The sequence below is a fragment of the Saccoglossus kowalevskii genome, chromosome 12, assembly GCF_978046115.1.
Source record: "Saccoglossus kowalevskii chromosome 12, keSacKowa6.1, whole genome shotgun sequence".
Taxonomy (NCBI): Eukaryota; Metazoa; Hemichordata; class Enteropneusta; family Harrimaniidae; genus Saccoglossus; species Saccoglossus kowalevskii.
In genome coordinates this window covers 23,511,268-23,655,446 of record NC_140652.1, presented here as the reverse complement: position 1 = coordinate 23,655,446, position 144,179 = coordinate 23,511,268, and the positions used below count along the sequence as shown (strand labels likewise).

At 35.1% G+C, this 144,179-nt stretch overlaps 8 protein-coding genes and 1 long non-coding RNA gene across 10 annotated transcripts; 5 read left to right on the top strand and 4 right to left on the bottom strand.

Moving 5' to 3' along the window:
- The first annotated feature begins 5,705 nt into the window (after nucleotides 1–5,705).
- On the top strand, nucleotides 5,706–14,768 carry LOC100367613 (sulfotransferase 1C2A-like). Its single transcript, XM_002733733.4, has 6 exons — nucleotides 5,706–5,873; nucleotides 11,657–11,874; nucleotides 12,065–12,191; nucleotides 14,086–14,180; nucleotides 14,306–14,483; nucleotides 14,644–14,768. Exons 1-6 carry the CDS (start codon nucleotides 5,717–5,719, stop codon nucleotides 14,766–14,768), a joined length of 900 nt encoding a protein of 299 aa, XP_002733779.2. The 5' UTR covers nucleotides 5,706–5,716.
- Nucleotides 14,769–17,523: 2,755 nt separating this feature from the next.
- LOC102810350 (sulfotransferase 1B1-like) lies at nucleotides 17,524–25,922 on the bottom strand. 2 transcript variants are annotated; one of them, XM_006815204.2, is made up of 7 exons: nucleotides 25,841–25,922; nucleotides 24,176–24,368; nucleotides 20,918–21,135; nucleotides 20,393–20,519; nucleotides 19,887–19,981; nucleotides 19,366–19,543; nucleotides 17,524–19,158 (listed from the first exon to the last, which is right to left on the bottom strand). In XM_006815204.2, exons 2-7 carry the CDS (start codon nucleotides 24,330–24,332, stop codon nucleotides 19,028–19,030), a joined length of 906 nt encoding a protein of 301 aa, XP_006815267.1. In that variant the 5' UTR covers nucleotides 24,333–24,368; nucleotides 25,841–25,922; the 3' UTR covers nucleotides 17,524–19,027. The 2 variants fall into 2 exon arrangements, with proteins under 2 accessions (XP_006815267.1, XP_085362316.1); XM_085506190.1 differs by having other exon boundaries at nucleotides 19,430–19,543.
- Nucleotides 25,923–32,559: 6,637 nt separating this feature from the next.
- Nucleotides 32,560–60,025, top strand: LOC102810246 (sulfotransferase 1C3-like). The gene is made up of 6 exons (XM_085505984.1): nucleotides 32,560–32,716; nucleotides 41,914–42,131; nucleotides 44,345–44,471; nucleotides 46,355–46,572; nucleotides 46,821–46,998; nucleotides 59,901–60,025. The coding sequence occupies exons 1-6, from the start codon at nucleotides 32,560–32,562 to the stop codon at nucleotides 60,023–60,025; spliced, it is 1,023 nt and encodes a 340-aa protein (XP_085362110.1).
- On the top strand, nucleotides 52,154–59,729 carry LOC144350000 (sulfotransferase 1 family member D1-like). Its single transcript, XM_085506267.1, has 6 exons — nucleotides 52,154–52,188; nucleotides 53,428–53,601; nucleotides 53,939–54,156; nucleotides 58,687–58,813; nucleotides 59,250–59,344; nucleotides 59,568–59,729. The coding sequence occupies exons 2-6, from the start codon at nucleotides 53,445–53,447 to the stop codon at nucleotides 59,727–59,729; spliced, it is 759 nt and encodes a 252-aa protein (XP_085362393.1). The 5' UTR covers nucleotides 52,154–52,188; nucleotides 53,428–53,444.
- Nucleotides 60,026–65,590: 5,565 nt separating the features above from the next.
- On the top strand, nucleotides 65,591–67,069 carry LOC146735652 (beta-1,3-galactosyl-O-glycosyl-glycoprotein beta-1,6-N-acetylglucosaminyltransferase-like). The gene has a single exon (XM_085505983.1). It carries the CDS (start codon nucleotides 65,591–65,593, stop codon nucleotides 67,067–67,069), a length of 1,479 nt encoding a protein of 492 aa, XP_085362109.1.
- Nucleotides 67,070–74,374: 7,305 nt separating this feature from the next.
- LOC146735651 (uncharacterized) lies at nucleotides 74,375–75,086 on the top strand. The gene is made up of 2 exons (XR_014931162.1): nucleotides 74,375–74,467; nucleotides 74,664–75,086. It is a non-coding gene; the product is annotated as an uncharacterized LOC146735651 (long non-coding RNA).
- Nucleotides 75,087–77,473: 2,387 nt separating this feature from the next.
- LOC144350002 (uncharacterized) lies at nucleotides 77,474–86,730 on the bottom strand. The gene is made up of 5 exons (XM_085506189.1): nucleotides 86,665–86,730; nucleotides 85,819–85,883; nucleotides 79,614–79,741; nucleotides 78,225–78,324; nucleotides 77,474–77,711 (listed from the first exon to the last, which is right to left on the bottom strand). The coding sequence occupies exons 2-5, from the start codon at nucleotides 85,847–85,849 to the stop codon at nucleotides 77,596–77,598; spliced, it is 375 nt and encodes a 124-aa protein (XP_085362315.1). The 5' UTR covers nucleotides 85,850–85,883; nucleotides 86,665–86,730; the 3' UTR covers nucleotides 77,474–77,595.
- An 18,067-nt stretch (nucleotides 86,731–104,797) lies between these two features.
- Nucleotides 104,798–119,561, bottom strand: LOC102810011 (tenascin-N-like). Its single transcript, XM_085505982.1, has 13 exons — nucleotides 119,249–119,561; nucleotides 118,627–118,899; nucleotides 117,762–118,046; nucleotides 117,386–117,667; nucleotides 116,032–116,322; nucleotides 114,974–115,243; nucleotides 111,257–111,502; nucleotides 110,617–110,916; nucleotides 108,818–109,093; nucleotides 108,150–108,431; nucleotides 107,410–107,688; nucleotides 105,466–105,594; nucleotides 104,798–105,343 (listed from the first exon to the last, which is right to left on the bottom strand). The coding sequence occupies exons 1-13, from the start codon at nucleotides 119,559–119,561 to the stop codon at nucleotides 105,051–105,053; spliced, it is 3,519 nt and encodes a 1,172-aa protein (XP_085362108.1). The 3' UTR covers nucleotides 104,798–105,050.
- A 1,557-nt stretch (nucleotides 119,562–121,118) lies between these two features.
- LOC146735650 (fibronectin-like) lies at nucleotides 121,119–143,959 on the bottom strand. The gene is made up of 11 exons (XM_085505981.1): nucleotides 143,742–143,959; nucleotides 141,625–141,888; nucleotides 139,071–139,346; nucleotides 137,265–137,513; nucleotides 127,767–128,051; nucleotides 126,907–127,176; nucleotides 126,205–126,495; nucleotides 124,281–124,541; nucleotides 123,313–123,597; nucleotides 121,679–121,945; nucleotides 121,119–121,123 (listed from the first exon to the last, which is right to left on the bottom strand). The coding sequence occupies exons 3-11, from the start codon at nucleotides 139,198–139,200 to the stop codon at nucleotides 121,119–121,121; spliced, it is 2,043 nt and encodes a 680-aa protein (XP_085362107.1). The 5' UTR covers nucleotides 139,201–139,346; nucleotides 141,625–141,888; nucleotides 143,742–143,959.
- Between the last annotated feature and the right edge of the window lie 220 nt (nucleotides 143,960–144,179).

The following is a 144,179-nucleotide window of genomic DNA, read 5'->3' as shown; positions in this document are numbered from 1 at the left end:
TGATTCATGATGATTCACACGAGAAGCACAGGAATGAACAAAGTGTGACTAAAAAAGGAAACCACCAAAAACTACACTGTAGCGAGACTGGCCTAGATTGACATTCAACCTTCTGTCCTCCACTTAAATACCCCTTGTCACATGACCCCACATAGCATACCCGTCTGTTTGCCATCTCGCACAGACAAGAGTTACCCGCTGTACTGCGAAACGCGGTTAACAATATTTATGTTCTCTCTCGGCGAAGCTATATCACATACTCATATTCAACTTGTATCTTTATTCATCTGAGCTGTACACTGAATCAGAGCTGTACAATTAGCGAACATCTTCGGCATGACATATCCGACAGTTATGCCAATCATAAAATATTTGAGCTAATCATAAGAATAAATGTTTTTTTTACCATTGGTAGTTTTTCATTGACGAGTTCTGTCATTGTACAATGTTTAGTTGACATCATTGTACTATAGTGACCAGTGTTGTGGGCTTCTGACAAACGTAGGTTGCAGTTAGCCTGGTTCCTAGCTACAAGATACTAAGTAGAGCAGCAATAACATTTCTAAAATTATGCACTCACTGTGTCAGATTTTGTCAATCAATTTGAAAGTGATTTGAACAATGTATTGGACAGGAGGAGGTTGGCACGAGAGGGCGCCATCCGGTCTGAATGGAACGTTTTATATTAGTTTTTCGATTATTCTTTCAGCTCGTAACGATAGAATCAGTCAATTTAGAACTATCATGTATGCTATCGGAAAGTATTTTGGCACAATTTTACTGAAAAGACGGGTTTTTCACTGCTCATGTATATTAATTTATGCAACTTCCCCTTGGTATTGAAGAAGAATTATATAACTGCATTGGGTCGTATATGAAATAATGTGTTCGACCAATGTACAATCGCTGTCACATATTACTGTTTTCAACAACAACAACAAATCAGCTTGAAACTAAACAAATGGGTTATATAGCAATAATTATAGTATCAGATATGCCGTCTTCAACGCATATAACGTCTAGTATTTCACCGCTGTATACACTCATTTCCTCGGCGTCCGAGTAGTAGCCCTGCACCACGCGTAAACGGTCGGGTAGGTAATGGTAGTTGAATGACTTCTTTAATACTGGTATATATTCCATCATCGAGACTGGGATCTACAGGTGAAGAATATATTGTGATTGAACACTGTGAATCTTTATCTTATCGACAGAATGCAATATCGCCCGCCACAAAATATTGCGTAAGTGACGAATGATAATCAGTTACCAAGCTTGGACTGGAGTTTAATTTTATTTACATATGAATGATGATACTATATTCACATTTCCGACATTTTTTTTTATTTCATCGTCAAGCATTTTCGTTTCGTATTTGTTTGTTTTTTTGTCACGTCACCGATTATGTGTGCATGAAATCCTCCAGCACTTTTCCTCAATCCACCCAACACCCCCGATGACATCCCTGTGAAGTCATGTTTTAGAAAAACATCGGGGATGGCTGCTCCACCCGTGAAAATAAATCCAAGTTGTTCCAGAGTTATGTTGTGACTTGATTGTAAAAAGAACCGAACCCTCACAGTCTCTGGTATAGTTGTTCTCCTGTCAGTGGCAGAGAATAATGTTGCCGCCATTGTCCACAGCCTGGACTCTCTGTACTCCTTCCGTGAAATGTAACAACAGAACGTTATTGTTTTTCAGTCGTTGGCCACTGAGTGCTCCGCCATCAATACGCACAACACAAGGTAGTGATTCCGTGGAAACAAGTTCCCGTAGAGATAACATTTCCATGAACTTGTTTTGTCAGGTTGTATGGGATCGGAAAAACGTGAACGCTGACCCATCATGATATCGAGAGGTCCCGACCTTTGTTGCAAGTAAAATGGAAGATAAAACTGTGGACTATGTCCCCTGACAGCCGGCATTATACGTACCCAAATGTTATGCGTGCCTTAATTTCTTGTGTGAACACAAACCTAAATATTTACGCCGGCCTAATTAAGTCATGCATGGGAAGGGGTGCCGGGACCGGATCTAATTTTAATCCTCAAGTTAGGCCGGCCTAACTATAGTATGATCAGGCGCAATCGCTAATCTTGTTTACAGCTCGGTTATGAAATACTGATATAGAGAGAACGGCAGCACAAGTGAAAAGACAGATAAGACTTCTGTGGGTGGATTTTAATTGACAACAACAATCTCAGTGACCGAAATAGAAAGTCTTGTGATTTTCCCATGTCTTCAAAACTATTTGCGTCTACCAATTGTTGTCTCGTTCTAGTGTCAAGACCGCCACTGACGCTAAATTTCCGTTCAAAAGTTCAAAACAAATCATACCTCAAATTCAATTAAAAAGTTTGTTTGTACCAAATCTCCCCGCCATCCACGATTATTCACCATTACTTCTAAACACATTCGTTGATTCAAACGTCTGTCATTTACATGCATCATGATTACTCACCACCAATCCTTAACACATTCGTTTTGCCGAAAGTGTCCGGATTACTTTCCCCGTGTAGAATTATCAATTGAAACCTGTTAAATATTGTCATGGAATTATTTAGTTACTCTGACATTCGTATAGTTTCGTGTATATTCGAGAAACGTCACTGGTCCTGGAAACCTACTTTTCGCGGGAAAATTGCAATCCATATATGGAAATAGTACGCGTATAATTTCTCTTAGCCTATTACATGCTGACTTTGAAGTCATGTGATCGAATTATGAGGTCATCTTTATTGTTCGCTTAGTTTTTCTTTAGTAAGCATGTGTTGTAGTTTTGAAGCGGTACTATGAAGAATACAGTTCTTTGCTGTTTTATTCCTGAATGGTGTGTGTTTCTTCATTGATTTCGTCCCCATTACCATTCTTCGACGGATGCGAGTGCACTGGTTGCTTGTGGTAGTTAAAGCGAGGTTTTTGTTAGTGTTTAACCGGTGTCGTCCGTGAGAGTCGATATCGACCATTGATTTGGCGCGACCACGGTCAGTTTGTTACAGGGTGATATAACTTGTGAGAGACAGTCCCTGAACTACTCAAATATTTCTCTTACAATATACTAAAAAATATGCATGCATCTGAAGTAGACGACGAGCAGTTCGCTTTACGGGAGTATCCAACACGTTATCGGGAATACCTTCCCCAGTGACGTCACATTGTCCTCGTTCGACCTGTAGAAAATGGCTGCCATCATAGTGTGGCTCGAAGCACCAAATCCCGAGAAAAGGAACATGAAATGAATAGTTTTTGTCACAGTTTTGGCGAGAGTTTAATAAACATATTATCGATTTGCGTTAGCTTCGACGGTGTGATACGAGAAAATACTGTTTTGTCGACTTTTATTCGCGACGCCATTTGGCACAACACAAGTCTATGGGAGGAACCACAGCACTTCTGTGCTATTCTAATGTCTGAAAATAACAAATTTAATGTCGCAAAGAAATGACTGAAATACCATCACAAAGACTAAAGACCGATACAAGAAGAGCTATGGACCCATATAGCTAGGTTCTTTGTTCAGTTGGCGACGCCGAGTTCCTTCTGAAGTCGCAGAGAACGGCCGTATTTAAAGGAAATATTTTTTCTTAATTTCTACATGTATAAAAACTTGCTCGGATACTTATTTTGCACATCACGTGATCAAAATTCTTTTTTTTCAATTCCAATTGTGATCCAGCACAAACATATGTAGTCCAATCTACCATTCACAGATGTTGTCCTTTTTTTATATAGCTCTCAATCAAATTTAAAGTTAGGCCTTCTATCCCATTTACAGATAAATTAAAATTGAGATTAAATTAAAAAATCAAAGAATTAAATTGCCCGAGTTTAATCTAGTACCTTTTGTGCTAGGTTCATAACAGAGAGTTTTATGCTAAAATGTTCTCTAAAGTCTTACTGTTATATATTGAATAATATGAGGTTATTACGAGGATACCTCAAAGTATGTACGAAGAAAGTACAGCGGAAGTATCGACCGACGCGCAGCGAAGGTCGATGCGAAGGCGTACTTTCTGGACATGCCCCTGAACACCATAATAAACTCGCACTTTCGGTGGGAGGGATCATGAGAAGATTTGCCCCTCCATGCAAAAGGTGAAGCGCCTTTGCTATGAAAGAACTCTTCAAATCTCTTGAAACAACCGAGGCATTTCTTAGCAACATTCAATAAAATGTCATTGTTTTGCCAGTTTAGATAGCATTGTGTTGAACTCGTCTACACAAACTATGTTCGATTTATAAAAAAAATATCAGAGTTCCGTGTCAATTGTATAAAACATTTATACCGATACGGTAAATACAGTTGCATTTTATCGAGTATGTGAAAGAAACGTTTAGTTAAGTACTTTTACACTTTCATGGTCAGTAATGTTTTCCCGAGGAGAGGAAAAAAAATATACATTTTACGAGTGCACTGTACAATCTTCACAAAACTGGACACTATGTGTTACAGTGTATTCACTGTACATACAGTCACTGTCACATGTCACATGTCAATAATTAGGGAAGCCAGGATCGATAAGGGTCGGTCGGCTCACAACCTTCAGTTGATTAGTAACAATAATTGTTTGAATTCTTTTTAGCGCAGTGATATTATTAAATTTCAAACAATTTATACTGTTAAAAATTTTCAGAATTTTATGGTAAAACAAATGTGTACGCCTTATTAAATTGCGATCGATCGATAGTGTATATTGTAATGTTCATCCTACTGAGACAAATACAAGTTGACGCCACTCTTGTGTCCGCCAGGGTGATTCGGTCAGCGTTTCTTTCTTTTTTATTTTTTTTTTTTTGAAAGAGAGAGTGAGTTTTTAGAAGTTGTTTATGATGGTTAAACGTTGTGTTGTGGGCGGTTGCAGTAATACGTATATTCATTGTGTAAGTATTCACACGTTTCCAATCGACCCGAAGGTGCGACATCAGTGGACGAAAGTCGTGAAAATAACGAGAAAAAGTTGGGGTGGATCTTCTCCTTACAGCGTCGTATATAGTGTTCACTTCACCTCAGTTCTTTTTTCGAAAAACTGTCCTTGTCCATTAAAAAGCAACTGGATTTTAAAGAGAAACGCCGACAACTTAAACCTGGCGCAACACTTTTAAAAGAAATAGATTCCTAATCAGCCCATGATCACCGATGTGGATTTCAGAAGAGAGAGAGAGACGTCGGGTGTTTCACTGTAATACTGCAAAAATGGCCACTATCCACTAAAATACTAACATCATTTTCTAAAATATTCATTCAAATTTATGAGTTGGCTTCTACCTTAATGCGGCTTGCAGTAAAAACGTATTTTGGCGAAAAAAATGTTATACAAGGGATTTCTATTCAGTGATTACAAACATTTTTTTCACAAAAATTGTCGGTAGGCAGAACGAAGTTTAGCGCGGGCAATACATTTTAGGGACTGGTTTTGTTTTTAGGTAGGGATATAAATAAGCCATTTAAAAAAAATTAACAAATAAGAAAAGGTACTTTGTGTCTCTACTGAGAATAAAAACAATCGCCTATTTCCGCATCAGCCGGTTGTTTGATTCCGTCGGGTGTGATGATACGGACATTCAACACTAGCGTACATGTAAACCAATCAGAATTTGCGTAACAATGGACTTGGAGAGACGTCTTTCACCGTAACCTTTCAGCTGAAGGTGAATAGACGGCGCCCTCTAGAGAGGCTAGTCTTTAAGTACGTTCGCCAGAACAACGTTGGGTGTCATGAACACGTACAATGAAGACGGGACATGGAGGACGGATACATACACTTACAAAGGAGTCAGTTTCCCGTGGTATGCGCCACTATCGAGTCTAAAAGCCATGGACAGTTTTGAGGTGAGAAAGGACGATGTGTGGATCTGTACATATGCTAAATCTGGTAAGTTTTCTCTTAATTATACATCGAAGGTCGTAGCATTTGAATATAGGGATTTTAAACCTTGACCACTGTACTTGCGTGTCCGTCGTATTCACCTTTCACAGCCCGAATGACCTTTGATAAAATCAATCATAATCGGTGTTGAGGGACTGTGAATCAATTATATCTTGGCATGACCTTCGTCCGATTCGCGCGGTTTCGCAAGATCGATGTAAACCACAGTAAGCTGGCGCACACGTGATAATAAAATAAATACGATATTTACTATATGGGGGCCACCATCTTGAATGCAGCATTAAAACTAAATAAGAGACGCATGTTGTGAAACGCGTTTTTCAGATTCCTACAGATCTGAAAAAAATACCAATCTTTCACAAAAATGCGATCCGTTGGAGTTATATTTAGCCAACCGATAACAAAATTCGGCCGACTTCGGCTTTTTTGTGTGGAAAAATCCCTTGCATACGAACACCTAATTACACGAAGAACATAGAGCACTTTCTTGGGGTATTTGAAACCTAAATTGTCACCTGACTGTAAGGCTGTCGCTGATTGGCTGCTAAGCTGAGCCGTCAGTGGTGACATGTTTTGACTCGAACTCGTACATGTAATGGTTTTGCGTCTTGCCCAGACTCCGAGTTTTAGAAAACTACGAACTCTGCACAGTTCGATGCGCGTTACTTATCCATCACTGCACAATACAGCTTTAACCCTGTCGGTTAACAAAGTTATGCGTAAGTCACTTGGTTACTTTAATCACTTTAATAGGACGTTTTACGCTCCGACTCCGAATAAAATGTTAATGTTAATTGAATAAAAATATACATGACTTGCGTTAAAAAAGTGCAATCCTTTCCTACATGCCAAAGCATTAGTTTAGTTTCCACAATAAATGACTAACTTTATAAACTTAATAGAACCTGTTTGTTCCATGCCTGTTAGACGCGCAAAATCAAACCCGTTCAAGTCAGAAATAGTATTGAAATATTCACCAGAATACAATATGAACGGAAATGTTAGGAAACTCCTTTCAGTGAAATTGGTCTTTAATGTTTCTTTCCCAACCATATTTCACTACGATAACATTACCTTGCAAAACATAGTCCGCAATTAAATGGTTTGTATTTACGTTTTTACTGAAGTCTGACATTAATAAATAGTTCGGATGTCACATACGTTTTTTTCCCCACTTTTTGTGATACGTTTTCAGATGTAACAGCTACAGGAAAATGGCCGTGCGTAGTGAGGTGATTGACCACAAAATTGAAGGCTATCTGTGGCAGAGGCACTATTGCGTAAAGCGCAAAGGCCTCTGGGAAGGATATTGAGAAAACTAACGTCTAGCGCGTACAAGACATGGCCGCGCGTTTTTTAAGACGTTCGAATGTAGGACGCTTTCACCCTGCTTTTCATAATAATGGGCAGGGTATGACACATCGAAAGCTGACCAATACGTCATCGCCATATAGAACACGTGACCTGCAATTTTTCATCCAATGCTCATACCATTGTTTACAAGTACCATGCTCTTCTTCGCATTATTATGCATGTCTGCTTTTTATTGAAGAAGGTACACACCATGTTCAATCATTATAAATCATAATTCACTAATCTGGGCTTAATATCGAACGTTGTGAAATGCAGAAACTTTAATAATCGCTGTTGTGTGGTCACTCATGATGCATCCCTGTCAATAGATGCATAGCTGCAGTTCTGTGCATGTTTAAATCTAGTTCGATGACGGGCGAAATAATTTTACCGGCACTAAAACAACGATATACCCTCACAATACTGCAGCGTTGTTAATAACCAACTTCCCGGCTGACTCTGATTTTGAACAATATTTGTACAGCCGACGTCAGGACGATAACTCGAACAAATAGCTCGATCAAGCAAAATTTTTAATATGTTCATGAACAATTTGGTTTATTTCTGTATTAATAAAAAAAAACATTCAAAACCATCACATAAAAATTACGTACAATTTTAGGCTAAAATAATGATGATGTGGTTATTTAGCACTCGACCGTCAACTACGAACACCATAAAAATTGTTCTTGAACGAGAAGTCTGGTACGCAGTGTGTCCGACAATGGAACACACTGTGTTATACCCCGTCTATATTATAGTTTCGTTAAATATTTCTCCTTTACGGCGGAAACTAAGGAAACTAGAAATGTGCACGCGAGCGAGTGTTTGTTTTGGATATTTGCCAAAATGACAAAATGGCCGGTGGTGGCGCTGTTCAACACTTCTTATGCCGCTAATTTATAACTTACGGCTCGAAGGATACAATGCGTTTCAAATCGAATGAGAAATTAAATGATATAAGCGAATGGTATAGCCAGAAATGTGTACATATATAAGGTACATTTAGACATAGTTAGTCGAGGTATATGTATTTTATTATCATTATTCAAATAAATCGTCAACATTTAAAAACTGTCATTAATCCTGGCTTATCTCACACTTGGCTAGCCCGGCAAACGGTTACAACGAAAATTCGAATTTTCATGATGACGGCATTTGTAAACCTCTTCGTCAAACCAGAAATTACGCGAAATTACAAACGATGTTATCTCCGTCATAAATGAAATGAGAGGGTATATGGAGAAGACGATTGAGAACGTGATTCTCGGCCCGAAAGTTGGGCCCAACCATATCGAAATTCGACCCGAAGGGTTTATTGGAGCCGAACTTTGCTTCAGCCGAATGCGCATACACGGAAGTTTTCGCTGGCTCGAGACGTAGTCAGGCTCTGATGAAATGCTGTCATGAAAACGTAGCAAGACTCTTAACAGAGCGAAACTATGTGGCTGATTAGAGATGTCATTAAAATTATCAAAACATGTAAACATTGATTTGTACTCAAAAGTGACTTGGCTGAGAAGGGATTACGTACAACATAAACTTGCACACAACCACAGTCCCTCTATCCCAGTACTGTGATACAACCATTTGACACTCTTTTATAAACATGCATTGTTTGTTTCAATCACAGGTTAATCAACAGTCTGTGTATAAGCTCTGTCACCGCAGAGAAAACAAATCTCCCTTGGTGCTACAGTTGTAACACCTCTTTTGTTCTTGAAGACTAGTAATCTACATGATTAGATATATTGGATCAACAATAAAGTGTGACAAGTGCAAGTGTCCGTTACGAACGTTTTTAAAATATGACGAATCTCGTTCTATTGTAGCCCAACTAGATTATACACGTAAAATGTCACAACATGCATCTTGCAAAAACATACGAGAAGCGTCATGTATTAGAGCTAAGCACGTCTGGGGTACATACCTTGACTGTTTTTTTTTTCGTCGATGGCGGTATTTGGAAGCCTGAGTAACGGTAATCAAAAGGGCTATTTAAAAACGAACTGTACGAGGGCTCTGTATACGATTCTGGACTATTTTTTTTTTTTTTTTTGCCTATTCCTCAATTGCATTCAGAGACAGATCAAAGTACACGTTTAATCACACATAGTTTCTGGATAAGTCGAAATAAATGTAATTTACAATGAGCGTACTCTGCGTACATGACGTGGAAGAACATAAGAATACGCCGTATGATCGGTTACCCAGCTGTATATGCTGTTTCAGTTTCAACGTAAATAGGCGTACATTTCTGCATTTACGTTTCTTCCGTCCAACTTAATCAGCGGTTATTTATAAGTATACCTTATAAACGTAGAACGGAAATCTGCGTGTTTTTTTTTTCCAGAAATTTCCATTGATTTACGTTGAACTGAATGGACGACAAACGAAGCATTTCCGGCTGACGGTTACACGACAGATACATCATCCTATAATCCGACGGATACGCTACGGTTACTCACGGTTTCTGCATAATTGCCACGTAACCGTTGTGTAACCGGACCGGAAACACGCGATTTCATTCCGTTGGGGGTTGGGGTTGTTGGTGGTGTTTGTGTCATGTGACCCCATTAATTAATATGCATATCTGTAAAAATAAATGTAATTTACAATGAGCGTACTCTGCGTACATGACGTGGAAGAACATAAGAATACGCCGTATGATCGGTTACCCAGCTGTATATGCTGTTTCAGTTTCAACGTAAATAGGCGTACATTTCTGCATTTACGTTTCTTCCGTCCAACTTAATCAGCGGTTATTTATAAGTATACCTTATAAACGTAGAACGGAAATCTGCGTGTTTTTTTTTTCCAGAAATTTCCATTGATTTACGTTGAACTGAATGGACGACAAACGAAGCATTTCCGGCTGACGATTACACGACAGATACATCATCCTATAATCCGACGGATACGCTACGGTTACTCACGGTTTCTGCATAATTGCCACGTAACCGTTGTGTAACCGGACCGGAAACACGCAATTTCATTCCGTTGGGGGTTGGGGTTGTTGGTGGTGTTTGTGTCATGTGACCCCATTAATTAATATGCATATCTGTAAAAATAAATGTAATTTACAATGAGCGTACTCTGCGTACATGACGTGGAAGAACATAAGAATACGCCGTATGATCGGTTACCCAGCTGTATATGCTGTTTCAGTTTCAACGTAAATAGGCGTACATTTCTGCATTTACGTTTCTTCCGTCCAACTTAATCAGCGGTTATTTATAAGTATACCTTATAAACGTAGAACGGAAATCTGCGTGTTTTTTTTTTCCAGAAATTTCCATTGATTTACGTTGAACTGAATGGACGACAAACGAAGCATTTCCGGCTGACGATTACACGACAGATACATCATCCTATAATCCGACGGATACGCTACGGTTACTCACGGTTTCTGCATAATTGCCACGTAACCGTTGTGTAACCGGACCGGAAACACGCAATTTCATTCCGTTGGGGGTTGGGGTTGTTGGTAGTGTTTGTGTCATGTGACCCCATTAATTAATATGCATATCTGTAATATCTCAAGCACTATCGCAGTTAGGTACTTGCAACCAGTGTATAGTAAAGGGAAGGGACATGTCAAATGACTGAAATACCACATATGGTCATGTGACCTCATTAATATGCATATTTGTAATATCTAAAGCACTATTGCAGTTAGGTACTTGCAACCAGTGTATAGTAAGGGGAAGGGACATGTCATATGACTGAAATGCCACATATGGTCATGTGACCTCTTTAATATGCATATCTGTAATATATCAAGCACTATTGCAGTTAGGTACTTGCAACCAGTGTACAGTAAAGGGAAGGGACATGTCATATGACTGAAATACCACATATGGTCATGTGACCTCTTTAATATGCATATCTGTAATATATCAAGCACTATTGCAGTTAGGTACTTGCAACCAGTGTTATAGTAAAGGGAAGGGACATGTGATATCTGAAATATCAGATGACCATATATGAACATGTGACCTCATTAATATGCATGACTGGCATATCTCAATGACTGTTGTAGATATAAACTTGCAACCAGCACTATAATGAAGACGCTGGACAACAGATATGATAAATATATCTGATGACCATACCACATTATTTTGCATAACTGTCACATTTCAAGCACTGTTGCAGATATAAACGGTAAACTATTACTTTAATAAAAACATTGGACAGCAGATGTTACAAATGTATCAAATGACCATATATGGTCATGTCACTTCATTAATATGCATAACTGTAATATCTTATGCACCATTGTCGATAGGGACATGCAAACAGTGCTATCAGTGTATACAGCAAATGTGCCTAGTGTCTTTGGTCATGAGGGCCCGGAACCCTGCTGCTATACAGCTATATTTCTGAATGTAATTAGTTATTCATCTCAATAGGCACAGGGTGGATGGGTGAAGTTGTTTGGAGGATATTATCATACAGCGGCGCTATTAATACAGAAGAACCGTTGGACAAATGTGTATATCCAGATTTTCACTACCGCGGTCCACGACCTAATTACGAAGTCATAGCTGAGATGCCTTCACCGCGGATCGTTGCAACGCATCTACTTCCCTCGTTTCTGCCGCCACAGCTGTTCGATGTACATCCAAAGGTGAGATGTGCTATCAATAAGTATACTTATTTAGTTCATTTTGTTAATGAATCATTTTGGGTACACGCTTGTCGTTGCCATTCTTGCATGTTATATCGACCTTGATTGTGATACATACTGCTTTTTGGGTGAGGGGAAGGGGTAAATCTGATTTGCTTGACAGTGTAGAAATTTTTTTTTTTTTTTGCAGATTATATATCTTGCTAGAAATCCGAAAGATATTGCCGTATCGTACCACCATCATTTAACTGTTTCACCAGTATCTCCATCTTATAATACTTATCAAGATTTTTTAGATGAGTTTTTGAGTGGTCAAAGTAAGTCATCATAAAATGAATGTGTAAGTTGTAGAAAATTCAGTAAGTTTAATAGTTTACAGAGGGCCCATGCGTGCGTACATTTATTGCATTTTTGGGGATTCAGGCTCGCGTTAATATGTGTGTATGTGTTATGTCATGGCCAATCATATGATATACTCAATGATGACGGATTCGCCAAACAGTTACTTAAATGACTTTTAAAAATCAATCAAGTTGTTGACATAAATATACTCGTAATAACCTCATATTATTCTAGATATATATTTAATTTTTTGGATGTTACACCAATTAATTGTTGATTTATGTCGAGTTTTGTTGGGTTGGGGTGCGGTGAAAATAAATAAAATAAATTAAAAACATAACCTAATAACACATTCGTTGAGGCAAACAAGTGTCATTTACAGTCATTCACAGTGACTCCACCCATTTTTTTCGAGACTTCTTTAACAGTTATATTTTCGTACAACAGCTCAATGAGCAACTGGCCAAAACACATAAAAAAATCACCTTTTCAATGAAATAAACTATATGAAAAAAGAACATGAGCAATTTATATTTTTAAGATAACACAATTGTGTTAGAAAGTGCAACCATAAATATTATCTAATGTGTTATATTGGTGGTGTTTTACTGAGAATATAAAACGCCAATTTTATAGTGTTTGACGTTCAAAGCAAATTAACTAAAACTAACAAGGCTTTCTGTATTTGAAATTCATGGCAGCGACGATATCACTTATTTCTATTTTAATAAGGAAATCGGTTTATCCAATCTGTCGTTTGCAATCGGATAGCAGCACGCCAATACACGTATAGGTGGACAATTAAGCCGTGTTTCGATTGTATTATATATCAGTGACATATTTGATTTGAATGGAAAACGTTCTAAATGCCTACTCCATGCCATGTAGCCAAGTAGCGGAATATAGTGTAGATACGACAGAATTAGGTAAGCATGTTTGGTTACTCAAGGAGAAAAAGCAGTAAGCATAGAATAACATGGAAAATTCTAGCCCGTACAATAGCTCAAGCAAACAATGCATTTTATGTGTGAAATAAAAATGTATCTACATTTTTAGACTCCACCACTCCACACTGAGCAAAAGAAATGAACTCGTATCATCATGTCGACACAGATCAAAGACATGATGAGACAACCTGTGCGTTTTAATTTCATTTCATATGTTAGTTTGCGAAGTGTATAATGTCGGAGAACGTTATCGTTTTCATTTCTCTGAAATTCCATGTGACTAAGCGCACGTCCGTACCACATGGTGATTGTCACTATAATTTAAACGTGAAGTCAACCTTCCCTTTTATACTCGTAAGACGGATTCTCTACCGCTATCAGCAGATCAAATAACCTAAATATGTTACCATGGCAATTATAGAGCCATTCACAACGACGCATTGTTTTAGAATTAACCAATCATTGTATAGTAATTTGGCATTCAGATATACTTATTATATGAAGTTCCCGCGCCTTTTAAACTTCGTGTGTTTTCTTTCACGTTCAATTTTAAGACCTACACGAAAGAGTATTCCCGCTTAAAGTTATGTATTTCTTCAGTTTGTATCCTGGTAGTATGGAAGTGTTCGATGTTGAATAAACTGTAGTTAGTTTATTTTATTTAACTTAGTCAGACGTTTCTATACCCCCACATATAATACATGCGCGTGCAGTACAGTGAAATATTAAACATGAAGCTCCTGATGAGTTAGGTACTTGTACCTTACGAAACAGTGCTGTCGAGTTTCAATATTCATGTAGTTGTCTTAATTACCGTATCTATTTGCTCTACAAATACTTTGTATTGAGCACTTTTTTTGGAATAATCGACCCTCGTATCTACACTATATAAATATACACTACGTTTGTTATTTGTTGTTAGTCATACTAGGAGATTGGCCATCTCATGTTACCTACTGGTGGAAGAAAAAGGACGATGACAATGTTTTGTTTTTGAAATACGAAGACATGAACAAGGTAACAGACACAATGTTGTAGAAATAATGTCCCCGGTGTTCGGATTGCACTTTATAGTCAACAAATGTCATCTGTGTACTATCTAAATATTTTTCAGATAAAATCTATATTGCTTATCTTTGTAGGACTTGAGGAGAACAGTTGAAATGATATGCAATTTCCTTGGGAAATCGCTATCTACGGAAACGCTTGAAAGGATAGCTGCAGAGTGCACTTTTAAAGAGATGAAGAAACGCAAAGTGCGGGGTCATATCTGTGATTTTTTAAAAATTGACCCTTCAATGTCACCATTTGTGAGAAAAGGTATTATTCGACATTATCGTAACGGTTAATATATTTTTATTGTGACTACAAAACAGTCGGTTTAAAATTGTGTCACAGTACTAGTGCTCAAAAGAAACATTGAAGTGGACAAAAAAACTGGTCTAAGCTTTTCTCGTTGTCTTTTGAATATATTTTGCAGGTAGAGTTGGTGGCTGGAAAGAACATTTTACTGTTGCTCAGAATGAAGCAATTGATAAATGGTACGAACAAGCTGTTGAAGGAACAGGATTATCATTTGATTTTCTTCCAAAACAAATCAGTTGATTTATTACATCAATAATTTATTAATGATAGTTCTAACAGACCCACGTAGTGAGCTATTTAAATTGCGATGTGCAGATTATATTGCCTATATTTTTGCAAATATGTATGTGAAGGGAATTGTTCATTCTCCGTATTCGCAATGTGACACCATAACTGTTGTAAGCTGTTTATAATGATTAATTAACGTTTAGTTAGTATATTGTGCATAATGGTCTATTACCCAAGTGTTGCGCTCTGAACATTTTACATTCTTCAGTCAGACAAAATTGGTTATAGTAATGACAAATGTGTTCGTTATTTAATACATTCTTGACTGAGAATGTATGGTTCGACAGTATTCTGTATTAATAATATCTTTATCCATGTTGGTAAATATTGATAATTTCAGAGACAATGAATTTCCTTAAGGGAAATAAACATAAATTAGCATTATACGTTGTGTACCTGGCCTCAAAAATAAATCGAATGCATGAATGCACTATATATTCTGCATGTTCAAGTGGCGCAGCGTTTCTGTGGTGTAATGTTGTTATAATATAAATGTGTTTGGTCGTGTTGTTGTTAAATTTACTCATCGTGGTCGACATTTTTAACTTCGCTCAGATATGTCCACACACAAAACGTGCACAACACACTTTATAAATGAACTTGGAAGAGAATTAAGATGTGGGATTTCATTGAAAAAAACACTCGCTTCTGTGAATATTCGTGGAATAGCAGAAAATTGCTCGGGCGATGAGAAAGCAAAACATATTTTTGTGATTTTTAAAAGAATACATCATCAGGAAAGCTAACACATTTCCTAATAATTCAGTGTTGCCTACGAATTGAAATGGATTCCTTATTTTTGAAATGTATACAAAATGTTCATATTGACCATATTCCTTAAATTACTGAAACGTAACAATGTCGCAAAATTACAATCGTCACTAAAGAAATACTGGGGCACAGGTAGAAATGTGGTAAAACATTTAACAAGCATTTCCAATAGAAAAGAACGAGTTACAAAGTGTTTCCACCAGGAACATATATAAAAATGTGCTTATCACATTTTTAAAAGTAATTTTCATAGAAACACATTCGGGAAAGTGTTTCTAACAGGAATGTGCATTTACCAGAAATATGAAAAATGCTCACGCTAAACACAGTCTGAATATTGACAAGTCCTTGTAACAGGGACACAAGTGTGTTGCCACTGATAAAATTATAATTATTGTAAAGTGTTAACTTGGAAATATATCAAAGAGTAAGCATAAAATACGATTAATAGATCACGTGTAACATTAATAAAGTTAGTTTGAGTATACCATGAGAACAAGCTTGTATATAAAACAGGTATGATTGTTGTAAATAATAATATTGATCGCATGAAGAGTCCCAGACTTATGTGCAGATGAATACGTGTGTTTACTGAAATTTAAACATTTCGTGATCTTGTAGATACAATACCAAATAATTGTAAAGATCGGACAATTGTTTTTCATTGACATAAGTGTGACGCAAGTGCCCAACCCCTTCCCATGTGGTGGTGTCTCGATTGGCTTTCCGGGCACATACAATTCTTGTGAAAAACGAAAAAATAGTGGAACAAATAAAAAAAACATTAATTTCAAAGAAACATGCTCTCTAAAAATAAATACTCGATTGTAAACCCATCGTCACTCAATATTCGAATCTGCATAGATGCACTACATAGAGGACGAGGACAACACTGAACTAAAAATAACCCATATTAACAGGACACAATTAATTCCCAATATCTTGTCCGCTCCGATCTTTTTTTTTCATGAATCTAAAACGTATATTATCAAAAACAAGTAATGTTTAATTATTGTTTTAAGCAATGCAATACTTGAACCAGCAATATGTAATGTATAATATTATTGCTGTAAAGTAACGCAATTGCAATATGAAAAATTAAGTTCAAACAACACAAACTGAACTGCATTCCCGTTAAATTCTGCATAACACTTCTATAATTTTATTTGGTAACGTAGATCATGTCTCTGGGGGGGATGCTGGCAGGGAAGTTATGCAGTATGGAATTCTCTCTTCCAGTAAATGCATGAACGTGATCTTAAAAACGTGTTAACCCGCATCTAATAAAATAAATGGAGGCCGCTGCAAATAACTGCTGACACTGGCTTTAACAATTACATTTCCCACACGTTTCGTGACGACGTAACACTTTCATACATTCCCATTTTTTTTCTCAGAAAATCTACAAGACATCATTCGGTTCAAGTTGTTGCTCTTTAATGATGTCACAGGGTGGAGTCAAGTATGGCTAACAAACAGAACTACCCATGTGTTGTGGGTTTATTTTCCCACTGCTACTTGTTAGCATTAGATGTGACTTGTATATGTGTATACAGCCAACAAACAATAACTGGTAACCCTGCTGGTGTAGTCAGTGTGAACGGCTTTTGCGGTCCGAGGTTGCGAGGGCGCGTGCGCCGTACGATCGACGGCAGCAAAAGCCGTATCCAGGCCATAATGGTTTTATCATAAAACTGAATACGAAAAAAAGTTTTTAGTCATGTTATTTTTCGCTCGTCTGGTCTAAAAGAAAATCTATTCGATTTAATCCGGGTTTTGGTAAGAGGCCTTTTTACTGGCGCGGATTTATACGTGGGATCCTAAACGACGCAAACGCGTCAACAACTCTCACACAATACACAAACGAATGTCGCCAAATATATCCAAAAATTACGTTTTAAATGAAACAGCAAATGAACGTAAATTTATAACAATATTTTAACGGTAATACATACGAACTCATTATAAACTTTATTTCTTTATGAATGAACACTACAGACCAGCTAAGTTGTTTATTTACTGACATTCCGAATAATACATAACAAACATATGTTTTCTAGATGCTGATGTTGATTTTCACAGTTGATAACAGCATGGATGTTTAGTTTTAAACTTGTGACAGGTACATGGTACGTTCACGCAAAATACATAAATATATAAAGATGTTTATTAATGAAAATACTAAATTCAATACATTTATCTCTACATGCACTGTATGTCTGCCGACAATTGCTACGTGTGTGAGCATTTTCGCCTAATAAATATGTTGCATACAGTCGATAATAAGCATTGTGGCTACTATAGGTGCGTACCGTAGATTACATACAAACGTGTCCTGCATAAGAATGCTTATATAGTTGGGTGTTTTAGGTTGTGTGTTTGGTTTATAACGTTATTCAAATGAAAACAGTGTTTTTAGTTACTTCATGAACATAAATGTACCATAAACATCAACACTTTGTAAAATATTTATAGTCTGGTGTTTTGGGTTGAAACATCGTTGGTGATTTTGCTTTCTGAAATGTTTCAAAATTTAATAGCTTTCGAAAAAAAAGATCAGATGTGAGTGGAACAAGAACCACATTTACCACAAAGTACCTAATTAACCACGTATCTCGATTTCTATTTGTACACACATTTAATTATTCCGCATTATTGACACAAAACTTTTATGAAAATGTCATAATGTTTACTTACGAGCTGCCAAACTTTTCAATAATTTTTTTTAATACTGATTGCATGAAGTTGCATTAGTTCATGAATATCACATCAATAATCATTTTAGTGACATTTAAAAAAAACAAACAGTAAAACAGTGTGATTAGAATGTGTTTAATTTTCTTAAAAAAATGTTTTGATATTTCCCTAAAACACTTTTCTAAAAGTACTAAAACACAAATGTTTTTTCAAAAAGGCGAGTGATCCTATACGTTAAAATATTTATAAAAATAGATCAAAAGTGCACTTTATTGTACAAATTAAATCATAATACATTCATTATTAGGATCATACCTTAGTACAAGACAAGATGAGAAATAGATGAGTCAATTACTTACAGCCTACACAATCTTGCCCTCCTTTATCGAAAAACTAATAATATTCAGTGAACAAGACAATTGACCAACACCAAAAATGTGTCTCACATTCAGTGATTCCCAATCTATATAGAAATATAGAAATATAAAGTATAGGATCACAAGCCTTTTTGAAAAAATAACGGTTTAGTGTTACAACTATTAATCAATAATTATTTCAAAAGTATGTGTTTTCAAAAATATACCAACTCACCCAATTGTAAATTTCAAAGTCTTCTGTAATGGATCCCCCGAAAAAAACATTGTGTTTGCAAAACACGGTTTGTTACTCCTAAATAACACTCATATTTGTTGCGTTCTATTTATATTGTATATTTCTAGATAGAACCTACGTAGATAGATAAATTAAAACTTTTGACTAGTGTTTGGAAGAAAGTCGAATGATAATCCAGTGCTTTGAACCGCTTTTTCATACCAATTATTAAATTCTTCGTTTTGGGAAACAGTAAAATGTTGCTTCCAGCCACCAACTTTTCCTGCAATAAAAATGTAAAAGGTGCAATATACTAATCAATGTCCATAAAAGTACAATGTGCAATATCGTTTCTTAGTGGCCTAATTCTTATTGTGTTGCATTAAACTAAGAAAAGTGTTTGGGTGTGACATAAATTGTTTTATATTTCCGAAGTAAGAAATTAATTCAAATGTGTACGTAACACTGAATTGTCAGACAAATACCTTACCTTTTCTGACGAATGGTGATAGATGTGGGTCTATTTTATAAAATTCACAAATATAATCTCGCACCTTTCGCTTTTTCATCGCCTCAAACGTGCAGTTTTCGGCTATTCCTCGAAGGTTTTCCAATGTCAGTGTTTTCTCCATAAAAGTACATACCATTTTAACTGTTCCTTCTAAGTCCTATAAGACAAAAATTGTAACGTTTATTCATAAAGTTTGATATTTGTGTGTTTTGTACGACTTTTGTTACGATAATCAAAGTAACGTGTTTGTACGGATATATTTGGGCAAAATTAAATATGTCGACCACTATGAGTAAATTTAAAGCTCGAGTTCGGCACAAAAATGTCTACTGGTGAATTAGTGTAAACTAAGTTTAAACAATTGTTGTAATTTGTTTACATTCTCGATCGTGAACTTTGCTAACATTCCCACAGCCCGTTCAATTCTGTCTTTGATTCTCTTGCTAGCACTTACAGGATTATCACTGTAGAATGTCGTACTGTTTAATTGTTTCCATTACCTTTACAATGTCTTCATATTTAAAAAAAAGTACATTGTCATCGTCTTTCTTCTTCCACCAGTAGGCAACATGGGTTGGCCAATCTCCTAGTATGACTAACAACAAATAACGAACACGCATATATAATATTTATCCTGGGTACGTGATATACTATAATATGGTAAATAATAATCAAATACTTGAAAATGGAATTGAGAATTAACTTTGTGCACTACTTGTGGTTTAGCCCAAATTATGTTTGTTCCACATGTGTCTTGGAGAATATTTATATATTGTTTTAATACATCGGTGTACATTGTGTTATGAAATAAGTAAATTATAATGTTGTATGTTTAGTACGTATGCTCGCATTGATTGTATTAACGCTTATTTGATCGCATATTGTTTCGCTGAAAAAAAATAGTTTGTTTTGATTGACAATCGAACTACGTCCTTTGTTTGCCCTTTAGTGTATTCGATGTTCATTGTTAAGTTTTACGCATTGGTATGTTCTACAGCTGTCTTACCTGTCCCTCTCATAAAGTCATTGATGAAATGTTGGAATGTTGTATAACTTTGATTAATGGGCATAACAGATAAATGGTAATGGAAAGACACAGCAAGATCCTTTGGGTTTCTGCCGACGTAGATAATCTGGAAACATAATAGATTTGTCATCATTCAAGATATTAAACACAAACAAAAATTGTTCTCAAAAGACATGAGAATGGAACGTCTTTTACAACCAATAGCAAGTACGCTCACAAAGACATATTTCAAACATATGATGTTCATGAACTATCATATATATCCATTGGCCAAAGCAGACAGGAAAAAAAAAACATATGTGTAGGATCAAGTTATGGTGGTCATTGTTTGTTATTATATTAAATGCCATCATTATTACTTTTAATGTATGCCAAAAAGGTAAATCTAGGCAACTGAAAAACAATGACAGCAAGGTATCTAGACAGTTGTTCGCCGGCCATTGAAATTGATTATATATGTCAATATTCGATATTTGTATATACTTGTGTATTTTTTCAACAAACCTTTGGTCTCACAATAAACAGTTGTGGTGGTAGAAACGAAGGAGGTAGGTGGGTCACGATGATACGTGGTGAAGGCATGCTAGCTAGAACTTCATAATTTGGTTTGGACAACCGAACATGTATTTCGAGATATAAACATTTATCCAGTGGTTCTTCCGTATTAATAACACCGCTGCATGATATTATATCCCAAACAATCTCACTCATCAATGCTGTACCTGTTGAATTAAATGTTGAAATACATTATAAATATACTATAATTATTAAAGTTACATTAATAAAGTTAAAATATATAATTAGATTATAAACTTTAAGCATCTAATTATATTTTGATGTATTTCTAAATGCACATCAGATTACCTCTCAATGTTGCATTGTTGACAAGTGAGTAATTTATTATTGTTTTCAAATGACATAAATTTTCGGATACATTATAGGTATATTAGATTAGACGGAACTTAACATATTTTTTAGAAAATGCTGTTCTCTATTCGAGGTGTAAATCAGAATATAAATATAAATTGTAAATGGTGTATCAAACGTCTTCAAATACAGAAACAGATACAGAAACGAAGCCTCACATCACATTACATTGCATAACCCATGTATATAATGTTATTACACGTTTCTCGTAACCCTTGACTTTTAAAATGTTCATTGATTCCATTCCAATATAATTATTCACTTGTATCTTATTTTAACAAATTTTCAAAAACATACATTTTTATCCTACTTTGTTGATCTTCGTCATTTCAAATGCCATTCGAAAATTGTACATTTCCTGACAAATTGTTACATTCTTTGTTTTCAGTTACTATATTGATTGAATAAGACTAGGAAACTCTTGTTGAGAACAACCAAATAACTGACGAGCAACATTACGATATTTATGTCCCAATCTGTAAGTTAGATGGTACGAATATCACGACGTTGTTACGATGATGCTTACCAATTGTTGTAATTTTCGCAGAATAGATGATATTCGCAGAGATTGTTTTTGGTCAAATAAAATTCACATTAGCGTTTTATTCGTACATATATGTGTAACGTTTCGTTACCGAATCTTAGATCATATACTAGTAACCATTACCGATAATAAAAACTACCGGCACTACCGTCTTATCCCGACCAGTGAACTTCAAACCCGGCGCGACAAAAACAAAACTCTTCACAATAAACATCAATGTCCTGCTATTGCTGTAAACTCAATATCCATTTTCATTGGACGACTTCGTATATACGTCACATTTGAAGGCTCTATCACAACTGCTCATCAACTTAGCTATAGTTTAACTCACAGAAGAGACCATTCCATCTTCAGAAACGTTTGGATGCAGAATTTATCATGTGCCGAGAACAAACTCAATTGATGGAGCAAGGTATATAAAATGCACAACATTGTGTGCATGTCGGACTCATGATCCATGAATAAATATGGAGTAGTCCAACAAACAGTTTGTTTTGCCAATCTGCCGATGATGCATGTAAGTGTTTGGATCCATAATATTCTTTTTATATAAATCAATTTAGAACCGAAAATAGATTTATAGTGTATATGTCAATTATGGCAGGTAATTTGCAAAATATAGTATTCTTGTATAAAGTATTATCAAATTCTCTGACCATAAACATGCATTAGACACTTCATTTGTCATGTTTGCTTGCCTAGTTACATAAAAGAGGAAAATTTGTCAACTCCGTAAATCTAAAAAAAATATACTGGTTACCATTCATTACCACTGTAGTGGAATATACATTTTGTTTTATCTGACTGAACATTTTACATAAGTCTATTTATTGAGTGATGAATGGTTGATGACAATTATTGAAATAAATGCAAAAAGAAAGTTCAGTAACCTTTAATTGCTTTTATTTTTAGTTTCAAATGTTTTAAATTGATATCAATTTTAAGTTTTAAATTAATTGATTTGTCTGACTTATTATATATTATAAATTGTTTGTGTGTTTCGAGTGCGAATACTCTGGTTATGAGTAGTTATGTTATTTATTCGAATGTATAATAATAAAACTGTATTGCCAATTCACGTCGGGTAAATAGCAAAAACTTAATATTCTTTTATTCTTTCACTACATGCCATGAATATTTTTTGTCAATTTTATTTTTTTTTTATTCTGTTAACATTACAAATATATGAATTTATTAAACATAGAAGGCAGATAATAAAATATGCAATGAAATATTCTGAAAATCAGATACTATTTTTGTTCTAACACATAAAATACAACTATATTTATTGAGAAAATTGAAAAAAATGTATGCTCTATTTGTTTCATTTATGCCATGAAAATCAATTGTATTGTCTCATAAAACTGTAACCTAATTTATTGTTTTTATAAATCACCGAATGTTGTTTAACCCACTGGCTTTACTACCTATATGAACCATGGATTATGGCATATATACATATATCACATTGTGTATTACGTATTACATTTAGTTTAGTATACACATTTTTTTTCTCTTTACACAATTTTATTTCATTTAATTACATACATTACAGTAAACATTAATTACATAATACAAAACGACAAAGACAAGCAAACAAGAGTAACAGAAATAAAACAAAACAAGATAATTGCTAATTCACTGAAATAATATAATAATAATTCACTGATAATAGACCACTTCCCTATTTTAGAAAATATATTCATTGTATTTGTCTGTGCTTTGTTTCTTGTAATTGTTTTCAGAGGTAATAGAGCCATATGCTTTTCAATCTCGCATGCTTCAGTTACCACCTTACGAAAATATACATCACTCGGTATACTCTTACTCATTATACAATTATAAATATATTGCTTCCCTAAAAGTACCAAATAATTTGCCAACACCAAAAAATCAGTACAGCCTAAAATTATCTGCCTGAGGGAAAGAGCATCTGGACCAAAGATGTTTTTAAATACATCACTAAAGGCAAACCAAAATGTTTTTACATATTTACAATAATAAAAAAGATGGTAAGTAGTTTCCGTTTCCTGATGACAGAACGAACAATTCGGACTACTAACCTTTGATGATTTCATTCATAGTATACACATTAAGTAATCAACATGTCAGACAAATACACGATCATACATCGACGGTTAATATAATACACACAACATAACCAGTATTCACTGAAAGTTATGTACAATGTAGTAGGCACGACGTCGAAATCTGAAACAAATAATTATGCTCTTGCAGAATAACTGTAAAAACACATACTCTTACTATATACTCTAAAGTGCGATCCTCACCAGATTTATGAAAGGTACAAATCCATACATCATCTTTTCTCACTTCAAACTTGTCCATGGCATTCAGACTTGAGAGTGGTACATACCATGGGAAGTTGACTCCTTTATAACTGTATGTATCCGTCCGCCACGTCCCATCTTCGTTGAACAGATTCATGGCAGTGTATCAATAAGCTGTTATTACAAAGTCCGCCTAAGAAACAGACAACTATCCGATTTTGATCGAGCGACCATACACTTACTAAATATGTTGTGATTGTGAATTAGTTGTTACATAATTATTTTATACCTAAAACTTCACAATCAACTGTATACATTTGTTGAGAAGAGTTTAGTTTATAAAACATAATTTCACCGGCAAAGTGTGTGAGTAAATCTTTTAATTGAATTATTTGCAGGCTTTGTAAACAACAGAATGGAAGAGAACATTAACTAAAAGACGTTAGTTATATTGAGCTGGGAAAATACTTTTGCTCGTGATAATACATGGGAACATGGTGATTCGATTTTTTTACGACCGAAAAATAGACGAACAACGACAGGAAGGACCTGGATATAGTGTACATGCCGTCAAAATTGTGCTCTAGTTTATCACTCTTACGTGCGCATTTGTCCATGTAATAATACCATAAGCATTAAATGTCGTGGGAGAAATTTGAAAGTAAAAATAAATTATATAATAAGAAAAAGTTGTTAACCAATTATAAATTACAAATCATTTTAGAATAGAGCAAAATGTTTTGCTTTGCTTCACTATGTTTGTAACTATAGTTTTTTTCACAATAATATTATTACTTTCACTACTTTTCAATACCTATAAGTATATTATAATTCCCATCGCAAATCTAATTCGATCATATCGTGGGATTCACTTAAACTATTAAACTAAACACTGACATACTAATTGCCGAAATGCTGAGGTTTCGAAGAAATAATTTAAACATGTTAAGAAAAAAAACTACATACTCTTATATCCACTGCGCATTTAACGGACGTTAAATGTAGTGTTTTGAGTGTAAACTTGTAGCTATACATAGCTACATGCTGCGACCATCAGTATGCCATCGGTAATGACACACACACTTTCAGATATTTGTACGTGTAATATACCTTACTTCTGAGTGTGGTTAGTATTCAGTTTACACTATGATAATGATTAATTACACCTCTCGTGTACAATACGTGATTAGTTCATTATAATTGTTATCCAGACACTTCGTGACAATGCATGAAGACATATAGAACCCTAAAGACCTTAATATTTATTCGAGTGGCAGCATGTGGTACCGAAACATGTTTTGTGACGTCGTTGAATAATCCCTGTATTTTTAGTGTACGTACCAGTACAAATGCTGGTATTCAAATTGATGAATTCAATTGCTATATCATAATGACCAATGTCACGAAATTTCATACAGCATTTATTATACATATATGCATCATCATATAATAAATGCTGTATATATGGAATGAACGTGACACAGAGAGAAAGATGTAGAGAGTGAGAATGAAAGTGTCGGAGAGTGAGTGAACATAATAATCAGTATATTTGGTCGTCTATGATATTAATTCATGAAACAAAATGATGTTGGGTTATTTTCATATTTGAATGTGTTACTGTTAACGGGTATGTGAATGTGATAAATTAACAGAAAAACGACATACCTTTGTTTACAGATCCACTACAACGTAAACACGTACTCGCCCACGTTTTAAAATGAAAATAGAATACTTGTAATGAATAATTCAGTCATTTATGACGCAGTGCAACAATTGCACTATGATGAATGAGCATGTTAACCTGTATTACATACATATATCTCCAGCTAATGTATTATAATAAAGGAAAGCTGAAACGCACGCATTTTGCGGACTTATATTGCATCATGCATTGACCCTTGCCTAGGAAAAATAATTATTCAATATGGCGGACATCGTTATTATATTGGAGGCAACATCTACATATACCACTTAAGGATTCTCAAAATGATAGAACGTCTCATTATATTATATATATTATATCAAACCCTAAACATCATCCATTTTCCAGTTTTCATCTAAACATTAGATCAATTAGTAAACATTTTGATGACCTTGTTAGTTTTCTTAGCGTAATAGAAAACAAACTATCTATGATTGCAGAAACAGAAACTTGGTTACGTAATGAGACTGATTGCTCGCTATTCAATATTTCATCCTACAATTTTATCACCTCCAACCGTATACATTCCCAAGGTGGAGGTGTTGCACTGTATATTCATGACTCATTGTCCTTTTCTCGTGTTAATGATATTGAAATCAGTCATTGCGAGTCACGATCATATAAAACAAAAAGTTTGTATTTGGAGTTATATAAAGGAAGCCAAATACTCTCCTTCACGAATTCCTAGATACTTTCGAAAAGTGTCTAGATTATATGTCCTCCAAAGACAAAAAAATGTATTATATTTGGTGACTACAATATTGATTTCACGAATCCCAACTCCTGCTAGTTATGTTGCCTTACTGAATAGTTATCACTTTGATCAAACAAATGATACCCCAACTAGAGTAACGCAGAATACAAACACCATTATTGTTCACGTAATTACAAATATTACAGATTATTTCATCGAGTGAGGTAGTATTGAAACCGATATCAGTGACCATTATACAACCTTTGCTATAATTAAAAACCTTGACCATGTTCTTAACCATAACACATTATTCCATAAATATGACTTTTCACGCTACAATAAAAGCGATTTCATTTCCGATTTGAGTAATATTTCCTGACAACCCGTATATAACTGTAATGATATTAATTATGCATATGCGACCTTTTGCGACTTGTTCTTAGGTACTATTAAAAAACACGCCCCATTAATTCAAGTCAGTACAAAGAAGATCCCGATACGCAAACCTTGGTTATCAAAGGGGCTAATTATTTCAACTAAATCAAAATTTAAATTATATTGTAAAATGAAAAGATTGCCAAATAATGATGAAATGCGAAATAAATATAAACAATACCGTAATATCTTGACAAAATTGCTTAAGTCAGCCAAAAAAATACTACCATACACGATTTTTGTCTGCCAGTGGGAACATGAACAAAACATGGATGACAATTAATGAATTATTAAATAAAACGTCTAGCATGACATCACCTAAAAATATTATGGCCAACGACGATAAAAACATACTATTATCAAAAAGCTTTGATATTGCAACTGAATTTAATTTTTTTTTACCAATATAGGACCCAATCTTGCAGCGAAAATAAACACGCCCACTAAATGTAATGAATATCTGTCAGGAAATTACCCCAACTCATTATTTTTCCACCCAGTCACTGAATATGATAGTATAAAGGAAATTGATTGTTTGGACCCCCCAAAAAAACATGGGATATGACTACATACATCCAAGATTTGTGATTGACGCTATTAATATCATTTCCGGTCCACTCACACATATTGTCTCTGACCCAAGGCAAATTCCCGGATGCATTACAATATGCTAAAATTACACATATTTATAAAAAAAGGATCTGCCTTAGATATAAATAATTATAGACCAATCTTAGTATTGCCTGTGCTTAGTAAAATAATTGAACCTGTGGTTAAAAATCAACTTATGGCATTTCTCGACAAATTTAACATTTTTTTAAATACTCAGTACGGTTTTCGTAAAAAGTACAGCACAAAGCTCGCCCTTGCTGATTTAATCTCGGAAGTCACTGATAGCATGGATGAAGGGATTATTACTTTTGGTATTTTCATCGACCTAAACAAAGTCTTTGACACAATCGACCACAACATTCTTGTCAAAAACTGACATACTATGGTATTAGGGGTCTTCCTTTTCTTTGGTTTCGTAGTTATCTTGAAAACCGTCAACAGGCTGTAAATATTAATGGCACCTCGTCATTCTCCAATACGGTCAAGAGCGGAATTCCCCAAGGGTCTATCTTGGGTCCAATATTTTTTCTTATTTATATTAACGACATCAATAAAGCGACTGCCGCCTTTAACTTTCGACTTTTCGCTGACGATACAAACCTGTTTAAATTCCTGAAAAGCCAGACGCCATATTAATGTGGAAGGAAAAATAGATATAGATGGTGCATGGGTAGAGGGTGTTTCGGATACAACATATTTGGGTGTAACCATCGACCCATCCCTGACATCTTGAAAATAAGTAAAATAATCAGTTCAAAAGTTGGTATCATATCACGTATTCGGCATTACGTGCCAAAATCTATCCTCCTCTTGTTATACAATAGTTTAATTCTCCCGCACCTAACATATTGTATTGAAATTTGGGGACATACTTACCCCACTTTACTTGAACCAATTCTACGTTTACAAAAAAAGCTAGTACGACTTATTACCTTCTCTGATTTATATACGCACTCTGCACCTCTCTTTCAACAGCTTGACATCCTTGGCATTAACAAACTCTGCAAACTTCACACTTGTTTGTTCATATTTTACCTTAAGAATAATCGCTTTGCCCATGATATCAGTTATTATATTAATCAGCATTCCCATCGTTACCCAACAACAGCCATTTCCAATGGAAACTTGTCAGTCCCGAAAATGAATTTATCAGTTTCCCAACATAACTTAACATATTCAGCGGTCAAATATTGGAATTTCCCTTACTGTCCAAATAAAAGGTTTACGCAATAGAAACCAATTTAAAACAACACTGAAAAAATGCTTATATCACAGTGAGCATCCTGAGTCGTCCAAATGATGCATACCATTTACTGTTATTTTGTTTTAACTTAGATATTTAATTTACTCAAGTATTTTTCTGATTAGGTACTTACTCATTTATGTTACCATACTACTTTCTTTTATACTAGTTATTTATTTTAAGTGATAGGGCCAAGAACTAGACTAGTTCTGCTGAACTATTTTCATGGTCCACACCAGAATTATTCAAATTGTGTACAAACACCTTATATAATTTTCGTCTTTATATATCTCAATCATTGTATACATAATTATTCTGGTGAAATAAATAAATCAAATCATATCAAATCAATTTGTGGTAGTTTTTGACCATGCTGAAATTCATCCAGGTTGAACGGCATGTGAACAAATTATGTCAAATTCAGATTCCTTACAATTTTCACTATCTAGTAAATACTTTATCAACGAGCCTATTTAAAGAGGTCCATACATAATCAGTAAATTGTTACAAATAATACAATAACTTGGAATAAATTTGAATGAAACTTGTAAAAAAAAATATATCGCCATCACACGACGGCCTGCTCTTTTGTTCTGTTCGTTTGTTTATAATCACTTCTCTGTGCAAAAGGCATGCGTCGAAACTGAAATAAATCATCAGATTAGAGAAAAGCTGTCTGTTCTTTAGCCCCCTCACTCATGGGGATCTGCCAGTACCCCTCGGTCAAATCAATTTTAGAGTACCAACCATCTTTTAATCGTGAAAATATGTCTTCAGGTGATGGTATTGGTTCTGCATCGAATACTGTAATTCGATTGAGAAATTCAATGCAAAACCTAACGCCCCTCCTTTCTTATTTACCAAAACAATGGGCAGGCATAAGGTGCATTTGATTGGTCAATTACACCCATCTCTGACATGCTCTTAACCTCTGACCGCACTATATCTGCCATAGTGAATGATAAAGTATATGGTTTTGACCTAACTGGTTCAGATCTAACTGGTATCGTGCACACACAGTTCATCACACCTGGAACCACATCCATGTCATTCAGTTTGTCCTTTTCATAAAAAACTCTAAACTCTCCCGAGGATCTTCTCTATAGGCAAACAGTTCTGGGTCAAGATACCTATCCCAATCCTTGAGCCGTTCTTGACACATGCGCTTCAACATACTTTTCATGAGCATTAAACCGCTCAACCAAACCATTGCATGCTGGGTGATATGGCATAGTTACTAAATGTTTAATAGACAAAACTATACTAACTTCCTTTATAATGTCAGGTGTTAAAACATTTGAGGGTACACCAACCCTACTATATACTGACTAATGCATCAGCAACAACTTCTGAGGTATTTTTTTTAATGCTACAGCTTCGGGGTATTGAGAAGCATAGTCTACAAAAGTTAAAATGTACCTATAACTCCCTTAGTCGCTGGACTGATCGGACGAATCTAACACGTCTCCTAGAAGTCTTCTGACATATATCATATGACCTGCAATATCTAACATCATACTGCATACCAGGCCAATAAAACTGAGTTGCTATTCTATCTGTAGCACCCAGATGACCTGCCATAACTGACTCATGTGCTAGTACTTGATCACGGTAACACATTGGTATAACTAATTTCCTAGCATGCTCTAATGTGGAATCATACTGCTGTGCCTCTCGCACTGCGTCCACATTAATATATTTCTTACCATCATTAGTATCAATCTTACTATGCAACTCTTTAAACTACTATAGGCCTATGTAATATTGTTTTTTTTTCTGTACCCTAGTCTGTACCACCTGTGCAACATCTACATTATCATCCTGACTAGAATCAATGAAGGATTCACAACCACTCCCATTAACTGAATGCTAACTTAACACAACACCTGGAGAACAGCCTTCATCCATATAAACACTAGCCTGTTTATTAGTAGATGTACAACCTTCATTACCTAAGGTAAGTTTAATCAATATAATGCAAACGAGGTACAACTTTTAACTGACTGACTAGCTGTTTTTACAAAACTCATCTAAATTAAAATTAAAACTAATAACTTACTACTACAACAACAAAATACGAGTAAATAACGATGTTGATATACGAGTTATTAAAGAGTAAATAAATGAATATTTAATAAACCGTCTAACCTAAAATTCTCGCGTATATAGTAATGCTTAGATTAATTTGTGGCTTCAATTGAATCTCTTTCTTTTCTGCTACCACGTGTAGAATCACTTAAAGTTATTTTCAACCGACGTCGTTTTTTGCTCCAAGATAAATTAAGATGTCGTAATTTTCGTGTGCCATTAGTCATGGCATGGAGAACGACTGAAATAAATAATAAAGTCATTGGGTATATTTCCAATATCAGCTAGTCCAGACATAAGTAATATAACCATTGTGAAGCAACAGTGGTCACTGGAACTAAATGCACTGTTCCTGCAATGCACAATGAATACATCGGATTGAAGCACTTATTGAAGTCCTATCATGTCTGCACAGAGGTAACTCCATGGAATCTGTGGTGTGGTATCCCTGAATTGCGTGTAGTTCATCGAAACATTGCGTCAAATTCTCTTATATCTCTACCATTTTCAATTCTAATGGCAACTCACTTTTCGTATTTCTGTTTACACCCATTAATTCGGTTTGCAGTATCTTGAAGCAGTTCACCTGCACCAATAGAATAACTTAAATAACTAACAGTATGTTTTACATCCGCATACTGCGGAATATCATGTGATATATTTCAGCATATCTGCATCTTAATAATCAATCAATTCCATTACATACATTTAGTTACGGTATTTGGGGTAATATAACCTCGCGACCATCCACTGTAATGCGAATACTATTGCAATATCACAACTTGCTACTTAACATTTTGCAAGCCCAGGGTTTAATTGTCGGTATTTGAAAGCTGTTCCAGGTACGTGATTCGACTGTCAAACAAAACAAACTTATTTGTTTCAGCGAACTTGATACTCGATCAAATAAGCGTTAATACAATCAATACAAGCGTGAACCTTCTGATCACGCAGTAAACAGATTTGCATACATTATAATTTACTTATTTCATAACACAATGTTCACCGATTTATTAAGACAATATATAAATAGTCTCCAAGGTACACGTACACAAACCATAAGTCGTTTCTTTATTTCAATTTTCAAGAAGCTATTTATTTCACGTACCCAGGATAAATTAATATATGCGTGTTCACATTTGTTGTTAGTCATACTAGGAGATTGGCCAACCCATGTTACCTACTGGTGGAAGGAAAAAGACGATGACAATGTCCTTTTTTTTAAATATGAAGACATTGTAAAGGTAATGGAAACAAATTCAACAATACGATAATCTACAGTGATAGTCCTGTCTTAAGTGCTAACAAGAGACAACATTGAACGGGCTGTGGGAATGTTAGCAAAGTTCACTATCGAGAAAGTAAACAAATTACAACAATTGTTTAAATTTAGTTTACACTAATTCACCAGTAGACACTTTTGTACCGAACTCGACCTTTGAATTTACTCATAGTGGTCGACATATTTAATTTTGCCCGGATATATCTGTACAAACACGTTACTTTGATTATCCAAGTAGTAACAAAAGTCGTACAGGACACGCTTATGTCACGCTTCATGAATGAACTTTATCATCTTTGTCGTATAGGACTTAGAAGGAACAGTTAAAATGGTATGTACTTTTATGGAGAAAACACTGACATTGGAAAACCTTCGAGGAATAGCCGAAAATTGCACGTTTGAGGCAATGAAAGAGCAAAAGGTGCGGGATTATGTTTGTGAATTTCATAAAATAGACCCACATCTAACACTATTCGTCAGAAAAGGTAAGGTATTTGTCTTACATTTCAGTGTTTTTTCGTACACGTTTGAATTAAATCCTTACTTCGAAATACAGAACATGCAACACACTAAGAAACGATATTGCATATTGTACTTTTATGGACATTGATTAGTATTACTATAATATTACATCTGTTACATTTTTTATTGCAGTAAAAGGTGGTGGCTGGAAACAATATTTTACTGTTTCCCAAAACGATGAATTTAATAATTGGTATGAAAAAGCGGTTCAGGGCACTGGATTATCATTCGATTTTCTACCAAACACTAGTCAATAATTTATCTATTTTTGAAAACACATACTTTTGAAATAATTATTGATATTCAGATGTATGCAACTGTAACCGATTGAAATAAATAAACCTTAATGATTTCATACGATTAAGAGTAGGTTCTAACTGAGTATGTATTGTAATTCAATAGACCCAGGGTACGATAGCTAGTACATGTTAGTGTATGTATACCAGCTGGTGTTTATTGATACTTGAGAACCCACTATCAGTTGTGAGAGTGACAGTTAATTAGTGTTATGGTTAGTGTGTGTGAACTTCAGTTAAAACTACAGGGAAAGTAAGAATTAGGTCAAAGCCAATTATGTGGTAATGAATATAATTAGCAAAGATTTAATGTTTGAAGATTAGCCGTAGTATATCATAGATAACTTGTGATTTTTATTAGGAGTTTTTGAGCGTTGCTTAATTGCTTCAAGAATTACTGTGTTTGAAATAGGTTTCCTATACAGGGTACTATAACTTTCTTGGTAGCTATGGGGGTAACCATGGAGACCAACTTGAAGATGAAATCACTTATTACAAGCAAGTTAATGGCTACTTAGTACTAATTAGGGCAGAAATTAATTAGAATAGCTTAATAAGCAATTGAGGTGATTAATATTAATTAGTCGCGAAATTAAGAAGTTAACTAATTAGACATATAATAATAGTGTATTGACGCAGGTTTCTTTATTTTTTAGTTTTATTGTTATTGATAATCACGCACAATTATCCAGATTTTCAAAGTTATAAGCACATTCCAGGCAATTTTCCCACTTTTTCAGAAACAATGGGCTGAGCTGTGTTTCACTCCATATAGGGATCGGGGAATTTTAAAATCATTAATACCTGTCGAAAAGTACACCGTCATTATCAGATGATGGACTCCTTGACCTATGGGGTGCGTCCAAGGGTGGAGTTACCCCCAGTAAAGATACTAGCTTAACTTGCAAGTTTGAATTAGTCAGCAGATAGTTCCCAGAGTGTCGACAGTGTTTTGGGACAGCTCTGTGGGGAGCAGTTGCATTCCTGCTTAAACCAGGAGTTAGCCGGGATGTGGTTCTCATAATCAGAGAGCTTATGAGAAGAGGAACTCAGAGAACTGTGTTTTCGGGAGATCGGACCGGAATCAACGTTTCCAGCTGTATTTCAAGATTTCCTATGCACCCTGAACTTTTGGTGACTCAGTGGTGACATCAGTTCTCATCCATCAAAAGAACCTGATGGCAGCTGTAACTAAGCTAATATAGGGTACAGTAATTCTACCTCTCAACTTTCTACTTTCAAACTGTCTGCTGAATAACACTTGTACTGTGAGTTGGGATTGGTAGTCAAGTTGTGTCCCACTGTACAGAGAACTATTTTTGAATTATGACGATTGATTATGACTATTGTTCAGAATTTCTACGAATGAACTTTTGATAACATTGTTGTTGAACAGTGTTCTCAACGCTGTGCCTGAATAATTTGCAGACACACCAAGGCCACGCCGGTTGTTGTTGAACAGCGCCATCTACGCTGTACCTGGGTAATCAACGGACACACCCAGGCCACGCCCAATTTCGTCATGCAGCGCCCCCAACGGCGGATTTTGTCAAGTCTCAGGAACTGCACACAGAAGCTGACTGTGAGTAAACTGTGACCTGATGTGAACATCGATGCTGAACTGTTGACGTATTCATGTGTTTGTTACTTGTGTACCCTTGTGTTTTTTGATTTGATTGATGGATTGATAACATTGGCTTTGTTAGAGAAAAAATAGCTGATCTTATTATTCATTGAGGGACCGATTAGTACATTTAAACTCAAACGCTAATTAGCTAAGGTTAGGTTTTCTCTCTTTCTTTGATATATTTTCAGGATATCCTATCTCACATACTTATATGCATATGCTAATTATTGTACCTTTGTTTATTTTACTGAAGTAGATTGCATTAAAGATTGTGGAGTTAAAGTGCCTGTGTGTGCCGCCTGGTTTTGTTGCCCCTGCTTCCGGTCTTGGTGATCGATGAACCACATGTATCTTTCCTGTGCCGAGCCCCAAAAATTATCTTTCCCGTACACATTTGTCCCACTGAATCAATGATCTGTGAGGCTTTGTGAACGGTGTGTTACACCACCATTGCCGATATCTCAACTTACAATTTAATATATAGCATAATATCTTCAATATCGGAACCAACAGTGAAATTGTTGTAACACTAAACCGTTATCTTCTCAAAAAGACTTGTGATACTATACTTTTAAATATTTCTATATAGATACGGAGTGCATTTTAGGCCAAAAAAATGTTTTGTTGCCCTCAGCGACTGACCGAAAAATATAACATATTGGGTCGCGGTAATTTTTTTAATAGGCCAAAATATTAAAAACTCACCATTTTAAGCAGTAAAAAAAGTGTTCCGGACCGTTGTTTGGTCCCTAGGGTCCGGGGGGGGGGGGTAAGTGGCGGCTTTGAACCTCGGGTTGATCTGTATTTTTTGAATACTATAAAGTCTGAAGAGCAAACACGTCTTTTGCATTTCAGGCCATTTTGACATTTGCGATTCGACGGATAGTTGGTGCACAATATTAAAAATATCGCCGCACCAAGTATTTTCTTAATTAAGTAAAAACATTATTTTGAATCAAAAACAATACGTTTGTTGTAGTATATATAATTTTAATACATAAAATTCAGAAAATTTTATTGAATTTACAAAACGTGACAAGAGCGGAGGACATATATGTTGAAGAGGACAATTTTGTTTAAGCAAAAGACAAAAACAATGTGCTGATGAAAATAAAAAAAATACAAAAGACTGAAAGAAACACTTTGATTTTGTGTTGAATATCTAGCGTACTTTTGATTGATTTCCATATACCTCGGCTATTTACGATACCCTTAGTTTTCGCGAGTTTAAAAAAATCCGACCGACCGACCCAATTTTCAATTTTCCGACTTGAGGGCAAAAGAAAAATAAGTGAAATAATGTTCCTTATTACTAGAGTTCTACGTTATTATATTTGCCAGACGAGGAATAGATGAGCCAATTACTTACACAAACATACTTTTGCATTCTTTTTCTAGAAAATAGTAATGGTTAATGGTGAACAAGACAAGAAGTTTAATGGAGTATCTGCATGTAACTATATAAATTAAGCAACACCACGAATATATCCCACATTCAGTGACCAGCACATACCACCATCGAAATTACTAAGTTGAATTGAAATTTTCATTTTTTTACACTTTGCAGTAGTGAAGTAATAAGTTTTCGTAAATAATTACTCAGACAATAGAGTAGAACCCACAAATTTCTACTTGTTGGGTATATCAATCTCGACAGCAACAAAATAATTTGACCATCGAAAGCTCTAGTGGATAGATTTGATTTTTTTATAATATATCGAGTAGGTAAAACAACAAAAACGTATGTTGTTCTGTTTTTGTTTTGTTTAAATTACACACACATAATACATAATGAAAAGAAGAACATTTTTATACAATTGTAGATCAAAATAGCCATATTTTGCTTTATTTTAAGACGATTTTAAAAATTCATAATTGGTGAACAACTTTTATATTCAATATTTTCTCTTTACGATTTTTTTCAAATAACGTTGGTAATTGTCAACGCCGATGATACATTCAAATGGACAAATACTTAACTCCTGAACTGTGACGCTACAATTACCATCAAAGTATCACGATATTTTGTTGATTGTCCAGGACGCATTACTAAACTATATTTTTGTATTGTCATCGTGTTAATCATTCACAGTCATATTTTAAGCCATGTCAGGTAAGGTCTGATTTGCTGATACGGCCAAAAGATATTACTAGCATCAATGATATACATTTTGATATTTGATTGATGAGCACCACATTGATCTAAACATAATTGTGATTCGATATGGGTCTCTTCAAGAAAACCTTGTTGATAAACTACCAACTAGTGAAAATCGTCAGGAACCTCTCATGAATTTGAGCAAATGAAGTTCAGCCTGGTGTAGTTTTACGTTTGTCAGTGTGGATCAAAACCTATCACTAATGAGACCTTCTACCGCAAAATTACTTCAAATATTTCTTTTCTCAACCAAGTATCGCATTCACGTAAAAGTGAAGGCAAGTGATAGGAATTAGGTTGGAATATCTGTGAACATGCTTATCAGAGCACCATTGTTCCACTGCGTCATGATTTACTTTGTAGTGGATCTGTGAACGGGGAAGGTCGTTTTTCTGTTAATTTATCACTTTAACACACACGTTAATAATAAAAAAGAAATGGTAAAAGAACACAGCACCTTAAAATTATTCTTCCTTTTATAATGTCATCATGACGACTGAATACACTGATGATTATGATCAATCACTCACTCTCTCTCACTCTGATTATAACTCTTTCTCTCTTATTCTCACTCTCACTCATAAAAAACGAACATGGTGAATTTATATGAATCATACGATTTGTTAAATTATAAGAAGCATCAAAGTCGACAAACACGGAACTAAGTCTGTTTTTGTTTTTTTAAATAGTATTGAATGATGCACTTTAATATGCATGTATGTATCAATTGTTTGTTTTACCCCCCCCCCCCCCCGGGTGAAAAATATACAGAATTTTATCCAGGGTCTAACTCATTCTCCCCAAGAAAATACGCACACTCATGTACTAATTAGGACTGTCATATTGCTATTAATGTCCACCTCGACACATCGACAGATAACAGTAAATCGATGTTGATGCTTGTATTTTAGTAGCTCATAAATTATGTGTTTCATTTGTTGTATAGCATCAGCATACATGATATTATTTAGATTTGGAAGATTATTTATTAACATTTGTTAAATCGGTATTAAACAATATGAACTAAACGGGTCGAAGCATGTAGGTCTATACAGCTACAAGTTTACGCTCAAAACAGTACATTTACCATCCGTTGTCATTCTGACTAAACTGCAGTGGATATAAGGGTATGTCGTCTTTTTTCTTAGCATGTTAAATTTATTTCTTTGAAACTTCTGCATTTCCGCAATTAGTATGCTAGAGTATAGTTTAATAGTTTAAGTACATCTGATGAAATGACCGAATCAGCTTTGTACTTATAGGTGTTGAAAATTAGGGAAAGCAGTAGAAATATTCTTGATAAAATATAGTTCAACACATAGTGAAGCAAAGCAAAATATTTTGCTCTTTTGTGCTTTATTCTAAAATGATTTCTAATTTATAAATAGTTAACAACTTTTTTTGATTATATAATTTATTTTTACTTTCAAATTTCTCCCACGACATTTAATGCTTATGATATTTTTATATGAACAAATGATTTTGACGTCATGTGGTACACTATATCCAGAACCTTTCTGGCGTTGTTAGTCTATATTTCAGTCGTTCACCAAGTTCCCATGTACTATCATGGTCAAAAGTATTTTCTACTATAGTCTTGTAGTAAATGTTCTGTTCCATTTTGTTGTTTACAAATTCAGCAAATAATTCAATTTAAAAGATTTACTCACAAACTTTGCCGGTGAAATTATGTTTTCTAAACTAAGCTCTTCTCAATAAATATATACAGTTGATTGTGAGGTTTTAGGTATAAAATAATTATGTAACACATTTGAATGAAACATGTGAACTAGTTCACTTGCACATCATATTTAGGAAACGTTTTGGTACAGTCGTTCGATCAAAATCAAATAGTTGTTTGTTTCAATCTAATATCTTAGACAGACTTTGTAATAACAGCTTATTGTTCCACTGGCATGAATCTGTTCAACGAAGATGGGACGTGGCGGACGGATACATACAGTTATAAAGGAGTCAACTTTCCGTGGTATGTCCCACTCTCGAGTCTGAATGCCATGGACAAGTTTGAAGTGAGAAAAGATGATGTGTGGATTTGTACCTTTCATAAATCTGGTGAGGATCGCACTTTAGTGCATATAATAAGAGTATGTGTTTTTATAGTTATTCAGCAAGAACATAATTATTTGTTTCACAATTCGACATCATCATTGCTACATTGTACATAACTTTCCGTCAATACTAGTTATGCTGTGTGTATTATATTAACTTTACGTTTATGACCATGTATTTGCCTGATATGTGTATACTAAACAAAATACTATACTTAAATATACAATGTGATGAATGTATATATGCCGTAGCCCATGGTGCATATAGATAGGAAAGCCAGTAGCTTATCAACATTTGGTGATGTGAAAAAGACAATACAAATGATTTTCTTTCTTTTTTTTTAGTTGCTCAATATTATTTTTTGTGAAGCCAGAATTTTAAACATCATTTGGTAATTTAAAAAAATAATAATAAATTAGGTTACATTTTTTATAAGACAATATAATTGATTTTCATGGCATAAATGAAACAACTAGAACATAACTTTTTTTCTATTTCCTCAATATTGTGTTTTTTTTAAAGGAGGCAATAAATATAGTTGTATTTTATGCGTTAAAACAAAAATAGTATCTAATTTTCAGAATATTGTATTAATTGTTTTATTATCACTTTGTCTACCTTTCGAGTTCAATAAATTCATTCATATATTTGTGATGTTAAAACACAATAAAAAATAAATGTTAAAATTGATAGAAAAAAATCCAAAAAAATATTCATGGCAGGTAGTGAAAGAATAAAAGAATGTTACGATTTTGCTATTGACCCGGCGTAAATGGGGCAATACAGATTTATTATTATATATTCGAATAAATACCATCACTACTCATGATTCAGTGTTTTCACTCAACACGCACAAACAATATGCAGCAAATTAAGATTATTATATTTACAATTTAATGACATGTCTGATCATATTATTTACCTTACTAAATATAAATTAATAAGAATTTATAAATAATAAAAATAATAAGTCAGACAAATCATTAATTTAAAACTAAAATTGATATTCAATCTAAAGCATTCAGACCTAAAACTACTGCACTTTCTTTTTGCATTTTTTTCAAAATAGAAACATCAACAAATCATCAATCAACACATAGATGTATAATAATAAAAACAAAATGTATGTTTCACTAAAGTGGTAATCGTGTACATAAATTCGTATGTATCAGGCATGAGTGAGAATTTGAGAATGGTAACCAATATTTTTTCACGACATTGACACGATTTGCATTGACACATTTTTTTTCTTTTATGTAACTAGATAAGCAAACATCACAGACGAAGTGTTTTATGGTCAGGGAATTTGATGATACTATATACAAGAACACTATATTCTGCAAAATCAATCACAATGAATATTGAGTTGACAGTGTAATATATTAACTTATAAACAAGCACTAGCAGGGTATTGGTGTTTATAGTGGACTGTTTTGTTTTTGCACGCACCGGTTTTGTACTTCACTAGTCGGAATAAGATGGTACTGCTGGTATATTATCAGTAATGGTTATATGACGAAAGTTTCGGTAACGAGCCGTTAAAAATATATGTAAGAATCAAACGTTAATATGAGTTTTATTTGACTATCTCTGCGTTTATGTTATTAACATGGGTAACAAGGCTTGACGTATCGTCAATTATGGTAATAATACAGAAACCAGTAAGCATTATCGTACGACATCGACATCGCAATATTCGTACCATCTAACCTGCCGATTGCGACATAAATATTTTGTTATTTGCTTGTTCCCAAAAAAAGTTAACTTTTCTAATTCATTTAATATAGTAACTAAAACAAGGAGAAGTGAGATGTAACTAAAATACCAGATCAAATAAAAATATACTTATAAAAGTGAAAATTGAGACGTTAAGTAAATTTTGTGGAATCTATATTGCTCGTATACCTGTGTATATACATATATAGTGCGAATATGTATTTGTATCAACAAACAACAGCAATCATACAAAACTTAGGTTCTGCTCCCTTCCTAAATGAGACAATGCACACAAAAAATGCTGTAGATCAACCATGACAAAGCCATTGAGAATGACAAACAAACACACCTGTTGACTAGACAAGTAAATGATCTTTATCAACAGGTTTACAAATAAACAAACGCCAACGACCAAGTTGCACTTTAATTTTAATGTGGCTATACTGTCCCATAAACCTACATACTGTGTCTACATTCTGTTGGAGTGTTTGTTTCACGGCGATGGTTACCGCTACCTTTAAGTGAATGAGAAATAATACGACTGTAGTCAAAAATCTGTCTGTACCTGTGGATTGTGGTTTGGACCATTCTTACTACGTTGACAAACAAATTTACAAAGCTCCGGTTGTTTGTGGAGATGTGGACAAACAACATTGTAAGATCCTGATTAACAGCTTGATATCGAGTGTGGGCTAATATTGTATCAAATAATGCCTCAATGTAAGATGTAATGAGGGGTATGAATAATTTCAGTCAACACATTATGCAAACTTTATATGCTTTTCCTTGATGCGGATCACATTCAGACACATTTCTACCTGTTGCATTAATATACAATGCATATGACTTGTTTATGGAATTCCTTGATTATGAAAACACTTTTTGTTTGCTTGCCTAATTACAGAGATATACGGGAAAAACTAGTTCTCCGTAATGGCCGTCACTACTTTCCCATATTTATGAGGATTATATAGATCTAATCTTATTAGAATACAATTCGGCGGCCATTTTGTTTATTCAAATCACACGAGAACCGGAATTATCGGATTCAGCATGCTGAAACTATGGTAAAAATCCTTTCATGGCGACTACCATCAATATACGAAATTCGAAAAACGCGAGAAAAGAAGTGGTAGAAATAAAATTTTAATGATGTGAAAAAAACGTCTGCATTGGAAAACACAATCAAATAGCATTAAATGCTTAAAGTTTATAATCTGATTATATATTTTAACTTTAATGTAACATTAATAATTATAGTATTTTTCTAATGTAATTCATCATTATATTCAGGTACAGCGTTGGTGAGTGAGATTGTCTGGGGTATATTGTCATGCAGCGGTGTTATTGATACGGAAGAACCTCTGGATAAATGTTTATATCCCGAAATGCAAGTACGGTTGTCCAAACCAAATTACGAAGTTCTAGCCGACATGTCCTCACCGCGTATCATCGGGACCCACCTACCTCCCTCGTTTCTACCGCCACAACTGTTCGTTGTACGACCAAAGGTTAGTTGAAGTGTGTTTACTGAAATTTAAACCTTTCGTGAAACAATAGATATAACACCTAATAATTGTGAACATTTACACTTCAAAATAGATGAGTAATGAACTGAAACGAACAATATCATTTTTAAACCGATTCTTCATTGACATAAATGAAAGTTCCCACTCTTTTCTCAAGTGGTATTGTTGTCTCTAATGCAGTCTCCCCGGGCACATCAAATTGCTATCAAAAATAGTAGAACAAATAAAAAATCCCCAATTTCAGAGAAACATGCTCTCGGTAAATAAATTTACTCTATTGCAATCACATTCTCCCTCAATCTTCGAAACTGCATCTCTACATCCATTCTGTTTCATTCATCTGTCGCTTTTCTAAACGGGAACTGTGTTTTTATTTAAAACTATACTGGAGAAATATGTGACGTAAAATATTATTGTTGTTATAAAGTAACGAACATGTAATGTGAAAATGATATGACCACACATTTTGAACACGAAATGAACTGCACTTTGCTGTTAAATTCGGTTCAACATTTCTATGATTTTATTCAGATCAATATCTCTGGTGAATGTTGGCAAATAAGTTATGCAGTATGGAATTCTTCGGTCCAGTAAATGCATGAACTTGGGTTTAATCAGTTATCGCGCACACAATGAAATGAATGGGGACTATTGCAAATAACAATGCAGTACACAACTTCCGACGCTAGCTGTAACAAATTACACTTCCCACACGTTTCGTAACGGAGTAACAATATAATCATATATTCATGTTTATTTAGGTTAAAGCGCAGTAGTCGTCGCGGTGCGCATGTGTGAGATATATGGGTCTCATATAAACAAAGATGGCGACTTTGACTTTTGCGCAGATCAACAAGTACGAACTGACACGTTTCCAAGCTTTAATTAGGAAATTTTCATGTTATTGGAAGGTATCGAAGGAGTCACCGGCGGTAATCAGTGCAAGTCGAGCCCAGGTCAAACCTCATACTTGTGATTTCCATTTGAAGAGCGCTTTGGTTTGTGGGAAAATCAATGTTTATCAACACAAATGTCGAACATGCGCAGCGCGACGACTACCGCGCTTTAAACCCCGGTTCTTCTTTAAAAAATATGCCATCTTTTCACATACTCTCGATAGTGTAATTCAATTGTTGAATGAACGTGCGCGTGACACGAGTTCAAGTTACTTGAACACACAACATATAATTTTGTTCATCGTGAACACCGCCGTTTACGAAAAGTATTTGAAAATGGTTTCAATAAAGTAGCAAAATAATTTATTCAATATTTGGTTTCATATTTTATTTATTGTATCAATGAAATTATATATTATTAGAGTCTTAGAGAAGCTTGTTTAAATTATACGCAAATTTTATAGGTGTGTGGTAATACAATATTAAATGGAATTCAACAGTGAGGCTCCGCCAATAGAATAATAGCTATTAAGAGAATGAATCTAATGATTAAACTACAGGCTGCGTCATCAAGCTTACTGACCTATAACAACACCGTGCATGTTTAATTTCATATGTTATTAAACTTGAGACAGGTACATAGCATGCATACTCGCAAAACATATGAATACATGAGACTGTTTATTATGGAAAATATTAAAACTTGTCGCTACATGTACACCATGTCTGCTGACAAGTCTGAGCAATTTTTGTCTAATAAATATGCTAAATACACTCGATAATAAGAATTATGACTATTATAGATGCATATCGTGGACAAAGGTGTCCTGTATATAGTCGGGTGCATTAGGTTGAAACATTTCTTGTTTGTTTTAAGAGTAGCCTGACAAGTCGCCGGAGTTGCGCCCTCCGCGGTGCTCCAAACCCAACTACTCACCTACTCGCGCCTACATGCTAGGCTATTATAATAGGTGCTACGAAATAATACAGTTTGGAAGAAAATTCTTTTAGTTACTCTAATGATCACAAATTTGCCTTATAAATTAATACTTTGCAAAACATTTATAGTATGGTGTTTGGAGTTGAAACATCATTAGTGGAGAAAACTGTTTTAACCGTTCACCAGATTTTGCTGTCTGTTTTAATCCATGTGTTCCATTTTGTAGCCAATGAATCAGCATAGAATGATCATGACTATAACTTCCTCTGTACCTCTGAGTTATTGTAAAAGACGTCCGCATTTTATTTTTATTCGAGAACAAATTTTAGTATAGCATGAATGACGACTATGTTTTGCAGATTGTCTACGTCGCCAGAAACCCAAAGGATCTTGCTGTGTCTTTCCATCACCATTTATCTGTTATACCGAGTAATCAAACTTATACAACATTCAAACATTTCATCGATGACTTTATGAGTGGGAAAGGTAAGATAACTGCAGAACATATCAATATGTACAATGAGCATCGTTTACACGAAAAGGCAAAAAAGGACGTAACCAAGGTTAGCACATGTTTTATTATAATTTGAAGGTTGTGTAATTAATTATAGCTTCCGAATTATATCATTACTACTGTAAGGAAATTTTGCAAATCTTAATTCTTGAATTGACAGCGTTTGTGCACTTATCGTTTGCGCATATTGTCTTATAAATAAAATTGGTAAGATATTTCAGTTAATTCGTATCAGTCTCCGAAAGGGACAAACATGAAAATTATCTTTGCCTAGAGCGAAACATTTTCATATGTTTGACAGTCTTTTGATGGTTTGAACATTTTATCAGCAAAACATATACATATCATCTCCTTTTCAGTCCACTTACTCTGCAAGGAAACAGTTACAGTTTTCAACTGTAATTCACGTTTCTCAACGGTCTTATACATGGTGCATACACCAACCCACACTCCATATTTTTTTTTTAAACTGTCACAAATATGTTGTTGTCTGTTCATTGTTCTTTTGAGCTTATATGATTTGGTCCTACCCTAGTCCGTTGCTTGGTAGTTTACGTATGCGCAAAAAAGACTTGCATGGCGTCTGTCAGGAATTATTTAGAGCTTCTTATCACACAAGTTTATAAAAGACTGATTTATTCTCGAGCTGTAGTTGACCTGTTAAATATTATCAAAGATTATTAGACCGGGCTTTTTACAGGCATTTAATATAGGTACGATTGCTGGTAACAAAATAATGAAATCGCTATAACACAAACGAGGTGATATTTGTAACTAATTAGCTGATTTTACAATGCGCTTCTAAATTGATATACAAAAAGCACAGGATACACATTCAAAAAATCAATAAAATCAATCAAATAAATACTACAACAAAATAGGAGGAAATAACGATGTCGGTATACGAATGATTAATGAGTAAATAAATGAATATTTAATCCATCAACTAACCTAAACGTCACGCGTATGAAATAATGCCTAATTTATTCTGTTGCTTCAATTCAATGTCACTCGCGAAATAACTGCCACGTGTAGAATCACTTAATGTTATTTTCAAGATACATTAAGATGTTGTGATTTTCGTGTACCATTAGTCAATGACATTGCGGGGAGTGAAATAAATAATGACGTTTTTATGGAAATTTCCAATATCAGCTAGACCACGCATACTAAACTGTAAATAATCGATACACGCTGTGAAGCACAAAGGCCACCGGGAAAAATTCTCTTCAAAAGATGGTCCTTTTTATAGAACATTAATACCTACTGTTCTTGTATTAAATCAGTCCTGAGTTCCATTGATTTTCGTTTACTTCTTCTTTAAATTAATTAATTAATAATAATAAATAATAAATACGAATTATCATCACATTAAGTCATTCTTCAATATTTTGAAACAGACGTTCGCATGCACCAATACAATTATTTCGATATTTTTCAATATATCAGCGGAATACCATTGCGTACATTTAGATTGGGTTATTCTGTCAATCAAAACGAACTTATATTTGCTTCAGCAAAACGACATTTGATAAAATAACCGTTAATACCATCCATGCTAGCGTGAAACATCAGTTTTTAGGCATTACAATTTACATATTTTACAACACAATATACACCGATGTATTAGGACAATATATAAATAGTCACAAAGGTTCATTTGGAACAAGCGAATGATAAATAAACAAATAGTTTTCATTTGCACGTGGGTATTTAACATAATTTGGGGTAAACCACAAGCAGTGCTCAAAGTTAATTTTCAGTTTCATTTTCAAGTATTTAATTATTATTTACCATATAGTATATCACGTACCCAGGATATATTAATATATGCGTGTTTGTTATTTGTTGTTAGTCATACTAGGAGATTGGGCAACCCATGTTACCTACTGGTGGAAGAAAAAAGACGATGACAATGTTCTTTATTTAAAATATGAAGACATTGTAAAGGTAATGGAAACAAATTTCAGTACGATATTCTACAGTGATACTCCTGTCTTAATTGCTAGCAAGGGAATCAAAGACAAGCTTGTAAGAGCTGTGGGAATGTTAGCAAAGTCCACGATCGAGAAAGTAAACCTAACAAATTACAAAAATTGTCTATAAACTTAGTTCACACTAATTCACCGGTCGACTTTTTTGTACTGAACCCGACCTTTAAATTTACCTTTAAATGTACTCATATTGGTCGACATATTTAATTTTGCCCAGATATATCCGTACAAACACGTTACTTTGATTATCTAAGTAGTAACAAAAGTCGTACACGACACACTAATGTCACACTTTTATGAATGAACTTTATAATCTTTGTCGTATAGGACTTAGAAGGAACAGTTAAAATGATATGTACTTTTATGGGAAAGACACTGACATTGGAAAACATTCGAGGAATAGCCGAAAACTGCACATTTGAGGCGATGAAAAAGCGAAAAGTGCGAGATCATATTTGTGAATTTTATAAAATAGACCCACATCTATCACCATTCGTCAGAAAAGGTAAGGTATTTGTCTTACAGTTCAGTGTTACGTACACATTTGAATTAATTCCTTACTTCGGAAATATAGAACATTTTATATCACACCCAAACACATTCCTTAGTTTAATATAACAATACGAATTTGGCCACTAAGAAACAATATTGCACAGATACAAATGTAATAAAATACATTTATGGACATTGATTAGTATTACTATAATATTGCACCTATTACATTTCTATTGCAGGAAAAGTTGGTTGCTGGAAACAACATTTTACTGTTTCCCAAAACGACGAATTTGATAAATGGTATAAAAAAGCGGTCCAAGGCACTGGATTATCATTCGACTTTCTTACAAATACTAGTCAAAATGTTTAAAATTATGCATATGTATATCTATCCATCTACGCAGTTTCTATCTAGAAATACACAATATAAATAGAACGTAACAAACATGAATGTGATTTAGGTGTAACATACAGTTTGTCTGACGTCCTTTCATATCAAACACAATGACCGCCATTCACTAAAACAAAAAGGCTTGTGATCCTATACTTATACTTATATAAATATTTCTATACAAATAGGAGTGCGCTATATTGCAAAATGAAAATAAGTGAAATAATTTCAATTATTACAAGATCCTACCTTAATACATTTACCGGGCGAGAAAAAGATGAGCCAATTAGTTACACGAATAGACAATTCTATTTCCAAGAAACTATTATTGGTTAGTGGGGAACAAAACAAGTAGTTTAATGGAATATCTGCATGTAACGATATATGATTTAACCAACCTATGAATATATCCCACATTCAGTTACCAGCATATATCACTATCAAAATTACCAAGTTGAATTACAATTTCATAGGTACAGTTTCACTTTGTACACATGAAGTAAGGTATTTATATAGTAGAAAAGTAAAGGGTTTATGTAAATAATATATTTATTATCTGTAGGTGCTAATTTCTGTTCAATTATAAGTAACACTCTTCTAGTTGTAAACGATAGAGTTTATGCCTTTCATTGATAGTAAAGTTCACAAACATATATGCGTACCCGGAAACGGCTGTGTATTCACACATCTGGTAAACTCATACAGTATGACTCGACTAGTTAACTCCTCCAACTTGTTTACTCCTCGGCTCGTCCCATATAACTCATCAAGTTAACTCACTCATGTAGTCATAAACTGTCGACTGATGAACTTATTGATTAAATGGAATAAATATAAAGAAATAAGCTAAAATTCAAAAATGTTCCAAATAACTCAGGTAATGCACAAATACCATACTCTCAATAGCATGCCCCCTGATCGAAATGGTCTAAAAATACAAGGGCCAACGAGTACAAATATTTACTGGAGAATGGACGAATGCAAGGACGAAAAGTGTAGGCCCTATCTAACGGACACACAGTAATGTATTCCAATACAAACTGTCAATAAACAAATGCTGTATCTAAATCACTAAAATAACAACTGGCAAGTACAGTAAACATCGCAAAAATGTAATATTCCAGTGATATAATTTCTAAAATAGCGTGATAACGTACGGTAATGATTATTCGTCTTGACAATGCTCAAACTATTTATGGTAAACATGTCATATCACCGCTATTTATAGTTTCTCACATGTGCGGCACACATACATTTCACAAAAAACAGAATTTCGCTTTTTTACCGAACTAATAGCCGAACCCAAGAGTTAACAGCTTTTCTAGAAACTAAACATTTCGTCGGTGGATTTTAGCAATAAATCATCTATTATTAGCACGGCACATGATCAAGAAACAAATCCATGCAGTTCTCTCCATGAAACAATATGGCGCCCTGCATAATCTACCTAAAAACAAACTGAAAATACACTGCATCACTAGGTGGCTCTATACTAAATTAATAGAGTGCTACAACGTCGTATTTTACCCAATGACAACTACTCACTGCAGACTATCAAAGAGAACCTACAAATATTATCTACTCATTAGGTGTTTAAATCAATCTCACCAGCAAAAGCTTTAGTGGATAGTTGAAACAGAGTTATACATAGTTTATTCCAGATGAACCAGTCAAAATAATTGCCAAAAAATAATTGTGTATTTGACAGCTTACTCTTACTCTTAATCACCAAACTGCGCTTTTCCATGATAGTGTTGATGACGATTTTCAAATATCATTTAAAATTGAAATCAAAATGCTTATAATAATTATAAAATATGACTGTTGCGCTGCTATCAAAACATGTATATTACAAGGTTATAATAAAAGAATGTTTGAGAGAATTTTTCTACATAAATAACTGGTGACAAGAACATAAAAAAATACGCACTTCCTTATCAGCTTGGAGTATTTAACATCTACTATTTGTAAACAGTGTTTACCTTCTTTGCAATACGGTGTTTACTATTTGAAGCGTACGTTTGAGACGTCATTATTCATATGATGGATGACTGTGTATATACATTGTCAGGAATCAAATCCCAATTGCTGACTGATAAGTCAGTACGTGTAAATTGAGACACCCGACATGTTATAGTTAGTAGTTGTACTAGAAAAATTATGTACAATTACCACATGATAATTTGATGGATGAATCTTCAATTCCAAACGCCGGGAACCTCTAATGAATTTGACCTAATTTGTCCAAATGGAGTTGAATGTGGAGTAATTTTACATTTATCAGTATGGGTCAAAAACTGACACAAATGAGACTTTCTGTCATTTTTATCAGAAGCTGCTACCAATATATTAACGATGTTCGTCATCTTGAACAACTATAATTAAGTATTGTCTTCGCGCGAAATTGAAGCCATGTGATTAATTGAACTGTTGATTGGTGCAACTAGGCAAGCAACTTTAACCTTCAGTTTTGATATACTAAGCTAGTAATACAGAATGTGCGAGGAATTACCGTTCGTTGAGTGCACTTCTTTTTAAGAGATAGCACAACACTGGAATGTGTACATTTATATAGCGAACTGTGCTGAGAACGTTCATATATTCACCATGCTTTTTTTATAATACATTAGGTAGGGTTATCTGTATATAATACATGTGAAAATGCTAATCAGAGTACTATTGTTCTACTGCGTCATAAATATGGTATTTTCCGCTTCGTTCGAGATCTCGCGAGACTGTTAAATTTGCCTATTAACCGGTTTCTAGTCACGTGATACAAGTCAAGCTTTGCTTCAAAATAGCGCTAAATCGTGAGTGTACCTAGTGTCGTGCGTTAAATTTCTGAGTGAACTCTTGCAACTTTTCACGTTTTCGACCATGGCTGACTTCGACAGAATGGCAGTACCACAGCGTAAACACTTCCTGCGTAAATTCGGTGTTTCATCGTCCAGCTAATATTAAAAATATTTTTCTTGCAATTGCTAAAGCTGTGCATGATTTGGAGCTCCCCTTGGCTTTCGTTGCGTAGGGAAGTAATTTTCACTCGAGATATTCTTCTTTGCTCGTGAAAATACGACCGCAGGATACACCACATCACTCGTGAAAATAACTTCCATATGCAACGAAAGCCATGGGGATGGGTGGGGTTCTGTCATAGTATTGATTGAATTTATTATTGGAAACTATTTGACTAAAACTCTATCCAAATTGCATATTTGAGCACACAGTTTTACTGTTTTCTTGGACTTTAAAGGGAAAACACCCTGGATAATTTTAATATTTTTTAATCGTACAATTGCCTTCTCCTCGTTTTAGTCACAGCTGAGCTACTAAGTTGCTTCCCATGAGCAAAAGGAGGAATATTTAGTGTTGCTCCTTGCAAAGCCAACAGTTCGCGTAATAAAAAAAATATTCTGGATACCAGTATCTCTATCATACTTTTTCAGGTGATACTCTCACTTGTTTGGTTAAAACATTTAATACATTCATATGGATGACAGGAAACTGTCGACACAGCATGATACGCACAATCATCCATACAAATAACAGGAAACTGTCGATATTGCTTATTGTACACAACAAGCATGCTTTAAAAATACATGCTTTAAAAAAAGTGATGTCAGGAATCTGTTTTTCATCGGGATACTAATGATAAGACAATTAAGATGTACACTTGTGAGTTTTAAATATTTAAAAAAGTTAATCCCATGTTAAAACCACATTTTTTCATGGATCACAATAAAATAAACGATCACAAAATTAAAATAAATTTGATGGCATGAAACCAAACACGGTAAAGTTCCGATCAGTACAACTTGCAAGAGAAAGGTAAATGGAAGCTTAATGAGCTCACCGTATTTAACAGGTTTCAATGTTTTCCGGCGCTTCTTTTGATTGCCGCTCGGCGATGTCTTCTTCGTCGGTTCCGATCTTATCTACCGCGACTCAAATATACGGCGTTCGACACCTCTCGCAGTCGCTGGTATTAGGTCTGGATGCGACTCCGTAGAACCCTCTCCTCCTACAAAGTGCAGGGAACAAACGTACATGTCGTGATTCTGTGTCGACCAAAATTGTCTGCCCGAGAACAGGCAGTGATCCACCGATCGCAATGAGTATATGTTCAGAAATTTATAACATGAACTTGCGTATTTATAATGTGACAGTACCAGTGCTGCTATGCAAATAGATAGGCAATGATATTACAGCATAGTGCGCCAGTGGCGAGACTCTGTAGATGTACACACAACATATAGGTAAAACTGCACATAAATCTGTACATAAAGCTTATACAAATAGATTACATACTGTACATGGAATAATCATATAGAAAAATAACGTCCCAATTTATACAGAGAATGTAAATCGTGAGTCCGGCGATCTGATTGGTAGAGGGCCAATAACCATGTTAGAAAGTACCTTTTAGTATGACCTGTAGTATAATTCGGAAGAAGACGTCTTAACGTGTACATATCACGCCGACAAATGAACGAGGCTGATCAAAGCGCGGGAACGCAGCAAGATTAGGTTGCTCGGGCAACGGCAGCCACACCAATGTAGTTTCAAGGATATTCAGATATTATTTCGTGATGAGGTTTACAACACGTTTGACAATGTGGTTGCTACCGTATTGAACTGAAAACTTGACCTGTATCACGTGACTCAACTGCTTGCTAATGTGCGTGAACCGTGGTCACGCGTGATCTCGTAGCCTGCGAAACAGGGCTTATTACTGAATTGTTCATTAGCTAGTATTCTAAAACGTAGGCGAGTACGTGTATCACTCTGTATTTGGGTCTGCAAACGGAGGTATGTCGTTTTTTTCTGTTCATTTATCACTTTCACATACCCGTTAATCATAAAACATCTAAGAAGGGAATGGTAAAAGCAACACCACACCTTAACATTATTGTTCCTTTTTTGTAACCGCGACGAGTAAACACACATGATTATGATCACTCATCAACACTCACTCTCATTCTTTCTCATTCTCATTCTCACTCTTCCCCATCGTCTCTCTCGTTCTCTGTCTTTCTCTATCATAATATAACATCAGATAATACATTGTGCATACACGTTATGTTAATGATCATTATGGTATAGAAGACATAGTGAGCCTTACTATTAGTTAAATTTTATAAACAAATGGGTGCATTTTTGTCAATTAGTTTAGTTAGCCACTACTTTGAGATATGATATTCTGTGTTACAATTAAATAAACCATTTGCAGTAAGGAATAATGGTATAACAGCACTCATTTTTTAAATCCTATTGCCTACAAAGGGACGCTTCAGTAAATGCAGATATAGTTATTTTTAAATTCACTCTATGTCATCGTTGAGATGCATGGTTGATCTATTAACATGTGATATAACTCATCTCATCACTTTGTGATGTATATAAGAACAAAATATTATAATCAATCAAAGAGCTGAATGTCATAGATGCCATATACAAGAAGTTTCGGGTATCGACCGCTACATCGTTTTTTGTGTAGTTTACGAATTTGAATACTAACATTACTGATATCTACTGGTACTTAAAATAAAAATACAGGGATTATTCAACAACGTCACAAATCAGTTGTTTTGTATCGAAGCCAACTAGTCCAATACATAAGAAGGTTTCACAGGAAACAGACTCACCTGTTACCTACGTTCTCGTGGCTATTTAGAATACTGTTTCGTAAAGGAGCTAATTATCGTAAGTGTTATAGAATACGAGTTTCATAACAGGTCTGAAACCACAATTTGTTAGATGTTTTTTTTTTCTGATAATATTGTACAACATGCACAGTTGTGTTGTAACATCACGCATATTTTCATATAATAGTACATATAATGGCCAGACGCATTGCTTTAGTCGTGATTTTTAATTTTATATGTTCGTAACATGCCTGTAATTTCTATATTTTATATAATTGCTTTATTGTTGGTGTTCATGAACCACAGTTTTATTCCCAATTCAGCTAGATATACATATCATATTCAAAACAGTGTCCGGTTTTTGCATTTGATAATATACAGGTGGTATATTATATTTCTTCAGACCTTCGTTATATTACCATGAATACTTTCAATGAGGATAGGACACGGCGTACAGATACACATACGTACAAAGGAGTCAGATTCCCTTGGTTTGTCCCAGTATCGAGTCTAAAGGCCATGGATAGTTTTGAAGTGAGAAAGGAGGATGTGTGGTTATGTACCTACGCTAAATCAGGTTTGCTTTTCGATAGTGTATCGCTAGACAGATATTTGGCAGGTAATGGTGTCCATTAGGGCATTTGAAGACGTTATATTGTGTTTTCAAATGCGAACTCGTTAATGCGCTGACATAACCTTTGACCTACGCATCACGTATGAGCGTTTAATGAAACCTTATACTCGAATAATGCATTCAAAAAAAATACGGAATACTACCTGCTAGCGGGTACACGAACAGAGTTGCATGTTCACGATATGGCTATAGAAAAACAAAATCATCATAAAATTATATCAATTTTTAAAAAAAATTTAATGATTAGATATATAATTGTATTCTGTATTAACCTCACCAGGGACAGGATGGATGGCTGAAATTATTTGGAGGATATTGTCTTACAGTGGATCTATTGATACAGAAGAGCCGTTGGACAAATGTATATATCCCGACCTCCACTACCGGGGGGCACGACCTAATTGCGAAATTTTAGCTGAAATGCCTTCACCCCGGATAATATCTACCCACCTACCTGATTCGTTTCTGCCCCCGCAACTTTTTGTTGTACAACCAAAGGTAAAACGAGAGCACCAGCCACGCGTGTATACTCATATGACTGGTATTGAAAGGGATGAGTGATTAGTGTTTATGTGTATACGAAAACCCTCTGATATAATTTTGTTCATTGTCACTATTTATTGTGTCACTTTTCTGTTGTATTTAAATACGCTTAAATAATTTTCACTGTCAATGTTGCGAGCCTACCAACTCATTAGCAAATCAGTATATCTCATAAAATATCCTTGTTTACTTATATTCCCGCGTGTACGTCTGTGTGTATGAGCGTGTGCTTTACCGAAATCTAACAAACCACATGTCAAATAATGTTTTAATATGACTAATTAGCTCCATGAGCCAAATGTTTTGCTGTATATATCCGAGCTAATCGAGCAGCTCGTTGTAACTCTAATGACTTCTACCTTTTATACCTGTGTCTTAATGCACAAAGTAATACACACATGTACACATATACTACTATCATAGTCCTATTTCTGTTTTGATTTTATTTGCAAATGCAACTGGTAAAATACACTGTTGAAGTCTGTCAGTTTTTTAAATTACAATATTTCCAGTATTAGTTACAAGACCCAACTACTAACTGAAAAACACCAACACAAGCTTAATGCAAAATAGTATATTTATTCTTAATTTGTAAAGTAATATGTCGGTAGTGGATTATAATCGATTGATACTGGATGGCATGGTTTCGTCGCACAAACAAACACTACCAAAGTCACATACACACGGCGTGATTGACTGTTAATTATGGAAACCCTAGACTGTGAGCCTAGTAAGTGTTCTTGCTTTTTAATAAAGCATAACAATACATACCTGTTAGAGTAGGAAATTACAATCAAATGTCAAATACATTTCACAAGTTCACTAAATGACGAGTAAACTACAACCTATATAATAAACCAAATAAAACGCCATGTTTCCTAATATTAGTCGCCGTCTATGATAAGACGACCATTCGTGTGTGATCATCTTACTGTTCATGTAACAATTGAGCAGCAGATGAAGTAATTACAATTGTATATACAAAAATATATGGTAATTGAATGTTTTGCATATTAAGTACCGGATTTCAATTTTTCAACTTATTATCTCACATCTTATGAATGATTGAAAATAGCGAGTCGTCCCCTGTGCATACGTCAGATGGCCATAGCGTGTCATTGTTCACAAACAAGGGTTTATCCATGAGCCTTTGCGTTTTAGCGTGTGTTGTTATCGTCGCTTAGAGTTCAATTCCCGCACGTGCGCAGGTGACGATCCTCCAACTTTAAATTACTTTTCGACATCCAAATTGCTTAGAATGTACGGAGATATTATTTGGGAGGAATTTTATTTCGGTGGTTTTAGTGTGTTTTGTATCTGTTTCGTGTTTATCATATGCTGTTTGGTGGATGTTTAGTGTTGGGATGGTAACGGTTAAATGTTGAGCTTTAAAAACAGTTCATTATCAGCAAACGATAATCGTTGCGGCTTGCTGCATTTCTCTGCCTGAGGCCAAAACAACTAATGCTAATATTTCACGGCAAATGATGCTGCATGGGGTTTGCATGGAGTGTGCTTAAGTGACTCTTGTACTAATTAAAAAGCCCGGAAGAGGTATCTTTCCTAGGGCCATTCGTGCCCATGAACGCGTTAATCGTGTTCTAGTCCTCAGTGTTTGGCTAGATGTTGCTGGACTATTTGATATTTGTCACTATAGAAGGGGCTTTCGTCCCAGTATTTCCCGCATACTATAACAAATACACCAGTTTTATGTAATACCCCCAGTGGCTCAGACATCTGAGCTCCAGTGAAGTGACTGCAACATGTACCTTTCTTCTTGATCTGAGCATATGGATAGCAAACCTGAAGGTGGAATAGTTTTGCAGAATCCTGTGCTGGATTGTTAATCACTTCGGTTCTCAATTTTGAGGCTGTGCATTTTCTACTAAATATTAGAAAAGCAGCGGCACGATCCAGTGTGGTTTATATTTAGCAGGCGCACGCCACAAACAATGGATACTCACCGAACTCTTACATCAGCAACGTTACTTACATAGTGAATGGCCAATCAATGGTTTCATCACAAGTGATGAGTTTCGTCATTAATAATCAACAAGCTATTGTGGCACTTGCCATAGCTACACCCTCCAAACTTTGAAGTCACTTGTCTGATTATTGCAGTGTTGTTGAATATTGAAAAGTAGATTATTACACATGCACTGCAGTTTATTTTGATTCGCTATTTCCACACCTCATAGGCAAATGAGGTCTGAGAGCAAACAAAGTACCGTTTTTCTGAAACATAGCAGAAATAAACAAAATTAAGAAGTACTATATTTTTCGTTTGGGATAAATGAATATACTTGCCGAGTGAAATGAAATTTGAACAACAGTAATGGTACCTTTAGCCAGTCACTTATTTTGACTGAAACTAATTTGCCTATCACCCATGCAATAATGTTTTCGGTATTTTCACGGTCGATATGCAAATGAACATGGTATTTCATTGTCTAACGATCTATTTTTATTGTGTAAATACATTTTCATCTGCTATTTTTGTCCGGTTCAAATCGCCAGGCAACTTTTTTGGCGTTTTAGGTGTACATCACATGGAATACTACGATTGGGAGAACTTAATGTATGTTGACCACCTGGAAACTGAGTTTTATAAAGCTTGAAGGGCCCTTCGGAAGATCCACCTGCAGTAAAACCAGCGATTACTATGCAGCCGCAACCATCAACATCGAGATACCAGACAGGGGGGGGGGCTACTTCAATAGAAGTGCAATACTGGTATGTGCCGCCCGACTGGGGTGTCATTTCACGTTATTTTGTTTAGAAGTGGGTAGACATTTATCAATGGTTTGGTTTAGAAATGTGTAGCATGTTTTTTCACAGAGACTTGTATTAAAAGCCCGGATCCGCTCACTGGTTGCAAAATTGTGAGCTGGGTGTTTGTTTTTTTCACTGAAAACACTTGTGTATAGAAGTGGGTATATAAATAGAAAAAAATGGTTTAGAAGTGAGTATGGTTTTCGAGAGGTGGGCTTCACACCCTTACCCACTTAATGTGGAAGTAGCTCCCCGGGCGGATACCAGGAGGATTCTGCTAGCGACATTGTGGCGTTAATCAGTTCCAAATAAATAATAACCAACGCCAAATGAGCAACATTTTAACCGGTAACCAATACTTAGTCAATCCACGTCCAGCAAGCAACATCACACACGAAGTTGTAGCATTTAGCTCAACGACGACCACTGTCGACGAAAGTCATCGTGTCTGTGGAGGAACTTTTAACTTCAACATAAACTGTGTATCATAGTCGTCCAGTTCAAGTTTTGGTTCTGTCGTGGTCCCAACTAAACGTCCACGAGTTATGTATTCGGACAGTGACTCAAATTAGACGTCTGATTATTTTAATTTCTCCGGGCGCGTTATACACTGACACGCGCTTCTAGGGCGTAACACTATTTTGAAACATATTAATAGGCAATGGGGTTCCCCGGCCTAAATTCCTTCCCGGTTTATTGCACGTTCTTTTTTTCATATGAAATAATCAAATAGGGAACATATGTAATAATAACAGAACCCCACACCCTCCCTGTGGATTTTGTTGCGTATGGAAGGGTGTGGGGTTCTGTCATATTATTTCTAAAACATTACAGTAGCAAAACAGCTACAGACCTGCTGAGTGGTTTCAAAAGATATAGAAAATTGGAAAATTATTTGCTTATCGGAGAATTATTTTGAATTTTAAATTCATGTATAGCAACCAAAGTATAGGTAAGAACACTGATCGTATGGGAGTTGTTTTGGGCCACACCACATGCTATGAGATGATATAAATTAATTGAAAGGGAAATGCAAATTCTGTTAATAAAGGTAACCATTTTAGGTGGTTTACGTTACTCGACAATTTTGCTTCGAGATCGCCAGTCATTCACTTCAAGAAATGTTCTGTTGACTAACTTCTGATGAAACAGAACCAGTAGTTTGCATAAAAATCAACATTGGACAAGATAAGATGTGTTTTCATCATTTACTCTATTCAGTATGACATCAATGTTGATAACCTCATATTTCTGAAAAAAATAGTTTTTAGACACAACGGCAATGCTATTATGTCTAAATACATATTTGAATAAATCTTTTTTTTTTTTCATTTTTAAAAATGTTATACTGTCTAGTAAATCACCATTAAAATCATTAAGACTGTATAGTGACAAAACCCTTCGATAGTTGGCCACATTTTTGGAAAAATTATTCCAAAAATGAAAAATTCTAAGCAGCAAAACCATTGATGTCGGGGTGGAAAATGCTACGATTCTGAAATTTTAAGGCGCTGCGAGTTAGTTTTTTAGTAATATATTTTTTGTCCATTATTGGGCAAGATCATTAAATATCTTTGTCCCAGCCTTTGAGAACAATTCAGTAATGCGCAACACATTGTTCTTAGATCAGAACATATTCTACCCTGTGAAACAAACAGTTATAGTTACAATGATTGTGCATTATGACACACATAATTATCGTATATTTTTCAGATTGTCTATGTCGCCAGAAACCCGAAAGATATTGCTGTGTCTTTACACTATCATTCAAATATCATACCAATGAGTCCATCTTACAATACATTTCAAGACTTTCTAGACGAGTTCATGAGTGGTCAAAGTAAGTCACTATATGAGCAATCAAGTGGAATAACTGCCTCTTACTTCATCTATTCATGTATACTATATTTGTTTTAACAACACAATTGATTACGTATGTGAGTGGCAAAACTACTATTTAACTATGAATGTTCACCACACTGACGTTTTTTGTGAATTAAAGCAGATCTTGACTTTCGAATAGTATAACTTGTTGTAGTGTAATAATATTTCAAGCTGAGTGTTTGATTTCTTTATATCTGAACCTTCGTAATACGTAATAGTTTTACTGACTCGCAAAACTATAGAATCTATATATATCTGAGTTTTCTTGGCAACTGAAGAACAGAAGCTGCGATAATGCCTAATTTAACACCTGAAAGTCACGTATGGCTTCATTTAAAACATTTTTAAATAGCTCCAAACATTTAAAAAAATATTTTTTGCTTCCTCATTAGTCACAATGGGTGATTGGTCGAGTCATATAAATTACTGGTGGAAGAAAAAAGATGATGATCATGTTCTGTTTTTAAAATATGAAGACATGCTAAAGGTAATGAACTAATTATCCTACCCGTCAGTACTACATAATACACACAATCAATAAAGTAATTAGTCTGTTGCTAAATTTATTTAAAAAAATACATAATTATCAATATATTTTGCAGAGAATCTTAATATACATAGTTAGATAATGAATGTTTTTGAAGGAACTTTCTATTCTTTGTCATAATAGGACTTGGAAGGAACTGTTAAGTGTGTATGCACATTCCTAGAAAAAAACACTGTCTGACGAAACGCTTCGCAGAATTGCCCAAGAGTGCACGTTTGATTCGATGAAAAAACGCAAAGTGCGAGACCACATATGTGATATTCTTAAAGTTGATCCCGCATTATCACCTTACGTGAGAAAAGGTAATATCATACCTTATAGTTGATATATTTTTTGATATTGAACAAGACAGTTATTTGCCTACGAAACATTTTCCACTGACATGTGGCATATTGTGTTACGATTAGTTATACCATGTTTTTCATTCATGATCCATGCTGAGCATAAACAAAGTTGTGCCGTGTTATTTGACTTCGTGCTTTATATATACATACAGGTAAAGTCGGTGGATGGAAACAACAGTTTACTGTGGCGCAGAATGAGGCCATTGACAAATGGTATGAACAATCTGTTGAAGGGACGGAATTATCATTCGACTTTCTACCTCAAGAAATGAATTGAACAATTGCTTTAGATAAAACTACATGTTTTATATGTAGTGAATGATTACAATTATTTTTCGACACAATAAATGTTGTTGTTACCTTAGTACCCGTATCATAATGGTATTGACCATAACAGCAAATTTGTAGGCAAACATGATTTGAATAACAACTTTACAATGAATGACTCACAAGTAAATTCCATTTAAACTTTACCCGAGTTCGATGTATTCATTAAGTATTTTTACACTGGCCAAGTGATAACGCGAGTTGTCAATCAGAGATCGCACTACAACCAGTGAATTTTTGCATGAGAAACAACCCATCGTAGTGTTACTTGCTGTAATTCCCTACTGCAAACTTTAAAGCAGCTGGCCTGAATGAGGCAGTGTGATGTTGAGAAAGGAGTATTTTAAACAGTGAGGTCGTAAAGCAGGTGTAGTTCTGGCTGCTGTGAGGTTAGTGTCATCAGATGGTAGAAATTATAAAATGATCTGTAGGTGGGATCTCGCCGGAGCAGAAGCAATAATTGTGGCTTTAGCATTCAACTTATTTTCAGTCACTTATCAGAAAATTAAAGCAGTGTGCCAAATGAACATAATTTAGCGCCCAAATGGTGTGGTGTAGTACATAATCGTGTCATCGAGCTAAAACGAAATTAGCTTGAAAAGACCCGAGGCCCGCTCAGAGCTACTGTAAAAGCGTAAATCAAATAAACTGTTAAATAATAAATAATAATCATCGCCATGGAAACAAATAAAATAATTATCGAATTTAAACTGATCGAGCGCTATTTTATTCATCAGTTATCGAAGCTTTACAAAAATCAAAAATAAACAGACACCCCAAATCAAGGTGAGCTTCGTTAAATGATGATGTGGCCTATAAAATTAAAATAATTCGGGAAACTGAGTAATCGTTTCTGTGGTGTAGTGATGTAGTGGTACTGTTTGACAGTTTTAAAAATACTTCTATGCCGTTTTATAAGTTGCAGTATGCCTTTGTTATTGACATTCAGTGAAATAAAGTCAAAATTATTTTTGAACAAAAAAAAAAAACAATACACACAAGGTTTTGATAGCGCGATAGAACCCGAGATGTCACTAGCTGTGACATCTAAACAACCACCCAGCTGTTGATTGACAACATGTGTCTTACTGTCTATAACAGTAGAGCTCTGTCTCTGATTCTTTACTGCTACAGACGACTGACTGCTGACCGACTGTAACCACTATCAAATGTCCCATATTGTTTTTTGTTGGCTCCGTTGAGTACTGCCATCCGCGATCAAGTATGTTATTATATACCCGAATTCAGTTGGAATTTATGAAAACATGAAACCACTTAATAAAAAATCAAATAATAAACATTATTTTTACCACCCTGTGCACGGATTATAACTAGATTAAAGTTACACAATTTGTGTAACACGATATAGAGATAAGTTCTCATACGAGGCGCCATTAGTAAATTCATTAATGTTCAGATTGGACGAAAATGTAGACGCATACAAATTAGATAGAAACATACATACACGCAGTGATACGACAAAATACAAAGGGGACTTGTTAGAAAAAAAATACACATGCTCAGATTGGGCGAAATTTATACGCAAAGAAGCTACATGTTTAGAAATGTACATATAGGTACAAATATATACATCGTCGGGGTCTCTTCTAAAAAATATAGAGAGAACTACAGTTACTGTCATGTCTGCTGTAGAAATAACGTGTGTATAGGGGGTCTCGTATGCTATGACTTTTCAAGCTTCTAGCATATGCAAGTCATGCAAGAGCATGGACGGCCACGAGTAGCGTAGTGGTTGTTGCATCAGACTAGTGATCAGTATACCGAAATTCAAATTTTACCTCAGACTGAACACCAAGAAGGGTCGACCCCTACCTTGGGTTAGTGTTCCATAGACTCAATACGAAGGCCACACAGATTTTTTTTTTTAAATCATGCAAGTTGATCAGATGTAAGAGGTTCAGATATAAAGAAATGAAAGAATTTACTTTCAATTCATGCGGTGACTTTTGTAAGGACCAGTTAATATGCTATGGATCCGTTTAATCACCTAATTCAGACCATTTCCTGATTTGAAACATTCATTCATATTTTTTTTCCAATTTCTACTCTTTTAATTTATCGCAACCCAAAAATGACATCAAGCGATAAATGGTGACGATTTGTTGTTGATGTACAAAAACTGTTTCAAGATATTGATATCTTTGTTTGGGTTGTTACAGAAATGAAAATAATAGGTTTCAACTTGTATCCTAATTCCCGAAAATCTACACTTTCGTTTTCACAATACCAAAGGCATACAAGGTTATGCTGTCGTGTAGATATATGTCATACATGTACATCTTTCACACTAATCATGGCCACATCTAGAGTTGAATTTACAATGTCTAAATAATAAATAGGCAATTGTTGTGGAACAGTCATTATAATATTCTGCAATATTTTCTCTACTAGAAGCATAAATAGGTAATATGTTTGTTTTCTATCATGCTTCTAATAGAGAAAATATGCTAATGGCATTATGCGTGAGTTTAATAGGTTTACATCACACTTGTCAAATTCTTGAAAGTATGTTAATATTGGGTACAATTAATTAATTAAATGCACTGCAATGATAATGTGTAGTGTTCACTATAATGAAGAAGAAAATAAGTTTAAGTGTTTGCTTTGAGCAAGAGACAATGTATTCGATATATAAGGATATTCATTATAAGGTGTCCGTTATACCAAGGTACATAGGAAAGGATGAAACTTGGGATAGTTATACATTTCTGATGGAAACAATGCATGTTCATTTTCTTATGGATTTATGTGCAGATTGATGTGATATTTTTTTGTATGTGTCCTACTTTTACTGTGTTTTTTTCTGACACACTTAACCAATTTTGGAAGAAAATCATGATAGTTGATTTCATATGTTTGAAATTATGTTTCTTTTTGAAATATCATTTCAGAAAGATCAAGTCAACCCATTACAATACAAGATCAATGCCATTGACAATGACAAGTTAATCTGGAAGTTTGACTTACAAGTTCAACTTCATTTTGAGCAGTATCAAATCAAGATGTGTAATATAAATATAGCCCCTCAACCGTAAAACACTATATTGTGATTTTTCATTTACTAAAAATTTTGGTTGAATGGAGTAGAAGAACTGTGTTGCTTTGCAATATAAACTATTTTTATGTATAACGTGTGAGTGATTTGTAATTTGTCATTTGGTCCAATTTCCATATGAAAGCACGGAAACGCAGCTTGCCACCAGAACAAAAATAGATTACCCGGCATGGAAAGCAAATTATGACATTGTTTCTCGAGTTTTTTAAACCAGAATAGTATAGACTTTGTCTCAAAGTAAACAGCATCATCAAAATTAAAATCAATACGAATCAATACGAAGTCCTTCATCACATATTCAGTTAGTTGGAATATTCTGTTGCAGCCACACGCCATCGTATTCAAACGGAGTGAAAACATAGTTCAAATGAATCACAAACATACAATATACAGATATAACCGATATGATCATGGGATTTGGAGCATTGGAAGGTTGGCGTTAGAGAATGGGATACGATTCATGGGACACAAAACAAGTCATGTAACTTCCTCTCACTGAGATCTCGGCCATGAGTACCTTTGGAAATCAGTCGCTGTGTATTAATGTATGCACCTTGCAACACATTTTCGTGGACCGTAGATTTACTTTATGTACATGTGGATTTTAATCTTCGTCCTGCCATCACCATGCACTTTTACATTGACTTGACCTGGTACGGTTATGGCATAGACGTTTTCTACCCAGTACCTGAAATTACCAGAAATATTCAAATTAATATGAATCCTAATAAACCATTAACGTATTTTGACATTGACTTCTACGATGTTGATGGTTCAACCAGCTTGCTCGAAACAATCGGATTACTGGAGTTATTACATAGTATCAATGATGGCGACAGTTCAACCAGCTTGTTTGGATTACTGGAGACAGTATAATGATATGGAGAGTTATTAGAATAGAGTTAGTATAGATATATCGAACAGAAATTGCTCAGTTTGTTTTTATTACCTACGTATATATCTGTATATTTATGTAATAATTGTCATTAAAATAATAACAATCTATTTTTAACTGTTTCGAGGGAAGAGGAAGACGTCAATGAGGCTTAGATCAATCATTCATTTTAACATTATTAATTCGATATATTAATTGTGTGATTATGTATTAAAAGTCCATTGTAATCCATGTCGTCTCACCAAATATTAACAAAGAAATGACATATTGATCGAATATATACATATTTTATACTCACATATAATATGAATATAACGGGTTTGAAATCGAGCCATCTGGCGCCAGACACATCAGTTAATTACCTAGGGATATCGTCGACTGATATCACGCACATGCTGACTGCAATATGCAGCAGCTATTGGCTTGATAAAAATGATACAACATCTAAATAGTCGTTACTCGCAAATTCGAAAATTCTACTGGATATTTCACGATTTACTTCGTCAACATTGTTTCCAATCAATGGTGGTTAAATTACTGGCTTTTGTCGAAGCTAACCAATGCAATGCTGCGCCATGAATCATAGCGGAAATCATATGTCATAAATTTAACTAACGCCTGATTGATGAACTATTTTGTTGATTATATATGTGTTCTAGTAGCAGCTTGATGTGTATATTTCTACAGGCATACCATGAACAGACAATAACTGTAATAACAGAAACAGGTGAGTTGGTTTCAAAAAGCTGACATGTTTTGATGCCTATACACAGTTTAGTGTGTTTACACGGCGTTAGCACCATTATATTACGGTTTGCCACCATTATATTACAGTTTAATTTGCAGAGTATATTTGCATTGACAACTGATACAGCGCATTTGGCATACGCTGCATTAGAGACGAATACAAAAGCATTTTTGTCTATTTATTGTATTGACGTCAGTAAATCATGCATTTTCAAAATGGCGACACTGTGAGTTCAATTTTATCGGTCTCACATTATGTACAGCAAAGACTGCAACCTATTATAATATTAAATCAGAATATATTAGCCGGTTATTTGTTAAAATATGTTGACAAGATATGGGGTTGTTGCTTGCATTACATAATTATATATATCACATAGTTCATAATAAAAACATAGAAAAGTTAATTCATGACCGTAATACAGTGAAAGAAAAACGAAGCAGGTAGTCTTCGGCGCGTGTGTTCTACAGTCTACTTATACAATCTACTGAATACACACCTTGCATCGCGGATTTCCTGTCCCTAGTACACATGTCAATATTCCAGACATTTCATTTGGTTGACCAATACACATGTTTCAAACTAAATATTAAATGTATCATCCTGTATCACATATGCAACAATTTTAATAACATTTGTATTGACACTTTTATGTTTCATGCAAACGCCAAGTAAAAATAATACTTGACACCTAGGTAAGTCTTAATTTACGGTGTACAGCAACGATACATTCTACTTTCACTAATAGGACTACTCATCAACTGATTGTTTTTTTAGGAACAGTGGATATATAGACATGGGTTGTTTTTCACGACGCTTCACAAGACAACGGGTGTTCGGGGTAGTTTTGCTACTGCTACCACTAACAGTTGTCTACCGTCTATCTTATGATATCCGTCTGCGTCAAAATATAACAAAGCATGATATGAGAGAATACAGTTATGATAGGAACTGGATATCCGAACCGCCAAATCGAAAACCTGCAACTAATGTTTCGATAGCAATTCACAAAATATCACAGCCATCACGCACAGGCACAGGGCCGGTAGTTGTATTGAATAACACCATAACAGTACAAGGTAATAGAGAAAGAACGAGTTACGCTAGGACTCTCAACAATGATATGGATACCATCAATTGCGCGAACTTGGTCAATGGTAAAGTTGAAAATCGCAAAGTAGTTACATCAATTGCTAAGACACTTGCATCCAGAATTCGCAACGATTCAGACTACAAATACATGACTGAAAACTGTACAAACTTTGCCCACAGTAGAGGGTACTACTCTAAACCAGTTACTGACGAAGAACTCGATTTTCCTCTAGCATTTGGAATTTATATTTACCAGTCTGTTTATCAAGTTGAACAGTTACTGAGAATTATTTATAGATATCATAACGTGTATTGTATTCATATTGACGAAAATTCTTCTAGTGAGTTTAAGAACATAATCGCATCAATAACTAGGTGTTTCGACAATATCGTCTTAGCTCCTACTTTTTTTCCAATCAAATGGGGATCAATGAACATTGTAAGAGCCGAACTTGTCTGCCAAAAGGAGTTGTTATTGAAACACAAATCCTGGAAGTATTATTTAAATGTTTGCGGTCAGGATTTCCCGTTGAAGACAAATCTAGAAATCGTGAGAATTCTTCAATTATATGGTGGTAAAAACGATATACAAACATCTGCACAAGTTAATGAATTGAGAGCAAAATTTGTTTATGTGGAAGATGACAAGTCGATATGGAATACGTGGGTTTTTAAATCTGATCCACGCCCAACAGCTATAAGGCGTATTCGCAAAGGAAGTTTGTTCGTTGCTTTGACTCGTCAGTTTGTATTCTTCCTACAGAATTCTAAAATATCCAAAGATTGGTTTAACTGGTTGAACGATACCTACGTCCCAGACGAAAGCTTCACTCAGACATTAGCCAGACTTCCAAATGCTCCCGGGGGACCAAACAACCAAGAAAGCCCCGAGATGCTTACTCGATATGTCGTATGGAACTATGGTGCTAGGCCAAGGCCCAAGTGTGATGGGTACTGGTATCATCATGTGTGTGTGTTCTCTTGGAAACATCTAAAAATATATCCTTCCAGACACGAGTTATTCGCCAATAAATTTTTCCCAAACTTTGATTCTATTGTTTCTAATTGTTTAGAAGAACTTCTTGAGAATCGAACAAATAACCCAGTACAAATAAATACAAATATGTATAAAGAATTTATTTCCACCAGGGTGTGGTCCTTCAGAGAACCGTGGTATATATAGACTCAACCGTGGCATATGTAACTGCGAGTGTATATCGAACATACATTCTCTACAATGAGACGTTTGGCAAGTATCGCACCAAATTCAAAGTTTCATGTAGGTGCATGTTAGGGAGCATACTACAAATCAACATGAGAGAATCATTACATATGCAGAACAATTATTACATTGGAAAGCTGCACAAATATTGAATAAATGCAGACAATTAGTAAATTCTTAGGCTGGTTATCATTAACAATATTAGATTTAGATAATTAAATTGGTCATATAAGCCCGTGTGAAGACAAGACAAATTTTCAGCTCCCTTAATTTATTAGTTTGGGTGTAAGCAGACTTTTTTAAAAATCGTGCAAGTGTAATGCAAGCCTGGGCATAGCGATCGAGCTCGGTAATATATATTCCATAGATAGGAGTGGAGTTTGATGTAAAGGTGTGAAAAATTGATGATAGTAAAATAAAAATCATTTCGTTTTTTTTCATATAATGTTATTGGAAGTAGGCAAATCTAAGCATTAGACAAAAGTAGGCAAATTTCAAAACTAATTTAGAATCCCTAAACTGATAAAAGATTGATTGAAAGTAAATAGTCATTATATCTGAATAAAAAATTAAAGAATTATGTTGTTTTTAACAAAATAAATAAGTCAACAATCTTGCGAAATTTGTTTCCATTTGAATGACAATATTTGAGACATATTTTCCTAAACCTGGACAAATAATTTGCAACTCTAACTCACCTCGTTTATCCCACTGCCTAGTCAACAGTGTTCTTAATTAGTTTAGTGTATTAATATATCTAGCATAGATATTACGACGTGCAGTCTGAAGACGCTATCTTCTGGAATGGTGATTCATTGTATTATTCGAAACTATACCTCGAAATTGGAAATGCCTAATAGATGGTCAGACATGTGCCGCGTGTATTGCATTCATGAAAGATTCCACGTTTGGAGGGCGACATGCCTGGCACGCGACATGATTAAACGGACACGTGTTTATATATCGGCGAAGGCCATTGAATGGATGGTATCTACAGTTGGATGTTTATGGAACACGACCCTATTAAACAAACACATACTGGTGGAGGCCACGAATTGGATTGTAACTATTGCCAGCATGCAATTTGATTTAACTGTAACTCTGTATGAAGACCGTTGATTTGCAGATTGGGACGACACACAGTGTGCACGGTGCAGGGTTCGTGAACCAAGCTCTGGGAAGGTGACATTAGACAAACACACACTAATACCACCAGATATTCCCAATTTTGGGTGGAGGTTTATGGTAATGAATTGTATCATTTTGAGAAAACTTTGTACCTGATATCATTTTGTCCTATATTTGATGACAGCCATCGTAGTAGATAGTTTTTTTAATGTTTTGTTGAATTTACGTTTGCGTACACTGCATATCTTTGTGTATAATAAATCACAGGGAGCCCAGGAACTATAATCAACGAGGTCACGACTCGGTTAGCCTTGCTCAACTGGTTCGTAACCAATCTTGTGATTGGTTGTTGACAAATGCTGAACAGGCCACGCCTCCAACGGTGTCGTGCGTTCGGGCTAACTGTTAGGAATTCCTAAATGGAGTCAATTTGTGTAGTTTTCTTGATTTATTCTACCTTTATTCTATTCTTCAACCTGGTATTTTTTTTAGATTTTATTTTTTATTTTTTTCGTCTGTTTTTTCGAGTTTAAAAAATGTGAGCTGGCTGGAGCCTTCATCCCTTGTCTATTTCTCACACTAGATACCAGCCGATACCCCCCCCCCCCCGCTCATAGAGACTGCGTATTACAGTTGATTATAGTTCCTGGGCTCCCTGTGAATAAATGTTCATATAATTTATTTGAAAGTGTTTGTTGCATCTGTGTTCAGTTGTGTGCTTCGTCGTGCGGTAACCAGAACCCAAACAAGAGTGTGAATGTACGTTTTTAAGTCTCTATAGTTTGGAACCTCTTGATAGACTCCGCCTAATATAAGAAATGGTTATAATTATAAGACCAACAATTGTTGTTTGACAAAGGCGAAAAAAAACAATATTTATCTTTTGAATTCCGAATTACTGATTTAGTAAATGACATTACTTGGTAAATTTTGATTTAAGTTGGATAGTGATATTGAGTAAACAAACACAATATTATGTGTTTATTATGTTATCATTTACTACTGTCACATAGTCGCGTGGGTGTTGTTCACTCAGTTGCATTACACAAGGAACAATGTGGGTGATTTTGCCAAACGATTGTTATTTTGACAATTTATGAACATCAAACAAAAATAAAACAAACCTCGCATATAGTGAGAATACAATAAATTACATGGAATAATACATATGAACGGGTTTGTACGTGAACATAATACTGAATGTATGAGTACACAGACGACGAAAATTATAATAGTGTATGCACGACAAATAATAATAATAATAATAACAATAATATTAGCCATGCCATAAAAAGAAGAGTGGATTCATGGCTTTCAATTTTCTTGGTCAAAAAATAGGCAGGTTATATAAAAGACAGGTCCGACAATTTAGGGATGTACCAATTAAATCCGTTATATGATTGTGCCTATCAACGATAATATACAACAAACTATGATGATGTTCAGACGAGTTGTTTTATAAATACACACACACCTACATATCAATATATACACACATAAATATATTCGATTAAGTATAAAATGAGATTATTACAAGTGAATTTTAAAATTTAAATTAAAAAAATACTATAAGACAAATATGTGTCTTTTTCATTAAAGATTATTTGAATGTATAATTTGACTTTCACTAGCCAGGTTTGAATGGCATCTATACAATATATGTGTACCTGGTTTATTGAACCATTGTTTATTTCTGAAAATCATTTGATATCCTTTGAAATTTATATTGCTTAAATAAAATGTCCAATAAACGTCTGATATAACATGGTAACATGATAAAATCGAAACAAATAATGATACTGTTAAACCAACTCCGCAGCAGACGCCGATCAGATTGTCCACCGTGATGCAATAACTGATCTCGCAGTGTCATATTCAAGAGCAGACCAAACAAAAACGAACACTCCACATATAAAGATTTGCGACGCCATTGTTGAACAGCAGTTTGTTACAATTATTGATAAATACGAATACGTACGAACCAATTTTGCATTTTCAGCAGGTTAATTGAGAAGACTAATTGTCTGGTTTCTTTATCATAAATATGCAAAGTATATCGAATCAAAATAATCGATTTCCGGAATACAAGGTGCACAAATGGGGGAAAATAATTCATTACTTGAGGCAGAGATAATTTTCGCAGTCTATTCAATATTTTCTAATAATGCAACTAACATATAATAAATAACGTGTACCATCTTGCCACACTATCGGGCATACTAAATTACCTACCAACCATACGGTAATTTTACACCGACGCATATGGTATCAGGTTATTTAGAAATATCTACTTGTTCATTGAAATGTATTTACACGAATAAACCTCAACTCTCATTGTGAGAGTTATCGCATCACATGAAGTACCAGTAGTTGGATAATAAACACCCACCAGTATCCTAATAAATAACAAATATCTACAACAAATATTGAACAAATATTTAGTTTATGATTAGCCATGTCAACATCTCGGCGCGGATATCAACATGAATTACCTTATTCGTCAATCGCACGCTGGTAACAGGTGGATGATATGCTAATATACTGGCTCGGATTTCTAGTCAATATTAATCTAATACAGGACGCTGATATCTGTTAAGTATAATCTCGGAAATATGTCTACAATACATTTGTACATAGATTCTAATAGCCTACGTTTTAATAAAATGCCAATAATAAAACACTCATTATTTACACCTTTTGCAATATAGCAGCGCACGTGATAAATGCCGCAAACAATGAACGACTATTACACAATACACTTTTTTATTTACCAAGAAAATGTATTAAATCTATATTTACGAATTGTGATCGGTCTACCGTTCACTGTCGATTATGCAACCAACGAGGTGTTATTTCATTACTGGTATTTGTAGGAATATAATATATTCTATCACAGTTGAAATCAGTCCTCAGACAATGTAAGAAAATATGTCTACGTTTGTAGTTCTCCTATACTATTTAGTGAGTTGTGCTAAAAATGTCAATCTTAATAAGGGGTACATCAATTATATATCAGTTGTCCCGAGAGATTAATTGATAAGGTAAACCTGTTTAGGCTGGCTAAATGTGTCTTGTGGAAGGACAAGCACAATCCAAACCGCACATCTGCTAGACGCTGGTATCACGAGCTATGCAAGTCTGTTACCAGCACTGGGACCAGTTATGTATAAAATTTACCAATAAAATGTATACTGATATATTGAACAAACATTTTATTAGAATCTTGCAATTTTAAATCATTTGTATAATATACACAGGAATATTCTTTATGGATTGGATACGACTTTTGCGGCCTGGTGTCGTGCGACGGGAGCACCCGAGCTTGCAATGATACGTACAGGTTTTATCATATACCTTATAGTTGTAATTTTAATTTTATCAAGGCACAAACACCAATGTTTTGATTAATGAAAACCGGACGCGCTGGGCCTGGGGTAATACGAAAAATTATTGCCCTGATGCGAGGGCGCACTTTCCGTAGCGTTACGAGGCCGGGCAATACTAGACATATGATAATACATTATTACTGAATGAGATACGGGGTTGCGAAATATTAAATCCAAGGTTTTGTTTCCTTTTTCATAAACGAAATAATCTGCGATAAAAAGCACACTTGAAATGACGATATAAAGAGATGTCCATTCCAATGTTTTCTCATTGATTTTAAGGCTTTCGTACATTGATATCACAGCTTCGGATCATTTGGAAATGTGAAAATTCTCACACAATTGCAATACGCAAAACTGCATTCGGCAACAACACAATGTTTTAAAAAAAAGCGCACACCGAAAAATATATATCGTTAATTGTATCGTTAAATGACGCAGTATTATAGTGCTTCCTCACATAATTTGGCATTTGGTGGCGCAATTTTACATCGGCTGGAGTCGGAAAGCCGCAAATATTCCACTGTATTAGGATAGATGGGCGTTACAGCAGAATTTGCGACCATGGCCAAACATAGTATTTTTATTTAAATAAAATAACTGGGAAACAATGTTACTCTTAGTAAAGTGAATATTATAATTAATGATATGTCCTACTATGCATCACCAAGCACCATGCACCATGCATAAAACCAGTTTATTCTTTGTTCAGCATGTTTTAACGTTATGACGCTATAGACAACAATACTAAATATGAATTGGTGATGTTCAAAGGAAAAGTCATCAAATGCATCTGTTTTGACAACACGGTATAGCGGTCAATTTGGTTTTGGAAGTTGTGAAAGATGATCGTGGTGAACTTCTCACTCATATGTTGACAATGATTTGAATCCCCCTTTTTTATACTTATTTTGGCAATTACCATTGGGAACACAGGAACGATCATATATTGATGGACGAATGATCAGTTAAATTATGATATTCCCACGTGAGTTGTCAGCAGTGACATCTTTCCTGGCAGATAAGCGTTTCGCAAACGTGGGCACATTTCCGGGTGATAGACTTTCAAAACGCTGTATAGTTTAATAAATATGTAATTTGTCGTTGTATCTGGTTTATACAAGTGACCGCAACACCCCATTTGTCAATACTTGCCTCTGAATTTAAATATTAGAACTGTTATTCTTAATTAAAACGCAAGTCTTCAACTGATCGAATAAAGGAACACTATTTGAAAGTGTATAATACCTTTACAGGAAGTGTTTCCTTTCCTGGCAATCACATAAAATGTCGTGAAGTGTTTAAACCAGCCGTCGCGATGCGTAAACATTATAATAATACATACTATTCAATCATTCAGTTAAATTTACAGTTGTCGTTACAACATTGATGTCAGGCCAATTTAAAATTGGAACTATGGGAACAAATGAACGAGGACGTTCCACCACTAATTTAAATTCTAGTGCCAATAGCCATTCTAGTGCTGACTAGAATATAAACACATTACCCGGGCAATGATAAAGTGTTTGTAAAACAGTTGAATCAAAATAATCAAGGTAGACATTGTTTTCAGCCATTTAAAAATAATGGAGTGTCTTGCTAATATTACAAACTGTCCACACGCACTTTGTAAAATTATTACTTAATGAATATATAGAACTCATGTCAAATTCAATTGAATATTTACACATTTTATTACAATAATATTATATTATAATGTATGGAAATGATTCTAAATTTACAACCACTTGCACTTAGAAAATATATCAAAATGGATGATGTAAATGTTTTTTTCCAAGGATTGTACAAATGTACATTTAAATCGTATCTACGCAAGATACATCAGTGAATGGATGATAGTCTTTTTTCATCGATGCTTCCTAACAATCCTAATAATTGCTCTAAAATGTATTTAATGTTTTTGTCACCTAAAATCATTGTTAGGAATAGGTAATTTCTTTCTCTTTTCAAATTTGCATTTGCACCACACTCGCCACATTAGACTAGCAAAGTCGGGATTTCTTTTTTGTTTTAAAAAACAAATATAAATAATTATCAATTTAGCGTTTTTAACGTGGTCACGAAAACTAGAGTGACTGCAAAAAAAATCCAGTCTGAACGCATCTGCAGGCGACCCCCTGCGTCGGAGTGTAAACTGGAGCGGAATCACCCCGGTTATTATGCTAATTAAAAGATGTTGACTAGCATTAACAACGAATCAGAGTGCACCTGTATACGTCATCTGTTATCTACGTTAATTTTCGTGACCTTTCACTTCTGAGGTCCCGGAGATTTTGAAAGACTACTTATATACATTGGACAGTTATATCGACTTGTTTTCAGTAAACATGGATGAAAGTATCGCCGTTGAACTTAAAAAAAGTGAAATTATCCATCTCTGCGATCGAATCGAATCAACCTTTAAAAAGTCACGTTTACTTGCACAAACCCACTCATGAATAACCAATGACATCATGAATAATTATTATCGGTCAAATTCCCGCAGATGTGTCCAATCAGGATTTCATTAGTGGTCAGGTTAGTTGTCGCGATCAGGATAAAAGGAATAACAGAACAATTAATTATTTAATTTTGTAAAACAACAACTTTGCTAGGTTACCGCCACATGTATGTTGCTTTTTCCGAGTCAAATTAGGGATAATACATGCCCTAGCCTCTTTTCTTTGCGCATTGATACGGCGCCCTGAATGAATATATAATGAGGTGTGTTAAAATAAACATGATTAACATAAACAGTATGGTGAATAACATCGCTATATAATACCAATCGCTTCATATGAATATTTGCCTTCTTGCTATCATAAAGACACTACTATTCTCAAAGGTAAGCGGTGTACACACTTATAAAGCCTGCAGATAATTATACCTCAATACAATACAATACATATAACACCTCATAAATTGAATGATGTCTTAACATATGTTGAATTGTTATAAACATAATGCTCTTTTTTTTATTAAAGATGATTAGACTCTCGAAATAGCAAGTAGTAGCAATACTTTTTTTTTATTTTACATAGAAATGACTTCAACTCGACTGGTAGTATTCCTAGTTATGATCACACTGTGCACAGTGAGTGCACATGAGGTAGATGCTCATATCAAGAGTTCAAATGAAAATGAATGCAAAGACGACGAGAATGCATCAGTGCACAAACGACTTGATGAAGACACTTTGCGAACAGCACGAAGTCGTTGGTTTTCTAGACAATTTATGTCATTATCAGAATTCGTGGATTACCTTCATATTAATTGAATTGTCTATTATATTGATCACTAATGCTTACTTTACACCATACGATTGATAATTTAAATAATAATATCATATACATTACCAATTAACGTTTTTGTATTCAATATTAAGTAATAGTCGAGTTCTTTTCTTTTTTCATAGTTCTGTTGGAAAGTTCATCTGTATTAAAGTTCGAATGTATAGTAGGAAATATTGTTATGCTATGGTTTGAGTCGCCTATTAATATGTGAGGGGCGGGTTGTTAATATCATGTGATATTTAATTCACTTTAGCAAGAAAATGTCTGTACTGTATTGTGGCGCGAAATTATCCCTAAAACCGTTGGTTTATGTTCATAACAACTGTGGGCATGTGCATGTTATGTCTATTATGTTTCATGGCAATCGTATGTTCTCGATTCTTCCGATTTTATCATTTAGTTTAGTGGCGTGTTTGAAGCAGACTATTATTGAAGTGAGATATGTTGTATGTGTTAATGTCGTTGTAAAGCACGGTGATTTGGAAAATATTTTTCGCTCAAAATGTTATTATACACAGGTCACGTATTGAAAAGCCAGAGATATGTAAGGGAAAACAGAATCTGTTTTGTGACAAGAGATCCTCCCAGTCATAGTTTAGTGAACCTGAATGAATCAATAACTCCTCCGTCCCAGTCTGATCTGATTTATGGCATATTTGTGACCTTCTCTGATTTGTTATTTAACGTTGAAATCCCCTTTCATTCATAGATTTCCAATTACAATAGTGTTCTTCCATGTACCATTTGTCAAATTAAAGATAACGCCTAGATCATTTTGGCTCAGGTGAAAAACATTCACCAGCAAAATATTCCGTATCCACAAGTTTCAATAATAGGTGATTTTTAATCCAAACATAAACTTTGTTTCATCCTTTAAATGCTGAAATTATTTCCTCTAATAAAATTGTGTTATGTTACCATAATTGTGTAGTACATGTTGACCCAATCTCAATCAATTTTACTATTTGGAAATGACCTGGGATCGGTCACAAGTACATGGTTATTAGATAGTAATTTCCAACAATATGCAAGAGTTATCACAGTGAACATTCGAATTTTCATATCATGCTCGAAAAAAAGCACTATACTAATATTGAAATCTTCACATCGATTCAGGTAGGATATATGATTGCGATTAATCAATGGTTAGTGTGAACAAAATAATATAATTTGTAATATTTTTTTTGTGTTGATTAATTATTTGCTAAATTGTGATATTTATTTATTAGTTGACCCGTTAAAAAATTGAATCAGTACATATGATTTAAAATTATCATTTATACACACAAAAATGACCTGCAGGATTACTCTTTTTCTATATATATATACATCATATATTTTATTTATAAGAAATATAAATCGCTTGTGTCATCATTTCTATAACATTTAAATAAAATAAAAATGTCTACATTATTTGCATCTACTTGCTATATTATTAATATATTGGTTGACACAATTTGGAAATAAACTACTTCTTCACCCATCATTTACATTCTGCAGAATTATGTTGTCATCTTGAGTTGTTGTCGGTCTTTTCAAATATTTATTTATGTATTTCATCCTTGTTGTGTTGCAGAAGCCATTGACTGTCATCAATCTGCACATCCTAGAACTGTGAGTTATCACCAATACACAACTTCCCTAAGCAATCCCCCATTTTAGTGAATTGATTAGTTTTATTTGTCTGTGCTTTGTTTCTTGTAATTATTTTGAGAAGTATTAAAGCCAGGAGATTTAATTTGATATTTTGGAGTATGTGTATTTCGTTTCCAGTACTATTGTCTTGTCTACCCCAGTCTAGCGGTGAAAGAACCCCCTGTCCAATGCAAGTTCTGTGGTTGATCCTCTCAATATCAATAAGCAGGCCTTACACTGTGACAGTGACAAATACATTTAAACGGCAATGCCAACAGAAGAATACTACTGCAAAGTACCCCTGAGTTATGAGTTTTCATTCAGACTTCCGATTCGAACAACACTGCGAATAAATTGTCAACTTTTCCCATAAACAAATAAGAGCAATTTTATTGCAGTTAGAATCCACCTAGTTAGGAGATGAATGTCTCTGGTGGTTTTATGTTATATTTGAAACATGTTGGTTCGGTATTGTAAGCTTACTTGTTGGTGTTTACGATGTCTTTTCGTAAAATACGAAAACGTGTTTGTTCATGTTTACACACACTCTAAAGTTGTGACAAAGCTAAGGCAAACGATTGGATATATAACATTTAATATCCTTGTTGCAAGCACATTCGTTAACGTTAACAGGTCCCGGAAAACTCAACTCAATTATTGCAAAAATGAAGTTCTAAAATCATTAACCTTTAATTGTTCGCGCTTCCGATGATTAAAAAGGGCACAAATAGTATATTTTGTGAACTATCCGTATTCTAGTTTAAATAAAAATTCTGCCAACACAATCCTTTGCCAAATAAAAAAGGTTAATACTTGGCAAATGGTAACTGTATTGCTATATGATAAGCTCACTACCATCATTACCGTAATTACAGATGTCATTTGCCTTATAACCCGATTGCCAGTAACTGCTTAAACGCATATTTCGATTGTTGACGAACAACTTTATTCAATTAGCATATAGAAAATACATATTTACATCACTACTAAGAAAAGGGTAATATTCAAGGCGAGCTATACGTGTTTGTAATCGCATCGTCTATTCTTACAACATAAAACATATTGCCAGTAAAGTCAAAATACCCATACCCTTGTTGAATGTTAGTGTTGCAACAGAGTTACACAGGTTGGTTTTACAGCAACTACTGCAAATATTCACATCTGAGAAGAAAACAAACATGTACAACCAAAGAAATGACGAGATATGTACATTACTTGGGGTATGCAACGCACATAGTGCTGTATGGTGACAATATCCCATTCAAGTCTCCTCTCGTAGATAGCGAGACGGATGCGACTACCTTCTGACATTACATAGGCGGTTTGTAATAAAACAATAAAACATGTATTACCACATTCATAGTGAAAAAATGTAATACATCGAAAATGTACAGAAAATATAGTTATCGTAGTCCGTCATATTGTGAGCAGCTATTTTGATCCACCTGGACATCCCAGTATCCTAATTACCTCGGACATGCGCATTCGTATTTTTCTGAGTTGGAACGCTTATGCGAAAGCGAGATTGTAACAGGATCTTGGTATCATGTCAGCTTAGTTGCAAACTCCAAGTAATGTACCTCTGATACTATATTGTTAACACTTTAGTAACTTCATAAATGTAGACGTTTATAGGAGTTTGCATCTGGTACTATGATAAAAAATATTACTAACCTTCAATAGAAAAACAGCCTTCAAATATGCCACACATAGTTTCGTCGCTGCAGCTACGAGAGAACCCAACTACATCACCATTCTGCTTGGTTCTGCTTATCTGCGAAACAATTTGTTACTAATTAATCCTAAGGATTGCAAGAAAAAACCGCGACGTCGCATCGTATTTACAAGGCGGCAGAGGTAAATTGCCATGACATCACAGACTATTCCCGTAATAAACTTTTTTCCATACATGGTCCCACCAATTAGCTAATGATGTTGGTGACATCGACAATGCTTAAAGTTTCTATATATAATAAATGTAATTATTTTTCTTAAATTACACCGTGACCGTGACCGTGGAATGTGCGGGGTCCCAATACAGTACCTAGAACGATGCACCTGGTTAAATTTGAATAACTAACATTAATAAACAGCAAGGTAAGCTATTTGTTAGTGCTCAAAGAACCATTCTAAGTAATTAGCATTTTTAGCTAGAGACAATAACCGCGCCTAAGAAAGGTGATTGTTTGCCCAAAATATGCTGATGTTCGGATATTTGGTAGCAGAGAAACTGAGAAAATATCTACCAAATAAACGTCAACTGCAGAAAGGCATAAGTGAGTGAATTGAAAGATTGGATTTACAGCATTATTTAAAGCTAAGTCCTAAGAAATCAGATATTTAGTATTTGCCCCAATAAATTAAGAAATTGAATTTGGTTTCTTTCGAAGTGAATAATACTTAATAGTTTATATTGTAGTAAAAATAATGTCAATTCAAATTGCAGTAGGCATGGAATTTGGGATTGTTTTGAAGTAAATATATATATATATATACCATATTAAAGCTGCTTCGATTACTCTTAATTGGCTTCAAGTGAATATCGGATAGTATATACAATATTGTTGTTAGTATACAAAGCCCTTTACGGCCAGTCCCTAAATATATTACTGAAATGTTTCAACCACATGTGTACTCCCTACTACCCATTTAGAGTTATTTTAATCTTAAAAAGTCAGATCGTACTATTTTTGGCGCCACAATATAGGATTAAGCGTATTCCTAAATTATTTTTTAAATGGCTCTGTAGTAGAAGTTGTAGATAGGCACTCATATCTGGGTGTTGCTCTGACTTGTGGTCTATTCAAACCAAAAAAAAAATAATCGTGTTTGTGTGGAGGAGGAAAAGGAAGGCGAAGGCTAACTTCTACTTTAGGAGTTTACTTGACTCGTAGCAATAGGTTGATTGTAACTATATTAATTGAAATGTAATGAGCTTTAGCAGAATATTTTACAGTTGGTTGGGTTGTTTTTTAATCATTGTAATGACTATACTTTATTCACTCATTAACGTTGTACTTGTTTTAGTTTAAATTTTATTTATTTTGGTGTAGCAATACTCACCATACATACTGGTTCACCAAATAATGGGCTACAAATGCTTTCATAGCCAGTATAATCAGCCTCGCAATCGGAATGTGACAATGAGTCACACTCATAACATGTCAACGCATAGGATTGGCATACCAAGCCTGTGAATACATAGCAAACACTTTATTTTTTCAAAATGGAATTATTTTGTCCATGTTTATTTCATTTATGCACGAAATGTGTGATAATGTAGTATTGTGATGATAATATAGCAGGAAAACGTATTATCGTGGGATATGCATTCTGTCTGTCGTATATTTTTTTCTAATTTCAACAACGTCAGGTAGATCTGTACTTAATTCCTAGTTATGTTAGCCGCAACAGTTTAAATTTTGAAACTCATTTCACTATTTTGGTCAATTTTATGTAGTCAAACTTCTGAAATACATGAACTGAATTACTGTTTTGCTTTGATTACAATTACGATGGCCTCAGATATTTCTGAGTCTAACAGGTCTAAACTTTCAATAGCACTTTTAGTCTAGTGGATATGTACTGAAATTGTTCAGTTTGTGTTAAAAGCACTTGGCAGACCTATACAGTTTTATATGCTGATCAATTCAAGATTTGGAGCCACCCCAGAAAACATTTTGATGACGTCATACTTATCGAAAAAAATTGCCGAAGCCCTAAGAGGTTTCATATAGCCTAGAAGGGCGCATATGTATGTTTAATGGGTGAAAATAACATTCACACGAGCAAAAATGACAAAAAAGTGTTAAATATTTATCTGACCTGGAAGATTAATCACAGAGAATCAGCTGACGGGCTCAACATATTGTTGCTCCCGACACAAAAGTATTGCTATCACTATAGCCCCTCATCATCTGGGAATTTTCCTACGGCCTTTGCACTTTGAACTTTCCTCAGCTTGTTGACCATAAGTCGAATCATTTAACAACAAATATATAAATCAATGGCATTACTTGTGTTATGTTAGGAAAGTATCTGAGGTAAGTTTAATAGGGAGTTTCGTAGTATTTTAACATCAACTTCAATAAGAACATTTAGACTGTTGGCACAGTGTCATTTGGCTGATTGGCTGGAAAAAAACATACTTAAATAATTAGGCAATCCTCAGTATTTTAAATGTACATTGAATAAATAGTCATACCAATTTTATTTAATGTCTCATTTATTTGTGTATAATTAGTTTTTATCTGAATATGGACAATTTCATTAGATACGCAACGCCAGGAAGAATTTGCTTTGAAAATCATCATTATGAAAATGAACAAACATGAATGCATTTGAATGACTGAGCACAGTTTACCAAATAAGGCAATGTGCGAACTTCTCCAATCAGCATACAATGATCAGCTTGATTGGAAATGAACACATGAATGTATCCACTAACACATTCATATTATAACGCCATGAATCATAATTAGAGTAACCACTACAGAAGCAAAGTGCGGTGCATTCTACTCCTGCTTTTTTGCACTTACAAGGATTTTTGCAACCATTCTTACAACAACATTCAACTAGGATACGAAGAGTAGCAGCAACTTCGGGTAAATCTGTCCACCTTAGTTGCCAAAAACCTTCATTGTAAATCCAGCATTAGTTGGTGGAATATTTTCAATGCTTCGGTTCTTTTTTGCAAAAAGCTGCAGTCGAACAGTATTTACAGATGATGAAAATCCAAGCAACAATACCCAACTATAATCCAAACAATCAATGTCAAAAGGCAATATTTACAAATCCGAGAACACACAGGGAACACACAAACAAAACAAACAACACACTGTCAAATCGGTGAGAGAGATACATGGACCTCAAGGCACAAACCAAGAGGTGGTGTCAGGTGTTTCGAAAAGAGTGAGCACATCCTGCTCTACATGTGGCACCCGCCATATATCTCTCTGAGTCACAATCGTGAATTTTAGGTCATCCTCGTGCAAGACAATTGACATCCAGCGCTTCTATTACCATCTGTTTCATAGAAACATGATACTTGTCCACCAGCTGATGATACTTGCCATATAACTTTTTAAATGACAAGATCAGTCTTTCTCTTATAAACCCTTGACTTAATAGTTTAAAACAGAGAAGACGATGTCGTTGTTAAAATCAGAATACATACTACGGATAAGCTGAGATATGTAAAGGCCATAAGAAAAGATAGAAAAGGTAGAAAGATGACAATTGTTGTCAAATTCGAGGTAAATGTCAAGGTATGAGGCCGAGGAAGCTGATTCTGTAGTTCCTTTAATGTCTAGTTCTGTGGGATATATCAATAGGAGCAAATCACAAAAGTTAGGATTGTTGATAGAAAATACATCATCAATATATCTAAATGTAAAATTAAAAGATTTAGCTTTTTTAAATTGTTTGTTCCTAACACTTCACTTGTGGGATCATATATATATATACAAGAAATAGCCATGTCTCCATCAGTTATCAGAGATGGATTTTGCATAACTGACTGTGTGACATTAGAAACAATTTTCCAGGTATTCATTGCAGATTTCTTTTCTTTTCCTGCAAGAAAGGAAACTGTATCACATCCAGTAATTGAATGAAACATTGGCAATGCACAGGCCTTTTCTTCACCTAGTAGTTGTGGTATATTGTTGACATTGATGTATCTGCCATAATCCAAATGCAATTGTCAGCTGTAAGTTTCTAAGTCTTACTACAGCAGCGACTCTGAGAACTACAACATCAGTATCAACTGTGTGAATGACTGTGCGATTCATTTCCTGTCCTTGCTGAGCATACTTTATATGTACAAAAATCCTGGTGTCAGCCTCCACGTGGTTACATGGGTTGATCAGGGTAAACTATGGCAGAATTTTTTAGTGACCTCTCCAGATCGACATCGAATACCACATCGATTCTCAATGCATTGGTTGACAACTTTCTTAATCATGGAAGAACTGTCTTGGAGGCATAATCTGCAAACGTCATATTGGCTCCAATCTATTTGTCAGTGCTGCTCCATCAAGAACTATCACTTTTGGTTCTGGAGGATCACAGCTAGAAATCGAGTAATCCATGCTCTCGAACTTCAGCAGCTATGCTTTGTTCCCTGATCTCACTGTTTTGTGAAATTGACGGAGGTGTGCTCTTTTATATTGCCATCCCTATTCTGACATACAATAAAGAGACGGGAAAACAATGAAACGTCATTCTTCAAAGATGGCATACGCTTTTGTTGCTTTGTTTGCCCTTTGGGTGAGTTGAAGATGCTCATTTTATCTGACAATGAGTCAGTCCTTCTTCAAACTGTTTTCGACCCACTTCTTCAATCTTTTCTAGATTTGATACTGCAAGTCCTTGGTGTATATTCCCTGTGTGTAAGACAATCAATGAATCTGTCAACTCTAAAAATGGATTCAGTTATTGTGCTATGCAAGTTACAAACATCTGCAGAAAATCTCTTTTGGAATGATGCTATTTCTTCATGGTGCTTCTTTGCTTCTTCTCCATCCTGTTTTTTTGGGAATGCTGCTCTTAAATGCCTCTGTCAATGCTGATATTTGAGGACCTGAGATGAGCCAGCGATTCAGGGCATTCTCATTGCTTGTGATGCCAATTATTCCACTTTGCTCTTTCACATTTTTAGTGTTTAGTTCGTGGGCATGATCAATCTATATTCCTGAAAACCTATTCTCTGAATTGTGAACTTCAGAATGCTGTTCGCTTAAACTCAACATGTCCCTCAGGTAAACAGGAAGCCATCGAAAATAGTTTACCTTGTCCATTGCAAAACACCAATGCCCCATGAATATACAATTAAAAATTTCCTTCTTTGAGTAATTTTACAACTGTGAGCAGTAATAATTCCAATTAAAAAGCAGTTGACCAGTATCTGAACTGAGGAATGTTTTTAGACTGCTGGTAGAAGACTTCAAAATCTACATATTTTGTGAAGGGAATGAGCATCTTTAAGTAGTGAATATAGTGCGACTTTTTACATGACTGCATCACAGTAATGCAATGGCTTCTTCTAGAGCTTGAATCCACCCACTGCCTTTAAGCCAGGATCCGATCAGGCTAATAAACGCCATTTCTATATGTAACCCACCTAACATTATTCTCTCCAAACTTCTCAGGCCATGTTCATTGAACTGTCTTTGCAATGACATAGAGCGGCTAATCATATGTCATAACAGGTGTCTGTTCTGGCTTGAGAAAAGTTGTCACTTTTTTAATACAGAATGGGAATCTTCTTTGGAAAAGGAAAGCATTGATGAGATGGTTTTTAACACTATTAGGTCATTATGTTGGTTGGCGTGGGAGGCCCACCAAGATAACATGGGTGGAAGTCATTCCATTATTCGCAACCTTACAAACACAAGCCACGTCTTCCTATATATCATAACCTCACTCAGAGAACCAACTTCTTTTAATTTCCAGGATGTGTTTGAAGGAATAGGAGGAATATTTTACCATCACAAGGCTGACCAGTGTTATGATCATCAGGATGCTTGAATATGGAAAGCTTCCTTTGTAGTCATGGAGGTAGGGTCATAGTCCAGATTGTCATAAGCTGATGTGGTAAACACATATTTTACAAGATTTTCAGAACTGACAACCCATCGAATTTTGTATGTGCACAATGAACGTACTATAGTGTTATCAATTTTCAGAACTCTGTCATAGGAAATTGATAGGCCGAGTTGAAACATCTCATCAACTAACTTGGCCTGGCGAGTTTCTGAGTAAATACTGAGGCCAACATGTACAGGCAGTGTTGGTTCTCGGTCTTTGCTATGACGATCATACACCGTATTATTCAAATCTTGTCAACGGTTACAGGAATTGAATATGACCATCTGTGAAACAGAGAGACATGCTTGGTTTTAAGATAACATATCATGCTTTTTCTTTGCTGTAAGATCAGACCCATTTAAAATCATGCTGACCAGAGTGAGTAATGTTTTAAAACAGATTGCATTTGAGCATCTTTGCTAAATGTACCATCAAATTTGGTTGCAGTGGTAAAAATATCCCTTCGTATGATGCTTGCCGCCTTTGCGAGGTATGTTCCTTCATCGTCACCACAATCTGCATAAGCCATTTGAAGCATTTCACCTATTCTTTGGCGCATGCGCAGAAAATCATTGACTTTTTCCCTGTACATTTCGTTGCAAATGTGCAAGCAGTAATCTAGTAAACACAACAGCGATACATTTAGCTGTTCTGCTGTTTAAAGGAAAACATTCAATTCGGTATTGGTGACGTCATTGTGACGTCAAAATCAATTTTTAGAAGTGGCTCCAAATCTTAAAATGTTGAGCAGAAGTCATAGTACCTTGACACAAGGTTTCATCCTTTTAACATAAACTGAACAGTTTTGATGTTTTTCAGTACATATCCACTGGACTATTTGAATATCTTGATAGAACAAGGTTTTACAAACAAAATATATACCAAATATATGCATATATGTTAAAAAATGCGAGAATAACACAACTTTTAGTCGAATTTATCTTAATTCGTAAACACGCCATTACGCAAATTGGTAATTGCATTTTAAGAAGATGTTAAACCACTTACATTTTTTCCCAACCACCCATTTCCCACTCCAGAGACCCCAATGCAATTAAAAAACGTGATTGTTATACTCTGGGGATGGGTTCAGTCCCAAATACCAGGCTAAACCAGTGCACTATTTGTCTTTGCTGCCAAACAAAAATATAATATTGTATTGTATTATATTTGAATATTAGCGAACAGACAACATATACTAATACACATATGCCGTCACAGAACTGAATTATGAATAATATCATTGATTCAGAACATTCTGGACATATTAAAGTGCTTGCACGTGGAAATAAATATAGCCACATATTGTGAATCACCGTATAGATAGAAAGAAAGTAAGCAAATTGTTTTACATTTTCCTCACATCTGTCAAAGTGATAGACGATGACACTGGTTTCCCTATCTTTTTCATTCATTGCCAATAATTTTCACAATAGTGTTTATGATTAATTATTTCACCCGCAATCATTTGCTGGAGAGTCAAGATAGTTGACGTCACAGTACTGATGAAATGTTAATGTTATCGAACACTGAACATTCTAGGATTGCATGTTTTAAATAATATTTGAATAATGAAGAAAGGAATATATAATGGCAGATATAATGGCAGATGCAATCATTTGAGAAAGGTAATGCAGGAACAATGTTAGTGTTATATATAATTCAAACAAGTACATACCTAACACGGAGAACAATATAATGTACTTCATTCTGGAAACAGTGATATGATTGAATTAAACAAACCTGGAATAAAACGAAGAATTAACTGAGCTGGTAAGGACTTTTTTATCAGTAATTCGATTTGCGTTCGTACTTTCATTTGTAAATGCTAAAACGTTGCACACTTTCAACCCATACTGTCACAGGCAGTACAAAAATTGCCACTTGGCCAGTGGCTGTGACATCCTAAATATTTTGACAGGTTATAAGTTGATTGTTCTCTGTCGTTATACTACCAGAGTTTATTAAATGTGGTATCGCGATGCTGATATTATTTGTTTATATGCAGCAACAGAATAAGTAGGCAACAGTTTCACACTCTGCTATTAAAACGCCATTTCCCAACATTGAATAAGCAGAGGGCTATAGGAATCTATTCTAAAATTCCTTCGGTGCCAATATGTTCATACCAATTGTAATTATTTGCAAAAGTGGATATACACCAAAAGTAAAAACCTTTATGCCACGGATACTCTGATGCAAAGTGTCTGATTATCTAGTAGAGGCGAACATTTAAACTAGTTTACAATGGCGAGTGGGCAGTCTATTTAAGGAACCATTAACTATGTCAAACTCTCATTCACATTAACTTCAGATACTGACGTGATCGTTCCAGCATGATTGGGATAATGTCATTATAAGGCAAAAAATAGGTAGTTACTCGTGTACAAAATAACATCGTAAATATCAATTGCTTAATTCACTCAGATTCAAATTGAAATTATTATCTCAACGTTAAGTGCCATTTTATAATGATTGAACACGATATACAGTATACAGAGACACAATAATGTTGACAATTTACCTTTTTCACTTTGCTCTATCACTGCAAAAATATGGCTGCTACACTTAAAATCTACCAGTACTTTATGCTTGAAGTTATTATTGAACAGACAGAAAAATATAAATATTGTTTTTTCGATTAGGCTATTCCATTTTGCTCTTATTCAGCTATTCTTTTGTTTGTTTTCATTTTATTCAATAGATTAAACGTTGACACTCGTCATGAATTTCTACTGTACAACCTAAGATATGTGAACGCTCAGTTTCTGAAAATCGTTTGCTTCAAAGCTGGGCATATCATCAATGCTCATTCAGTGAATAGTGTGTTTGGTGATCTCAATACAGGGTTTATAATAGTCGTGCAGCAGCTGTATACTCACTCACGCGCTCAATTTTGGACACGCATAGAACTAGCTCGGACTTAGGTACTAATATGACAAGTTATGGATAACCGTCACCTCAGTGTCTCTAATTTAACATTTAAAAGCATTCACGAAAAGTGGTACTGGACCAGAGCCTGACTAGATGAACCTCTCTGTAATGAATTCACTATGAGAGCAGTATTACTTGCACCATGGCTATCATTGACAGTTTTGAAACTTGTTGACCCTATTTTAGATGCATGTCAATCTATGATATAAAATATGAGATAAAATAAACAGATCAAATCAGTGATAAGAGAATGGACGTAATAAAAACTGTTTTAATTATTTGAATATATTAAAGAAGACACCTAGCGATAAAACAAATTTTTGAGATTACAAATTACAAACCAAAAAATTGGTCGGAGTGATAAAACTCGATATGAATGAATAAACTAATCACCTCATTGTATCCAAATTCAATATGTAGCAACAATATCGACACAGTAAAAATAAATAAATTGTAGCTTTGCAATTCATCTTCCCTATCAGTGGAGCTGACATGATATATACCAACACACCTGGTCCTAACAAGGTCAGGGAAGGTCAAAAGTTCAAATAATCAGGTTGAAATAATGTTTGGTCATGTAAATTGAGGTGTTGTAAGGTGTTATCTCAAAAGAAACATGATCTAGATCTATAAAAACAATAACTTTTTGAATTAATTGGAAATGGAGAGTCTTTCCAAACATTTTGTTTCTATGACAACAAGGTCAAACTCTTTTCCAACCATGACACCCACGTTCGCATCGTTTGGGAAATCAACCAAGGAGTTTCTTTCATCAATTGATATAACTGTCCATGATATCTGGCACAGCATATTATGAAAATAAAAGACTTTGTCAATAAGGAAGCTGAAAATTCCATCACATCTTTTAGCATTCCTTATATAACCACCGAATTTGTTTTGAAATATTTAAATTCACTACCAATTGTGAAATCGTGTGATATTGACGACCCTTCGACCAAACTCCTTTGAAGTGTTTCTCCGATTATTTCATATACACGTATTCTAACCTAATTTTGCTAATGTTTGCATTGATGTATGTGTTTTTCCCGGGCAGTTTAAATTAGCTAAAGTGAGTTTAAAGTTTATTAAAATAGGATTCCAGCTAAGAGTTACCGTCCAGTATCACTAACTCCTATCATAGTTTCTTCGAGAAAAAAACACTTTATACATATTATGACGTTGTTATTGATTCCTAGTCCGGGTTTAGAAAGCACCATTTCTGTTATATATAAACATTATATATAATTATATATATATAAACACTTAGGGAAACAATGTTACTATGTTATGTTCTAGGTGTAATGTAACATAACTACATAACTAATGAATGTAAACATGGGTGTACTGGAAATCGTAGGAGAAATGAGCCCCAAATATGATAATATTTACGTTTGAAATAATATTTATTAATTTCGAAGTATTTCGATCGCATTTATGTTATCCAGTTTTCTACTTTTATTTGCCAAATGGAAAATCAACATATAATTAACTATGATATAAACATGAATCAGGTGCGATTTCTACACGTCATTGGTTCATTGTCCTTCTATACAAAAACATGTACCTAACACGTGTACACTGTAACAACACACAGCCTGCGATGGTGGCTTTAAAAACGCCTAAAACTCAATTACTTTATTAAAGTAAGACTATATAATTGTCAGTTTTGTTATCATTTCAGTAAACTATCACGAATTTACTTGAACACATGCACTACATTTCCTTTGACATGAATTTTTAGTGAATAAAATAAAAACAGCAAACGTAATACAATACAAAATATTTTTTTAAATATTGCACTTACAACATAAGAATATTGTAATTAAAACTTAATTAAAAATAGGTGTTGTAACACAAACTCGTACTGTAAACACTGTTTGAAACAAAACGCCTAATACAAAAAATGTAAATAAGGACTTATTACACATGAATATTATAAACATCGTACTTAATACAAACCAATATTGTAAACACACAAATAATACAAAGGAATATACTAAACACCTCACATAATGTACAAAATGATCGAATATACTATCCTGCAAATACCAGCCGTTACTACCAGACATAATTGTCTTTCTGTCAAATTTTCGTGTCTAAAATATGATGCATTGAAACACGCGGGTCACTTAAATGCTGCATTCTTATTGGTCGATCGGTATCAAATCGAAAATAGTGGTGCTTTCGATCAAAGCATAACTATTCAACCAAAACTGTGCGTGTGCGATTCATCAACATTCAATGTTTCCCCCGACATGTGTATAGATTTTAGATAGATAGACATATAGATGTTTGTATGTTTGCATGTCGTTTACCCGTGAATTTATACGCTCAACCGGAAAACAAGAAGTATTCTGAACAATAGGTGATATTCCGTTCAACTGCGAGATCTCGCGAGATGCATGAAAGACGCGCGTCGAACGTCTACTGAAAAAATCGAACGATTTGATTTTGAACTCGAATTTCGTTGCTCACATCGACCGTCCGATCTTCGACAGAGGAATATTGCTTTCGAATACCCTTACTTGATCGAAATTGTCTATCATCAAATGTGTACAGCACATTATTAAGCATGGAAATGCCCCCAAAATATTTTCGCGTTTGTCGAATCCCACGCAATGTTTGACGCCACTACGACGTTATGACCTTTGTTTGTCCTGTTTTTACGTTCGATTTCACGCATAACGCGTGATTCTCGCAGTGAACGGAAAATGGTCTATTGCAGCAGGTTGAGTATGCAAACTCGGACAGACACTTTAGAATAGTAAAAAACTTTATCCACGCTTTCATATTGAGCTTCAGGCTCCCGTGGCTGTAATTCTGCATATTCGTGTTGTTTAATTTCATCTTGCTGGGCTGATACATCGATGTCTTGGTAGTTGTCGTCAGTGTCATTGCTGGTTCTGCTGGATCGTCGTATTTTCGTACAGACCACACCGATTATGATACCTACGATAATTCCCACGACTGCAAATATTGTACATACAATTGTCACAACACCTTCAGGTAAGCCGGTAGTAGCAGTAACAGCAGCGTTCTCTGTTGAATGTAATATTAAGCAAGATGTACGAGAATTTTCACACGGAAATGTACGAAATCTCAGCAAAAGAAATTAATAATTAAACGAAGTATGAATTATTGCATTACCCATATAGTTTATGGTTAAATACATACATTTGATTTCATAATTACTCATTACTGTACTTTGAACACTTCCCTCCACAGTTGATATTTTATTCACACTGTATCCACTAGATAGTCCATCAGTTGGTAGTGTCCATACGACGGTAGCTGTAAGATTCATTATTCTGGCATTAGCAAAGACTCGACATAAAGGTAGGTTTTCATTATTGCCTATTTACTGGAGACATGCGAATTGTGATTATATTGACTGCAATCAAGTGCAGTTGTCATAGTTACAACTTGCTGAATAATGGTGTTGACTCATTGGTATACATATTAATACTCCATATTTGTTAATGAAAGTAATGGCTGTGCATAAATGGAGCTTTAATAATTAAATTAGTGCTTAAGAAAATCAAGAGATATTGAATAACTGGAATTTAATCGATCACGTGTCAATGAAATGGTTTATTTATAATTGTATTTTCAAGTTACATTCTGCAAAATGAAAAGTTACATTCCAGAAAATACATAAAAGGTAAAGACAAGGTCAACACCAGAGCGACGTGTCTCTGCTCAGCGTAATAGATGTGTGGTATGTCGTTTTGTAAAGATCTACAATACAAAACAGTATGCAGTTTTTAAAAGCATCAAGACATTAGGTAAACTGCTCTAAATTGTTCATCATTAATAGCAGGTATATAGATTTAGAAGAATTGATCACAAAGCGTATGTAGGCGTTTAACGTGCTAACAATGGTTTTAGCACATTTGAATTGTATTATGGAACACAAACTATTATAATATATATACACTATACATACCGGCTGTAACAGACAATGTTACCGACACACTCTGTGTCAAATCGTCACCTGAACCAGACGTAACGAACAATTCAAACGTGTATTGCTGGTTTGGTGACAGTCCAGTGAACGCCATAGTAGTAACATATGATGCAAGGGTTAGAGGTGAGGCAACCAAGCCGTCCACATGGGAGTATGAGATTACAAAGTTGTCAAATAAGCCAGAGCTCGGTGCATCCAAGGATAAGTAGATATTAGAAACGGACTTGTTAGTCATGGTTAGATTAAGCGGTGCCGGTGGCTCTGTTAATAATAAATGTGATCATTATTTCATAGTCAAAATGTTTGCATAGCAATTTGAATATTTTACTGTAGTTCTGTAATTTAGTCGTTAATTTTTAAGCCTAATGGGTCCTAGTTTCTCACCCACTACAAAAACAACTTTCAGATTTATTTGTGAAATGTGACAAATTTGACATTCAAAGAGGTAATACTATGCAAATTACGTACTTAATTAGTATTTCAAATAACATCTGGATGTTCGTCAATGAAACGATGGGAATTTTAAATCCTTTTGTCACGGGGAGTCTGGGTCGTTTTATAAGAAACGAATTACGCGTTGTAAAGAGATGTAATTGTGTATTCAATAATTGTCATTGTATAAACTAATGACAGCCCACACTCGGAGTTAGGATTCATAACCCTGACTTAGGTGCATTTAGTGACATTTGTAATGTTGAATGACACACCATTTATTTCTTAAGTGATTTGATAAACAATTGTTCCTTCCATCAATGTATCAATCAATACACTCAGCCTTGATGTATAACATGTGTAATAACGCATTGCGCAATCAAATAAGCGTGATTCAAAAGCTAGCGAAGTGCTCCAGTTCGCTTCCTGTGAGGCCTTTGAAGCATATGAACTATTTGTTACGAGCCAGACAACTACGAAATATGTTTCCACGACACGTGATAATGAAACTTACTTATTCTTTGTACTGCTGTTTCAATCTCATCCTTAGTCGAGTCAGTCTGTACTGCGTAGACAGTAATGGTGTACACTTGTCCTGGAGTCAAATCGATAATCTCCAGCGAGGTTTCGGTTGCGGCCACCGTTACCGATGATGGTGGATTGCCCTCCGGGGGAGTTACACTAAGTCTCTATTCAACGATCAACGAAGTGGTTGTGTATGTCTCATTAATAATAACTTTAGATCGGCCTGTTACAAAATAAATATAATATAATATCAGTACAAACAACGCTGAGAGGCAGGACCTGGTTAACTGATTGCAGTATAAGTGTATATGTAAGTATTGGCTTATGTTAACTGGAATATTAAAACTATTATAGTAGTAGAAATTGAAATCTGAGTGAATTGTGGCAGAGAACAAGAATCATGAAACTCCATGCCGGGAGGTAAATTGGCTTGAATTCAACCAATCAAAGTAGAGGGAATTTGATACTGTCCAAGGCAAAATTGGAAACTGTGTTTTTTTTTCCTTTTCTGTGACTATTCCTCTTACAGTGGTTTTAATGGAAACTTAACTGAGCTTCATGTCTTAACGCTGTCAAATAAACAATAGTGCTTTCAATATTGTATTTTGTATTAATGCAAGGAGACCATGTGATCTTACCTGGCAAACAAAACTGATACTCAAAATATAGTGACATACAGCAAACCTATCAGCAGGTACACAGATTTAGAATTTCTGATAAGGTTCATAGTTTCACGTTGAATCCTCCATGATGTTTTGACGTCACTACGACGCTATGACTGTTGTTTGTTCTATTTTTACGTTCGATTGCATGAATATATCTATGAACGAAAAACGGTTTATTAAAGAATTAGGTAAAATGAATACTCAACATGCCAGTTGTCATTGTAGGAGATGACACATCACTGACAACCTTCAAAGAACCTGCACCAACCACTGCAACAACTTCCACCAAATATTCAGTTTCTGGTAACAGTTCCGTTAACTTTAATGATGCAGTTTCTGTATTAATAGCAAACCGGTCTAGGATTGCTGAGCCGTCGTCAGTCTTAGTTATGGTTACTTCATAGCCTTCAAAGGCACCATCTGGTTCACTCCATACAATGGCTACGCTGTTTGAGGTCGGAGTACCAGCCGTCACAGCACCAGGTATATTGGGTTCTGTGTACAGAAAAAAGAACGCATCGAAGAGTTTGAAAATACGTGATAAATGGCATGTTGGGTTCATTGTATTCAGCATAATTGTATTCAATAGCATTTGTCACAATTACGATATCTTCCTAAATATAGAACTGACGTAATTGTAGAATGTGGTACAGTACGTGAAACGGATCAACGTGTGCAAAACATTTCGTTTCTTCACTGTAGGATTTGGTGACTATTTGTTAATCACGAGAAGTTTAACGTCTTATTAAAATTACTAAAGTGAAACTATTACAGTTTTAAATACATGCGGCTGCTATTTGCATAATTACTTACATCACGCAATGCATGGTGATGTAATTGAGTTAAACAACATACCAGACAAACACAAGACACATTAAATAAACCAAGTCGCCATTACTGTGTAAATGAGGGTACTCATTGAATCATTAAATATTACTTATACCATGAAAATACAAATACATTTACGTAAGTGCATGGGCTAATACGAGAGCAAATACAGTGAATATAAATGCCCTGTAAATACTGTATATAATATTTCTAATTTTTCAGCATTTTCCAAAAGTAATTCTGATCAGCGAAAGTTCACTTGTACATTTCATGGATCCCACAAAATTAAAGCATTATAATCTGAGTTTAATGAATACAATTTGTCATAAATTCCCTAAAAGGGCATATAGTTCTGATCTCAAATTTGACTGATTTTTGTACTGCTTACTGACAAGCCAGAAACCAGCAAAATAGCACAAGTAAGTATAAATTCACCTGTAGAGGGCAGTATGTACTCACTTACTTGTATATTGATAGAGTGTAATAGTTTGTGTAATTGTACTTGCATCTACTGCTGACAGGAAAATAGAATAACGTATTCCAGAATCCAAACCAGTAAATTCGTAATAGAGCTTAAATCACCAGACTCCAGAAAAATAGAGTTTGTATCAAATACTCTTATCTGGTAACCGGTTGCATCTATGTCTGGTCTCCATTTTATCCAAATAGTTGTTTAAGTGAATTTAATAATATATCTGGTGAAACCACTATTGGCTACTGTAAAAAAAAGATCGTTGAGACATTGTACATAATAAACGTTATACATTTTACATAACATAGGACATTATACATTATCCTATATATATATATGTCATTGTACACACAAGGTAGAAACAACACATAACAAAATTTGTGTATGAAAAAAAAAATAGTAGATGTGTATAAGTAATATACGGATGTACATAAAAATGTAGTGTATACTTACTTGTTATCAACTCCTCCAGTATGACAGAACTGTGAAAGTTCCACTAATGGTCTGCACTTTAACAGTATATCTTGTGGCGGGTGTTAAACCTTCAAACACGGCTTCAGAGATGTCAGACAGTAATTCCATTGGTTGCTGAGTAAACCCATTGGCAGGAGAGTATTTTAGCGAGTATTGATCAAAAATATTGTTTGACAAAGCCGGTCCAGTTCAAATGATTTTGGAGGTCGTCCCTCATATACTGCCTACTGTGACCAATGATGGCGGCTGTGGTTCTATAAAAAATAAGACGAGTGTATGACGGAAGACCGAGATACTTACGATTGATTCTGTATATTTGAAGCACACACTGATGTCAAATGTATTCTTACTTTTGTCTAGAAGTGGGACAATTGATATGAGCAAGCATTCAACAAACAGAAATTGGTATCTGAAACCAACAAAATTTGCATATACATGAACATGGTTTTAGGGTGGCTCATTCCCACCCATAGTATTAACAAGCCTAGACTTCGAGCGATTTCTTTAGTTATATGTTACGTTTGTTTAGTTGCATGAAGGAATTCAATTACCATTTCAGCAAATATGTTAATTCGCATAAAAATTATGATAGTTCAAACTGTTATTCCAATTTAGTTCAAAAGTTACCAGCTTTACGCCAATATAGATTTCAGAGGCTGTCAAATGATTTTCAGAAATAAACAATGGTTCATTAAACCAGCTACACATATATTGTATATATGCCATTCAAACCTGGCTAGTGAAAGTCAAATTATATATTAAAAAAATCTTTGATGAAAAACCCACATGTTTTTTTTATAGTATTTTTTCTTTATTTAAATTTTAAGATTCACTTGTAATATCTCATTTTTCTATTAATTAAATATATTTATGTGTGCATATATTGACATGTAGGTGTGTATGTATTTATGAAACAACTCATCTGAACATCATAGTTTGTTGTATATTATCGTTGATAGGCACAATCATATAACGGATTTAATTGGTACATCCCTAAATTGTCGGACCTGTCTTTTATATAACCTGCCTATTTTTTGACCAAGAAAATTGAAAGCCATGAATCCACTCTTTTTATGGCATGGCTAATATTATTGTTATTATTATTATTCGTCTTGCATACATTATTAGAATTTTCGTCGTCTGTGTACTCATACATTCAGTATTATGTTCACGTACAAACGCGTTCATATGTATTATTTCATGTAATTTATTGTATTCTCGTGAGTTCGAATTATATGCATTACCACCTCATATCGTATATTTGTGACTAATGTCGCACGTCTTTTGTCATACCTTAGTTGTAAACATTCCGACTCACTATATGCGAGGTTTGTTTCATTTTTGTTTGGCGTTCAAAAATAGTTCAAAATAACAATCGTTTGGCAAAATCACCCACATTGTCCCTTGTATAATGCAACTGAGTGAACAAAACTCACGGAACAATGTGACAGTAGTAAATAATAACATAATAAACACATAATATTTTGTTTACTCAATATCACTATCCAAGATAAAACAAAATTTAATAACTAATGTGATTTACTAAATTAGTAATTCGGAATTGAAAATATAAATATTGTTTTTTGTCCCCTTTGTCAAAAAAAACAATTGTTGGCCTTATGATTACAATCCCTTTTTATATTAGGTGAAGTATATCAAGTGGTTACAAAATATAAAGACTAACAAACGTACTTTCACTGTTTGGATTCTGGTTACCGCATGACGAAGCACACAACTGAATTCAGAATATTCACGGGGATGTTAGGAGAGATTATTAAATAGATTAATTCATACGCAGATGCAAAAGATACGTTCCAATAAATTATTTAAACATTTATTAGACACAAAGATATGTAGCACGCAAACGTAAATTCAACAAAACATTTAAAGAACAATCTATTACTACATGGCTGTCATCAAATATAGGACAAATTGATGTCAGATAAAAAGTTTTCTCAAAATGATGCAATTCGTTACCATAAACCCCTGTCCAAAATTGGGAATATCTGGTGGTATTGGTGTGTGTTTGTCTAAAGTCACCTTCCCAGAGTTCACAGACTTGTACACGAATCCCTGCACAATAATATGCACACCATGTGTCGTCTTAATTTATAAATCAGCGGCCCTATACAGAGTTACAGTTCAATCATATTGCATGCTGCATGCCACTGGCAATAGTTACAATTCAATTCGTGGCCTTCACCAGTACGTGTCCGTTTAATCGCGTCGTGTTCCATAAACATCCACATGTAGATACGTTCCATTCAATGACCTTCACCGATCTATAAACATGTGCCAGGCATGTCGCCCTCCAAAGGTGAAATTTTTCATGAATGCAATACATGTGGCATATGTCTGTCAACCTATTAGGCATTCCCAATTTCGAGGTATAGTTTTGAATAATACAATGAATCACCATCTCAGAATATAGCGTCTTCAGACTGCACGTCGTAATGCTTTTGTCAGATATATTAAAACACTAAACTAATTATGAGCACTGTTGACACATATGTGCCATATTTCTAGAAGTAATATAATAACATTCCAAAGACATTTTAAAAAACAAAATCATTTCAAAGTGTTACTTTAAATAACACTTTTGATATCCCCGATATACTACATGATAAATAAAAAAACGCTATCCAATTTTAAAAATAATAGTCTAATCGTTACAAGTATATAGTGGTTGAATACGTCTTTATCTACTTTATTAGGAATGAGACTGATTCTATTCAGTCGACATTATTTGTCCAGGTTTAGGGAAATATGTCTCAAATATCGTCATTCGAATGGAAACAAATTCCGAAAGCTTTTTGGATTATTTATTTCTTTATTTGTATAAAACTCAATTTTCGTTAAAAACAGTAAATGTGCAAACAATCAATCTTTTATCGGTTTAGTGATTCTAAATTAGTTTCTTAATTTGCCTACTTTTGCCTACTGCTTAGATTTGCCTACTTCCAATAAAATTATATGAAAAAAACGAAATGATTTTCATTTTACTATCACCAATTTTTCACATCTTTACATCAAACTCCACTCCTATCTATGGAATATATATTAGCGAGCTCGACCGCTATGCCCAGGCTTGCATTACACTTGCTCGATTTTTAAAAAGTCTGCTTACACCCAAACTAATAAATCAAGGGTTTTATGGAGAACGATTGTCGAACATGAATTGTCTATGATGAATTTAATTATCTATATCTAATATTGTTAATGATAACTAGCGTAAGAATTTACTAATTGTCTGCATTTATTCAATATTTGTGCAGCTTTCCAATGTAATAAACGTTCTGCATATGTAAAGCTTCTCTCACGTTCATTTGTAGTATGTTCCCTAACATGCAACTATATGAAACATTGAATTTGATGCGATACTTGCCAAACGTCTCATTGTAGAGAATGTATGTTCGATATGCACTCGCAATGACATATACTACAGTTCAGTTTACATAAACCACGGTTCTCTGAAGGACACACACCCTGGTGGAAATACATTCTTTATACATATTTATATTTATTTGTACTGGGTTATTTGTTCGATTCTCAACAAGTTCTCCTAAACAATTAGAAACAATATAATCAAAGTTTGGGAAAAATGTATTGGCGAATAACTCGTGTCTGGAAGGATATAAATTTTAGGTGTTTCCAAGGGAACACGCACATATGCCTTGGCCTAGCACCATAGTTCCACACGACATATCGAGTAAGCATCTCAGGGCTTTCTTGGTTGTTTGGTCCCCTGGGAGCATTTGGAAGTCTGGCTAATGTCTGAGTGAAGCTTTTGTCTGGGACGGAGGTATCGTTCAACCAGGTAAACCAATCTTTGGATATTTTGGAATTCTGTGGGAAGAATACAAACTGACGAGTCAAAAAAACGAACAAACTTCCTTTGCGAATACCCCTTTTTGCTGTTGGGCGTGGATCAGATTTAAAAGCCCACGTATTCCATATCGAATTGTCATCTTCTACATAAACAAATTTTGCACTCAATTCATTAACTCGTGCAGATGTTTGTATATCATTTTTACCACCATATAATTGAAGAATTCTCACGATTTCTAGATTTGTCTTCAACGGTAAATCCTGACCGCAAACATTTGAATAACACTTCCAGGATTTATTTTTCAATAACAAATCCTTTTGGCAAACGAGTTCGGCTCTTAAAATGTTCATTGATCCCCATTTGATTGGGAAAAATAGGAGCTAAGACGATATTGTCAGAACACCTAGTTATTAATGAAATGATGTTCTTAAACTCACTAGAATTTTCGTCGATATGAATACAATACACGTTATGATATCTATAAATAATCCTCAGTAACTGTTCAACTTGATAAACAGACTGGTAAATATAAATTCCGAATGATAGAGAAAAATTGACTTCTTCGTCAGTAACTGGTTTAGAGTAGTACCCTCTACTGTGCGCAAAGTTTGTACAGTTTTCAGTCATGTGGTGTTATTTATTACAACTACCGACCCTGTGCCTGTGGGTAATCGCTGTGATATATTGTGAATTGTTCTCGTAATATTAGATGCAGGTTTTCGATTTGGCGGTTCGGATATCCAGTTACTATCATAACTGTATTCTCTCATATCATGCTTTGTTATATTTCGCCACAGACGGATATCATAAGATAGACGGTAGACAACTGTTATTTGTAGCAGTAGCAAAACTACCCCGAACACCTGTCATCTTGTGAAGCGTTTTGAAAAACAACCCATGTCTATATATCCACTGTTCCAAAAAAAAAAAAAATAAGTTGATGAGTAGTCATATTAGTGAAGGTAGAATGTATCACCCTAAGTGTGAAGTATTTTTTTCATTTGGCGTTTACATGAAACATAATAGTGTCATCACAAATGTTTTTAAATTTAATATCTAGTTTGAAACCCGTGTAGTGGTCAACTTCCTTCAAAATGAAATGTCTGCAATATTGACATGTATATTAGGAACAGGAATCCACGATACAAGGTATGTATTCACTTGTGTTATACAGACAAGTAGATTGTAGAACACATGTGCCGAAGACTACCTGCTTCATTACGGCCATGCATTAACTTTTCTGTGTTTTTGTTATGAACAATTATATATATATATAACTATGTGATGCAATAACAGCCCCATATCTTGTCAACATATGTTAACAAATAACCAGCTAGCTTGTATATTCTGATTTAATATTATTATAGTTTGCAGTCTTTGCTTTACATAATGCAACACCCATATAATTGAACTCACAGTGTCGCCAGTCTCAAAATGCATGATTTACTGACTTCAATACAATAACTAGGCGAAGTTGATTTTGTATTCGTCTCCAATGCAGCGTATGCGAGATGCGCTGTATCAGTTATCAATGCAAATATACTCTAATACAATAGTGGTGAATCGTAAAACGATGGTGGTAACGCCGTGTAAATACACTATACTGTGTACAGGCATCAGAACATGTCAGCTTTTTGAAACCAACTTACATGTTTATGTTATTACAGTTATGGTCTTTTCATGGTATGCCTGAAGAAATATACACATCATGCTTCTAATAACACACACATATAATCAACAAAATAGTTCATCAATCAGGCGTAATTTAAATTTATGACATATGATTTCCGCTATGATTTATGGCGCAGCATTGCATTGCTAAGCCTCATACCCGTCAGTTCGACAAACGCCGGTAATTTAACTACCAATGATTCGAAACAATTTTGACGTTTCATGAATAAATCGTGAAATATCCAGTAGGATTTCCGAATCTGCGCGTAACGACTATGTAGATGTTGTAGTATTTTTGTCAAGCCAATAGCTGCTGCATATTGCAGTCAGCTTGTACGTAATATCAGTCGATGGTATCCCTAGGTAATTAACTGATGTGTCTGGCGCCAGATGGCTCGATTTCGAACCCGTTATATTCATATTATATGAGAACATAACATAAAAAATAAACATTTTGCTACTGATACAATTATTTATAATAACTTTTTATTTTTCTTGTCAATCTGTAATTATGTTTTATCATTCTATGTGTTTATATTTGATCAATATGTCATTTCTATATTAATATTTGGTCAGACGACATGAATTACAATGATCTTCTAATACATAAGCACACAATTAATCTATCGAATTAATAATGCTAAAATGAATAATTGATCTAAACCTCATTAACCTTTTCTTCCTCCTCCAAAACAGTTTTAAAATGGATTTTTCTCATTTTAATGACAATTATTACATAAATATACAGATATATACGTAGGTAATAATAAGCAAACTAAGCAATTTTTGTTCGATATATCTATACTAACTCTATACTAATAACTCTCTATACTGATATAATAACTCTAATAATCAGATTGTGACTAGCAAGCTGGTTGAACTGTCGGCACCATTGATACTATGTAGTAACTCCACTAATCCGATTGAATTATCGACATCATACAAGTCAATGTCGAATTACGTTAGTGATTTATTAGGATTCGTATTAATTTGAATATTTCTGGTAATGTCAGGTATTGGGTAGAAACCGCCTGTGCCTCAACCTTTATCAGGTCAAGTCAATGTAAAAGTGCATGGTGATGGCAGGGCGAAGTTTAAAATCCACATGTACATAAGGTAAATCTCCCGCACACGAAAATGTGTTTCAAGGTACACACATTAATATACAGCGACTGGTTATCAAAGGAATTCATGGCCGAGATCTCAGTGAGAGGAAGTTACATGATTTCGTGTCCCATGAATTGTATCCCATTCTCTAACGCCAACCTTCCAAAACCCACGACCACATCGGTCATATATGTATATTGTATGTTCGTGATACATTTGAATCTATTTTTTCACTGGGCAAATACGCTCCGATGAAACACGATGGCGTGTGACTACAACATAATCTTCCAACTAACTGAATATGTGGTGATGGACTTTGTATTGATTCTAGCTTCTAATTTCCATGCTGCTGATTACTTTGAGACAAAGTCTATATTATTCTGGTTTTAAACACTCGGGAAACAACGTCATAATTCTGTACGATTATATAGACTTTCTGTGTTGAAAATGCATGTTCTATATTTGCAGACGATGAAACAATAAGATTAAATTGCTTTCCGTGCCGGGTAATATATATTTGTTCTGCTGGCAAGCTGCGTTCCGTGCTTTCATATGTAAATTTGACCAAATGACAAATTACAAATCACTCACACGTTATACATAAAAACAGTCCATTCAACCCAAATTGTTAGTATATAATAAATCACAATATAGTGTTACACGGTGGAGGGGCTATATTTCTATTACACATCTTGCTTTTATACTGCTCAAAATGAAGTTGAACTTGTAAGTCAAACTTCCAGATTAACTAGTCACTGTCAATGGCATTGATCATGAACTGTAATGGGAATGAGTTGACTTGATCTTTCTGGTATTATATTCCAAAAAGAAACATAATTTCATACATATGAAATCAACTATCTTGCTTTTATTCCAAAATTAGTTCAGTGTGTCATAAAAAACACACAATGAAAGTAGGACACATACAAAAAATAACATATCAATCTATACATAAATCCATAAGGAAATGAACATGCATTTTGAACCATATTCATAAAATATAATATTGTAAATACCACGCTCAATACATAAGAGTGTGATGAATACTATATTTATTACAAAAAATATATGGAACACTAAACACATGCGCAAACACTGCACATAATACAATTGTGAATACTACATTACATACAGAAAGGTACTGTGAATACTATACTTCATACACAAGAATATTATGCGTACCACAAAAATACTATTACAAAAGAATATTGTATACACCGCACTTAATAGAAAGCTACCATTTGAATATTACACTCATTACCAAAGATTAGTGTAAAAAAGCACTTAAAGGGGAGCAGAGGTCTGGCTTTTGACACTCTGTACATGACATTTGAGATCTATGAATAAATTCTGTCGATAAAAACATCTTGTATGTGCTGCGAAATGTCCTAAATATGGGGTATAAAATGGGCTGTGAAGCAGACGACAAACGTCCGCTTTGCCTGGTGTAATTTCGCCTATAGAGGGCCAGTTCAATGATGTCATCAGTGAACACTGATAATTGAACCTATTCACTCTAGTACGTCAATCTCATAGAAGTGCTACTATGAAAACCCTTGTTAACTGACAATTTAAAAGTTGAAACATTGTGAGGTGTTGTGCGTATGAATACCATATCGATTCGTATTAGGTTTCTCAAAATCCCAAATAGAAATCCCGTTGTTGGTTTCCAAAAATCGGCATAAAAACTAACCTGAAAGTGAAGACACGGACAGCGTTCTAGCTATAGTGAACAGTGAGTGAATAAACATTGTACGAGTTAAAACTAAATTAGAAATACACTAACGTCACTACAGTACTCATTTCGCCCAACTTCCCACTTTTCAATCGACCGGTTATCGTTTAATTTCCGACCGCACTGTAATTTCCGACCAGAAAACGACCGCATTTTTATCGTTACGTTTCTCTCGCTGGCTCATTGAAAACACCGACGGGTCGCCCAAACACTGGTCACTGGCACAGGAGTGGTACAGTTTGGGGATACAACGGGTACTAACTATTTTTAAATTCCGAACTACTCTTCAAATCTATACCACTTTGTAACGTTCTGTGTCCAATATTAAATAACTGAGTTTGCGTAATTATTATGAAAGCGATATATCAAAATGTTGAAATTTTTAGAGCCGGTACAATATTATAAACACATTTGCGTAATTAGAAAAGCAGCGCACTAAGTAAACGATCGTAAAATATACAAGTTTGCGTAATTACAGCACCGCCAGGACGAATAACAATTTTACAAGATCGACGCGTGGAGCATGAAAGAAAAAGTTCGCTAAGGTAACGCGCCTGTTCAGTGCGTGACTAGGAGGTCAAACTTCGGTCAACACGCACTTGATGTCAGCATCGCCGCGCAGTAAAGTTTCGCAATGAAGTGCTTGAAGTTTAATTGCGCCCCAAAATGATGTCGTAGATCACTCAGTCTTCTGTCAACTATTTATTATACACTAGTTTCCAAGCTTTTGGTGCAGCCAAATTTAAATTTCTGTTATTGAACTTTGTTCATTCATGGTCTTGACAATAAGTGTGAATTGATGTGCGAGCCTAACCGTACACGACCGCGGTCAGACAGCGTCATGAAATCTATGCATAAAAGGCGGGCGACCTGTGGCTGTTTGATTTCCTACTCTCCCCTAAAGCTAGCGATTGGTGAGAATGGTTATTAATATATTACCCAATGCTCTTCGAATTGTTATTTTTGTTTCATTTCAAGGTCTCGGCTTGAATGACAGACGTCGACACTGACGCATCCTAAACTCAGCATGGAGAAATAAGCCACGATTGACATTCCAAACAAATTAGTAACGGGACACGGTCGATAAACAATCCAAATAATCGAAATCATTATCGTAAGGCCGTAACTACAAACATAATTATACAAACACATCGTGAAGAATCAACAATTAGAAAAGGAAACCCAGAAATTACGCCGATGTACTTTGTAAATCGGACAAGCATACCGTAATTGCGTTGAAACATTTTGTGGTCAGTAAGTAACCTCAGAATATTGTTTAAAAGAAAATATTCCATCCCAATCAAATCTAGGTCAAAGGGTCAAATTGAGTGCATATAATTATAGATAGTTAAAAACTAAATATATTTGAATTGTTGACGGCTATTCAACGTTTGTGCAAACCAGAATAAAAAGGGAGTGTATACAATAGCGATATGGCGATTGTTTACAATATTGTACCAGCTCTAATATTGGACGCAGATGAAGTTGCGTTCGCGAACGATAAAAATGTGGTCGTTTTCCGGTCGGAAAATACCGTGCGGTCGGAAATTAAGCGATCGAGTAAAAAGTTGGGGAAATGAGTACTGTAGTTCAAGTGACGTTAGCGTATTTCTAATTTAGTTTTAACTCGTACAATATTAATTGACTCATTGTTCACTATAGCTAGAACGCTGTACGTGTCTTCACTTTCAGGTTAGTTTTTCTGCCGATTTCTCGCAACCAACGACAGGATTTTTCATTTGGGATTTTGACAAACCTAACATGAATCGTTATGGCATTTATACGCACAACACCTCACAATGTTTCAAATTTTAAATTGTCAGTCAACAAGGGTTTTCATAGAAGCACTTCTATGAGATTGACGTACTAGTATAAATGGTTCAATTATCGGTGTTCACTGATGACATCACTGACTGGCCCTCTAGAGGCGAAATAACGCCAGGCAAAGCGGACGTTTGTCGTCTGCTTCACAGCCCATTTTATACCCCATATTTAGGACATTTCGCAGCACACACAAGTTGTTGTTATCGACAGAATTTATTCATAGATCTCAAATGTCATGTACAGAGTGTCAAAGGCTATACCTCTGCTCCCCTTTAATATAAGCTCATACTCTTCACTTCGGCTCTGTAATTACATTTCTGTCATAACTTTATATTGGACAATTGATGCAATAATTGACGTGTTTCTTAGATGGCTTGCGTGAGGTGTCATAATGTGATTGAGTATCAGATAGTTTTCAAAACATCTAAAGCATGTTAAAATGGCGAACTAAATAGACTCATTAGAATAAAGATACACTTCAGCCAAGCTAGCATATTGAGCTTCGGGTTCTCGTGGCTGTAATTCTGCATATTCGTTTTGTTTAATTTCTTCTTCCTGGACTGATAAATCGATGTCTTGGTAGTTGTCGTCAGTGTCATTGCTGCTTCTGCTGGATCGTCGTATTTTTATACAAATCACACCAGTTATGATAGTTACGATGATAATTCCCACGACTGCACATATTGTACATACAATTGCCACATCACCGTCAGATAACCCGGAAGTTGCAGCAATGACCTCTGTTGAATTCAATATCAAGAAACATATACGAAAATGTTCACAAGAACCCAAGATCTCAGCAAATGATTAAACGAAATATGGATTATTTCATTACACATGCCGTTTATGATAATACACTTACCTTTGATTTGATAATCAATCATTTGTGTACTCTGGACACTGCCCTCCATGGTTGATATTTTACTTACACTGTATTCAGTAGATAGTTCATCAGTTGTAAGATGATTTGTAATTGGCATTAGTACTGAGTCTACATAAAGGAATGTTCTCATTATAACATATGTACTGTAGTATTCATAATTACAAACAAGATAAATAACACTTGTATTGACTGCAATAATATTCAAATAAAAGAGAATACTTCATTTCTTATAATTCATTGCATAACGTAGCTTTGGTGGGCATAATCGAACAATAACACATTCACAATGATAATCGTTCACAAATGAGTATCACGTGTTAATAAATCAAATAGTGAACTAGATAACTGTCCATGTAATGATTTGAAAAAAAAATCGCAAAAAAACAATGCGGAACATACGTTTGCACGCACAAGCACTAGACTTAATTAGTGTCGTTTCTGTGTAGATCATCGCATTACAATAAATCGTATATGTTATTCTCATGTGGTGTATTTATGTCGCATAGTATATCGTATCACGGAAAATAACTGTCATACCCAAGTATAAAACCGGTGAAAACAATGATCAAAAACGTTCAGAAAACTGTACTTTGAGCTAGTTGCCAAGACTCCCAAAACTACCTACATATATACACATATATCAGTTTGAATTGCCTCAAAGTTGATTAAGTGATGTTTTTATCAGTCACTGCTTCTACCGGCGTGCCACAGCAGGTCACACAGAGCCAATAAAAATACATTGTACAGTGGCTTGTTTCCGAGCAACATAAAATATTCTGTGGCGTGATAACGTGAATACCGAAACTGACAACATATCGACTTTCCCTAACTGGTCTTCGTTGCAACAAACAAGCACACCATTCACCTCAGATACAACACTAAGTGTTTTCTCTTGGTGGTTAGTAAGCTCACCCAAAGAGAAAAGCTAGAAACACGTTCATTTCCATATTCCACCATTTTAATTTTAAAATGTGTCGTTTCTATCATGAGTTCTGACTGGGTAATGCAAATAAGCCCAAGTAAGTCTTATAATCGTTTGAGAGTGAATCGTGGTAAAATCTGCCAAGGTTTAATGTTGAGGCTTTGGCTGAATACATGGTCCTTGGCTGGCGAAGATGGTATTCCTCGTGTTCACAATACTTAATATTACAGGTCAAAATCATATTACCTCAAACTTTACACCTGTGTGATTGCTTCAAAACATAACTAAATGAAAACGATGGACATAAATGATGCTAATATTTTAATACAGTATGCAATTGTATATGTCCTAAAATGTTAGTGCGAAGAAATCTAGCACAGCTTTGCATCTACTCTGATTGCTGAGTAGTTAATTATTCACGTCATTATGTGTGACCACTGCGCAAATAATTAGAATGTGATTCAAGTTAATACTCGACTGGTACCGACACACATGTATACTGACAGGTCAAGCTAAGTGTTATAACATTATAGTTTGGTGGGTCTAAAAAAAGAAAAATGTCATTATTAATAAGCCATGCATGCAGCAGTCCGAGTTAGTTATCAAACTTAAGATACAGTATATACGTTTTGTTTTTAATGATATAGCTGGAACATAATCATGTCGAGTATGTGTCCATATTGAGAGATATTGCTCAGTAACAGCATTAATTAAAATAAAATAGCCACCAGTCGGCTATTTTGAATTGGATTGTCAAAACATTTAAATATATATCTACATGTATGACATTATGTATAATGAATATATGAATTTTTAATACACTCGGTCTAAGCATGCCAGAGATATGGTACTAGAACAGCATTCATTAAAAGAAATTAGCGACATTTTCACACTTGGTTTTAAGTTGGACACTGTTTCAAGCGATTATAAAATGATAGGAGACGATGGCAACAAAGTGAAACTTTGGAAAACAATAAATAATTATGGTCTCGTTATCTCACCTGTCTGAACCTTTAAAATGTCAATCTGTGTCTTTGTTGAGCCTTGTATTAAAAATAAAGTAAACGTGTACTCTTGTCCAGCAGTCAGACTACTGAACACACCCTGGATTAAAGTACTCGGATTGGGATCCCTTGTAAAACGTTCACCAGATCCCGGTTCCCCGTCATCTGGTGCGTACTCTATCTCATAATCGGTGAAATCTCCAACATTTTGAGGTTCTCTCCATCCCAAGATGACTAGTGAAGGGCTGCTAACAAGTACATCTAAGACAATCTTCTCTGCGAAACAAAAATACAAGATCTTATATACAAGATAAAAAAAACAAAAAAAAAACACGTGGCTATGGTAGCAATGTTTATTAGTTTTTTATCGAAACATTCGATATTTCTAAGGATTTTACAAGGAAAGGAGCAGACTATAAATGGAACTATTCTGTGTGGATGTTGCCTGAACTTTGGGGCTCAAAGGGTTTAAATACAACTTATTTTAACCATAGGTAATAACAAAACCATGATGACTAATCATGATAATAACTGATAGATACGAATTTTCACGATGAAAAATATGTTGTTTTTCTCAAACAATGACATGGAAATTTGTTTTTATAACATTGATATTATGGATTCCCATCATGTTTTTCTGCATAATTTGTTGTTGTTGTTGGTGTTGTTTTGTGTCAATTGTTGGTAATTCACCAGTCTGAGAATATTTTCAACAAGATTATCTAAATTCAACTTACTTGTAATAGTAGTAGTCGTCGCGGCTTCACTTAGTGTTTGAAGTGAGCCAGTACCGCTGACGGAATAAACCACGATAGTGTATTCAGTAATAGACAATAAACCATTGATGGAGAACTGTCGTGTATCTGAATCAACACTGCCAGCGACCATCTCATCCCCCTCGGGGTTGATGTAGGAAACCTGGTATTGGTCAAACTCGCCTATCGTTACCGCCGACCAGGTGACTGCCACGCTGGTAGAAAACACATCGGTGATGATAACAGTCGATGGTGCAATCGGAACTGAATAAATAAACGTAAATATGTTTCAGACACCTAATTTACTACTCAGTTTTGAAATACTGACATTTTTTTTAGAAAAATATATATTTCATCTGAATTTAAGAGAAAGCGGTTACTATCAAATGGCACCAAGAGTGAAAGTCAGGTTTATAATAATAGTAATTAGCTGACGACCAGACAATTATTAATCATGTCAAAATAGTTAGTCATTACATCACGATTATTTTTTTAAATGAATCTCATGAATAGAAACATGTACATTGGGTAAGTTGTGAAATTCGAACATGCTGGACGATGGTGATGATAAACCATCTAATGACATCAAAATTAAATCGACCATTCCTACAAAAAACGGCATACTCACACTCAGAACACACTGCACTTACTTGTCCGTTGCTGTTTTGTATCCTTAACAACCTCTTCATTATTATTTGTGATGGATACCTCAAACGTATACTGTCTTCCTGGGGTTAGATCAGTAAAAGATAATTCCAGGTCCATGTCAGCAGACCGTGTCAACAGTGTGTATTCACCCTGGTCACCATCAGCCGGGCTGTACGATATCAAGTAAAGTTGGAAATCCTCGGTGGCTGCACCCCAAGTGATGTTAATGCTATCTGTGTTCACGTCGTTAAAGGTTATTTCAGCTTGTGCAGCAGTTTCTGCAATAGAAGGTATTTGAATAATTAAATAAATGATATGAACAAAATAGTGTGACCATTTGCATAATGGGTGCTACTCGTCATACGGACACACCAAGTGTGACAAATTTGTGTATGTACGTGTACTATACTGTGAGTGCAAGTCATATACACAAAACACTCTCCATACTGCATAAAATACTTCCAGCTGTGTAATAATCCAGTTGACAATGAGTTTAAAGAAAGTTGTGTAATTTTGCACATACTAAGGCCCGCCAATCTGTTCAATATTTTCTGTTTTATAAAAGTATAAAAATATTGTTTTTTATTCATTTCTCAGTGGTTAATTATCTGAGAGCACTGCAGACATGTTCAAACATTGACTACATAGTTGTATACTAATTACCACAGTTGTCCGATATAACACCCAATGTAATCAGCTGAAATAATGTTTTTTAGAAGGTGGGTGCTTAGTCGAGCACATCCTCGATAATTTTCATTTGCCATTTGCCAGGTAAGAGGAGATTTTGAGTAGAATAAAATTGCGAAATATGTTGAGTTATTGATTTTCACTTTCACAATGACAAAATAGAAAGGATCGCAAAAATACACGCTTCTCATTTTTATTTACAAACAAACAGAATTAATGGTGTAAAAATTACTAAAAATCTGTCAAGTCAAAAGCTTCATCATTGTTGAATGCTTTAGATTGCAAGAAAACTCTAGATGCAAAGGAATTTCCGCAATGAAGTTTTTCTGAAAAACAACACCCTCTGACCTGATAGGTCAAGTCTGTTCTTAATCAACCAGAACACTGTATTGTACTGATGCAATTTTCTAAGAATTTCCAAATTATGACATTGGCATTCTTCAGAACTCAAAGCTGAAGTAAATTTATATATGATCTGTTGGCACTGATTTTGATGGGAGATTTCGAAAATCTTGTGATTAACCATTTCTGGACTTCGTGTGGTAGAAGCATTTAACAAGCTTCACAACTATTAAAAGTACATGTTGATTAGCAGTTTACACCCCATTCAGGATAGTCACAATGCAATAGACACTAATTATTCGGAAAAGTAAAATAATGCTCAATGAACAGGTTTCACGACAAAACGGTTTAATTTAAGATGTTTTGGACACTTAGTTGAACGTGAAACTAGAAACAGGAATCACTTGAAAATGAGAGTGGGCACTTAGTTGGAGATGGGAGCCAATTCAGATGAGTATGGTACGCACTAACTTGTCATTGTGGGCAGTGTTCACTACACGTCATTTCGTACTGCGTTTTTCGTTGCAGTGTGTACGTGGCTTTGAGGGTAGAGTGTCTACAGTTCAAGAGACTTGTCATGAACATGAGTTTGAGTCATGTGTTTCTATGCGATCTACGTCTGTTGGCACATCCATTTTTTTTTATTTTTTTAGCAATTACTTCATGTAGGTATTCAACCCGACACATGTGTACTTGTAATTCATAGAGAGTGTGCTTTCTACAAACATGCATCAAAGGATCTTAGTTCAAATATACAACTCCAAATGCAAACCTGTGATGTATTTTACCACATAAGGGTCACTTTTTGTTTGGCTGTATCCAGTTCCTGACAATGTAACAGCTGTGATGGCATACTCTCTACTTGGTGTAAGTCCATTCAACGTAATCTCATAATCATTAACATCAGGGTCCACCACAGTCAGCAAGATTGGGGATACAGTGGTACCGTCTGGAGGGTCATAAGTAATCTGGAATGCGCTGTAGACACCACCAGGAGTGAACATGTAGAAACTTATAGATGATGGCCCAGATGAAGCCCCATTGATGACAATCTGTAAAACATCATTTGGTTCTGACAAAAAATAATCACAGAATCAATACACAGACACTCAATATAACTACAATTATGTAAATACAATGGCTTAACAAATTATGAAAATTTGGTAATAGACATTCAATTGACTATCCGTAATTGAATACATAAACACAGAATAAAAGAATTCCTTCATGCAATCTGTATATAACTTAATAGTAGTAATTTTCATAAAATAACCCTGTTAATTTCTATTAATTTTTTTAGTAAGTATAAATGTATATAATGTGTATATATTATAAAACATAATCGAACTTTCAAAATGTGTCATTACAACGCTTATGATTTGTTTGCAAAACATGCAGTATGAATAACTTACTTGTACGCTGCATCTTAACACTATCATCAACGTTCCCTCCAGATACCTGTATTTTCATCTCATATTCCTGTCCAGGTGTTAAATCGTCAAATGTGTGGGACAGTTTGCTTCCTTTACTGACAATTTTCACAAACACATTATCCAGATAGATCAGATAAGCAGTCGCACCATCAACCGACCCCCATAATATCTCAATGACCTCTGTAGTAAAACTACTGATAATAATCTCACCAGAAGGAATTGTAGCTGTAAAAAGAAATGGATACTATAATCACTTGTGTATGGTATCTGAAAGGTGATTACAATCGTATATTCCTTTCATTAACCATTTAAAACGTCAGGAAAAGAATTTGCAAATCATTAAGATTAATTATTATTATTATTTCTCTTTTTTTTATTAATTTTAGACCAACCTAACATTATTTACTATTCGTTACAGGTTTTGGTAAACATTTTAAGAAAAAAAATCTGAAAAAAAAATATGCAAGTTTATATGCTCACATAGGTTTTAGGGACTCTGAATAAAAGTCATAAATGCTGTATACTGAATTGCAATTGCAACTGAATATAGAAAAAAATAATTGAAAGCTGAGGGTCCGATAAATACTGTTAAATGACTATTGGGGGTAATTTTCACTCGGTTAAAATTTTGCTGATTTACCATTTCAGGCATATTCAGTGGGTATTAAATTCACGGTTTTATCATTTAGATAATGTGTTCTATGCTGAATTTTACATATTCACTGGGTTTTAATTTAGCGCATTGTCCAGTGAATATGTAAAATTCAGCATAGAACACATTATCTAAATTCACCATCAGGACTGATCATGCAGCTCTAAGGTGGTTGTTGAGTTTTAAGTGTCCAGGAGGAAAACTCGCCAGGTGGATCGAAGTCCTTGGGGAATCCGAGTATAAGGTTATAGGCCAGGGAAAATCCACGGGAAAACTGACAGGTTATAAGGAGACCATGCGGGAAATGTGGTTGGCAGGGGGAACATAGCGCTGTGATTTCCAGGGCCGGAGAGTATAGCAGTTCATTGCAGGATACTCCCACTTGCATGAGGGACACAGAAAAGGTGAATATGGGAAAAGGAATAGTGGACACCAGGATGGTGGAAACGGAAATAGAGACCCAGGTATGGGCTGTCAGAATTCAACCTAAGGTGAGCAGTGATCTGATAAAGGAAGCCCAGACGGCTGATGCGGAAATAGGTCCAGTAAAGAGGGCGAAGGAATCAGACCAAAATGGAAAGAGATGTCACGGTTGGCGCCCGCCGTGAGAGTTAATTGAGGAAGCTGGAAGCAACTCGGAATAAAGAAAGGTCGAGAGTATGCGACGGTTGTGATGAAGACACTAGAAGAGATCGGATGAAAGTGAAAATTATGAACCAGTCAAAGTGCATTTTTGTGGAATCAGATGAGGAAGACATGAAATAGAACTGAACTATAAACTGTGAGTGAATAACCCTGTATGGGAAATTTGCACTGCCGTGAAAAATGTATTTACCTTTATTTGGGTGGCAGATATATATTTCCATTTGGATTTAGTGTAACTAGAAATTTAAAAGTAGAAAACCCGCACTTGTGCGTGAAGAATAAACTACTCCATATTTAATTATTTTTGACGTATTCATGAAAACTAGTTTTTATTTTATTTGTGGCCAGAAAGATCTCAAACCACATTCCTACTGCTGGGCTGCAGACCAGCATTGGGAGTTTGGGGAGAGAGGTTAAATTGACAAACAAAATGGCAGTCAAAAGTCAACTTGAGCTGTGACTTGTGTCCTTGATTTTGTGTACTATTTCAATTGAGAGGATAGACTTCAGATACTAATTACCACCCCAAAGTATAACCAATTTCAATTTTCCAAGATAATTTATGTCTGTGAAAAAATGCTATGAAATCAACCCCGGTGTGTTGAACTCAGGGGGGAATAATGTGACATAAATTGTAAGTGAAAAGTACAGAGCCCTGGTTGTGTGAATGAAAAGCGCACATGTTTGTATAATTTGCAACAACCCATTGCACATGTTTATTTTTAAGACTGTTGTGCTGATACAGTCACTGGATTGTGTTGTCAGCAGAAATTGAGATACATACATCCTGTCTCTCCCTGTGGCATAATGGTATGTCTCAGACAGTGACATGGTGATTGTGAAATACCTTGGAATGTGCTGAGCCCAGTGTTGTTGGCAATGAAAATAGATATGACATCATTGACCCGAGTCTCCTACTATAAATTGGTAGAGCTTGGATTAAGAGTGGTTTGTTCCACTACCAAAATTGGCATCCTCTGTACACTGATTTGTCGGCTATTTCGAGATAACCAATCATTTCGTTATATACATTTATTATTTGCATGGCCATAAATTAGCTCGGGTATTTAAGTTGAGACATAAGGGAAAATCTTTAGTCAGGAAGGTGACCTGACTTGATCCTGTAACATCTTGTGATGCTGATTCCTGACTCCAGTGAGCTGTACCCTATACAGGGGTACATATGCAGACGTGCTGTGCAGTAATCCCTGCTGATCAACAGGAACCACTGAAGCTCACTGCCTGAACTACTCCCGTTGTACCAGTGCTACCAGTAGCAGCAGATAGCAGTGCAGTTGCCGATACTGGACACAGAGCACGAGTTTAAATTGTAGTGCAGCTGCTTCGCCAGTGTGCCAGATACGAAGGAACGCAACATTGCACACTGCTGTCCAATGGAGAGTGGAGTGTTCCCTGCAGCATCGATCAAGTCTCTAATTTATTTTATTTTACAGTGTATCCCCCTCCTTGCTGGTTCCAGTGACCAGCATCCCTGTTATTTGTTTATTAAAGTACAGGAAACCGTATATATTGTGTTGTGTTGATTTGTTATAATCGTTACTGGTATATTTCTTTCTCTGCACAGTCTCAGTTGTGGTGATATACATTCACCAAACGATCCCCACCCCGTGACAGCGGACGAGCTGAGAGGGAGGAGACTTATTAGATAAGCACGCTACCAAAGACAAAGACTATTAGACCGGTATTAAAGACAAACTCCCCGATCCTGAATACGGTGTAGTCCCATAAAGGCCCCCCCCCCGCATTTAACGTCACACTATCAATGTCACCAATAGCAGGTGCCCATGTATACGTTATTGATGTGGGTGTGTTGCTTATTTCCACAACAACACCAGGAGATGCAGGAACTGAAAATAATCAAAGATTTGGGTTAATTTATGATTAATTCGCATTGGAAAATAATGTTTTGTAAAAATGAACATCAATTTTAAATTGCCTACTGGGAGTCCCACAGCCAGCAAAAATAAATGGGGAAAAATCTGTTAGCTGGTGATGCGTTCATGACTTTTTATAGAATACTCTAAGTGTGTTCTTTAAATCAGGATCTTCCAAAATACAAAATAAAATTCCATGCATATTTGTTAATCACTGACAGATCACCAAAAAAGCAATGGAAATGACATAGCCCCTGTCAGTGAATTTGCATGTGAAATAACTCACTAAGATGTTCACAATGTATGCCACCTTTAAATGATGTCCATACTTGTAAATTACCATGACATTAATTAAACGTGTTATTATAAACTATACACAAAAACATTGAGAATGAACCATAATATTATTACTCAGTTCTCTCGAATAATGCATTGCATATATGCACAGTGTCAGTATTCAGTTGTGCACAATTTGAATTCAACTCAAACTGCCTTAAAAATTACCAGTTCTTTGAGTAGTCGTCACTTCGTCCTGGGTTCCCATGATTTCCACTTTCATGGTGTATTCTCTACCGGGACTGAGTCCAGTGAAATTATAACGATATATTTCTTTAGCCTGTAATTTCTGAGATGTGGGTGATGGATTTCCACCATCTGCAGGATCGATGCTTATCAGGTAACCATTGATTTCTGGCCCAGTTCTCACGGCCCAGAGGACTTCAATGAAACTAGATGTGTATGCCTTGATCAGTAGTTCATCTTCAGGTATTGCAGCTAAACATAAAAACAAAAGATGAGTTTAATTTTGTACATATACCATGAGGGCGCCATAGGTGTATGCTTTTATAAATAGTTTATCTGAAGGTATAACAACTGAACTTAAAAACAAAAGATGAATTGTATTGTTTGGATATACCATGAGGGCGCCATAGATGCTTTAATCCACAGTCAGCTGGCGCACCGTGATAATAAAATTTACTATATGGGGGCCGCCATCTTGAATGACGCATAAAACTAAATAAGAGACAAGTTGTGAAACGCGTTTTTCAGATTCCTACAAATCAGGACAAAAATACCAATCTTTCACAAAAATACGGTCCGTTGGGGTTATATTAAGCCAACCGATAACACAATTCGGCCGAATTCGTCGTTTTTGTGTGCAAAAATCCCTTGCATACGAACACCTAATTACGCGAAAAACCTAGAACACTAAGCCGGGGTATTTGAAACTAAAAATTGGCATTCCAGCACAGCAGCCAATCAGCGACGGCCTAACGCTTAGATGACAATTTCGAGTCTAATGCAACCACCACTACACTGCCAGTGTACATAAACATTGACATGTAGAGGGACATACCACATGAACACAAGACACATTGGTTTTTACCACACATATATATACAATTTGCATATCCTTATCTTATGTATCCTTGACAGAAAATATTAACTTTGAAAACTGAAAGCCAGTCAGGGTTAAGGTATGCCAAGACTGTAGTCTATAAGCTCATACAGACACTGAATACATGAATTATGATGGGTACAAATGATTAATATGAACTTGCCAGTAGTCTGTGTATATTGCTTCGGAGTGCTGGTAGTGGCATCCAGTCCTCCTCCAGATATGGTGACAACAGTGATCATATAAGAAGTGTCTGGACTGAGTCCCTGCAGTGTGATTCCAGCCAAACCATTACCATCTACCGGTAGGATAGTCGGTGACACAGTCCTGCCATCTGGGGGATTGTAAGTCACTTTGTAAGATGTAAGCTCTCCTTCTATTTGACTATCCCAGAAAACAGAGATGGTTGTCGCGGTAACCTGTCCAGCAAAGAAGGCACCCACAGGATTTGGCACTGTTGGCGAGAATAAATACAGATTAATGTACAAGTACAGTAAAACGTAAATTGGCAACACTTTAAATTTTATTTGGATGAAACTTCACAAACGTAAACTTGTCATTCATAAATACCTTGCCTTTCCATAAAATTTGCAATCAATTGTCAAACACCAAATGAAAACAGTATACCGGGGGTATTATGCTTTTCCAAAATTGGTTTATTCCCCAATATCGCTTATACAAACCAAGTGAAATGACACATATTATCCAGGAACCGAAGGCGAGTGAATATACAGCACCTGATACCAGCTCTACAAGTGAGTGATATCGCATTTCTAATTGCCAACAAGACAGACATTTTCTGAAAGCTCATATGCTAATATATATGCACAATTAATCACTATATTTAACCTTAGAAAATATTCTATAAACTAGAAACTTATTCATTTCAGGGGTCTTCCACAAGACACCACTACACTTAACCCAGCCTAACTTTATCCTTACCCTCTGGTTATGAATGGAATGATACAGGTATATGCCCCTCCAGACTACTATACGTGTCCTGAATATATGTATTTAACACTAAGCTAAATTGAACAGCGCATAGTCTCAGATTGAAAGCTAATTACGTGTGTATTTAGACTATTTACAATTTATTCAAATTCGTACCACACAACCAAACTATACAAAGAAATGCACACTTTGACAGCCATATACAATTAAAATAAGGGAGGCCACACTGGAGGGGCAAAGTTAGATTCGTAACTCCACTTGTAATCCAAATGTCCTTTAGTTCAATTTTTCTGGATTTTTGGAGTTTCTAATGCCACAGTTATGTCATCCACCATTGTGGCAGTGTTCTTTCAGAAAGTTTGATTTAAGTTTTGTCTTCCTTTCAATGACTTTTAATACCACAAGAATACTGAAAAAATGGGGTCACTGGACTATTTTTCTAGATATCAAGGAGAATGGTCAAAATTTACAATTTTCACCGGTTGATATGATTAAAATACTTTTTTTATATAGCGGTATATATTGCAATTTGCAAAATTGTTTTCTCAAAATAAAGATCCACTCACATGTTCGTTGTTCACTCACCAACACAGTATTAGGTCCAGATATTTGTAACCTAATACTATACATCCTGCCAGCAACAAGGTTCAGAAAACTATAGTTGATGCTGGTCCTAGTGGGATCCTTAGCAATATAAGTTGGTCTAATGTCAGAAGGATTATCACCATCAGCTGGGTCAATTGATAATAAGTAACCGGTCACCATTGGATCTTCAACTTCTGACCACAAGATTTCAATCTTGCTTGTATCAAAATGTTGAATTCCGATAGTATCAGCTGGCACTTCCTCTGAAAGTATATTATGGAATATGACAATATTAGCTGAAAAACAAACTCAAGAAGTACACACATCTCTTGCAATGAAAACAGTAGTGTGACTTACCAGTAGAATTACTGATGGTAACTGGATCACTGACAACACGACTAGAACCACTACCAGCATAGGTCACTACTTTAAACATGTATTCTGTTCTAGGCTCCAAACCGTCTACCTGGAATTCTAACGAATCGGCTGGTAGTGTTAGCATGCCCACTGATGTCTCTGTACCTGCAGAGTCTATGTAAGATATCAGGTAGCCATCAGCATCTCCTGATGCTGCCTCCCAATCAATGGTGACAGTTGTAGTTGTGTAACTTGTAACAGTCACATAACCCGGTGTTGCAGGTTCTGAAAATGAGTTAAATTGATAATCAATTGCAGTGATATAAATACAATATACAGTCATGCTATCAACCATACTATGTCTGGTTGCTATGCTGCCAAGCATACCACATCTGGTTGCTATGCTGCAAAGCATACAAGATCAGGTTTCTATACTGCCAAGCATACCACATTTCGTTGTTATGCTGCCAGGCATACCACATCTCGTTGCTATGCTGCCAGGAATACCACATTTGGTGGCATGCTGCTAAGCATACAAGATCAGATTTCTATGCTGTGAAGCATACAAAACCAAGTTGATATGCTGCCAGGATATCACATCTGCTTGTTATGCTACCAGGCATACCACATCCGGTGGCTATGCTACCAAGCATACCTGATCTGGTTGCTATGCTGCCAAGCATACAAAATCATGTTGATATGCTGCCAAGCATACCACTTCTGGTTACTATGTTACCAATCATACCATATTTGCTTGCTAGGCTACTACTCAAACCATATCTAATTGCTATGATATCGAACATGTCACATCTGGTTGCTATGCTGCTAAGCATATCATATCAGGTTTCTATGCCATAAAACTTACTTGTATACTGTGTAGCAGTGATATTATTACCAGAATTTGCCTCTTCTACTGTTATTGTATAAAGTCTACCAGACATCAAACCAAAGAAAGAATAATCCACATAAGTACTAGATGGTTTCTGTACAGCTTGTGGATAACTACCACCATCCTCCGGTGAGAGAGACACCAGGAATAGTCCAGGTGTACTACTGGGATTCAGGTCAGTGTTCCAGATGATATCAATATTATCCAGACTGTATTGTTTAATGATAACTTTGTTGGACTCCATTTCAGCTGAAGAAGTGAAACATATTAACACTAATGAAAACTTTCCCTTACAACTATTTCTTTAAAATTGTTCTTCAAGAATTCATCAATACATAGGACCAGTATGACATAAACAATCTCTCCTTTAGAAGCACATAGACCGAAAATTGCTTTTATTGTCCTCGATCTGGGATTCACAGAATACAGAATATAGTGATAAAATTGTCAAATGCAAGCGTTTTGGCAATTTAATTTAATTTAATTTATCACAAAATGTGGAGTAGTGTTAAAAACAAACAAACAAACTTCATATTCTGACAAATGCACGTTACGCACACGCACAGAAGTATAAAGATAGATTTCAAGGTGTACATACCTGTAGTACCAGGGCTAGTGACTGCTTCACTGACTAATGCTGAATCCCCAGTGCCTACTTTACTGTTAACACTGACATCGTACTGTGAACCAGGATTCAAACCTGTTACTGTGAATGTAATATCATCTTTAGTGGTTGTTCCAGCATATATTTCTTCACCGTCATCTGGTACATAGTAGATTTCATACGTTTGGACAACTCCGCTCGCCTGTTCCCATATTACCAACAGGCTAGTAGATTCAGTGCTGGTCACTATTATGTTCTTTGGTGGTAAAGGGACTAAGAGTGAAAAAACAAATGCAGATGTTTCCATCCTAGCAATTTAAACACCTGATCATGTTTCACTGATTGAATAATTTATCCCTACATGCATGCCACCACAACGGGTGAAGTTAAAGTTTGCTGTTTTTGCACAAAGCACATTACAAGAGGTCCACGTCTGAATAACACATGAATCGTGTAAAAAAATCCATTACAAGTGATTAAAAAAGATCTCACTACAAAAACAATTTTAAAAAATGTTGAGTACCGTATGCGGCAGGAGGTACACTGGTGACATTTTTACAATGTACTATACAATGTGTCTATTCAGACTTAATGACTTTGCACAAACAATTTTTTCTATTTTGAAAATGATTAATATACCTGTTCGTTGTGTTAAACTGTCTTCAACGTTAACACCTTGTAATTGCACGTATATATTATACTCCTGTCCAGGCGTCAATCCATCAAACAGATGAGTTAGTTCATCACTCGGTAGTTTGAATATCACGTTTAGCTCAGCATCTTCAGGTTCTATTCTTACTAAGTAACCTGAGAAAACCGTCCCATCCTCTGCACTGCCCCACGTGACATATATAGATGTGGTGCTCACAGCTTTTATAACGATCTCACCAGGACTAGCAGAATCTGTCAACAAAAACATAGCATTACAGTTAACGCCTTGCCTTTTTTCAAGATATCGACTTTGACATCATACTTTTCAATATTTGCCACAGAGCATGCGAATGTCTGATAAAAAATGCCAGACACTGAAAAGCTCTTGCTTACGATCTGCTGCGTTGCTCGCAGTCTCTTTTAATTTAAAATAATAAATATTTTAATAAGCACAGTTACTTTATCTTCGGTTGCGTGTGACTTGTTTCAAGTCTCTGTGTTCATGCGCAAAATGTCAATAAGTATAATGGCTCATATACTGAAAGGAATAAATCAGAAGATGCACTAGGTGTTACAGTACGCACATATATTTCAAATTTAGGTTGAAAATATGTTTCGAAATCAGAACAAATAGCACAAAACTGAGACTACATCATCAATCTGAGAAAAGCCCTCACCAACAACTCAGTATTAAGATGTATAATACACTATACATACCAGTTGTGACAGACTCAGTCACAGAGTCACTCTGTGTCATATCGTCATCAGAACCAGACGTAATGAACAACTCAAACGTGTATTGCTGGTTCGGCGACAGTCCAGTGAACGCCATAGTAGTAACATGTGATGCAAGGGTTAGAGGCGAGGCATCCAAGCCGTCCACAGGGAAGTATGAGATTACGAAGTTGTCAAATAAACCAGTGCTCGGTGCATCCCAGGATAAGTCGATAGTAGAAACGGACATGTCAGTCACGGTTAGATTAAGTGGTGCCAGTGGTTCTGTAAAAAACAATAATGTGATTATTGACCTGCATTTGTTATGTCAAAATTTTGATAAAACAGTTACTTTAGAGAGCAGGCCATTTTTATGATGTATCAAATACTGTTGCATTTATGCTTCAACTTTTTTTAAACATTTTTATTACCGATACTCATAAACAAACAAAAAATAAAGAACTTAAGGAAATAAATAAATACAGAAATAAGTGGTGATTTACGCTGTGAAAGAGAATCAACAATTCCATTCAATAATATGTTATAAGGAAAATTCAAGCAAAGATTAAGACAATATTTGATTATTGTGTCAAAATCAGAGAAGTTGCGCCTTCAATATAAATGAAATTTACTAATCATTCTAAATCCTCGAGTATTATTATATTTTTTACTAGGATTGTTTTTTACGTGTTGTACTTATTTCTGACACTTTGGCCAGTCGGACATTTTGAATCTTATCTGAAAAACACAATGACTTGCATCAAGGTCCCATAATGTCTAATGTATATACCAAGTCAGAACACAATCCAACTGTAACAGTCGTGAAATGCTTGTTTTTGATGATTTTTCTGCACAAAAATGGCCGCCATTCGGCCATCTTGAATCAGATCGTAAAACAAATTGATGTGCATATGTATAATATTATGTATGATGTATGTGTGATGTTTGATTGTGATTGGTCCAGGCATGTCTAAGACACAGGTCCGGACGGACACACGGACGCACGGATAATACTACTGCGTCCAAACGGGGACTAATAAATGCAAAAATAATACATACTTGTTCTCTGTGATATTTCGCCAGTGGTTACATCACCGTCAATAGTGAGAGAGATCCCTATCATATACAGTGAACCTGGAGTAAGTGATGTGAATGAAAACTCCAAAGGATCTGTGGGTGAATGGGCAGTAGTTTCCTCATTACCATTGTTGTCGTTGAGTGTTATCAAGTATATTGAGCTCTCATCGTTCTCCTTTCTTCCCCACATGATGTCTATCTCACTTGTTGTATACTTTCTGATGATTACCTCTAATGGCGATAGGATGTCTATAAAACACACACAAAATTTATTTTAATATAAATATTTCAGAAGAATAACATGTACAATGTGCCTAAGGTGTGTGTACTAACAGACACCGGTTGGCAAAAGTTTGGCAAATGTCACCAATACAATTTTACAAGCAACATGCATTTTGGGAACATTTGTTTGTTTGTTTTTTCTTTACACCAATTTGATGGAGTTTGATGTTATTCTAAGAGTAGTAGCACTTTTTGTCAATAGTGATATTATTCGAGTGTGTAATTAGATGGAGAACACTAATTAGTAAAAGTAATCATGTGATATGATTTGGCAATAATGATATTCGAATGGAGAACACTAATTGGTTAAAAGTAATCATGTGATATGATTTGTCAATAGTGATATTATTTAAATGTGCAATTAGATAAAGAACACTTATTGGTTAAGAGTAATCATGTGATATGATTTGTCAATAGTGATATTATTCAAATTTGTAATTAGATGGAGAACACTAATTAGTAAAAGTAATCATGTGATATGATTTGTCAATAATGATATTATTCAAATGTGTAATTAGATGGAGAACACTAATTGGTTAAGTTTAATCATGTGAAATGATTTGTCAATAGTGATATTATTTAAATGTGTTATTGGGTGGAGAACACTAATTAGTTAAAAGTAGTCACGTGATATGATTTGTCAATAGTGATATTTAAATGTGTGATTAGATGAAGAACACTTATTGGTTAATAGTAATCATGTGATATGATATGTCAATAGTGATATTATTCAAATGTATAATTAGATGGAGAACACTAATTGGTTAAAAGTAATCATGTGATATGATTTGTCAATAGTGATATTATTCAAATGCGTAATTAGATGGAGAACACTAACTGGTTAAAAGTAATCATGTGATATGATTTATCAATAATGATATTATTCGAATGTGTTATTGGGTGGAGAACACTAATTAGTTAAAAGTAATCACGTGATATGATTTGTCAATAGTGATATTATTTAAATGTGTGATTAGATGAAGAACACTTATTGGTTAAAAGTAATCATTTGATATGATATGTCAATAGTGATATTATTCAAATGTGTAATTAGATGGAGAACACTAATTGGTTAAAAGTAATCATGTGATATGATTTGTCAATAGTGATATTATTCGAATGTGTAATTAGATTGGTTAAACTGATTGGTTAAAAGCAATCATGTGATATGATTTGTCAATAGGGATATTATTCGAATGTGTAATTAGATAGAGGACACTAATTTGTTAAAAGTAATCATGTGATATGCTTTTTCAATAGTGATATTATTCAAATGTGTAATTAGATAGAGAACACTGATTGGTTAAAGGTAATCAAGGTGAAATGGTTCATACCTGTTCTCTGTGTTGTATATCTTGGCATACTGATCTGTTGGTCTTCCTCTGCACCAGCAAATGATGTGATCACAATATTGAAAGTTGTCTCAGGTCTAAGCATAGTCATATGAAGGATCAGATCATCATCATTTGTGTAAGTTATAGGGGGCATTGGTATGCCTTCAGAGGGGTAGTACATGACTGAATAGCCATGGACTATACCACTGGATGCGGGGTCCCAAGCTATACTGATAGAAGTTGCAGTCAGACTTCCTACATACACATTGCCAGGTCTTTCTGGGTCTGTCAAAAAATATGCTTTACAATGTTTGAAAGCACACGGATTCAATTTCTGAAAACAAAATTGCATGATTTCCCTTACAAACATAGGCTTCAACGCTACCAAACTTGGACAAGTAAGAAATAACTTGAAAATGCACCATTTTTAATAATGTAACTGTACAAAGCAAAAGTATGCCCATTTGGACAGGAGTGATCGAAAAATTACAGCACGCTTTGCTGATAGTGATGCACAATCTGTACCATAGTGGGTAAAGAAGTCCTGTTTGTGGGAGTAGAAGCCATATTATCCACACTACTTTAGTAACCATTTTTTACCAAAATTGACAAAACATACTCACCAAAACTGAAGATACAATTCTAAATTAAAAGATTCTATCTCAAACAGATAACCACCCATGGTACATTTGTGGTAAACAAGAAAGCCATACAGCTGATTGTTTTTTAGACAAAAAAGAAAACAAAATTGACATTGACAGACAATCGGTAATATGATCATCTACGCTTAGTCTACAAGTTAACAGTGGAGCTAAAAACGAGCAAAATGTTGGACCAACATTCTGACAGGAATAATTATGCCATTCAATCGAAGTCAGTAATGTGCTTAGTACAGCATAAATATCAGAATGCATACAAATGTAAACTCACTAAACTCAGATACGATCAGAATACTTTCTTTTACTTACAAGTTCTAATTTCCACATTTGGATTATTATCAGATCCTAAGATCTCTAGTGTAATAGTGTACAACTGTCCAGCAGTGAGTCCAGTAAACACATGCTCAGTTCCATCATTGGCGGCATAACACTGTATGGCTAACTCATCATCGGATCCACTCTCTTGTATCTTAATATTGTACCCCTGCGCTGTCCCATACGCAATCCACATGGCTTTAATTGTGTCAGTTGAGACTTCTTTGATAATGATGTCACCGGGCTGTGCATCATCTGATGAAAATAGTAACATAAATTGTAAGCCTAAAATGTTCACATGGCATCTAATTTGCATATTGACTTAATTTGCATATTACTGTATAATTTTCATACTGTTGGTACATTTATTTTTCACAATAATACAGAAAATAAACTACAGTTTAATCAAGGAAAAGCAATTAGTGGACGAATTATACAGAATTCTTGAGCACTGATATACACGTAGCTGGATATGATACACTGTATCTCAGCAGTAATTAAGTTGATAGAAAGTGTCAAACTCGAGCAAGATTCTCTCAATGTTCAATTGTGAGAATTTTAATTCTACTGCTTCATCGAGTGAATTTAAGAATTTTAAATCTCGCCAACGAAATTAGGAAAATATGTATTTTTTGCGCATGACATGAGAAAATACAAATACTCTTTGATATACCGGTAATATCACATCTTGTAGAACTACACACATCTCACTATTATCAATAGTAAATAAACTTAATATTTGCGACTACTGTTTTCTTGAATGTTCATGCATGACATTTCTGCGGCCTAGCATGGTAAAATAGCCATGTTCAACACAATCCGCTGATGATTTCTTTCTAGAAATCCAGGAAGGCTTTCAGCAAGTGATGTTTTAAAAGGTATGGACAGATACTGATACTAAAAGTTGTCAAACAACACTATGCATACAGTACACAAATTAGCAAACCAATACAGTAGGCATACAACTTGCAAATAGGTAAACCAACACAAGTAGGCATACAAGTATGCAAATTGGCAAACCAACACAATAGGCATACATTATACAAATTATCGAACCAAAACAGTAGGCATACAGTAATTAGCAAAGCACTGTTTCTAAATACCGCAGATTGCTTTATTTCAGCTTGTTGTTAGCCAATAAAAGCAATTTGAAAATCGCATAATGTCAAAAGTAATAATGTACAAAAAAAATCATTGCGAAATTACATTATATACTTTATGCTAATTTAGCCATCTATTTATGCGGGAAATACCTTTTAACCCTTTGAGTCAACCTTTGCCATAAAGGTATTCCCAAACACAATTTTTCTACAATTTTTTAATATTATTAAGTATGTCCATTTGATCCAAAATTACCAAAAAAAATATAGATAGAAAAAAACAGCAAAATGATTCATCAACATTTTGAAAAATGATGCGCTCAGAGGGTTAAATAATAAAAAGTTGAATATTGGCAGACAAGCTTAGAATCATTTTCTATTGTTTTAAATATTTGCCATGCAATTTAGCATGCAACTACTGCATTGCACATTTCCCTCGCAAACGATTTCCTTATTCATACAAAGACACAGACATATCAGCCAAGCGCATGCTTTGCTAGTTAACTATAAAAATCATTAAACACTGACTTACTTGTAGTCGTAAAAATTAAATAAAAAATAAACATTTGAAATATAAATGTAAATTTTAAATTCATTAGTAATTACATTGTTTATTCAAACTTAACTCATATTCATCACATAATATGTGTCAAGTGGAATGGAATGCAATGTCTGTTCAACTATTCCAATACAATAGAACCATGTGGCATTTTTCAAGCTTTGGGTTGTTCATGTCATTGTTTCGTTGGATTCAGACAATGATCACAATGAAAGCTATTAGAAATGTCATAGAAGGAATAACTGAAATGAAGACTTACTTGTAGAAAAGGTGGCAGAGGTGGGATTACTTCTTTGCGGTCTGCTACCAATCCCGCTGACAGTGTACACATTAATTGTATACGCTGTGTTAGGATTCAATCCAGTCAACGTCAGTTCAAACGGTAGATAATCGTCGTGGTAGTACGGTGATGGTATTTGACCGTCTACTGGGGAATATTCAATCTCAAAGCCATCAAATAAATTCTCATCTCCAGGAGAAAAGTTCCATGTGAAGTCGATAGTGCTAAATGTGGTATCACCAGCAGTCAGACCAGTTGGTGCAGTTGGTTCTGTAAAATACAATGATAGTATTAAAGGGGAACTTGTCTAGCCCTAGGACTACACTGCAGCACTATGTACATGTGTAATGAATGTCTAATTCACTAAATAGTTTCCTAAAAGATTACCTATTTGATAATCAGAACTGTTCCCTTCAAAATTCTGCAATTTTTTCTATAATTTCATATTTATTTTTGAACAAAATGTACATAATTACCCATTGACTACAGATATTGGTCAAACTATTTGAAACAAATGGTAAAACCTTATTTTGTAAAAGGTGACAAAAGATGCTGTTCAGAAGATTAAATCTACAAAGACGAATGACGTATTGGTGAGATAAGAACAAAAAATAATGATTTAGAGATGCATGCGTCTCCCCATTGATTCTGAATTCCATATAACACAAGGGTACAACTTACTTATTCTTTGTACTGCTGTACCAATTTCATCCTCAGTCAAGTCATTCTGTACTGCGTACACAGTAATGGTGTACTCTTGTCCTGGAGTCAAATCGATAATCTCCAGTGCAGTCTCGGTTGCGGCTACCATTATCGGTGATGAAGGATTTCCTTCCGGGGGAGTCACAGTAACTCTATATGTCAATGGTAATGGTAATGGATCAGGCGCTTCCCATTCAACGATCAACGAAGTGGTTGTGTATGTCTCATTAATATTTACTTTAGATCGGTCTGTTACAAAATCAAAAATCAATCAATCAGAATGATTCAATCAATGATCATTACAAACAGGGTTGAGAAGCAGGACCTGACTGATTAATAATTATAATTTGCTGATAATCAACTGGTCAGTATCGAGCTAAGGTTTCTCCAAAAATCATCTCAATTGAAGCTACAATGTTCAACACAGCAGGTAATATGTATATTAGAAATTGAAAACTGAGTAGTCTGGGGTAGAGGACAAGCAAAGATGAAATTCCATGCAAGGAGGTAAATGATTTTGAATTCAACAAATGAAAGAAGTTGGAATTTGTTTCTATAGAAAGAAGGAACTGAAACAGTTTTTCTTTTCCTTTGGCTATTTTTCTTGGAGTAGTTTCCATAGAAACTGAGCTGAGCATTCTATTTAACTACTAAACAGGTACAAATTCCCAAGATTTGATAGTTGTAATGAAAAAAGACCCAGTCCATTTTCAACCCCAGTCTTGGCTATGATAATATAAACTAATATGCTTCGTTTTTCCTGTTTTTACGTTTGATTTTATGTAGAACGAAGTAAATGGGAAAATATATATTAAAATATTAGTGATCGCCCAACTTACCAGTTGTCACAGTAACAGATACCACATCACTAACAACTTTCAATGTCCCTGCACCGACCACAGCAACAACTTCCACCAAATATTCAGTTTCTGGTAACAGTTCCGTTAACTTTAATGATGCAGTTTCTGTATTAATAGCGAACTGGTCTAGGATTGCTGAGCCATCGTCAGTCTTAGTTACGGTTACTTCATAGCCTTCAAAGGCTCCATCTGGTTCACTCCATACAATGGTTACGCTGTTTGAGGTTGGAGTACCGGCCGTCACCGCACCAGGTACATTGGGTTCTGTGTATAGAAAGAAATGGCTTGTTGCGTTCATTGTATTCAGCATAATTTTATTCAAAAGTGTTTCACTATTACAATATCTTACTAAATATAGAACTCATGTAATTGTAGAACGTGCTACAGTATGTGAAACAGATCAACGTGTGCAAAATATTTTCTCCAACTTCACTGTGGAATTTTGGTGACTTCTTGTCAATCACATGAAGTTAATGCTTTATCAAAGTCTTTGTAAAACTATTGACAGTGCTACAACAGTTACAAATAAAGATGGAGCTACATTATTTTTTTGTTTACTAATTTATTTGTTTGTTTACTAATTTGTTTTTGAACTAGTTAATGAATAACTAATTATATTACGTAATGCTAAGTGATTATTTGAAACAACAAATTCCAGTAAAACAGTCTCAAAGACAAATGAAATGAACAAAGTACTGTAAAATCTTTATTAGAAATTGTGGCCTCTATTAAAATGGTACAATGCAGCAGAGGGGATGCAGCTTCTATTAGAGTACCTACCCATTTGAGAAATGATGAATTTTTGGTTCTTAACTGTTCAAAAAGAATAGGTGCGACTTCTATTCGGGATGCGGCTTCTAATACAGATTTTACGGTAGTCATTACTATGTGTATTATATATTTGTTTGAATATAAGCACATATAAACCTAAAATCACATAAGTAGTATGAATCATTAAAATATATTTTATTTTAATCATAATCAAAGAAAGCTTAGAAAGAACTCCCGTGTGCTGAGAGTATTGAAGACACATTAAAAATTAATTCAAAATTACTTTTACTTGAGATATTGAAGGAATAGCTGAAAACTAATTATGTAAATCAGGTAACTGATATGAACAGATTTAAGTGTAAAACTAATAAGGTCTGCACAATGTACCAAGTTTCATTGAAATGTGATTAGAACCCAAAAAATGTTAATTATTATGCTAATTAGAGAGATTATGAATAGATTTTAACCCAAAATTAATCAGGCTGTCTATTGTCCTAAAACATTTATGTACCAAGTTTTATTCAAATGTGATGATTAATACTTGAGATACCAGTATTAATTAATTATGTTAATTAAGTGATTAAGAAGCATACATATTTACCAAAAACTAATATGGTGTATAGTCCTAGGTTCATTGAAATGTGATGGGTACTCTTTAAAAGTTTCAGTGAAATCCAATGAGTGGTTTATAGACATCAGTGCAACAGCCACAGAACAGCAAAAAATTAACTAATTATGCAAATTAGGTTATTAATAGGCACAATTATTTATCCCAAAATTAATCAGGTCTCTGCATAGTCCTAGAAAATGTCGCAAGTCTCATTGAAATGTGATGATTAGTACTTGAGATATCAGGTGAAAAGCTGAAAATTAACTAATTATGCTAATAAGGTGATTAATATGCACAAATATTTACCCAAAAACTAATTAGGTCTCTGCACAGTCCTCAAGTAACTATGTACCAAGTTTCATTGAAATGTGATCATTACTACTCGAAATATCAAAAGCTGAAATTTAATTAATTATGCAAATTAGGTAATTAATATGTACTGATTTACCCTAAACACTACCAGGTCTGTGCAGTGTCATATGACATCTATGTACCAAGTTTTATTGAAATGTTATGATTAGTACTGGAGATATCAGTGGAAAAGCCGAAAATTGATTAATCATTATGTAAATTAGGTAATTAATAATATTAACAGATTTTTACCCAAAACTAATCAAATCTGCGCATTAGTTCAGAGCATCCATGTGCCAAGTTTCAATAAAATCCAATGAGTGATTCTTCAAATATCAGTGGAACAGTCATGGAACAGCTTGAAATCAGTTAATTATCATTCAAATTAGATAATTAATATTCATAGATTTTTACCCAAAACTAATCAAATCTCAAATCTGCGCACTAGTTCAGAGCATCCATGTGCCAAGTTTCATCACAATCCAATGAGTGGTTCTTCAGATATCAGTGGAACAGTCTTGGAAGAGCTAAAAATCAGCTAATTATCATGCAAATTAGGTAATTAATATTCATAGATTTTTACCAAAACCTAATCAACTCTGCGCATTATCCCAGAGCATCTATGTACCAAGTTTCACCAAAATTTGATTAGTGATTCTTGAGATAACGGTGGAACAAAAAAGTGACATACATACATACATACATACATTTGAATATTTTATTCTCGGTTAAAAAAATCAGATAACATTGTCTAGTTTAAATACAAACGAAATCATATATCAGTAAGTATAAAACACAATCGAATATAACGTGTACAAAATATCGATATACAAAAACGAGGTATAAATTAACAGTACAGGTAAACATTAGTCATTCGAGTAAATATAGCAAAATATACAGACGGTGAGTAGAATTATAATCGAATATATACAGAAAAACGATTTCGAGAACAAATCAAATGTCTGATTTTATTATGAAAATAATCTCATTGTTTATTACATATATTAAAAAATTCTAAAAAAACAGCTGAAAATTATTGTCCATTTAAGTAAAAATTGGCGATATTATAAGTTCGTCTTGATCAATGGTAGCTAGGACATCGTTGGTGCACCACCGGGCGATGAATACTTTGAGCGAGTGACAAAGGAGATGGTACTTATATTCAGCTCTTATTCTTCCTTTCAGTTTATGCTTGAAGCACTGTACGACATCAGTTTCAGGTAGGTCTTTCATTTTTTTGACACGGGTAACATGAATGGCTGCTTTGAGTGTTGCCAAGATAAAACATAATATACCATGTTCTTTTGTTATAGCTTTTCGCCTTGGCGGACCAAGTACAAAATGGGCTAAGGAGATTTGTTCATAATCAAATAAATTTGACAACATATTTTTTACCATTTGTAAGAGTTGTTCCAGCCTTTCACACTCTAAAAATATATTGACAAGATCGTCTTTCTCATTACAGAAAGGGCAGAGGTCATTGTCCCGCAAGCCCGATTTCGACAAAAAACCACCAGTAGGGTACGCACTGTAGAGGAGCCTCCACTGCAGGTCCCCGTCTTTTTTTCTTAGAGGGAAATATAGCAATCTCTGAAATTAGGTCTTTCTCCATGGAGAGACAGTAAATCACACCAAAGTGTTCCAGGCAGAGAAGGGTCCTTGTCGAGTTTTTTAGACAGGACCAAGAACTTATAAATTCTGCCTTTCTCTAGTTTGTACAGAGGACAGTTAAGTAGAATATCATTCCCATCGTCTCGATGCAAGAGCTCAAGAGAATACTTGGGCGTGACTAATTCTGCATCTTGAATATACCCGCGATTTATTGTGTCTTTAAAAGCTATCAGTATTGCACTATATATAACGTCAAGAGCGATGGAAAGCAAGCGTTTAGAATAAATACCTACATTCACATGCATGGATTCAACAGACCTCCAGATGTTATTGTGTAAAAGGTCACCGATTTTTGTGATACCAGATTCAATAAAGTGTGTGAGTTTGAGTGGTACATTTTGAATCGGATGCAGTATAGATTTGTTATAGAACAAAGGCTCGTCGCATACACTTTGAAAGTTAGATGGTAAATCTTTACGAATAAAAGTGATAGAGGACCAAGTTTTCAGTAAATCTTGATAAAATGTAGGCAGGTGTAACATACCTTGTGGCAAATCAATGATAAATAACTGTTTATTATATTTCAGGTTATGAAATTTCTTGAGAAAATAGTCAGTAAAGAGAAAGCAAGGATGACTATTGTTAAAGTACAAGTATCGCTGGATATACTGCAGACGGAAAGACTCAATCCGTGATGGCAGGTGAATCAAGCCCTGTCCACCCTCGCTGGGAGGTAGGTAGACCACTTCTGCAGGTAGCCAGTGCCGACCCTGCCAAAGGAAGTCGAGAAACAATTTTTGGACAGAAACAATAATATGTTTAGGCGGACAGTGACACACCAACCTATGAATGAACTTGGAAGCAACAAGACTGTTAATAACTAGAGAACGCCATCTATAGGACATGGCAGGTGCATACTTTGACCAATGTCCCAGTTTTGTTTCTACGTCATCTATAATACCCGACCAGTTATTATCCATGTACCCCGGAGTGTTGCCAATAAATGTACCAAGGATCTTGAGACCGTCATTTCTCCATTCGATGTTTAAAGGAGAATCTTCTCTACCTTTCCATGCACCTACCCATAATCCCTTTGACTTGGAAAAGTTTATGCGGGAGTTACTAGCGCCCTCGTATATAGAGAGCCATTCCTGTAACTTTGAAAAATCAGAGTTATGTGTTAGAAAAAAACTGACGTCGTCAGCATATGCAGTGAGGTTCGTATTTTTTTCTTGCGAACCATCGACTCGCATACCATGAATACCACTACGGGTTCGAATTTTGTGCAACAACGGCTCAATTGCTATTGAATATAATTGTCCGGACAGTGAGCATCCTTGACGGATGCCACGCTTGAACTGTACCGGGCAAGAAAGAGAGTTATTAACACGGACAATACTCTGTGTGTGAGTGTATATGAGACTAATGTACTTAATGAACTGTTGACCGAACCCAAAGGCTTCAAGCGTGTTTAATAAGTACCCATGATGCACTCTGCCAAACGCCTTCTCTTGATCAAGAGAGACGATGCCAAGAGTGATGTTATTTTCGTTTGCATATGTGATGACGTCACGAACCAAGTTGATATTATCATATATTTGTCTTCCAGGTATTGAATAACTCTGGTCAACATGTACTATACCACCAAGAACAGGTTTTAGACGAAGAGAAAGTGCTTTTGTGAGTATTTTATAATCAGCGCACAGTAAACTTACTGGACGCCAATTTTTTAGCAACCCGTTGTTTCCTTTTTTGGGTAAAAGAGTGATGATGGCTCTTCTGCATGAAACAGGGAGTTCACCATCCTCGACGGAAGCTAAAAACACCTAATGCAAATCATTACCCATAGTTGACCAAAAATGTTTATAGAATTCCCCGGGCAATCCATCAATACCCGGAGATTTGTTATTTGCCAGCAGTTTAACAGAGGCTGTCAGTTCGTCATACGATATGGGGGAGTCACATTTACTTTTGAGGGCGCCATCCACCTGAGGAAGATCAGCTAGAAGTTCATTTTGACATTGAACAGATATTGGATTGGGTGAAAATAAATCACTGTAAAACTCTTTAGCCATTTGGCGCATTTCACACTGCTGTGTAGTTACGGTGCCGTCCGGCCGCTCCAAGTGTGACATGATTTTCTTATTACCCTTATGTTTTTCGATATCAAAGAAAAATGACGACGGAGCGTCACTCTCATTAAGAATGTTATGACGTGACCTGACAGCAGCGCCTCTAGCTTCATTTGCTAGCAATTTATCAAGCAAACATTTTTTATCATTGAGCACATCATTGAGATTCGGGTTGTTGTGTAATAATTCTTCAATATTTTTAATTTCTTTACACAATGTATATTTCTGTTGCTTATAAGAACTACTTATTTTACCACTATATTGCTTTGTAAGTTCTTTGAGATTCAATTTCCCAACATCCCACCATGATTGTAGAGACTTAAATCGCGGCTTTGCATGGCGCCATTTTTCCCAGTAGTCACGCACAATGCTACAATAATCCTCGTCCTGGAGGAGGTTTAAGTTAAAACACCACACCGGATTACGGTTACTTAAGTGTTTGAAGGATAAACGTAATTTTACCAAAGAATGATCAGATATATTGCCGTGTGGTTCAATTGTTGTAGAAATAATGCGCGATGTACTTGACTTTGATATGTAAAATGTATCAATTCGCGATTTACTAGTATTTCTGGACCATGTGTATTGTCTAGTCGTACTGTTATGAAAGCGCCACGCGTCAACAAGTTTAAAGCGACGTACAATTGATTGTAATAGCCTAGATGAAGGCAAGTGAAGCTCCCGACTATCGCATCTATCCATATCGGGATTGATCGTACAATTGAAATCCCCGCCTAAGATTACGGGATCATCATTTAAACCATTTAATACATTTTTAAGCCTTTGAAAGACCTCTGCTCTTTCAGTACCGTCTGTTGGAGCATAAATGTTGATAAGATGTACAGGAGAACCATTTACATTAATGTGGGCATGCAATAGCCGTCCAGGAATGGCATTATTGACATGTAAAACATCATACTTTTTATTAGGATTCAACAAAATTGCGATACCGGCGGAGTGTGAATCTCCGTGCGAAAATAGAATGGGGGCTCTCCAGACAAGTTGCCATACTGCTTCGTCTGATGAAACACTATGCGTCTCTTGTAAAAAATAAAAGTCACTCTGATGATTGATTTTTAAAAATTCGAAAATTTGGTATCTTTTCAAGGTGTCACAACATCCTCGAACATTCCAGGTAAGAGTAGAAAAATCTGACATGACTTGGCTAAAAGAAGCAATCAATAGTAGCAGGCAACTCAAAATCAAATGATAGCGTGAGTCCATACTTTAAGACAATACAAACGTGTAGACAAAACAAAGGTAAGCAGCACCAGACAAAGCCTATCGCGATCACGCGAGTTGCAGGCGCGTGTGGAAAATGAAAGTCTGAGTTCATTAAGATAGCTGATAAATTGGATGTAAAAACGCGGTGACGGACAAAACCGTAAACCGCTGGACATTAAAAATAAGTTAAACAAATGACATACCACAATGTAGAGAACAAAGAATATATTTATTTCTTTTATTGTTTGCCTCTTCGTGACATTACATCGCATATTGGGTGTGAGTTCAGATGATAATGACACAACCTGACCAGAGTGAGAAACACATTCTGTACTAGAGCAGTAACTAAGCAAGTGACGCTTATTCACGGAGTGTGAATTATAAACCTTATTGTGAGACATAGTTAAAACAAATAATTCAGTCAATTGAATCAATATCAGATTGCGAGGAAATACCTCGCCGCTTATACATTATCTCCTGCTTTAAACAAGAGGGTTCATTTATTACATCGCGTGCACTAGTACCCTCGGTCTGTTTTACATGATTCCAGATACGACTAGTCATGCGCTGTAGCCGTATCTTTTCGGAAGCGGAGAAGCTGGGGTTTTTACGATATTTGTTTAAAGATCGCGCAAGTAATCCAAGGTCCGGACAAAAGGCAGTTGCTTGCTCTACAAGTTTTCTGGAGTTAAACGTGTCCTTTACAAAACGTGCCAGTGCTACACTTGATATTTTTTTCTCTTTTGTTTCAGAAGTCGTTTCTTCCATACAGCTGACTGCAGACAAGTCAGACATATCTGACATGATTGACTCATTATCGTCTCTATCACCAGGTGACTCGATTCGCCATTTATCAAACACGTCACCATCTCCCGAACCCGGCAAATTGTCAGATACAGAAAACCTGACGAAATCCTGAGGAGGGGAAAGAGAGAATGTAAAGTCTCCTGAAGGAGGTGGCTGAGAGTGAGGGGATCGTACCCTCTCCTCATCTATTACAATATATGACGTGCGTGAAAAATCATCATCGCTTTCATTAACCTTATTTGACTCATTAACATTACAATTACCAGCACGCGTGCCATCAGTTTGAACCTCAGTTACAGTACATTCATTTAAATAACAATTACCAGTAAGCGTGCTACCATCAGTATCATTTAATTCTTTTTCAACAGTATCGTTTAAATTGTTTTCGTTATCAATAGCATTATCAGTTTGCATTTCATTTGTGGTAGTATCATCGGTTTGGTTTAAGTTGAAATCCGTACTATTATTATCATTTTGAGTTTCAGTTTGCGAATTTTCAGTTTGATTATTTTGATCGGCAGATTGCGAATTTTCAGTTTGATTATTTTGATCGTCAGATTGTGAATTTTCAGTTTGATTATTTTCATCGGGTGATATACTGCTTGGTGCATTGTTTTGATCAACAGATTGCGAGTTTTCAATTTGATTATTTTGATCGGGTGATACACAGCTTGGTGCATTGTTGATGGTAGCAGTGTGTGCAGACACGGTTATTATATTTTCACTGCAGTTGCGCTGAGTATGACCTTTTCTATGACATTTGTAACAAACGATTTCGCCCGTGGACAAATAAACAGGGTACATTCGTTCTTCAAACATGACATTTATCACACCTTCAAGTTTATCGTGATCACATAACATATATACCTGCCTGCGAAAACTTTTCACATGCCTCAAGCTCGGGTTTTTACAGCCAAGTGGAATTATATTGACCTTACTGACTACTTTTCCATACCTTGACAATTGCTCTTGCAATAAGTAGTCTGGTATGAAAGGAGGAACACCAGATAACACGACTTTTGTGGCAGGTTTAACCAGTGGTTGATCAGTAAGGAACTGGTTCTCAATGCTGCACTTAGTTACACAAACAGACTCCGCACAGTCAAGCGAGTTAAAAAAACACAACAACGCTACCATTCGCACGAGAGGCAGCCACTACATTTTCAGGGCCAACCAATCCAGAAAAACTTTCAACATAGGTCTCAATTTTAACCCCGTCAAGTGACACACACTTGACACCATGCTTACGTGTCAACCCAACAAAGGGATTGACACGTGCACTCGCCAAGGCGGCGGCCATCTTGGCAAGCCCCTGGCGAGTGACACAAAACACAAAAAACTAAAAACCAACAGAAACACGGCAGATTTATGCCAAAAACGGCCAAGAAGACACCAAGTAGTACTATAAACTATTTACAAAGGATATTAAATCAAAACTAGTGAGCACTTATCTTGAACCAAGGTAAAAAATAGCAGTTTTTGCGGAGCTCGATGTAGGCACGTCCTGAGGAAACAACATACATACATACATACATACAGAGAGACAGACAGACAGACAGACAGACAGACAGACATACAGACAGGGTAACTGCAAAGACTCCATTTTGTGCTTCGCACACGGGAGCCAAAAATACCTCTAAATTTCTTAAGTAAATGTTGTTGCTTTATATTTTTTCAATTTGTTGATCCAAATATTTGCCAGAATTCAAAATTTCACAAAAAAGTTGTGTCTGAGCTCAGCGAAATGTTCCCTTCAACAACATTCCACGATTTTCACAAAATTAAAGAATATTATACTAATCTGAGAATTCAATGACTATGCCATAAATTCATTAAGAATTCACACCTAACTGATCACAGTTGTGAATTTTGATGTTTGTGCTGCTCACTGGTGCCATGGAATCTAAGCAGGCCAACAGCATAAAAACAAAAGTCAGTACAAATTCACCTGTAGAGGGCAGTAGCACTTACTTGTGTATTGATAGAGTGTAATTGTACTTCCGCCTACTGCTGACAGGAAAATAGAATAGCGTATTCCAGAATCCAAACCAGTAAATGTGTAGGACTTTGTAGTCGAGCTCAAATCACCAGATTCCAGAAAAATAGAGTTTGTACCAATTACTCTTATCTGATAACCGGTTGCATCTATGTCTGGACTCCATTTTATCCAAAGAGTTGTTTCAGTGACTTCTATGATGTACCCAGCGAAACTAGTACCAGCTAATGTGAACACAAATATATAAGATTTTTTAGACATGGTACATAATGAACATTATTGAAAATTATCATATAAAAAGTTATTGAGACATGGCATGTGGAACATTGTTGAGTGGTACGTGGAACATTGTTGAGTGGTACGTGGAACATTGTTGCGACATGCTATGTGGAACATTGTTGCGACATGCTATGTAGAACATTGTTGAGTGGTACGTGGAACATTGTTGAGACATGCTATGTGGAACATTGTTGAGACATGGTACGTGGAACATTGTTGAGACATGGTATGTTGAGCATTGTTGGGACATGGTATTTGGAACATTGTTGAGACATGGTAGGTGGAACATTGTTGAAACATGGTATGTGGAACATTGTTGAGACATTGTATGTGGAACATTGTTGAGAAATGGTATGTGGAACATTGTTGGGACATGTTACGTGGGACATTGTTGGGACACGGTAATTGAAACATTGTTGATACATAGTATGTGGAACATTGTTGAGAATTGGTATGTGGAACATTGTTGAGACATGGTATGTGTAACATTGTTGAGACATGATATGTGGAACATTGTTGAGATATGGTACGTGGAACATTGTTGAGACATGGTATGTGGAACATTGTTGAGACATGGTATGTGTAACATTATTGAGACATGGTATGTGGAACATTGTTGAGACATGGTATGTGTAACATTGTTGAGACATGCTATGTGGAACATTGTTGAGACATGGTACGTGAAACATTGTTGAGACATGGTATGTTGAGCATTGTTGGGACATGGTATTTGGAACATTGTTGAGACATGGTAGGTGGAACATTGTTGAAACATGGTATGTGGAACATTGTTGAGAAATGGTATGTGGAACATTGTTGGGACATGGTATGTGGAACATTGTTGAGACATGGTATGTGGAACATTGTTGAGACATGGTATGTGTAACATTGTTGAGACATGATATGTGGAACATTGTTGAGATATGATATGTGGAACATTGTTGAGACATGGTATGTGTAACATTATTGAGACAGTATGTGGAACATTGTTGAGACATGGTATGTGTAACATTGTTGAGACATGGTATGTGTAACATTATTGGGACATGTTATGTGGGACATTGTTGGGACACGGTAATTGAAACATTGTTGATACATAGTATGTGGAACATTGTTGAGACTTGGTATGTGGAACATTGTTGAGACATGGTATGTGTAACATTGTTGAGACATGATATGTGGAACATTGTTGAGATATGGTATGTGGAACATTGTTGAGTCATGGTATGTGGAACATTGTTGAGACATGGTATGTGTAACATTATTGAGACATGGTATGTGGAACATTGTTGAGACATGGTATGTGTAACATTGTTGAGACATGGTATGTGGAACATTATTGAGACATGGTATGTGGAACATTGTTGAGACATGGTATGTGTAACATTGTTGAGACATGGTATTTAGAACATAATTTGTGAACAAAAAAATAAAATAACACGAGGAACACTAGTAGTATATGATGTATATTAAAATGAAGCAATACATCAATGTATCCTTACTTGTTGTGAACTCTTCCTGTTGGACAGAACTATGTAAAGTCCCACTTATGGTCTGCACTGTTACAGTATAACTTGTTGCGGGTGTTAATCCTTCTAACACAACCTTAGAGATGTCAGACGGCACTTCCATTGGTGACTGAGTAAGCCCATTGACCGGCGAGTATGTTAGCAAGTATTTATCAAAAACATTGCTGGACAAAGCCGGTCCAGTCCAAATGACTTTGGAGGTAGTCTCTGATACGCTGTCTATTGTGATGGATGATGGCGGTTGTGGTTCTGTAAAATAATAGTAGGCAGATTTGTTTTAGTTGTTTAATTATAAATAGACATTAGTAAAAACGAAACACCTTTTCATGAAATAAGCCTCTGTGTCATTTGCATTGAATTCCACATACTTGCTACAGTACATTACAGAATATATAAATAAATATATAAATAAATAAATAAATATATAAATAAAACGTAGTTGAACTTTGGTGACCTTGCCCATTGTTATATAACATTATTCTTTTTATCCTAGTGTGTTTCAATATGAATATGCATTGTCATAATACATTTTGAATACAAACAAGTTTTGGGGTTGAAACAACAGTGGGAAGTCAGTTTACCGAATGTCAATGATAGATATATAGTACATATTTTACAAAAACATTGGTGCCTAATTTGTTTAATTATTTTAAGGGACATAAATTCCAGCTTTATTCAAAGTAATTCAGATTTTTTAGTATAAAAACAAATGCCTCATCTCAAAAAAGGTGCTGCGTTTAGACGTGAATAGATTCATAAACCATGCAAGATACCAGAAAATCTTAGCTAGCTTTTGCCCAAGTATTTTGTACAGGTGTTTGTCAAAAATTAATGATTCACTGGGACAAATATGAACTGCCTTATTATATTCATTGAGTGACAACTGTATTATTTGAAAAGTAAACAAAAACGCCCTCTATGAATAGCTATCATTAATTTTAGCTGAAAAGGCTTTTTGGGCGTTTTGTATGGAATTTATTTTCACTAATTTTTGATGAGTTTAATGTGAAATATGGATTTTATTTTCACGGAATCATCCCTTCAGCAAAAATAGCGAAAATAAAGTATTCTACAGTAGTTAGTTGGTGTCCAGTGGAGAGAGAAGTCAACAGTACTTTGCCTCCTGAGAATCTACATCTTCAAATACTGCAAATTTTGTTTTTAAAGTGCATTTTAAATTACTATAAAAGCTCTGTCATTCTATTTTATTAGCTGAAACAAATTCCTGTGAATTTTCATTTGTCGAATGAACTCTTTGTCAAATACAGAGTACTAGTATCTATTCTTGAGTACATTTTTCTCTGTAAAATGTGGAGGCAACGTTTTGCTTTTTATGTATTTTTTATGTATTGTTTTTGATTTGATAACTTTGAACTGAACATATTTTCTATTAGATTCAGATCTTGATCAAAGTTTGGCACCCAATTCATAGGAGTGCTTATATTGATTTTCTTCTGACATCTTGTTTTCTGTAAAGATTTGATGTTTGCAAATGTGTATCAGACCGTGCAAAAACTCTCTCCGTGAGTTGGTTTGGAAACCTAGTCTAGTATTTCCATGGGATACCAAGGATATTATTACAGGATAAATGATTTGCTTCATTGAACACAGACAACAATGCATATTTTCACTGACATCAGTGTATTAGTCATCAGTGATCAGTCAAGTAGAACATATTTTTTTTTTTTATTTTCTCAATTTGTGTATGATATTTTCATACAGGACATCTGTCATTCATACTCAGAGAAGACTGTATACTGATGAATAAGGTGACCAAGTTTAATAAAGTTTAGAATAGAATTAGTAAAGTTATTATGCAAACAATGACAATTATTAACGATGACAACAAGGACGACAACGCCAGACAGACAATTTTCCCTTAATATACCTTACCCTTCCATCTTTGATGTTAAAGGTAATAAATATATAAATAAAAAATATATAAATAAATAAATATATAAATAAATAAACGAGTATTGAGAGATATTGCTCTGGAACAGCATAAATAAAACAAAATCAGCCATTTTGAATACATGTATAATGAGTACATACAATTTGAACATAATCAGTCACAGCAAATCGGAGATATAGCACTAGAACCACAATCATTAAAACAAAATGGCCGCCAGTCGGCCATTTTGAATCTTATCTGAAAAACAAAATGATGTGCATCAAGGTACTATAATGTCCAACATATATACCATGTTTGAACAAAATCCATCTGTAAACAAAAATGGCCGCCATTCGGCTATCTTGAATCAGATCGTGTAACAAATTGACGTGCATATGTATAATATCGTGTATGATGTATATCTGAAGTTTGATTGTGATTGGTCCAGGCATTCTTAAAATACAGGTCCGGACGCGCGCACGCACGCACGGAGGTCAAAAATAAATCCCCGTTTTCGGACTGCGTCCGAACGAGGACTAATAAATATACGAGTTCAGAAACAAATAACCTTAACATTACAACAAGTATACTTTTGGGATTTACAAAAGTTTACAGTAAAAAATCAAAGAAACTTACTTGTTCGTTGCTCTATAGAGCCTCTCTCCAATTCGGTTCCATCACTGGCAACAGTATACAGTGTAATAAGATATGCCTCGCCTGGATTGAGATTATTTATTAATTGAATCGGTGTCGTTTTGGACACCGTAAATGGGGAATCGGGATCTCCACCTGACGGAGAATAACTTAATTTATATTCATCAAAATCACCCACAATAGGTGACCATTGCAGCAGTAAGTACGTCTCCCCAATCGGCTGCGATACTGTTAATACAGTGGGTACTGTAAGAGAAAAAAATGCCAAGACATTACTCTAATCATCATTATGCTGACTAGTACAGATGTTAAATGGTGAACAATACTATTGTTTATTACTGGTATGTCATATGTAGCATTTATCCCTATAATCAATCTTGCTGCATAGCTGTTGTATATAATGACAGAGTTGTTGTTAAGCTGTGAATGTGTGGAATGGAACTGTAAGTACAACACTATTGTGCCTAAAAAATAACATTTATATTCTACTTTCATCTGGGGGTGTTAATTTGTTTCAGTATGTTTCAGTTAACTGGATGTTACTTAATCAAAATTTAAACTTTTATTTCTAAACATTTCACAAAACTCTAACCTGTTTAACATCTTGATTTTGTAACAGTTAAACTGTATCAAGTTTTTTTTTCATTTATTTTGTTTGCGAATGAGCAAAGTGCATCCGCCTAGATTAGTTATAAAAGATCCTGGAATAGATATTTAAAACCAAAAAAATATACATCTTTAATTTGCTTTCACATTAGAAGGTAGCACATCCCCATCCCTTTTATTAACAAGCCAAGACTTTACATGATTTTATTCTGTAAAAACAACTTTGAAGCCACCATCTTCTAGCCAATGGGTCTTTGTAAACAGATGTCAAGGCCAAACATTTGTTTCAGTTCAGGCCCACAAAAAGTACACTCAGTGTTTTGTATACCTTTATGAATAACGCCAATTACCATTCAGCAAATGTGGTACAGATACAATGTTAGATAGAATAGTGTACACGCTTGTTTAAAACAGATTCAATTTCATTTAAAAGTTGCCAGCTTTTCGCCGAATCTTAAACAGCATGTTAATGATATGTAATTTATAGCGCATTGTTTGTGTTATCAGAGTTCAGTCTTCTTTTAAATGATGTCAGGGATATATGGGGGGTGAGAGAATATTAAGAGATACATGCTTTATGTCTAATTCTATTGTACAAAAACTAATATGCAATGACACTGAATATCCGATACTGAATACATACACATCTATTACATTGAATATACGTATTAAATTATATAATAAAATCAGAACTGCAAAAATTACATACACCTAATGTTATTACTATGTAATACTAAGATACCACCATGAAAAGATAACTACACCCCTAAAAGTTGATTCTACTTGGTATCATTCCAATGTTATTTTTATACGTGGGTTATACCATTCACTAGTTAGAGGGAGGAAAGATTAATATAGGAGGGATGTTACATTATAAATACCACATTAATTACAGGCATATGACTACCAATAACAATACACTATGTTAAACAGTTCTACCTGTATCTATAAAGAAATTGCAAAATGAAGAGACAAGCAATTATGTGCGCATGAAAAAGAAACTTAATTTGCACCGAAAATGCAAGTGTGCAGTTTCCCTAATATCAATAATAGATGTAGTTTTACAATAAAATAATTGAAAAAAAAAACACTTTTTAGTAGTTTTCACCAAATGCAAACACTTTGGTAGAATGTTGTGCACAATTTCATGTATGTTTGAACAAAGCTGAAATCTTTCTTCCCCATTGACTCCATGTCTTGATCAAAAATTTTGAAAGAAATTTGTGGGGGATTACATATGTTTTGTGAAAGAATACAAAAGTTGTCTCTGATGTAAAATAACAATAGTTGCTGATCAAAGTCACCAGGCATTTTGAAACATTTTTTGAGGAGTGAGACAAATCACAACAATGGCTCCAATCAGTATTTTACATCATATCAATGTACATTAGAAAACTGCACAAGAGTTCACCAGTAAAGAAAATATATCAAATTGATGAGTTATGTTTAGTATGTTCTTTTTAGTACTGGAATCAAATTCCCTTATCACTTACAGGTGTTGATCTGAATTGTCTGGGGGTAACTGACTACTTTGCTATCGCCGGAACCAGCAGCTGTGACAACACTAATAGTATATGTAGTTTCTGGTGCGAGACTAGAGAATGAAGCTGTAGTGCCATGTGTAGTTGGGTTTACAGTTTTACTATAACTTATTGAACCGTCCTGTGATACTATTGATACGTCGTAGTACTCAACGTCGCCATCTGCGGCAACCCACGAAAACACTACAATGTTGGGTGTAATGTTGTCTTGATCATACGTGATCTCACCGGACATGCCAAGTTCTGTTGAAGAGCAGGAAAAGTAAAAATAAAATAAAATAAAATAAAAAGCAAAATGTCAGCAAAAGGTGGCATTTAAAGAAATAAACAGATTTGTTTTTAATTAAGCATTCCATCATACAATGCAACATCAGTAGCCCTCGGTAGATG

Coding starts and splice junctions, on each gene's coding strand:
- LOC100367613 (XM_002733733.4), top strand. CDS start 5,717: ATGAACACGTACAATGAAGACGGGACATGGAGGACGGATACATACACT. Junction 5,874..11,656: donor CTGTACATATGCTAAATCTG/GTAAGTTTTCTC, acceptor TCATCTCAATAG/GCACAGGGTGGATGGGTGAA. Junction 14,181..14,305: donor AATACGAAGACATGAACAAG/GTAACAGACACA, acceptor TTATCTTTGTAG/GACTTGAGGAGAACAGTTGA.
- LOC102810011 (XM_085505982.1), bottom strand. CDS start 119,561: ATGGAAACATCTGCATTTGTTTTTTCACTCTTAGTCCCTTTACCACCA. Junction 111,503..114,973: donor GACGACTACTCAAAGAACTG/GTAATTTTTAAG, acceptor TTCTTTTTACAG/CTACAATTCCTTCTGGTGAG. Junction 105,595..107,409: donor CATTTTAAAGGTTCAGACAG/GTGAGATAACGA, acceptor TCCTTTATGTAG/ACTCAGTACTAATGCCAATT.
- LOC146735652 (XM_085505983.1), top strand. CDS start 65,591: ATGGGTTGTTTTTCACGACGCTTCACAAGACAACGGGTGTTCGGGGTA.
- LOC102810246 (XM_085505984.1), top strand. CDS start 32,560: ATGGTATGTACTTTTATGGAGAAAACACTGACATTGGAAAACCTTCGA. Junction 32,717..41,913: donor AACACTATTCGTCAGAAAAG/GTAAGGTATTTG, acceptor CATTATATTCAG/GTACAGCGTTGGTGAGTGAG. Junction 46,999..59,900: donor ATCACCATTCGTCAGAAAAG/GTAAGGTATTTG, acceptor ATATACATACAG/GTAAAGTCGGTGGATGGAAA.
- LOC144350002 (XM_085506189.1), bottom strand. CDS start 85,849: ATGAAGTACATTATATTGTTCTCCGTGTTAG. Junction 79,742..85,818: donor TATATTGTTCTCCGTGTTAG/GTATGTACTTGT, acceptor ATGTATTCACAG/GCTTGGTATGCCAATCCTAT. Junction 77,712..78,224: donor AGGCTGTTTTTCTATTGAAG/GTTAGTAATATT, acceptor TTTTCTTCTCAG/ATGTGAATATTTGCAGTAGT.
- LOC144350000 (XM_085506267.1), top strand. CDS start 53,445: ATGAATACTTTCAATGAGGATAGGACACGGCGTACAGATACACATACG. Junction 58,814..59,249: donor CGAGTTCATGAGTGGTCAAA/GTAAGTCACTAT, acceptor CTTCCTCATTAG/TCACAATGGGTGATTGGTCG. Junction 59,345..59,567: donor AATATGAAGACATGCTAAAG/GTAATGAACTAA, acceptor GCACATTCCTAG/AAAAAAACACTGTCTGACGA.
- LOC146735650 (XM_085505981.1), bottom strand. CDS start 139,200: ATGGAAGTGCCGTCTGACATCTCTAAGGTTGTGTTAGAAGGATTAACA. Junction 123,598..124,280: donor AAATGTGGAAATTAGAACTT/GTAAGTAAAAGA, acceptor ATTTTTTGACAG/ACCCAGAAAGACCTGGCAAT. Junction 121,946..123,312: donor ATATACAACACAGAGAACAG/GTATGAACCATT, acceptor TGTGTTTTATAG/ACATCCTATCGCCATTAGAG.
- LOC102810350 (XM_006815204.2), bottom strand. CDS start 24,332: ATGAATCTGTTCAACGAAGATGGGACGTGGCGGACGGATACATACAGT. Junction 21,136..24,175: donor TTGTACCTTTCATAAATCTG/GTGAGGATCGCA, acceptor TTAATTCAACAG/GTACAGCATTGATGAGTGAG. Junction 19,982..20,392: donor TGACTTTATGAGAGGGACAG/GTAAGACAGCTG, acceptor ATTTGTTGTTAG/TCATACTAGGAGATTGGCCA.